This window comes from Hyperolius riggenbachi, chromosome 11 (genome assembly GCF_040937935.1).
Source record: "Hyperolius riggenbachi isolate aHypRig1 chromosome 11, aHypRig1.pri, whole genome shotgun sequence".
In the NCBI taxonomy this organism is placed as follows: Eukaryota; Metazoa; Chordata; class Amphibia; order Anura; family Hyperoliidae; genus Hyperolius; species Hyperolius riggenbachi.
In genome coordinates this window covers 53,147,593-53,286,331 of record NC_090656.1, presented here as the reverse complement: position 1 = coordinate 53,286,331, position 138,739 = coordinate 53,147,593, and the positions used below count along the sequence as shown (strand labels likewise).

Genomic DNA, 138,739 nt, shown 5'->3' with positions numbered 1-138,739 from the left:
AAGTGTCACACATGTGGTACCGCCGTACTCAGGAAAAGTAGTATAATGTGTTTTGGGGTGTATTTTTACACATACCCATGCTGGGTGGGAGAAATTTCTATGTAAATGGTCAATTGTGTGTAAAACAAATCAAACAATTGTCATTTACAGAGATATTTCTCCCACTTAGCATGGGTATGTGTAAAAATACACCCCAAAACACATTATACTACTTCTCCTGAGTACGGCGGTACCACATGTGTGGCACTTTTTTACACCCTAAGTACGCTAAGGGGCCCAAAGTCCAATGAGTACCTTTAGGATTTCACAGGTCATTTTGCGACATTTGGTTTCAAGACTACTCCTCACGGTTTAGGGCCCCTAAAATGCCAGGGCAGTATAGTAACCCCACAAATGACCCCATTCTAGAAAGAAGACACCCAAAGGTATTCCGTTAGGAGTATGGTGAGTTCATAGAAGATTTTATTTTTTGTCAAAAGTTAGCGGAAAATTGATTTTTATTGTTTTTTTCACAAAGTGTCATTTTCCACTAACTTGTGACAAAAAATAAAATCTTCTATGAACTCACCATACTCCTAACGGAATACCTTGGGGTGTCTTCTTTCTAAAATGGGGTCATTTGTGGGGTTCCTATACTGAACTGGCATTTTAGGGGCCCTAAACCGTGAGGAGTAGTCTGGAAATCAAATTTCGCAAAATGACCTGTGAAATCCTAAAGGTACTCATTGGACTTTGGGCCCTTTAGCGCAGTTAGGGTGCAAAAAAGTGCCACACATGTGGTATTGCCATACTCGGGAGAAGTAGTACAATGTGTTTTGGGGTGTATTTTTACACATACCCATGCTGGGTGGGAGAAATACCTCTGTAAATGACAATCTTTTGATTTTTTTACACACAATTGTCCATTTACAGAGTTATTTCTCCCACCCAGCATGGGTATGTGTAAAAATACACCCCAAAACACATTGTACTACTTCTCCCGAGTACGGCGATACCACATGTGTGGCACTTTTTTGCACCCTAACTGCGCTAAAGGGCCCAAAGTCCAATGAGTACCTTTAGGATTTCACAGGTCATTTTGCGGAATTTGATTTCCAGACTACTCCTCACGGTTTAGGGCCCCTAAAATGCCAGGGCAGTATAGGAACCCCACAAATGACCCCATTTTAGAAAGAAGACACCTCAAGGTATTCCGTTAGGAGTATGGTGAGTTCATAGAAGATTTTATTTTTTGTCACAAGTTAGTGGAAAATGACACTTTGTGAAAAAAACAATAAAAATCAATTTTCCGCTAACTTTTGACAAAAAATAAAATCTTCTATGAACTCACCATACTCCTAACGGAATACCTTGGGGTGTCTTCTTTCTAAAATTGTCATTTACAGAGATATTTCTCCCACCCAGCATGGGTATGTGTAAAAATACACCCCAAAACACATTCTACTACCTCTCTTGAGTACGGCAATACCACATGTGTGGCACTTTTTTGCAGCCTAACTGCGCTAAGGGGCCCAAAGTCCAATGAGCACCTTTAGGCTTTACAGGGGTGCTTACAAATTAGCACCCCCCAAAATGCGAGGACAGTAAACACACCCCACAAATGACCCCATTTTGGAAAGTAGACACTTCAAGGTATTCAGAGAGGGGCATGGTGAGTCCGTGGCAGATTTCATTTTTTTTTGTCGCAAGTTAGAAGAAATGGATTCTTTTTTTTTTTCTTTTTTTTTGTCACAAAGTGTCATTTTCCGCTTACTTGTGACAAAAAATAATATCTTCTATGAACTCACTATGCCTCTCAGTGAATACTTTGGAATGTCTTCTTTCCAAAATGGGGTCATTTGGGGGGTATTTATACTATCCTGGAATTCTAGCCCCTCATGAAACATGACAGGGGGTCAGAAAAGTCATAGATGCTTGAAAATGGCAAAATTCACTTTTTGCACCATAGTTTGTAAACGCTATAACTTTTACCCAAACCAATAAATAAACACTGAATGTTTTTTTTTTAATCAAAAACATGTTTGTCCACATTTTTCGCGCTGCATGTATACAGAAATTTTACTTTATTTGAAAATTGTCAGCACAGAAAGTTAAAAAAATCATTTTTTTGCCAAAATTCATGTCTTTTTTGATGAATATAATAAAAAGTAAAAATCGCAGGAGCAATCAAAAAGCACCAAAAGAAAGCTTTATTAGTGACAAGAAAAGGAGCCAAAATTAATTTAGGTGGTAGGTTGTATGAGCGAGCAATAAACCGTGAAAGCTGCAGTGGTCTGAATGGAAAAAAAGTGGCCGGTCCTTAAGGGGTAGAAAGACTGTGGTCCTCAAGTGGTTAAGCTTCGAGATGTCATTTGCTCTTTGTCTGTTGTTGCGAATACTTTACCATGCTAGCGCTCAGACCTTAGTCAGATCCTTGTGTGCTTTCATCCGGCAGGACCCCGGGGATTTCACACTAGACTAGGATTATTATTATTATTATTGAAAATTAATTATTACTGTGTATTACCTTTTGCCTGTACCTCTGATTACTCTCTGCCTTACGATTCTGTACCTCTGCCCATCTGATCTGCTGCCGACTCCTGCCTGTATACTTACCACGATTTTGCCTATTTGGTACCGCTATATGACCGATCTGTTATGTCACGGACGGTTGCGGGGCCGCAGGCGCGTCCTGTAACCGCCCATGAGGAAAAGCGATCGCACTCGATTCTCTGCATCGATTGCGCTTCAAATCGATACAATCTGGGTTGAGTGTGTAGGGGCGGCTGAAGTCTTTTTTTTTCAGCAGAGAAATAGCACCAGCCCAACTGCTGGATGGCTCTTTTGATATGCTAATGAGCCTGGGCCCAGAGAGTCCCTGGCTTCAAGCTGTGCTGATGGCCCATCCATCAGGTAGAGACCATGACAGAAGCAATCTAGTTGGGAGAAAAGCCAGACCCTCCGGCTCCCTCCCAGCAGGGGAGCTGACACCTAGCTAGCTGCCCCAAACTTCAAAGAGCCTTTGCCTGGGAATGACCTGCTATCAATCCCAGGGGTATCTCATATTCCATAAACTGCTATGTGTATCATATTTTCTGTGTTGCCAAGCTGGCAGACCCTCCAAACTAACAGAGCATGCTTGGCCCTATCTGGCGCTGTTTCTGAAGAAATTTCAGACCATTCTGAGGGAAAGACTGCCAGTTAGGCAGTTCGAAAGTGCCCTGCTGATACCACAAGGGTCCCACCCCTCATGTTTGGTATCAGGCTGCTGGGTACATCGAGGCAGACCTGAAAATATTAGTAAATCTGCCCTGACCTGTACGGTTCTGTGAGATAGAGCCCATATATGGTTAAGGTATGATTTCTGGTTCCCAGGACAAGGGGAGGACTCATCTCATGTTCTAAGGGGGTGTGTGGGCCCGCCCTCACTCCCTCCTACTGAATCAGGGGCATAAGAATGGCAGAGGACCCAAACTCAGGGTCCTCCACCCTGAAAACATCTTGAACTCATCGGTGCCAGCTTGAGGATATGCTGGCATCCACCTGGTCTGAACTCTGAACTTTGATTGAAACCCAGAACTCTGATTTTTCCCACAAAAAGGACATCTTTCCAGGAACTAAGTATTTTTCTCCATTCTTTTATTTTTTATACTGGCTATTACTGTTTTAATAATTGTTGATTTTAATAATTGTCTGTATATATTAATTATTTATATTGCGTGAATAAACGACTTTCTCCAAGTCATTCACTGTCCGCTACTATGCTTATCAGCACACACAGAACTGATCCCGGGTCTCTGAAGATACGCTACTGTTTGTTTGTTGTTGGCTAGACAGAATACCGTGTGTTTAACCGTTTTATTCGCAGGACTAGTCAGTCAGTAAATCGGGTCTACTGGCCCATACCAGTGGTGGTGGCAGATACCGTGGAATCGTGTGTAGGTTGTAATTACCCGTGTCTCACAGGCTCCCTTCTGGGTTGTCTGCGGCTAATTCTTAACGGTTCCTGCGCATTGACTGCGACCAGAGTTCGCACGATCTGTGCGCTGGCACCGTTTAGAAGGCTAAGTGCGGTCATCGACTAGGGCTCCTGTGACAGTGTTAGGCAGCGGTTGGGACCTGTGTTGTGCTGAAAGTATCTAAGATAGCGCAAGCGCTATCAAGAAATGAACTAATTCGTTGGTGTAGCTGGAATGCAATATATTTTTTATATATACAGAGAGACTGTGTAGCCAGTACCCCTCCCCAAAAGTTTTATTTTATTTGGTGTGGAAATGTCCGGGAACTACAAGAAAATGTGCCTGGCGGACCTGCAAAATCTTTGCCAAGAGAGAGGCATTGATGTCGGCCCCAAGAAACAAGGGGACCTGGTAACGGAATTGTTTCAATGGGATACCCAGCAACTGCGGGAGCCGGGAGTGTCCGCTGAAGTGGATACCAGCCCATCTGACAATCGAGGGGAACCAGTGACTGAGACTCCTGACCGTACAGAGGTTGTGCATCCTGAGGGCCCTGCATCAACAGTTACGCAGGAGAATGTCGGTGTGGACCCCAATCCCAGAGTTTCTGACAGTACTCGCCCGGAACTGGCCAGTACTGGACTGTCCATGGGTGCTGACCCGGTAATGCAGCAGGCATTGCGAAAGCTGATGGAGACTGACCTGGACAAGTACATGCAGTACATGCAAGCGCAGTTGGAGCGCCAATCCACAGAAGCACGTGAGGCGCGCCAATCTGCAGAACGCCACGCAGAGAGGGATGCCGCTGAGCGAGAACGGGAGCGCCAACGACAGCATGAGCTAAACATGGCAAAAGTGCAACAGGCCAACCGGAGTTCTTCGCCCAACCTCCCTGCTGAAGGAGCTGCACCACCCGTAAGTGCAAAATTTAAATTTGCTAATATTGAAAAAGACACAGACATTGACTTGTTTTTGCGGTCTTTTGAAAAAGCATGCCGTCAGTATCGTCTGTCCCAAGACCAGTGGGCCAGACATCTGACACCTTTGCTGCGCTACAAAGCGCTTGATGCTTTCGCAGAATTGCCTGCGGAAAAGGATAATGATTATGCTGCTATAAAAGACGCTATCATTACTAAGTACCAGCTGACGCCAGAAGCCTATCGGAAAAAGTTCAGGGCCTGGCAGAAAAAGTCTTCTGATTCGTACCGAGATGTGGTCAGCAGCTTGCTCACCACACTCCGCCAGTGGACTCTAGGCCTCACCAAAGGGTCTTATGGCGTCCTGGAGGACTTGATAGTCCTCGAACAATTTCTGAACATTTGCCCTGCTGATGTACGACAGTTTGTGTTAGAACGCAGGCCGGCTTCAGCCACTGTCGCTGCAGACCTTGCTGAGACTTTTGCAACTACCCGGGTGGCTGATACCCGCAGAACTGTCCCATCCAGCTGGAGAGGAGGTCAGCCCAATACCTCGGCAGACTCTCCTGCCCCTGTGAGCCGTCAGCCACAGAGGCCACCCAGCACAGCTTCTGCACCCAGGGCTGCAGCCCCTGGAGAGGTCACCTGTCACTACTGCCGCCAGCCCGGACACATGAAATTCGACTGTCCGGAGCGGAGACAGACACCACCAGCACCTGAATCATCTGCATCACCTGTACCTCACCCACAGCAGAGGCAACCCGCCAGCGAACCACAGCCTGGATCATCAGATTTTGTCCTGTTTGCCCGCGGAAAGGAAATCCGCGACCGAACCGACCAGCAGCAACTTGTTAGAGTGAACGGCAAAGTTGTCACCGGATTCCGAGACACCGGAGCTGACATCACGTTAGTTCACTCACACCTTGTGCCAAAGGAGAGCATCAGCTCCAGCCGATCCCTTGCCCTTACTGGAGTAGAGGGCACCCTTTTTCACATAGAGTGAAGCTGGATTGGGGAGGAGGGGTCCACGAAAGGGTTGTTGGGGTTATGAAGGATCTCCCAGTCCCTGTGTTGCTGGGGACTGATTTGGGCAAGCTTGTGTCCTACTATGAACCTGCCCCGACCGCCTTGTCGCTCACGGAAGGAGACGGACTCTCCACCCACCACCAGGTACTTTATACACTTGGGGAAGCACCAGGGGGAGGTGGGTTGAATGTGCCCAGTTCAAGGGTACCAGGTTCAATAGTGCCTGCTTCAAAGGCACCTGAGTTTGAGGTACAGACTGTCTGTTGTGATGATGCTGTAACTGTACCTGAGTTTCCTGTACAACCTGTCTGTAATGAAAAAATGTCTATACCTGTCAATGTCATTACTGCATGCAATGATGATTTGAGTAAGGTCCGTCTGTGCCATTCTGACAGTGTACCTGTGCTAGCATTACCGCGCAGCTGCACTGCTCAGAACCCGAGCTCAGAACAGGTGGAGGGGGTTCCGGCCTCCTCCCCCTCCTCTGACCGCAGGGATGAGACCTTTCAGCCGCTGGCCTCATGTGACATGAGCCAGTTGGCTGAAACTGACAGCGCCGTATTCTCAGCCGCACTACAAAGTGACCCAAGCCTGGAGGTGCTCAGGCAGCAAGCCGCTGAGCCCCTCGCAGACGGGGCCGCTTTCAAGGTGTACTGGGAAGGTGGGAGACTGTACAGTGAGTCTGTACAGCCCCCTACAGGTAGATCCCACGCGAATACCAAATGGCTTGTGGTCCCGAGTGCATTCAGGGGACATGTGCTGAAATCCGCACATGGTAATCCTCTGACAGGGCACTCGGGTGTCCGCAAGACACTTGCCGGTATTCGGAACCAGTTTTATTAGCCCCGGATGAACAAGGATGTAGCAAACTACTGCGGAGCATGTGCCGTCTGTCAGGAGCTGGGAAGGTCCAGGGATTCCCACGGGGTTCCCTTAGGTCCACAGCCACTTAGCAGGGGAACCCTGCGTGGGCTGGCTGTTGACCTAACCAACCCACTGCCCGTTGTCAGCAGTCCCGGCAGACACCACGTCCGACTGCAGTGGCGCAAACGCCCTGTCCAGAACGGTCCACGTCGGGTCAACCCTGAGGGTAGCAGACCGCGACCGGTCCAGGGGTACCGAGCCACAGGCTCCAATAGGTTTTCCCGCCGCACCGGCAACCCGAGACCCGTCAGCCAGGTTGGCCGACACGCAACGGGCAGCCGACCCCAGAACGCCAACGGGGAACTAGATCAGATCTCGCAGGTTAGCGGCAACGACACACATCTTGCTGATGCATGTCTATCTGCCTTCTCCCCAGGGGGGGCTGTCACGGACGGTTGCGGGGCCGCAGGCGCGTCCTGTAACCGCCCATGAGGAAAAGCGATCGCACTCGATTCTCTGCATCGATTGCGCTTCAAATCGATACAATCTGGGTTGAGTGTGTAGGGACGGCTGAAGTCTTTTTTTTCAGCAGAGAAATAGCACCAGCCCAACTGCTGGATGGCTCTTTTGATATGCTAATGAGCCTGGGCCCAGAGAGTCCCTGGCTTCAAGCTGTGCTGATGGCCCATCCATCAGGTAGAGACCATGACAGAAGCAATCTAGTTGGGAGAAAAGCCAGACCCTCCGGCTCCCTCCCAGCAGGGGAGCTGACACCTAGCTAGCTGCCCGAAACTTCAAAGAGCCTTTGCCTGGGAATGACCTGCTATCAATCCCAGGGGTATCTCATATTCCATAAACTGCTATGTGTATCATATTTTCTGTGTTGCCAGGCTGGCAGACCCTCCAAACTAACAGAGCATGCTTGGCCCTATCTGGCGCTGTTTCTGAAGAAATTTCAGACCATTCTGAGGGAAAGACTGCCAGTTAGGCAGTTCGAAAGTGCCCTGCTGATACCACAAGGGTCCCACCCCTCATGTTTGGTATCAGGCTGCTGGGTACATCGAGGCAGACCTGAAAATATTAGTAAATCTGCCCTGACCTGTACGGTTCTGTGAGATAGAGCCCATATATGGTTAAGGTATGATTTCTGGTTCCCAGGACAAGGGGAGGACTCATCTCATGTTCTAAGGGGGTGTGTGGGCCCGCCCTCACTCCCTCCTACTGAATCAGGGGCATAAGAATGGCAGAGGACCCAAACTCAGGGTCCTCCACCCTGAAAACATCTTGAACTCATCGGTGCCAGCTTGAGGATATGCTGGCATCCACCTGGTCTGAACTCTGAACTTTGATTGAAACCCAGAACTCTGATTTTTCCCACAAAAAGGACATCTTTCCAGGAACTAAGTATTTTTCTCCCTTCTTTTATTTTTTATACTGGCTATTACTGTTTTATTAATTGTTGATTTTAATAATTGTCTGTATATATTAATTATTTATATTGCGTGAATAAACGACTTTCTCCAAGTCATTCACTGTCCGCTACCCTGCTTATCAGAACACACAGAACTGATCCCGGGTCTCTGAAGATACGCTACTGTTTGTTTGTTGTTGGCTAGACAGAATACCGTGTGTTTAACCGTTTTATTCGCAGGACTAGTCAGTCAGTAAATCGGGTCCACTGGCCCATACCAGTGGTGGTGGCAGATACCGTGGAATCGTGTGTACGTTGTAATTACCCGTGTCTCACAGGCTCCCTTCTGGGTTGCCTGCGGCTAATTCTTAACGGTTCCTGCGCATTGACTGCGACCAGAGTTCGCACGATCTGTGCGCTGGCACCGTTTAGAAGGCTAAGTGCGGTCAGCCACTAGGGCTCCTGTGACACCTTTTGCCTGTACCTCTGATTACTCTCTGCCTTACGATTCTGTACCTCTGCCCATCTGATCTGCTGCCGACTCCTGCCTGTATACTTACCACGATTTTGCCTATTTGGTACCGCTATATGACCGATCTGTTACCAACTCGGACCGTACGACCACTCTCTGCTAAGTGATAGCCCCTGCCACTAGAGCTATCACTTTCCTCAGTTGCTGTATTATACTGTGCACTCAATCACGTGTGATCACACTACAATAAAATACTGACTACTGTACTGAAAGAGCTAGTACTGATCATCAGATCCATTACGGATCATTACAGTAAATGAGGGGCTACTCACCCTGCTGATGAGATCTCCCCCAGTCAGGGGAACCTCATGCTACTTAATACTAAGGGCACCTCTGGCTTTCTGAATACTAAGGGGCACCTCTAGCTACCTATGACGGGCAAGGGAGGTAAGGGAGAAGTGACAGCTGGGCCAGACAGCACACTGGGGGTGTGGTTCGGTGGGGGTTTGTAGGTTCATGGAGGGCCAAGTTTAGGGCGCCAGGACATCTGTGCCTATAGGCTCCTGTGATGTAAATCCAGGCCTGCAGTCCATATTCAGTGAGCAGCAGGCTCTTCTTTCCAGCGCTCAGCCCCCAACCTCTCTGCCCCTCCCCGAGTGCTGTGTACTGTAGGGATGCTGGAGAAGTTTGCCAGTTCTGCTTCATCAGAGATGGACAGAGTGAGTTTAATAAGCTGAGGCTGGGAGCACACTCGTCTGTCTGTTTTCTTTATGTGTTTTCTGCACACCATAGGCTTAATTCACTAAGACAAATAGCATGCCTTATCAAAGTCAGCACACCTTATCAAAGTTAACATGTCTTATCAGAGTAGCATAGCGATCTGCTACGAACCCGCAGGCAGGGATGTTCAACCACGTTGCGGTCCAAGCGGCGGTCACGTGATTACAAACACTTCCTCCTTCCGGGTTGAAGGAGAAAGTGTTTGTACTCACGTGACGCAGGAGGACCACATCGTGCCACAGGGGCTCAGAGCAGGACGAGTGGAGCTCTCGTTATTGCCAATCAGGCATAAGTTTGCTATGTTACTCTGATAAGGCGTGTTAACTTTGATAAGGCGTGTTATCTCTGATAAGGCATGCTATTTGTCGTGTTAGTGAATCAAGCCCCATGTGTGTCTGTATGTGTGAAAACATGCACGTTTTATCACAGAAGCTAATGTAGTTGATAGAGAAAATGCTTGCAGTGCTTCACTGCTGTCTGTTTTTATTTGCATGGGTAAAACACATTCAAGTGTGCACTTGAACTGTTCAACTGAATAACATTCGTTTTCAGTTTACATGTGCAGAAAGTGAGGGGGGGGGGACTCCATCTAAAGTTTTGCCGGTGGCCCCAATGATTTCTAGTTACACCACTGTGCCGGGGTATACTGTGGTCAGGCTGAAGCTGCAATTAAGATGGGTAGTTCTGGAGTATGTGCAGAAGTAATGCTTCATACACACTTGAGATAAAAGTATTTGGAAAAGGCAAGATCAGACCAATTTTACCCCCTTCCATGTAGTATGAGAGCCATACCTACATAGTCTATTCTATGGAGCTGCACTCCCCATCAAATAAAATATTTGCAAGATGCTGCACACAAAGATGCCCGTACACACTCAAAAGATCAGTATCTGCAAAAGATCAGTTCCTGCAAAAGATCCATTCCTGCAAAATGCATTCATAGTCTATGACAGTGGTTCCCAACCTGGGGGCGATCGCCCCCAGGTGGGCGATTTGGGTTCTAAGGGGGGCGGTAAATTTGTGGGGGGCGACAGGGGGGCGATCAGTATGAAAAGGCAGAAAAAATAAAGTGTCGCAGTGTCACTAGTTTTTAAGAAAATTATGGGCAAAAAATATGATCTGTATAAAATATGCAAGTGTGCATGATAGAGTTGAGTAATTCCTCAGGGCTCGTTGGTCACGCGCCGGTGTAATGTCAGATAGTGCAGCCCGGAAGCAGCCTTCCTCACTCAGTATCGCGCATGCTCAGTGGGAAGTTAGATATTATTTACCTGAAATATCTCCGCTTCCGCACCACGTACATTTGGGGGGTGTTAACTTTGCAGCGGTGGTGGGGGAGGGGGCCCTAGGGCTACCTTTTCTCCAGGGCTCCATGGGAGCTAGAACCAGCCCTGAGCCCAGGTACAGGATCCAAAAACAGAGAAAGATATTGTGAGTACAATCCTCAGAATACTTCAGCTTAACCATTACTAGCTTCCTGCCTTGTTCCTCTTCAGATAAGGGAACTAACAACAACTTCTCACATTTCTCAGAACCTTCCGTGAGTTTTTCCAGTTTGGTAAGAAGAGACTTTTGTTTTTCGAGAGTCGGAGGGAGATTCTGAAATCTGCTAATTGTTATAGAAGGTCGTGGCCAAATAAACTTTTCTCCTGAAGAAGCGTACACACACTAGATGGAACTCCACCAAAGCGAATCAAGTGTGTGTACAAGTGACTCCCAAGCTTGTTTAAAGATATGGAATGCCAAATCTTTAAATAAAACCTGTAAGGCTTCCCCCTGTCCTTGTTCCAGCACTAAGATCCACAAAGCTCCTGGGCGCACTGTGTCTGAGCAATAGCACAGAGCTGCGCTGTCTTTGGTGAAAAAAGGCAAGCTCGATCAGGTCCTTGCTACCGCGCATGCATGAGCCATGGACAAAGGCTTGTTGATGGTCTTTCAGGGGGCACAGTGCTGGAGCATGGAGAAGGATGGGGGAACCGTCTGGATAATCCAGAGGCCTCCCCCTATTGAGATGAGTACCCATTTGGGACACTTTCAGGGGCAAACCCAGGATTTTCAAAAGGGGGATTCCTGAAAGGTCTCCCTCAGCCATGCACAATACAGTATAATAATATGGTAGGATATCATGCTGGGTACACATAAAGCAATTTCCTATCCCATAAACTAACAATGGGATCGTTTGCATACAGATAATAATGACAGCCGACATTGGTAATGAAGGGGGAAGCAGAGGCACAGGGCTGTGTTCATACCTGACTCTGTTAAGTTCCTTAGAGCTGCTCCATGCTCTGTACACACACTGCTGCTCCATGCTCTGTACAAACACTGCTGCTCCATGCTCTGTACACACACTGCTGCTCCATGCTCTGTACACACACTGCTGCTCCATGCTGTGTACACACACTGCTGCTCTATGCTCTGTACACACGCTGCTGCTCCATGCTCTGTACACCCACTGCTGCTCCATGCTGTGTACACACACTGCTGCTCTGTGCTCTGTACACACGCTGCTGCTCCATGCTCTGTACACATGCTGCTGCTCCATGCTGTGTACACATGCTGCTGCTCCATGCTCTGTACACATGCTGCTGCTCCATGCTCTGTACACACTGCTGCTGCCTCATGCTCTGCACACACACTGCTGTTCCATGCTCTGTACACACACTGCTGCTCCATGCTGTGTACACACACTGCTGCTCCATGCTCTGTACACACACTGCTGCTCCATGCTCTGTACACACACTGCTGCTCCATGCTCTGTACACACGCTGCTGCTCCATGCTCTGTACACATGCTGCTGCTCCATGCTGTGTACACATGCTGCTGCTCCATGCTGTGTACACATGCTGCTGCTCCATGCTCTGTACACATGCTGCTGCTCCATGCTCTGTACATACACTGCTGCCTCATGCTCTGCACACACACTGCTGCTCCATGCTCTGTACACACACTGCTGCTCCATGCTGTGTACACACACTGCTGCTCCATGCTCTGTACACACACTGCTGCTCCATGCTCTGTACACACACTGCTGATCCATGCTGTGTACACACACTGCTGCTCCATGCTCTGTACACACACTGCTGCTCCATGCTCTGTACACACACTGCTGCTCCATGCTGTGTACACACACAGCTGCCTCATGCTCTGCACACACACTGCTGCTCCATGCTCTGTACACACACTGCTGCTCCATGCTGTGTACACACACTGCTGCTCCATGCTCTGTACACACACTGCTGCTCCATGCTGTGTACACACACTGCTGCTCCATGCTGTGTACACACACAGCTGCCTCATGCTCTGTACACACACTGCTGCTCCATGCTGTGTACACACGCTGCTGTTCCATGCTCTGTACACACGCTGCTGCTCCATGCTCTGTACACATGCTGCTGCTCCATGCTGTGTACACATGCTGCTGCTCCATGCTCTGTACACACGCTGCTGCTCCATGCTCTGTACACATGATGCTGCTCCATGCTGTGTACACATGCTGCTGCTCCATGCTCTGTACACATGCTGCTGCTCCATGCTCTGTACACACTGCTGCTGCCTCATGCTCTGCACACACACTGCTGCTCCATGCTCTGTACACACACTGCTGCTCCATGCTGTGTACACACACTGCTGCTCCATGCTCTGTACACACACTGCTGCTCCATGCTCTGTACACACACTGCTGCTCCATGCTGTGTACACACGCTGCTGCTCCATGCTCTGTACACATGCTGCTGCTCCATGCTCTGTACACATGCTGCTGCTCCATGCTCTGTACATACACTGCTGCCTCATGCTCTGCACACACACTGCTGCTCCATGCTCTGTACACACACTGCTGCTCCATGCTGTGTACACACACTGCTGCTCCATGCTGTGTACACACACTGCTGCTCCATGCTCTGTACACACACTGCTGCTCCATGCTCTGTACACACACTGCTGCTCCATGCTGTGTACACACACTGCTGCTCCATGCTGTGTACACACACAGCTGCCTCATGCTCTGTACACACACTGCTGCTCCATGCTGTGTACACACGCTGCTGTTCCATGCTCTGTACACACGCTGCTGCTCCATGCTCTGTACACATGCTGCTGCTCCATGCTGTGTACACATGCTGCTGCTCCATGCTCTGTACACATGCTGCTGCTCCATGCTCTGTACACACGCTGCTGTTCCATGCTCTGTACACACGCTGCTGCTCCATACTCTGTACACACATTTGCTCGGGGAGTGTGTGTGTGTGGGGGGGGGTTTGGTTCAGGGGACCCACTAGGTTACCCTTGCATTGTGGCTTGTTCCCCCCCCCCCCCCCCCAGTTGGGACTGGCCAATACTGATTGTATTATCTTGTTGAATGCAATTTTGCCTTCTTAAACAGAAGGTATGTCTTAATGTATGTTCTGTTTCAAGCAGGAAAAATTAAATTTTGCATTGCTTTTTGGTCTCTTTAGCTACTTCCATGGATACAGTACATCTACGTCCTCTGTGACATCATCCAAGCCACAAGGACGTATATATACGATTTTACTTTGGTGGGCAGCTGTGCACGATTGGACACACTCCCATGTGCCCCCCGGCACTTTTATCTGCAACACTAATTAGTGCATTGGAAAATATTTTCCATTAGCAAATTAGGGACCCCCCCCCCCCCCCCCCCCCCCGTGTAGCCAACAGCAGTGATCGTTCATCTCTCCCCCATTGTAAAGATCGCCGTTGAAAACCTGCTGGAAAAAGAATCTCTCACCTATGCTTGTTCCAGCGATGATCCTGCAGCCAGAGCTGGGATTCAGCTCTTCACTCAGCTCCGTGCTGCCGAATATCCAGGTCCCGGCTTGATGACGTCATCAAGCCGGTACCTGTGTATTCAGCAGTTCGGGACTGAGTGAAGAGCTGAATACCGAGGCTCTGGCTGCAGGATCCTGCCTAAAAGGGGAGAGGACACATCTGACTACACTGGGGGGTTGGTAATCCATACTGGGGGGAAGAGGGGACCTAATACTGAGGGGCACATCTGGCTGTACTGGGGGGGGGGACTTGTATTAAGGGTACATTTGGCTATCTGTAATTGGGGGTGGGGGGAGGCCTAATGGTGGGAGAACATCTGGCTATCTATACTGGGGAAGGGGACTTCTCTGATTACACTGGCTGGGGCGGGGGAGGGGGATAAAACTGGAAGGCACATCTAGTTACTTATACGGGGTGGAAACTAATACTGGGGGGGAGTCTGGCTATTCTGGTGGGGGACCTTATATTGTGGGCATATCTGACTACCTAAACTGGGGGGCATTAAACTGGGGGCACATCTGACAATGCTGATGGGGCCTAATACTGGGGGCACGTCTAGCTACCTATAGGGGGGGGCTAATACTGGCAAGGAGACATACCTGGCTATCTATACTGGGGAGGAACCTAATACTGAGGACACATCTGGCTTTCTATTGTGGGGGGATAATGTTAAGGGCTCATCTGGCTACTTGGGGGGCATACCCCATACAGGGGCACGTCTGCTACCGCTACCGATTGGGGGGGTGCTCAGTTTGAAATCTCTAATGCTGGTGAACCTTGGTCGGCCCTATCAGGGGACCAAAGGGGGCACTACTAGACTACCAGGGAAATTGGTATAAGGGAATGGGGCCAATGGTCAACAAGTGTGATATGATAAAACGTAATCATGGGGATGCAGGGATAACTATTACGATACTGTTTAATCACGTCCACTTTAACCCTTTCTGGACCGGCTGCCTAACCCCCCCTTAAGCACCAAGTGATTTTGCATGGGGGGGGGGGGGGTGCGTTTGGGGGGGATCAGGCAGCCGAATCCTCACTGTGGCTAGCTGGGCATAATGTCCCTTTGGTAGTTAGGTGTCTCCCCTGCTGTAGCCAGCAGCCTTTACCCACCTCCCAGGCTCCAGCGATGAGCAGCTGTGGACCCCTCCACTCTGGTTCGGCATCCCCACTCGTACTGCTGCTCAGTTACGGGTTGCAGCTTGATGACATCATCAAGCTGGGACCCGGCACTTACGTCAGAGCGAGCGGGGATGCCGGTCAGAGCGGAGGGGAGCGCCAATCGCCAGGGGAACATCAACAAGGTGAGTGGATGCTCTTCTTTCCCCCTACTGCCACAGCTCTTATGGTGATCACTATGATCCCCCGCTGATCCTAGTGATCACGTGATCAGGAGCCAAGCGCGATGGCTCCTGATCACTGAGAAGAGATGTCAGCTGTCATATGACAGCTTAATCTCCCCTCTCGGGTACGCACGATCGCGTTGGGAGCGGAAATGGCAAGTAGCATAAATCCTACGCAGCATCAGGCTTATCCCCAAAGGATTAAAGACCATGCCCCTTTTTAAGGCCATGCCCTCAACATAATAAAATTATTAATTGACTTTCCCCATTAAAGGAAAGGTTCAGGGAGGGTGGGTAAAAAATAAAAATCAAATTCCACTTACCTGGGGCTTCCTCCAGCCCGTGGCAGGCAGGAGGTGCCCTCGTCGCCGCTCCGCAGGCTCCCGGTGGTCTCCGGTGGCCGACCCGACCTGGCCAGGCCGGCTGCCAGGTCGGGCTCTTCTGCGCTCCAAGGCCCGGAACTTCTGCGTCCCACGCCGGCGCTCTGACGTCATCGGACGTCCTCCGGGCTCTACTGCGCATGCGCAGTTCTGCGCCTGCGCAGTAGAGCCCGGAGGACGTCCGATGACGTCAGAGCGCCGGCGTGGGACGCAGAAGTTCCGGGCCTTGGAGCGCAGAAGAGCCCGACCTGGCAGCCGGCCTGGCCAGGTCGGGTCGGCCACCGGAAGCCTGCGGAGCGGCGGCGAGGGCACCTCCTGCCTGCCACGGGCTGGAGGAAGCCCCAGGTAAGTGGAATTTGATTTTTATTTTTTACCCACCCTCCCTGAACCTTCCCTTTAACCTTCTCTCCATAATTTATAACATTGAAAATACTTTTTTATTTTCTCAGTTCAAAGTGAAAAGTACACATTGTAACAAAATCGCACCTTTGCTTCAGAATCAAATATTGTCACCATATATTGTTACAGGAACATAATATCAGTGCTCACTTGCGCCAGTAGTGGTGTTTTCCGCATGCGTGGAAGACCTCGACTGGCGCGACTGAGCCAGTTACTGGGGCTGAGTGCAGTATGTGAAATGGGCGTGGCCATGACATTGTATGGGCGGAGCCAATGTAGTGATGTAACAGCGAGGCATAAGAAAGAAGTGTTTCCGCCATGATGTGGTGAAACGAGGATTCGCATCATGGGTGTGCAGAAATTCTATTTATTAGTATACGGTAACCCCAAAGCAGCAAATATAGCCAACTATGATCATTAAATAATCAATGCAGCAACAGACACCAGAAGATTTCGGTGAAGTTGCGGTGAATGGGTGTGACCATGGACCAGAATGTGGGTGTGGCCACGGGTGGAGACACATTTTCATGAACTTAGCAATGTGGGACCTTAGATTAGGACAGTGGTGGCGAACCTTTTGGAGGCCGAGTGCCCAAACTGCAACCCAAAAGTCACTTTATCTATCGCAAAGTGGCAACAGCAATTTACACTACATACAAACCTTTTAACTCATACATGAACATTATGGAAAATCCAAGTTGAAAATAAACTGTGAAGATAAACAATTTCATCCATCCTACTCCTGAAAAATGTATTCTTTTTTTAGAATCTTCCAGTTTTATTTTCCGTTTTAAACAGCTAAAAAAGTAGGTTTAATGCTATTGTCTCATATGATGATTCAGATTTTCCCATAGTCTCGCAGTTAGCAATCATGTGACCCCCAACAAGACAAATTCAGCAATCATGAGGCCCCCAACAAGACACATTCAGCAATCTTGAGACCCCCAAAAAATCATGAGGCCCCCAACAAGACAAATTCAGCAATCATGAGGCCCCCAGCAAGACAAATTCAGCAATCATGAGGCACATAAATAGACATCATTTCACATAAATAGGCAGAATGCCCCCTTAATATGGTAGTCACCTCTCACCTGGCTTCTCAATTCTCCTCTACTGGCTGCTGTGCCTGGCAATTCTGTTTTTGGCTGGATTGGGGATGACATGTGGGCTTAAAGGCCTTGCGGTGATGCTTTGGTCGGGCTGGCGCTGATGCTGGGCTGTGCTTGGCTGGTTGAAGTAAATGTTGGCCTGACTGGTGGTGATGCTGTGGCCTTTTTGACAGTGATTGTGGGCTGGTTGGCTGGTGGTGATGCTGGGCTGGCCGGCCTGGCTAGTTTAGGTAGTGACAGGTGCCCCCTAGTTTAGGTAGCGCCATGAGCCCCCCAGTTTAGGTAGTGTCACAGGCGCCCTGGTGGCTGACCGCAATTGGCCTTCTAAACGGTACCAGCGCACAGATCGTGCGAACTCTGGTCGCAGTCAATGCGCAGGAACCGCTAAGAATTAGCCGCAGACAAACCAGAAGGGAGCCTGTGAGATACGGGTAATTACAACTCACACACGATTCAGGGTATACTGCCACCACCACGGGTAGGGGCCTGTGGACCCGACTGCCTGACTGATCCTGCGAATAAAACGGTTAAAACACGCTGTATTCTGTCTAGCCAAAAACAACCAATAGTAGCGTCTCTTCAGAGACCCGGGATCAGTTCTGTGTGTGCTGATAAGCAGGGTAGCGGACAGTGAATGACTTGGATAAAGTCGTTTATTCACGGCAATATAAATAATTAATATATACAGACAATTATTAAAATCAACAATTATTAAAACAGTAATAGCCAGTATAAAAAATAAAAGAAGGGAGAAAAATACTTAGTTCCTGGAAAGATGTCCTTTTTGTGGGAAAAAATCAGAGTTCTGGGTTTCAATCAAAGTTCAGAGTTCAGACCAGGTGGATGCCAGCATATCCTATCCTCAAGCTGGCACAGATGAGTTCAAGATGTTTTCAGGGTGGAGGACACTGAGTTTGGGTCCTCTGTCATTCTTATGCCCCTGATTCAGTAGGAGGGAGTGAGGGCGGGCCCACACACCCCCTTAGAACATGAGATGAGTCCTCCCCTTGTCCTGGGGACCAGAAATCATACCTTAACCATATATGGGCTCTATCTCACAGAACCGTACAGGTCAGGGCAGATTTACTAATATTTTCAGGTCTGCCTCGATGTACCCAGCAGCCTGATACCAAACATGAGGGGTGGGACCCCTGTGGTATCATTAGGGCACTGTTGAACTGCCTAACGGGCAGTCTTTACCTCAGAAGGTTCTGAAATGTTCTCAGAACCAACGCCAGACCGGTCCCTCCCTGCTCTGTTAATTTGGAGGGTCTGCCAGCCTGGCAACACAGAAAATATGATACATATAGCAGTTTATGGAATATGAGATACCTCTGGGATTTATAGCAGGTCATTCCCAGGCAAAGGCTCTTTAAAGTTTGGGGCAGCTAGCTAGGTGTCAGCTCCCCTGCTGGGAGGGAGCCAGAGGGTCTGGCTTTTCCCCCAACTAGATTGCTGCTGTCATGGTGCTTGTCACCTGTACCTGATGGATGGGCCATCAGCACAGCTTGAAGCCAGGGACTCTCTGTGGCAGATTAGGCTCAGGCTCATTAGCATCTCAAAAGAGCCATCCAGCAGTTAGGCTGGTGCTATCTCTCTGCTGAGAAAAGACTTCAATGCTCCTACACACTCAATCCAGATTGTATCGATTTGAAGCGCAATCGATGCCGAGAATCGAGTGCGATCGCTTTTTCTTCACGGGCGGTTACAGGACGCGCCTGCGGCCCCGCAACCGTCCGTGACAGGTAGTAACAGCCCTCCCCAGGTTAGAAAGTGACGGGACCCCCAGTAAGGTAGTGGCAGGCACCCCCAAATTTAGTAAGTGACAGGGGCCCCCTGTTTAGGTAGTGAGTGACAGGGACACCAAGTCCAGTTAGGTAGTGACAGGTGTCCCCAGGTTAGGAAGTGACAGGGACCCCCATTTAGGTAGTGAGTAACAGGGACAACCGTTTAGGAAGTGAGTGACAGGGACCCCAAGTTAGGAAGTGAAAGGGACCCCCATTTAGGTAGTGAGTGACAGGGACCCCCATTTAGGTAGTGAGTGACAGCAGGGACCCCCATTTAGGTAGTGAGTGACAGCAGGGACCCCCGTTTAGGTAGTGACAGCAGGGACCCCCATTTAGGTAGTGAGTGACAAGGACCCCCATTTAGGTAGTGAGTGACAGCAGGGACCCCCATTTAGGTAGTGAGTGAGAGGCGCCCCCGTTTAGGTAGTGAGTGACAGAAGGGACCCCCATTTAGGTAGTGAGTGACAGAAGGGACCCCCACTTAGGTAGTGAGTGACAGGGACCTCCATTTAGGTAGTGAGTGACAGGGACCCCCATTTAAGTAGTGAGTGACAGCAGGGACCCCCGTTTAGGTCGTGAGTGACAGGGACCCCCATTTAGGTAGTGAGTGACAGGGACCCTGATTTAGGTAGTGAGTGACAGCAGGGACCCCCATTTAAGTAGTGAGTGACAGCAGGGACCCCTATTTAGGTAGTGAGTGACAGCAGGGACCCCCATTTAGGTAGTGAGTGACAGGCGCCCCCGTTTAGGTGAGTGACAGGGACCCTCATTTAGGTAGTGAGTGACAGCAGGGACCCCCATTTAGGTAGTGAGTGACAGGGACCCCCGTTTAGGTAGTGAGTGACAGGGACCCCGTTTAGGTAGTGAGTGACAGGGACCCCTGTTCAGGTAGTGAGTGACAGGGACCCCCGCTTAGGTAGTGAGTGACAGGGACCCCCTTGGCCGCCGCTCCCACCTACCTCGCAGCCAGCACAGCAGCGTCAGACCTCAATCAGCCAGCGACCCGACTAGTAAGAGCAGGCGCCGGGTGCATCGCTCTATATGCAGAAGTGATGTCACTTCCGCATATCAGTGCTGGGTGCTAGGTCCTAGCGCCCGCGCTATTGGTCGCCGCCTGATCGAGGTCTGACGTGGGGCAGCGGCGGCTGGGGGGGAGAGCGGCAGCTAGGAGGGGGGCCAGGCGCTGCGGGCAATGAACTGGCACGGCGTCCGCAGCCGTTTCATGCATACTTTGGTCAGAGTCCCGAGGCCGGGACGTCCCGCTGCTAAAAGCGGGACGTTTCCCGGGACCTCATGCAGCCTGGGAAAGCACCCCCCGAAGGCGGGACGCGTCCCGGGTAAAGCGGGACGTATGGTCACCGTACTTTATACCTTCCAGGCAGAGCCGGATTAAGGCTAAATGGGGCCCTAAGCAAAGTAACTGATTTGGGCCCCCCATGTCGTAATAGAATCAGAAGAAGCAGCTGCACAGCAACATGCCACACACACCGGGGCAGCCAAGCTGCTGGTTGCTATGGGCAACATCTCGCTTTCCTCTGTGGGTGCACAATGCAGGGAATAGCAGCAGCAAAATGCAGAGTGAGAGATGAATGGCTGGGACATTTGCACTCAGGGGGCTGGGGCACCCCTGTGAAGAGGGCGCCAGATATCACAGCAGCAGCACTTTCCCCCTGCATCTCCAGTCTGGCAATAGCAAAAAGCTCTGGACACCGCCAAACCGGAAGCTGTTCCCCAGACAGAATTACATAACCACCCCCACCACTGAACAACCGATTTCCTCCCAAACTAGACAGCCACCATGCAGCCTCCATCCCAGTGAATACGATAGTCAAGCAGAGAAGGCAGCCGCAGCGGGAGAGAATGACAGCACCAGATGACTCACATTCACCTATTGCGATCCAAGCAATAGAGGTCCCATCAGACTCCTATAGAGTGCCACTGCTCTGTTACTACTACTATTACTACTTCCTACTTCCTGTCTGATCTGAGAATCAGGAAGTTCAGAGCGAGCGGCTGCACTGTAGAAGAGACAGATGGGTTTCAGATGACGGGATCTCTACCGCTTGGATCATGGATAGGTGAGTGAGCGTTTGCCATCTGCTGCTATCATTCTTGCTGCAGCTGTGGTTCTCTGTGGGAAGGGAGGGAGGAATGGGCAGTGGCAGAGCGCACAGTAGCAGGAGGGGGACCTAGGAGGAGAGCCTGGCTCTGAAGACAATCAGCAGTGCACGGCATCATTTGACAAGACAAGACAAATAACATTTATATTGCGCTTTTCTCCTGGCGGACTCAAAGCGCCAGAGCTGCAGCCACTAGGACGCGCCCTATAGGCAGTAGCAGTGTTAGAGAGACTTGCCTAAGGTCTCCTACTGAATAGGTGCTTACTGAACAGGCAGAGCCGAAATTCGAACCCTGGTCTCCTGTGTCAGAGGCAGAGCCCTTAAAGGGACTCTGAGCAGTGCCTGTGGGTATGCCTTTAAGTATACCCACAACTAATTAATTACATCCTCACACCTACCAGCACAATGTTTGTAATTATATCCCCCTGGGTTCCTTATATTTCATTGCATTGTGCTGAATCGAGCTGCCGAATTTGGAGAAAAGTCGTCCTGTGTAATACAATGTGACTATGGAAAGATGCATATCATTTTGAAGCTCTCTTTCTCCTCTTTCCAATGATAGATAAACTGCCACCCTACACCTTTTAGTTTTCGTTATTTTCGCGCTCAAAATTGCCGTGGCCGCGATTTCGATCTCGAAAATAGCGAAAAACTAAAAGGCATAGGGCAGCGGTTTATATATCATTGGAAAGAGGAGAAAGAGAGCTTTAAAATGATATGCATCTTTCCATAGTTACTGCACTGCTCAGAGTCCCTTTAACCATTATACCATCCAGCCACCGCTGATAGGATGGCGAGGGCTGGTTTATGTGCTGATGGGGCCCCTTTGACTCTGAATGGGGGCCCCAAGCGACTGCTTTTGTTGCCCGGTCGGTAATCCAGCCCTGCTTCCAGGGGCAAACGCAGGATTTTTAAGGGGGGGGGTTCCTGAAAGGTCCAGAAGCACGTATGTCCCCGAGTGCTTCCGAATACAGGTGGCTCCATACTGCCCATGCACAAAAGTGCGCTGGCGTATTACGGAGCTGCCTATCTTTGGAAGTACTCAAGGACACGAGTGTTTCTGAGGGCTTCTGGTAGCAGCAAATGTGAACGGGGTACAGCGCTGGAACAACTCCCCGAGAGAGGAACGGGAGATAGACTTAGTTTGGACAATTCAGTGGAATATGCTACATAGTGTCACATAGCGCAAGTGATACCCATATGATGCAGGGATATATGCATCTGCGGAAGATGGCGGCGCTATATAAATACTAAATAATAATATTTTGCCTCACCAGGATTGCACTTTTATTTAGCTTTCCTGTATGACAAGAAGACACACCCAGCTCTAGGGGAAGAGGGAAACAAAGGTAAATGAAGGAGGCTGGTGCACACCAAGAGTGCTTCTGAGCGTTTTTCAAATCAACAGTGATTTGAAAAGCGCTTGACTAATGTTACCCTATGTGGGTGTTCCCACAGCAGCGTTGTGATTTTTTCAAAATCGCAGGTATACTGCATGTAGCATGTTTTTGAGCAATTCATTCAAAAATCGCTCTGAAAATCACTTCACAAAATCACACTCACAAATTGCTAGCGATTGCTATTGTCATTTTGGCGTGCACTAGCCCAGAGAGAGGAGTGGAGAAATTGAGAATAGCCTGAGATGGAGCAGAGAACTTATCTGTATTGCAGTCCCACATCAGACAGGCTACTTGCCTGTAATCGGACTCCTGTCCCTGTCAGTCTCTCACACAAGTCAGAAAGAAGCCCTCCTGGAGTCTAGGGACTGTCAAAAACTTTTCAGCTTGTTAAACACCTTACCCACACATGCAGTCATTATAACAATGGGGAGAGACCAGACAGATGTTTGCCCACGGACCCTGAGTCCAGGCAAGCTCTGCATCATGCTGTGCATATTTTACCAGCTTGCCTGCACTCTAATTTCATCATGTCGGACACTTCTGTGCTGTGGAGAGTCCAGGACTCCATAACCAACATTCTCTCACTGCAGGCTGCATCTTCTTGTGAGGGAAGCTGGGCTGCCTCTCTCATTCTATTAGCTGGAGGGAAGCACCAGAAGTAAGAAGGGAGGGAGAATGAGGCTGTTTATATTATGCGGGCTTCCCTGGCTGAATACACAGCTCAGTGCAGGGGGGAGGTTCCAGACACCCGGAACAGCCCCCTCAGTTCGCCAGTGACTTTACAGTTTACCTGAGAAGAATGGATACAAATATTTTCACCTACCCAGGGCTTCTTGTAGCCCTCTGTAGTCCATCTGCTCCCTCACTTCCCTCTTGGTCCCTTCTAATGTGCTGCTGTCAGCCCCATAATGTCCGCAACTCAGCTTAGTCATGGACTACTGCGCATGTGCAGATCCAGCCATGTGTACCACCTGATCATGTTCCCAGTTTTGGAAGCATTCTGCTCATGCACAACTACGCTTGCACAGAATACTCCCTGCCACAGGAGTGTGATTGGGTGGTGCTCAAAGCCAGGACGGCACAAGTGCAGTGGCCGTGCAACTCGGCAGGATCGCAGTCTTTACAGTGGTACAACGTAGGTGACTGGACGGAAGCCTCAGGTAAGGGAGCAGATGGACTAAAGGGGGCTGCAGGAAGCCTCAGGTAAGTAAAAATCCCTTCCTCTAATTTGTCTCCGGTTTACTTTAATTGACAGTGACCCACAAGCAAATTGTTCTCTCCTTCCCACTGGAAGCCACTCCATCATGCGTCGGAGTGAAGTTTCTATAAAGAATTTGGCTCCTGAACTGTCCCCTGAGGGATTGAGTGCCAAATGCTTTGGGCTGCAACCATTGAAGGTATGTACCCACCTTGAGTTTTGTCTCAGAAGGTATTTTTTCATGTTGTCTGCAAAATACTTTCAGTGTATAGTAAGTATAATAAGTAAAAAAAAAAGCACAACCAATATAGGTAAGAAAAAGAAAACTGGTATCAAACCTAAAGTACCCCTGACCCAAGAGGGCTAGATTACCTCCTCCTCAGTCTGCTGATGCTGCTTGTTGTCCTCATTGTCCCTCCCAGTCCCTTTCCTCATTCCAAGTCTTCTAAGTATTCAATGGGATCCTTCAGTCAAATACTTTACCGGAAACCTACCAAAACAATGTCCGCGTTTACAAATTACTGACAAATATTCCGGGCAGTCCACCAGATGGAATTAGAGTAAAATGAGAACAAGACCTTCAAGCTACCTTTGATAAACATGGCTTCACTTTAAAAAAAATAAATATGGTTCATTAAAAATACCAAATTACAACTATTACAATACAAAATGATGATGCGATGGTATCTGGTGCCACATGTTAATAATGACAAATGGGGATGCTCTATCTACCCCCTCAAACTGCTGGTGAAGTAATGCCCAGATGGATAATTACGCTCACATACGGCGGTCCTGTCCTGGAATTTAGCGACTCTGACAGGACTTGAGACTAGTCTTGTACTAAAAGAGCAAAACAATTTCCACTTTAATGAAATAACTGCAACCTTTGGCCCCCCTCTCAGTCAGTGCCATATCTACCTGCTGGTGTGTGCTTCTTTTTGCTATGTTGACTACCAAGAATTTAATTGTGGAGAAGTGGAAGACAGCGGTGATCCCGAATATGGTCACATGGAAAAAAAGATTCCCCACTTTGTTGGGTTTAGAGATTCTGGACTCACATTCTGCACTCTTCGTCTCTATCCAAAACTCAAATTAGGTATCAAAAGCTTCAGGATTTTGGGTAACAAACTAGGCTCTCTGACAGAAGTTCTTATATATATATATACTGCCCTGGGGTGCTGCACGATTTGGATGTCCACAAGCACTTTCTTTCACTAAGCAGAGGGGCGCCTCTGGCCATTTTGTCACTCCAGGCGAGAAAACCTGTGGCGTGTGCATGTGTGGAAGCGTATTTTTACAGTACACTTCCAAGATGTGAGCACAAGTGAGCATCACTTCCTGTTTGGGTATCGGCCAGAAGAGCATTACTGCATATTAATGCGGTAATCCCCAAAGGCCTGTTTTTGGCTCCCGCCAATCTCTAGTCTGACACTGGCCTAAAGGATAATCGAGGCTACCTGGCTGAATAAAATTTTGAATAAAAGTTTGCTACAAAGCATAAAGTATCTGGAATGCAGATTGCATCCTCCTTTTACCCCCAATTGCCACCAACTGTCCTGACCATGCCCCGACCCTCCTCTGGGTCGCTATCCTTGACTCGGCAGGCTGCGCACACGCCTGTGCACTTAGAATCCCTTGGCCGCTTTATCCACGCTCTCGGTGGTCTCCAGGACACCATGCGTGCGCACTCACATCTTGGATAATGCTCTAGGGTTCCTATGTGTGCAGACGCATGTGCATCCTGCTGAACTGCGCAGGCGCATCGTGTAATGCGCAGTACTGCTTCCAAGTCAAGAATGACAACCCAGGGGAGGGTTGGGACCTGGTCTGGACAGTTGGAGGCAATCAGGGGTAAAAGGATACTTTATGCAGCAAATAAGGTATACACTTTTATTCAGCTCTGTCCCCTCGGTTATCCTTGAGACCTGAAGTGGTTAGGTTAACTTGGGACAACGTATTTTGAATACCTTTTTGCTTGCTGAAAGCTGAGAAAGTATTTAACTGATAAGGTAGTAAAACATGTGCTGTGAGTAAATTCAGAATTGTTTATTGAATCAGGGTCCATGTGTACTGTGAAAGGAAAGATAAACTTTGGGTGAGGTCAGCAGTAGTGATGGTCAATGAGAAGCAAATAATTTGGGCTTGCATGCAAATTATATCCTAATGGCATGCAGTTTAGAAAAAGGCCAATCAAATGTATTTGAGCACTAAACTGAACTTGTCCAGTTCCAGCTGCAAACAATTTGCATTAAATTTGCATGCAAGCCTGAAGTATTAGCATCTCGTAACGAGCACATAAGAAGTCAAAAGGTCTGGAAATGGAGACACAATATCCTCCTCCGCTATAGACACTTTTCTTTGCTACTAATGTTCTATTTAGTATCCGCACTACACATACAATTCAATATCTCATAATTTTATTTCCGCTTCATGTTTGCTTTAAGGCACAAACAGACATCAGGTTTTCCATAGCCAACATGATCGTTTGTGAATCATAATCATTTTCGACATCTGTTTAATAGTTTTTTAAAATAGCTGAGGGGAAAGGTGCTGGACTGGCCAAACATGTCTCTAGACCTAAACCCTACTGAGCATCTCCGGGGCATCCTCACACAGAAGGTGGAGTAGACATCAGGGCGTTCTCATGGATAAAAGTCTAAAAATCAATGCTGACACTTAAATAACAGAATCATTTAAAAATAGGTAAAGTCTTCCATTAAAGGAAACCTGAGATGGTTGTATTTGAGTATTTATACTTACATGTGGCTTCCTCCAGCCCCATGGGATGCGTGGGGTCCCTCACCATCCTCTCCAGTGAGAGAACACTCCCGGTACGGGAGCACGGCAGAAGCGCACAGAAGCACACGACTTGCCGCTACAGGCCAGATTACTGTGGGGAATTACAAGAGAACGGAGCACCCGGAAAGGCCGGCGAGGGACCCCATGTACCTTATGGGGCTGGAGGATGCCCCAGTTAAGTATAATTACACAAATACACCCCGTCTCAGGTACACCTGGCCTAAAGGGTTCCCCCAAAATGGTGACCAACATCAGTAGGCTGTGGTAAGCTTACAAGAGCGAGCATAGGACTACAAGGACCAGAGGACGCAGCAGCAGGTGTGGAGCTCAGGAACCAGACGATCAGGCATTGCGGTGAATTAAAGAGAAATCATGACCAAGAATTGATCTTAATCCCAATCAGTAGCTGATACCCCCTTTTACATGAGAAATCTATCCCTTTTTACAAACGGATCATCAGGGGGCGCTGTATGGCTGATATTGTGGTGAAACCCCTCCCACAAGAAACTATGAGGACCATAGTCCTGGCAGTTTCCTGTCTGTGAACCTTGTTGCATTGTGGGAAATAGCTATTTACAGCTGGTTCCAACTGCTAAAAAAGCAAGCAGCTACATCACCTTCCAGCAGTAAAAATGTCACCAGGTGAAAAATGTCAGAATGTAAATCAGGGGGAAGAAAGCTTTTACAATGAGCAATCACTGACTAAATCATTTATACATAATTAGGTTAAAAATGAAGCCCTTTTTTATTACATTATTTTCACTGGAGTTCCTCTTTAAGGGATAGTCATCCCAGGTAAAGTATAATCATTTTATTTTAATGATAAAAAAAAAGAAAAGAAAGAAAAAGTGACGTACAGTTTTGAAGGGCCTCTAACGAGTTTCCCGAAGGTCACCCTCACTTCATCAGAGTGATTGTATGTACACCTTATATGCCAGACAAAACTTCAGTGAGTGATCAGTGAAATCTACTTGCAGAACGGTTTTGGCTTCATCATTCTTGCTTTTGTTACAATACTTGCTGAGAGCATCTGTATAAATAGCTGACATTTTTAATGTAATTTTTTGTTAGTTTGTTTTTAAAGTGACAATCTATTTCAATTTCAGGCCCCTTAGGGGTGACTGAGTGTTGTTTTGGGAAATATCATTTATATGGTATTGTACATAGGATTTCAGGCCCTGTGGCTGCCGCTGCTGCCATCTCATTGGGCAACTCTACAGGTCTGTATGGCTTCCCGTATTTTCAGACAACTTCTTCATTCTCTCAGGAAGAACTTTGGTCCAGAATTTATACTTTGCATCCTTCAGTCTCTGAGCTGCTTTCTGCTGTATATCGATCTGAAGATAGCCCTCTTCCTGGTCATACTGGGGCCAGTGAACCAGGCCTGGACTGTTGGGGTCTCTGCAGAGAGTGAGAGAAGACTGCAGTCAAGTTCAGGAAAACACATCAAAGATATAGGGACCAGTATATCAGAGCTGGAACACCAATAAGGCAACCTAGGCGGATGGCTCAGGCCATCTGGAAAAAAGGATTTCTATTTGGCAGAAAGAGAATAAGATGAAATGAAGCCCAAGACATACTACCAGCTTTTGTTTCCTCTTGTAGTCCTTTTGGTAAGTTGAGGTGGGAGAGTGGTCAGAGAAAATGGCAGGTGGGGCTTTAGATGCCCACTAGGCCCCAGGCAGACAGTTACATAGGTTTCCTTCTGGATGAACCTGCTCTGCTGGTTGGCATCTCTTCGGAGCCCCTGCAATCAACTCAGTTTTCCAAAAATATCAGAAAACAAACAGGTGGAACCAAAAGGGCCACCTCGGCTATGGACCCCCTTGGTCTCTGCAGTGTGTGATGACTGGTTGAATAAAGAAAGATTCATTGTTCTTTGACCCCCAAAATCTTTGGCCACCACCGTGCACAAAACTGAATAGCACTTTAGTAGTAATGCAAGGAGTTAAAAGCGTCTGGGGCAAAAACTGCACTCCATAGCAACCAATCAGCTTAATGTACACCTAAACTGATGTTTCCTTTTAAACAATACCAGTTGCCTGGCAGTCCTGGTGATCCCTTTGGCTGCAGTAGTGGCTGAATCACTCACCTGAAACAAGCATGCAGCTAATCCACCCTGACTTCAGTCAGAACACCTGATCTGCATGCTTGTTGAGGGGCTGTGGCTAAAAGGATCAGAGGCACAGGATCAGCAGGAGAGTCAGGCAACTGGTATTATTTTAAAAGGCAAAATCCATATCCTTCTCAGTTTAGGTTAACTTTAACTCAGTTTAGGTTAACTTTAAAGGGGAACTGAAGAGAGAGGTAAATGGAGGCTGTCATGTTTATTTCCTTTTAATCAATACCAGTTGCCTGGCAGCCCTGCTGGTCTATTTCTCTGCAGTAGTATCTGATTAAAACCAGAAACAAGCATGCAGCTAGTCTTGTCAGATCAGACTTATAAGTCTGAACCACTGAAACACCTGATCTGCTGCATGCTTGTTCAGGGGCTATGGCTAATAGTATTAGAGGCAGAGGATCAGCAGGGCTGCCAGGCAACTGGTATTGTCTAAAAGGAAATAAACATGACAGCCTCCATATACCTCTCTCTTCAGTTCCCCTTTAAGGTGCATCTGTTACAAATATGGGCTATCCAAACTGAGTACACAACCACAACAAAGTATACAATCAAGCGTTACCTGCAGTGAAAACCTCATGTCAAAATGACTAGTAGTTCCAGTCTGTAAAATAATATCCCAATTATGACTTTGTTTTGTAATAGTCACCCATAGCCACACCCCTCCAGCATATCAAGCCTCCTTATTGGTCCTCACTGACAAGTTCTGGAGGAACTTTAACTCAGAATTCAACTTCATCCCAGTCAGTAGCTGATAGCCCCTTTCCTACAAGAAATACTTTCCTTTTTTGAAATAGATCATCAGGGACATCTGTATGAATGATATTGAGGTGGAACCCCTCCCACAATGTGAGGACCATGGCCATGACAGTTTCCTGTCTGTGAAGTTTGTGGCATTGAGGGAAATAACAGCTTTTTCCAACTGCCAAGCAAGAAGTATCTTCCTCTGTGCAAAGAACTCTCAATAAACCAACATTCTGTACAGATCACCTAGCAGAGCTAAAGATGTCACCACATTTCAGAATGTAAACCAGGGAGAGGAAATATTTTACAATGGGTAAATCACTGACTAAATAATCTATAAATTAATATTGTAAAAAATAAGCAATAATATTCATTACGTTATTTTCACTGCAGTTCCTCTTTAATGTAGATTAACCTCCCTGGCTATGCCGCGCAGGAGGATTTCTCCGGCTCTGTTGGGGCGATTCGGCCCATTCAAAGTGCTGTGCGCGCAGCCAGCACTTTGCTAGCCGCGCGCACAGCTTGATCGCCGCCGCTCTGCGGCGACCGGCCGCACGCAGCGGCGAAAGAGGGCCCCCGCCAGAGCCTTGCACTGCCCGGACCAATGAGTTCCGGGCAGCGCTATGGGCTGGATCGGGTGCGCCTGACGTCAGGACGTCAGCTGACGTCCACGACGTCATTCCGATTGTCGCCATGGCGTTCCCCTGTTTGCTATTAGTGCTGGCGACGATCGCACTAGAGGGACACATGCGCCCTCTAGTGGTGTTTCATGTAGCTACCACTCTGGTAGCTTTACATGAAACAAATTTTTTTTTTTTTTTAAAAAAGGATTTTTGCCCATTTGGCAAAAAAAATTAACCGCCAAGGAGGTTAAACAGATTTCAGCAGCCCAACTCTCTGGAAGAACTGTGTGATCTGACATGTAGTTTTCCCTGAAGAGAACCTACCATTGTGTATTTTTACATACTCAGATTTGTTATTGGTACATTTTTTTAGGACAAATATTGTTACTGCTTACCCAGTCCGAGCGAAATTGGCCCAGTACTTCATCATGGTTTTACTAAGGGTTTTCTCCTCCTTGGGATAATCCCCTGTAAGAGATGCAGAGGAGGCTGATTATGGCCACCAGTAATGGAAGCCTGGAACTATCACATTGCAACTACAGCCCAAGTCAGGCTGAAACAAAGTTTAGATTATGGACAAAATGTTGACTTTTAAAGTTTGAAATAATAATTTCAAGGGGTCCTCAGGTCTCAAATGTCACCCCCAGACTTCATATATCATTGACTGCTGAGTTTACCACAAGAGGGGTGTTAGACTTAGGACCATTTCACACCAGGGCGGTGTGTTGCAGTATTTTTACCGCACCCCACCGCCGGGAAATGAAAGTCTATGGAGAGTTTCATACTACCACGGTACGGCGCGATGCAACAGAAGTGATGTTTTCCCCGACATTGGACCAGAACTATGTTACCGCACTGCTTCTGCGGCGACTTGCGGTGATCTGTGTGGGCCCGGAAGGCATGTTAGTCTATGGCATCGTGGGAAGGTTTTTAAAATTACCGACACACCGTGCTGCCGTGCACTTCCGTATACCCTGAAGCAGGAAGTTACCGCAAGTGCGTGTCACTTCCTGCTTGGCCCAATGCTAGATGGGGAATACCGCATTGTAACGCAGTATTCCTGAAGGCCTGTTTTTGGCAGTGCAGTGCGGCTGCTGCACCGCAAGTTTGCAGTGTGAAACCAGCCTTATGATTCTTATCACACTGCATGTATGGATTCTGGTGCTGCCAGAAGCATCGGTATCTGCATCAGAAATCATTGACAGCAAAGCTGCCAATGGAAAATTCACCAGGGGCATAACAATAGCCCCAGTGACTCCCAGCAACTGTGGGGGCTGTTCCTCCTCCCTCTTCCCACCCACATGCAGAGTAGTGCAGCAGAGCACTTTGTAATATATATTTACCTGCTCTCGTCATGTCTCCTCCTCCTAGGAGCCACTTGTTTTATGCTGCCCCCCCCCCGGCTCCTGATTACATGACATGCATCTGGTCTCCCCCTCCTCCCAGCAGCCATGTGCTTTATGCTGCCCCCTCTGGCTCCCGATTACATGACATGCATAGGGAGGCGGGCATGCAGCAGTGTAGTGACTATTAAGACTTAGAAGGAGAAGGGAAGACCTGACAGAACAGGTAAATGTTTTTTTGTGCAGTGCTCTGCTGCATTCACTCTGCCTCTGCAAGGGGTAATATTGGAGGAACGGGCCCCTATAGCTCCCGGGTTATGGGTGCTGCAGAGGGCATCATGATGATCTGCTTGCTGGGGGGCCTGGAGGGGTGTTGTGTAAAGCAAGGGTGTCAAAATACAAAGTGGGCCAAAATTTAACACTGGGATCAAGTCGCGGGTCAACCTCAATGTCTAGTGAGTAACCACCTCCTTCCCTTATAAAGTTCCTTGGTGTCTAATATCTCCTCCCTCCCTATAAAGTTCCCTGGTGTCCAGAGACCCCCTCCCTCCCCTATACAGTTATTATTATTATTCTGTATAGAATATATATTCTTGTCACTAAAATGTTGTCTAATGCCTTCTCCCACCCCTATACAGTTCCCTGGTGTCTATTGGCCCCCTGCCTCCCCTATTTAGTTCCCTGGTGTTTAGTGGTTCTCCCTACCCTATGCAGTTCCCAGGTGTGTAGTGGCCCCCTTCCTCCCTAATACAGTTCACTGGTGTTTAGTGGCCCCCTCTCTCCCATATACAGTCCCCTGGTGTCTAGTGGCCCCCTCCCTCCTCTATACAATTGCCTGGTGTTTAGTGGCCCCCTCCCTTCCCTATACAGTTTTCTGGTGTCCAGTGGCCCCCTCCCTCCCCTATACAGTTTCCTGGTGTCCAGTGCCCCCTCCCTCCCCTATACAGTTTCCTGGTGTCTAGTGGCTCCCCTCCCTCCCCTATACAGTTTCCTGGTGTCTAGTGGCTCCCCTCCCTCCCATATACAGTTCCCTGATGTCTAGTGGCCCCTCCCTCCCCATACAGTTCCCTGGCATTTAGTGGTCCTCCCTATTTTATACAGTCCCCTGGTGTCTAGTGACATCTCCCTCCCTTATACAGTTCCCTGGTGTCTAGTGGCCCCCTCCCTCCCCTATACAGTTCCCTGGTGTCTAGTGCCCCCCTCCCCTATACAGTTCCCTGGTGTTTAGTGGCCCCCTCCCTCCCCTATACAGTTCCCTGGTGTCTAGTGGCCCCCTCCCTCCCCTATACAATTTCCTGGTGTCTAGTGGCCCCCTCCCTCCCCTATACAGTTTCCTGGTGTTTAGTGGCCCCCTTCCTCCCATATACAGTTTCCTGGTGTTTAGTGTACCCCTCCCTCCCCTATACAGTTTCCTGGTGTCTAGTGGCCCCCTTCCTCCCTTATACAGTTCCCTGGTATTCAGTGGCCCCCTCCCTTCCCTATACAGTTTTCTGGTGTCCAGTGGCCCCCTCCCTCCCCATACAGTTTCCTGGTGTCCAGTGGCCCCTTCCCTCCCCTATACAGTTTCCTGGTGTCTAGTGGCTCCCCTTCCTCCCTTATACAGTTCCCTGATGTCTAGTGAACCCCTCCCTCCCTATACAGTTCCCTGGCATTTAGTGGTCCTCCCTATTTTATACAGTCCCATGGTGTCTAGTGACATCTCCCTCCCTTATAGAGTTCCCTGGTGTCTAGTGGCCCCCTCCCTCCCCTATACAGTTCCCTGGTGTCTAGTGCCCCCCTCCCCTATACAGTTCCCTGGTGTGTAGTGACCCCCCTCCCTTGGTGATCTAGGGGCTTCACCTCCAATTTAGCTTTCTTGGTGGGCCAAACATAATACACAGAGTGAAAACCTCTTGTGACCAAATGTGATGGCTTTACATGCCAAATTTGGCACGCAGGCCAGAGTTTGACATGTGTGCTCTAAAGACATCTGACATACGTGATTTATAATAAACGCCATCTCTCAGGAAGGCACGCCCAAGCATGAACAACAGCTCGTCACCGTGATCTGCCTTCACCCAGTCTGGCCTGCTGTCCTTATACACAGAGGGACGGCGGTGGAATTCATAGAAGTAGACTGGTGATCCAGAATCTGCAGAGAAAAAAAGACAATAGACCTGAATTATTGACATAGATATAAAGGATGCTGGAGAAAAATCAAAGCCGTTGCTAAGAGCAGCCAATCAGGTTTCAGCTTAAGCATGGATTCTGATTGGATGCTCTAGTCAGCTGCTCCATCTTTGCTCCAGTTTTTGTGCCTATGCCTTCAACAAAACAACCATAGTTTGCAGTGCGGTTCTTAGGCTTATAGCAACTAGGCAGTTAACTAGAGGTCTAAACTACTGGAGTGAGTGTCAAAGAAAGAACCATACCAAAACAATTATTTTTATGGAAAATGTGTGAATATACAGCTACGTAGCTGGTGGCAGGAGAGGTGGGGTTAGAAAGTGGGTTAAGTACAGAACAAAAAAGTAATGTGGTAATTTGTTAGCACCAAAATATGCACACCCTGATTAACAACACAGCAGTGACCTTATTAGTATGTCAGTGCTGTGAAAAGCTGAGAATTAAGCTTGTAATTGTTTAGGATTTGTTCCTAGTTGATAGCAGTGTGTGTGATGTGATTCTAAAGGTGCGTATATATCCTTGAAGGATGTCGCCCGTCGCGGATCAACTCCTGATCCCATTGGGCAACATCGCTGGGCAGGGGTGCTCACACATGTGTCAGCTGTGTAGCTGACAACGCACTGTGTTGCTATGCGGAGGGGGCAGCAAGTGGCGCATGTGTGACGTCACATGGCAGACGGGGGAGTGGCGCAAACAATGGGATTGATGTCACTGGGGTGAGTAGATCTACTTGGCAATCAATCACGGTTTGGGGGTTGGGGTCGCCGTCTGCCATACACATGCCTGATTATCGGCAGAGATGGTCATTATGATGTGTATGTACGGGCCTTAAAGGTAAGTACTTACATGCAATAACTGTTTGCTGAAATGGATGATAACAACCATCTCAACCGACGACAATCCTCTGTGTGTACAGCAGCCGTTCACCAATCCTGCTTGGGCGTCGGGAGTCAACAAGAGTAGGTTCGCGCAGCCACGCTCCTGTTCATGTATGAGTATATGGCAGCACTGGAGCCGCTTGTGCATGTTTTATTTTTCGCCCATGCGTCAGTGGCTCTATGCTACTGTGCAGGTGTCGGGTGTCACTGCGCCTGCATAGGGAAGTCACGCTCTTTCACAGATGGGAGACTGTCCACAAAAAAGAAGGCCCTAAGCAGCAGTGGAGGAGGAGTGGATGATCAGAGAATCCTCTGGAGGACCCCAAGGCTTCCCTCTACCAAGGCAAGTATCTAACTTTTTTGTCCATTAAAGTCACAGGTTTGCATTAGAGAAAATCCAAAGCAAAAAAAAACAAAAAAAAACAATTTAACTTACCCGGGGTGTTTACCAGCACCCCCCCCCCCCCCCCACACCCGCAGGTACCCTGTGCCCGCACCGTGATTCTGCAATGCTCCAGTCACCCGCAGCACCCCTCTTTCAGCTGGAAATGGGGTCCCAGTCAATGTGCCTCCTGATTAACCCCCCTGGCGGTATGACTCCCGCGGCCGCGCAGCCGCGGGAGGTTTTTTTTCACTTTTTTTTTATTTTTTAGCATGTAGCTAGCCTAGCGCGTAGCTACATGCTTCCCCCCTCCCTGCGGCGTCCCCCCGTAGCGTCCGATCGCCGCCGGCGCCGCTTGCCCATAAGGAAATCCCGTTCTGAACGGGATTTCCTTGAGGGCTTCCCCCGTCAGCATGGCAAGGATCGGAGTGACGTCATCGACGTCGCCGACGTCGTAACATCACAGGGAATCCCGATCCACCCCATAGCGCAGCCTGGCGCCGATTGGCCAGGCTGCGCAAGGGGTATGCGGGGGCTCTGTATCGCGGCGGGCAGCGGCGCATCGGCGACGGGCGACGGTGATCAGACCAAACACGCAGCTAGCAAAGTGCTAGCAAAAAAATTATGTAAATCGGCCCAGCAGGGCCTGAGCGGCACCCTCCGGCGGCTTACCCCGTGTCACACACGGGGTCACCGCCAAGGAGGTTAAACAGCATATTACAGTTGATTACAGGCAGATTACACTATCGATCACTGAGGACACCAGTGTGCGATTCACCATACTGATTCCTGTTGTCTGGGATCTTTAAATAGAGCTCTCTTTTAACTTTGGGGTTCCCTGTGAAATGGGTCCTCGCTTGTAAGTTATTTTTTTATCATTGTTATTTTCTGTTTATGCATTTAATGAAAAGTCTAAACTTAGATACTTCCTTTGCTTGTCATGCAATATTGCTGCTGATGTAAAACTTTGGAGGAACCTTTTACAGGAGACACTGCCTATTGTTCAGTCCTATTGGTTCATCAGAAGGAGTGTCCACAGCGGAGAGACCTATGTAATCTGCTTGCAGGGAGATCCCTGGCATTCCTGATTATCAACCTTATATCGTGGATTGTTAATAGCTGGTAAGCCGTTATGTTTTACTGTATAAGAGTGTTTACTATTTGGAATTACTGTATGAGAGTGCAGTGGCGTACCTACCATAGGGCTGCAGGTGCTCACAGCACCGGGTGCAGCCATGGCTAGGGGTGATGCTATGGTGCTCAGCCACTGTGTTCTTCCACCTGGGACTTTTTTTCATAGTTTGGGCAACATTTTGGAAAATAGCAGGAGGCAGTGCATGGGACTGTTCTACTTCCTGCAATAGATGTAGCACCCCTCCCCCTTCCTATCCCGTGGGCAATGTGTCTGCTCACTCTCTACACACAGTCTGCAGTGAGTGAATGTGCAGAGCAGCAGAGTGAGTAGAGAGAATGATTGCTGTGCTGCAGCTGGGACATTAGCAGGGAGAGGTGGCAGGATGTATTTAGTTCTTCAGAAGTTACCTGTCATTAGTAGCCATGTGCACTGGCTGCTGTAATATCAGAGTGCCCTGGACTATTCATTATTTATCCTGATCAGAGTAATTAATAATGCAGGGCAGTCTGCTGTTGCAGAAGCCAGTGATACAGGTGCTGATAGCCGACTTCTGTAGTGAGCAAAGAAGCAAGCTCCAGGCAATTTAGATTAGCTTGATTTCAAGTAATCTTATAGCCTAATGAGCCAAAGTGCACGGATCTCGTCCTACAAAATGAATCAACCCCCAAGTCAGCCAGCTAATTGTTCAAGCTGTTAGTTAGTATTTCTCCTGGTGGCTCTCGGGAAATTTGCTGATGTTGCTGAAACCCAAGAGAAGCTGAAGATGTGTCTGATACTTCTGCTGCCCCCTTTTCTGACTGTCCTAAGAGGAGCTCATAATCTTATCGTACCATAGTCATAGTCTAATGTCCTACCATATTATTATTGTATATTTATATCGCACTGACATCTTCTGCAGCACTGTATAGAGTACAGAGATTCATAACGGTTAGCTTTATCCATAGTAGTGGTGCTCGGATACCCCCAATCATGAATTTGACTCCGCCCACTTACAAATTGAAAGTAGAAAGGGATATTCGACTTCAGTGCGGTTTTGAGTCGAATAACCGCATGTAATCAGGAATCACGAGTGGAATTCGTTATTAAAAGCCCAGTTAATAGCAAAGCCACCTTACATGCTAGCAACACCAAATTTGCCAGATATGTCAAGAAGAACAGTGGGAACAAGAGGAAAAAAATGTTTTCAAAAAGATCTTTTTTTTTTAGTTTTTGAGAAAATCGATTTTAAAGTTTCAAAGGAAAAAATTATACATTTAAATGCGGAAAATACATTAACTGTCATTTACCGCATTTAAATGTATACTTTTTTCCTTTGAAACTTTAAAATCGGTTTTCTCAAAAACTATAAAGGTCTTTTTGAAAAATTTGGTGTTTCTAGCATGTAGCTATTAACCGCTAAATTCGGCGGGTTTTTAATCACGAATACCGACTAGTGATCAAAAGTAACTCGTGATCACGAGTCGGGTAATGAGTGCAATCACGAGACGGCTTGTGATCATCAGGGCTGTGGAGTCGGAGTTGGAGTCGGAGTCAAGGGGTCGGGGCAATTTTGGGCACCCGGAGTCGGAGTCGTGTTTTCATAAACTGAGGAGTCGGAGTCGGGAGCCGGAGTCAGGTGATTTTTGTACAAAATCCAATGCCCTGTTAAATATTAGACTAAGGAGTCGGAGTCGAGGAGTCGGGGCCAATTTGGTTACCCGGAGTCGGAGTCGTGGTTTCATAACCTGAGGAGTCGGAGTTGGAGTCGGAAGATTTTTGTACCGACTCCACAGCCCTGGTGATCATGAGTTACTCATGATCACGACCTCGTGATGAGCATCCCTCGTCCACAGCCTGATTACTTCCTGATGACTCCTTTTCCCAAAAAATCCCCCAAAATTTGTAGCGACATGCTTGGCACCCCAATGCATCTACACTCCCATCAAAAAAAAATTTGTTTGTGGGGGGAGTGTCTCTAAATAATCAGTGCCAGGTGTCAAATTCTCTAGGTACACCACTGCAAGAGTGGACTGTATAAGGGAAAACAGCTAAATCTGTTACTTGATTTCCTTCACTTCTGCAGCCTATATTTCTGCCTCCATGTGAGCTGCCATCTTGCTGGTGAATGATGATGTCAGCACAATGAATAGAAGAGAGAGAATTCAGAGCATTTTTACCCTGCTCAGCTGTCAGTAGAGAAGTTACAAGTCAGAGAATATATCAGTTTCTAATCACCACTTTGTACAAAGTTTTCTGAATGTTCTGTCGTAGTATGAACAGGAAAAAAAACAGTAAAATGTGATTAGTTCTTCAGCTCAGCACCAGAGCTGCACAGACAAGATAGCGGGCCTACGTGTATTCAGTCTTATATGAAAACCTGTCTTTTCTTGTGCAAGTTGTACTGTGGTGATCTGGATTTAGGCCATGCAGTGGTATTTCTCGTACCTCGGTGATGTTTTGCGATGCTGATTGCTGGGATGACAAACATGACGTCGCCTTGTAGGTCGAGGTAGCGATTCCTGATCACCAGAGGGTCGTCTGTGTCGCCAAAATATTCATCCAGCAAAGAAACAGGAATGTTGGGAAATGAACCCTGAAAATGCATCAAACAGCTTCTCACTACTCAGTTCCAAATAATAATGTTCAGATTTCCGCAAAGGCCAACATTAGAAAGTGACTTCTCATACCATTCTAAGGGCACTTTTCCACTTGCTGCATTTCAATCCAATTTTTGGTTTCGTTGGAAGTATCAACAGGATTGTTACCTAGACTGCAGTATAGTAAAACAACCACTATGTGTAAAATGTGATGATGATCTTTATGGGATTGCTATGTCGTGTATTCACTATGTGTTGCTCTCTGTTCTAAGTAAACTGCATTTTCTGATGGTGGTGTATGATTTATCTCCGCAAGATTTCCTTCAGTAGAAAAATCTAACTTGTTATACTGGGTGCCTATCTGCATGTACAGACCACTCTACTCCATCAGGTTCTGGGCCCAGTCATTGGATGACCAGACACAGAGACACAGATTGCAAAACTTCAGACAGCACAGCCAAGCACCTAACAACCCAGTGAAGCTACAGGGAATCTCACAAAGGTACTGTGGTCCTCAGATAATAAGCAAGCTATTCAGAAGTAGACATGGCTAGCAGCCCAGAACTTATGCTGGGGGACAGTACATAGACTGTCTACGTGCCGTTTCTGCATTCATGTCCTCCCGCTTCCTCAAACTCAACATGACTAAAACGGAAATTGTGATTTTTCCACCATCGCTATCTACACCCCCACCAATTGCAACCATAACGGTTAGTGTTGGGCGAACAGTGTTCACCACTGTTCGGGTTCTGCAGAACATCACCCTGTTCGGGTGATGTTCGAGTTCGGCCGAACACCTGATGGTGTTCGGCCTTTTAGTTCGGGTTCGCCCGAACTACTCAATGCCCCCCGAACAGGGCCCTGTTCGCCCGAATACGGCCCCCCTATGGGGTTGCAGGCATAAGGGGGCAGCATGCCCCGATCACGGGGGAGGGGTCGGAAATTCCCCCCACCCCCTCCGCTAGCGCTCCCCCCTCTGCGTGACGCGTACCCTCGTATGCGTCATCACGTAGAGGACGTGAGGTCAGAGAAAGGGCGGAAGTACCACAAGGGTACTACCGCTGAACCGCCCGCTGCACGGCCTCAACGCGTCTCCTAGTAGTCACTGCCAGCAGCCAGCCAGCCACACCAGGTACTATTAACTTTCCGCAAACTTTTTTTATGGGGAAGCGGGCAGAGGGGGGAGCGCTAGCGGAGGGGGTGGGGGGAATTTCCGACCCCCCCCCCCCCCGCGATCGGGGCATGCTCCCCCCTTATGCCTGTGACCCCATAGGCCCCCAAAAGCGGCATGTTCGGGGGTCCCATTGACTTCCATTGAGGTCGGGGTTCGGGCCGAACATGCCGAACATCTGGAACGGACCCGAACCCGAACATCCAGGTGTTCGCCTGTCACGGACGATTGCGGGGACGCAGGCGCGTCCTGGAACCGCCCGTGAAGAAAAGAACGATCGCACTCGATCCCTGCATCGATTGCGCTTCAAAACGATACAATCTGGGTTGAGTGTGTAGGGACAGCTGAAGTCCTTTTCTTAGCAAAGAGAGCACCATTCCAAAGGCTGGCTGGCTCTTTTGATATGCTAATGAGCCTGAGCCTAATCTGCCCCAGAGAGTCCCTGGCTTCAAGCTGTGCTGATGGCCCATCCATCAGGTATAAGGTGACAAGCACCATGGCAGGAGCAATCTAGTTGGGCTAAAAGCCAGACCCACTGGCTCATTCCCAGCAGGGGAGGCGACACCTCGCTGGCTGCTCCAAACTTCAAAGAGCCTTTGCCTGGGAATAACCTGAGTCTCATAGCAAATCCATAACTTCCCAGATCTGTCATATTTCTGGGGTTCCTGAGATGGCAGCTTCACCAAACGTGGGGGAAGTGTAGCATGAGCCCCGGTGCTGGTTCTGAGGAAGTTTCAGAACATTCTGAGGTAAGGACTGCCAGTTAGGCAGTTTGAAAAGGCCCTGATGATACCACAGGGGTCCCACCCCTCATGTCTGGTATCAGGGCGCTGGGTAAATCGAGACAGACCTGAAAATGTTAATAAATCTGCCCTGACCTGTACGGTTCTGTGAGATAGAGCCCATATATGGGTAGATATGATTTCTAGCCCCAGTACAAGGGGAGGGCTCATCTCATCTTTGAAGGGGGTGTATGGCTCCCCGCCCTCACTCCCTCCTACTGAAGCAGGGGCATAAGAATGGCTGAGGACCCAAACTCAGTGTCCTCCACATTGAACCATCTTGCACTCATCAGATGCCAGCTTGAGGATATGCTGGCATCCACCTGGTCTGAACTCTGAACTCTGGACTTTGAAACCAAGAACTTTATGACTCTTCCCACAATAAGGACATCTTTCCAGGAACTAAGTATTTTTCTCCCTTCTTTTATTTTTCATACTGGCTATTACTGTCTTAATAATTGTGATTTTTAATAATTGTCTGTATATATTAATTATTTATATTGCGTGAATAAACGACTTTCTCCAAGTCATTCACTTTCCGCTACCCTGCTTATCAGCACACACAGAAATGATCCCGGGTCTCTGAAGATACGCTACTGTTTGTTTGTTGTTGGCTAGACAGAATATCGTGTGTTTAACCGTTTTATTCGCAGGATTAGTCAGTCAGTTAGTGGGCCCCACGGTCCCATAGTAACCGCGGTGGTGGCAGTTTACTCTGAACCAGTAGGTGACGTTGTAATTACCCGTGTCTCACAGGCTCCCTTCGGAGTTGTCTGCGGCTAATTCTTAACGGTTCCTGCGCATTGATTGCGACCAGAGTTCGCACGATCTGTGCGCTGGCACCGTTTAGAAGGCTAAGTGCGGTCAGCCACTGAGGGCTCCAGTGACAGTGTTAGGCAGCGGTTGGGACCTGTGTTGTGCTGAAAGTATCTGCGATAGCGCTAGCGCTATCGAGAAACGAACTAATTCGTTGGTGTAGCTGGAAGGCAATATATTTTTTATATATACAGAGAGACTGTGTAGCCAGTACCCCTCCCCAAAAGTTTTATTTTATTTGGCGTGGAAATGTCCGGGAACTACAAGAAAATGTGCCTGGCGGACCTGCAAAATCTTTGCCAAGAGAGAGGCATTGATGTCGGCCGCAAGAAACAAGCGGACCTGGTAACGGAATTGTTTCAATGGGATACCCAGCAACTGCAGGAGCTGGATGTGTCTGCTGAGGTAGACGCTGACCCATCTGACTCAAGGCAAGGGGAACCAGAGACTGAGACTCCTGACCGTACAGAGGTTGTGCATCCTGAGGGCCCTGCATCAACAGTTACGCAGGAGAATGTCAGTGTGGACCCCAACCCCAAAGTTTCTGAAAATACTCGCCCGGAACTGGCCAGTACTGGACTGTCCAGGGGTGCTGACCCGGTGATGCAGCAGGCATTACAAAAGCTGATGGAGACTGACCTGGACAAGTACATGCAGTACATGGAAGCCCGCGAGGAGCGGGAACGCCAATCTGCAGAACGCAAGGCTGCTGCTGCTGCTGCTGCTGCAGAACGCCACGCGGAGAGGGATGCCGCTGAGCGGGAACGCCAACGACAGCATGAGCTAAACATGGCAAAAGTGCAACAGGCCAGCCGGAGTTCACCGCCCAGCCTCCCTGCTGAAGGAGCTGCAGCACCCGTAAGTGCAAAGTTTAAATTTGCTAATATTGAAAAAGACACAGACATTGACTTGTTTTTGTGGTCTTTTGAAAAAGCATGCCGTCAGTATCGTCTGTCCCAAGACCAGTGGGCCAGACATCTGACACCTTTGCTGCGCTACAAAGCGCTTGATGCCTTCGCAGAATTGCCTGCGGAGAAGGATAATGATTATGCTGCTATAAAAGACGCTATCATTACTAAGTACCAGCTGACGCCAGAAGCCTATCGGAAAAAGTTCAGGGCCTGGCAGAAAAAGCCTTCTGATTCGTACCGAGATGTGGCCAGCAGCTTGCTCACCACACTCCGGCAGTGGACTCTAGGCCTCACCAAAGGGTCTTATGATGTCCTGGAGGACTTGATAGTCCTGGAACAATTTCTGAACATTTGCCCTGCTGATGTACGACAATTTGTGCTAGAACGCAAGCCGGCTTCAGCAACTGTCGCTGCAGACCTTGCTGAGACTTTTGCAACTACCCGGGTGGCTGATACCCGCAGAACTGCCCCATCCAGCTGGAGAGGAGGTCAGCCCAATACTCTGGCAGACTCTCCTGCCCCTGTGAGCCGTCCGCCACAGAGGCCACCCAGCGCAGCTGCTGCACCCAGGCCTGCAGCGCCTGGAGAGGTCACCTGTCACTACTGCCGCCAGCCCGGACACATGAAATTCGACTGTCCGGAGCGGAGACAGACACCACCAGCACCTGGATCATCTGCATCACCTGTACCTCACCCACAGCAGAGGCAACCCGCCAGCGAACCACAGCCGGGATCATCAGATTTTGTCCTGTTTGCCCGCGGAAAGGAAATCCGCGACCGAACCGACCAGCAGCAACTTGTTAGAGTGAACGGCAAAGTTGTCACCGGATTTCGAGACACCGGAGCTGACATCACGTTAGTTCACTCACACCTTGTGCCAAAGGAGAGCATCAGCTCCAGCCGATCCCTTGCCCTTACTGGAGTAGAGGGCACCCTTTTTCACATAGCCCACGCGACAGTGAAGCTTGATTGGGGATTAGGAATCCAAGAAAGGGTTGTTGGGGTTATGAAGGATCTCCCAGTCCCTGTGTTGCTGGGGACTGATTTGGGCAAGCTTGTGTCCTACTATGAACCTGCCACGACCGCCTTGTCGCTCACGGAAGGAGACGGACTCTCCACCCACCACCAGGTACTTTATACACTTGGGGGAGCACCAGGGGGAGGTGGGTTGAATGTGCCCAGTTCAAGGGTACCAGGTTCAATAGTGCCTGCTTCAAAGGCACCTGAGTTTGAGGTACAGACTGTCTGTTGTGATGATGCTGTAACTGTACCTGAGTTTCTTGTACAACCTGTCTGTAATGAAAAAATGTCTATACCTGTCAATGTCATTACTGCATGCAATGATGATTTGAGTAATGCCCGTCTGTGCCATTCTGACAGTGTACCTGTGCTAGCAGTACCGCGCAGCTGCACTGCTCAGAACCCGAGCTCAGAACAGGTGGAGGGGGTTCCGGCCTCCTCCCCCTCCTCTGACCGCAGGGATGAGACCTTTCAGCCGCTGGCCTCGTGTGACATGAGCCAGTTGGCTGAAACTGACAGCGCCATATTCTCAGCCGCACTACAAAGTGACCCGAGCCTGGAGGTGCTCAGGCAGCAAGCCGCTGAGCCCCTCGCAGACGGGGCTGCTTTCAAGGTGTACTGGGAAGGTGGGAGACTGTACAGTGAGTCTGTACAGCCCCCTACAGGTAGATCCCACGCGGATACCAAGTGGCTTGTGGTCCCGAGTGCGTTCAGGGGACATGTGCTGAAATCCGCACATGGTAATCCTCTGACAGGGCACTCGGGTGTCCGCAAGACACTCGCCGGTATTCGGAAACAGTTTTATTGGCCCCGGATGAACAGGGATGTAGCCAACTACTGCAGGGCATGTGCCGTCTGTCAGGAGCTGGGAAGGTCCAGGGATTCCCGCGGGGTTCCCTTAGGTCCACAGCCACTCAGCAGGGGAACCCTGCGTGGGCTGGCTGTTGACCTAACCAACCCACTGCCCGTTGTCAGCAGTCCCGGCAGACACCACGTCCGACTGCAGTGGCGCAAACGCCCTGTCCAGAACGGTTCATGTTGGGTCAACCCTGAGGGTAGCAGACCGCGACCGGTCCAGGGGAACCGAGCCACAGGCTCCACTAGGTTTTCCTGCCGTACCGGCAACTCGAGGCCCGTCAGCCAGGTTAGCGGCGCCGCCACACATCTTGCGGATGAGTGGCTAAGCCACGGACAAGGGGGAGGGCTGTCACGGACGATTGCGGGGACGCAGGCGCGTCCTGGAACCGCCCGTGAAGAAAAGAACGATCGCACTCGATCCCTGCATCGATTGCGCTTCAAAACGATACAATCTGGGTTGAGTGTGTAGGGACAGCTGAAGTCCTTTTCTTAGCAAAGAGAGCACCATTCCAAAGGCTGGCTGGCTCTTTTGATATGCTAATGAGCCTGAGCCTAATCTGCCCCAGAGAGTCCCTGGCTTCAAGCTGTGCTGATGGCCCATCCATCAGGTATAAGGTGACAAGCACCATGGCAGGAGCAATCTAGTTGGGCTAAAAGCCAGACCCACTGGCTCATTCCCAGCAGGGGAGGCGACACCTCGCTGGCTGCTCCAAACTTCAAAGAGCCTTTGCCTGGGAATAACCTGAGTCTCATAGCAAATCCATAACTTCCCAGATCTGTCATATTTCTGGGGTTCCTGAGATGGCAGCTTCACCAAACGTGGGGGAAGTGTAGCATGAGCCCCGGTGCTGGTTCTGAGGAAGTTTCAGAACATTCTGAGGTAAGGACTGCCAGTTAGGCAGTTTGAAAAGGCCCTGATGATACCACAGGGGTCCCACCCCTCATGTCTGGTATCAGGGCGCTGGGTAAATCGAGACAGACCTGAAAATGTTAATAAATCTGCCCTGACCTGTACGGTTCTGTGAGATAGAGCCCATATATGGGTAGATATGATTTCTAGCCCCAGTACAAGGGGAGGGCTCATCTCATCTTTGAAGGGGGTGTATGGCTCCCCGCCCTCACTCCCTCCTACTGAAGCAGGGGCATAAGAATGGCTGAGGACCCAAACTCAGTGTCCTCCACATTGAACCATCTTGCACTCATCAGATGCCAGCTTGAGGATATGCTGGCATCCACCTGGTCTGAACTCTGAACTCTGGACTTTGAAACCAAGAACTTTATGACTCTTCCCACAATAAGGACATCTTTCCAGGAACTAAGTATTTTTCTCCCTTCTTTTATTTTTCATACTGGCTATTACTGTCTTAATAATTGTGATTTTTAATAATTGTCTGTATATATTAATTATTTATATTGCGTGAATAAACGACTTTCTCCAAGTCATTCACTTTCCGCTACCCTGCTTATCAGCACACACAGAAATGATCCCGGGTCTCTGAAGATACGCTACTGTTTGTTTGTTGTTGGCTAGACAGAATATCGTGTGTTTAACCGTTTTATTCGCAGGATTAGTCAGTCAGTTAGTGGGCCCCACGGTCCCATAGTAACCGCGGTGGTGGCAGTTTACTCTGAACCAGTAGGTGACGTTGTAATTACCCGTGTCTCACAGGCTCCCTTCGGAGTTGTCTGCGGCTAATTCTTAACGGTTCCTGCGCATTGACTGCGACCAGAGTTCGCACGATCTGTGCGCTGGCACCGTTTAGAAGGCTAAGTGCGGTCAGCCACTGAGGGCTCCAGTGACATCGCCCAACACTAATAACGGTAGACAACACCCCAATAACCTCAACCACTAAGGCCCGCTGTTTGGGGGTTATACTTGACTCAGAGCTCTCCTTTAAACCTCACATTGCCTCATTAACCACCAACTGCTATTTCCAGCTCAAAAATATATTCCGTATCCGTCCCTTCCTTACACAAGAAACCACCAAAATGCTTGTTCATGCCTTAATCATCTCCCGCCTAGACTACTGCAACACCCTGCTCTGTGGGCTACCACAAAAAAAGCTAGCACCTCTCCAATCCCTTCTAAATTCAGCGGCCCGCCTCATTCACCTCTCCACACGCTCTTCCGATGCATCCCCACTGTGCCATTCTCTCCACTGGTTACCCATTACCCAGAGGATCCAGTTCAAACTCCTGACTCTAACATACAAAGCCCTCCACGAGTTGTCTCCTCCATACATCTCCTCACTAATCTCAAGATATTGTCCCTCCCGCAACCTTCGCTCCTCCCAAGAAATTCTCCTGGCCTCTAAGCTGATCACCTCCTCTCATGCTCGCATCCAAGACTTTACACGAGCATCATCCCTTATCTGGAACTCTCTTCCACAGCCTGTACGTCATGCTCCAAACCTGGATATCTTCAAACGCACTCTTAAAACACACCTTTTCAGACAAGCTTATAATCCAGCGACTGAAGAATTACTGTGGCCTAAGGGGTACTGTTCTTAGCTGGTTTCAGACCTTCCTATCTGGCAGGACACAGCAAGTATGTCTGGGCACACACTACTCTAATCCAGTGCCACTTCCCTATGGAGTTCCACAGGGTTCTGTACTATCACCATTACTCTTTGCAGTCTACATGCTCCCACTGGGCAAAATAATCCAGAACTATGGCCTAGGATACCATTGTTATGCAGATGACACCAGTGGCGTAGCTACAAACCTCTGGGCCCCGATGCGGAATCTGGATGTGGGCCCCCCCCCCCCCACGGCAACAACAGCCCCCCTCCCCCGGCAACACCCGACGCACACACATATCCGAATCCCTATAGCCAGCTATAGGTCCCCCCAGTATAGGTAGCCAGGCATAGGTACGCCAGTATAGTTGCCCCCGGTATAGGTTAGCCAGGTAGGTGCCTCCAGCATAGGTAGCCAGTATAGTTGCCCCCAGTATAGGTTAGATAGGCAGGCGCCGCCAGTACAGGTTAGCTAGGTGGGTGCCTCTAATATAGGTAGCCAGAATAGTTGCCCCCAGCATAGGTTAGATAGGTAGGTGCCCCCAGTATAGGTTAGTTAGGTAGGTGCCTCCAATATAGGTAGCCAGTATAGTTGCCACCTGTATAGGCTAGCTAGGTGCCCCGAATACAGGTTAGACAATTAAGTGCCCCCAGGTTAGATAGGTAGGTGCCCCCCAGTATAGGTTAGATTAGGTAGCTGCCCCCCAGTATAGGTTAGATGAGGTAGGTGCCCCCCAGGATAGGTTAGGTAGCTGCCCCCCAGGATAGATTAGGTAGCTTTCCCCCAGGATAGGTTAGAGTAGGTAGCTGCCCCCCCGGATAGGTTAGAGTAGGTAGCTGCCCCCCAGGATAGGTTAGGTAGGTAGCTGGCCCCCCAGGATAGGTTAGGTAGGTAGCTGGCCCCCCCAGGATAGGTTAGGTAGGTAGCTGGCCCCCCAGGATAGGTTAAGTAGGTAGCTGCCCCCCCAGGATAGGTTAGGTAGCTGCCCCCCCAGGATAGGTTAGGTAGCTGCCCCCCCAGGATAGCTTAGGTAGGTAGCTGCCCCCCAGGATAGGTTAGGTAGGTAGCTGGCCCCCCAGGATAGGTTAGGTAGGTAGCTGGCCCCCCAGGATAGGTTAGGTAGGTAGCTGGCCCCCCAGGATAGGTTAGGTAGGTAGCTGGCCCCCCAGGATAGGTTAGGTAGGTAGCTGGCCCCCCAGGATAGGTTAGAGTAGGTAGCTGCCCCCCCGGATAGGTTAGAGTAGGTAGCTGCCCCCCAGGATAGGTTAGGTAGGTAGCTGGCCCCCCAGGATAGGTTAGGTAGGTAGCTGGCCCCCCAGGATAGGTTAGGTAGGTAGCTGGCCCCCCAGGATAGGTTAGGTAGGTAGCTGCCCCCCAGGATAGGTTAGGTAGGTAGCTGGCCCCCCAGGATAGGTTAGGTAGGTAGCTGGCCCCCCAGGATAGGTTAGGTAGGTAGCTGGCCCCCCAGGATAGGTTAGGTAGGTAGCTGGCCCCCCAGGATAGGTTAGGTAGGTAGCCGGCCCCCCAGGATAGGTTAGGTAGGTAGCTGGCCCCCCAGGATAGGTTAGAGTAGGTAGCTGCCCCCCCGGATAGGTTAGAGTAGGTAGCTGCCCCCCAGGATAGGTTAGGTAGGTAGCTGGCCCCCCAGGATAGGTTAGGTAGGTAGCTGGCCCCCCAGGATAGGTTAGGTAGGTAGCTGGCCCCCCAGGATAGGTTAGGTAGGTAGCTGGCCCCCCAGGATAGGTTAGGTAGGTAGCTGGCCCCCCAGGATAGGTTAGGTAGGTAGCTGGCCTCCCAGGATAGGTTAGGTAGGTAGCTGGCCCCCCAGGATAGGTTAGGTAGGTAGCTGGCCCCCCAGGATAGGTTAGGTAGGTAGCTGGCCCCCCAGGATAGGTTAGGTAGGTAGCTGGCCCCCCAGGATAGGTTAGGTAGGTAGCTGGCCCCCCAGGATAGGTTAGGTAGGTAGCTGGCCCCCCAGGATAGGTTAGGTAGGTAGCTGGCCCCCCAGGATAGGTTAGGTAGGTAGCTGCCCCCCAGGATAGGTTAGGTAGGTAGCTGGCCCCCCAGGATAGGTTAGGTAGGTAGCTGGCCCCCCAGGATAGGTTAGGTAGGTAGCTGGCCCCCCAGGATAGGTTAGGTAGGTAGCTGGCCCCCCAGGATAGGTTAGGTAGGTAGCTGGCCCCCCAGGGTAGGTTAGGTAGGTAGCTGGCCCCCCAGGATAGGTTAGGTAGGTAGCTGGCCCCCCCAGGATAGGTTAGGTAGGTAGCTGGCCCCCCAGGATAGGTTAAGTAGGTAGCTGCCCCCCCAGGATAGGTTAGGTAGCTGCCCCCCCAGGATAGGTTAGGTAGCTGCCCCCCCAGGATAGCTTAGGTAGGTAGCTGCCCCCCAGGATAGGTTAGGTAGGTAGCTGGCCCCCCAGGATAGGTTAGGTAGGTAGCTGGCCCCCCAGGATAGGTTAGGTAGGTAGCTGGCCCCCCAGGATAGGTTAGGTAGGTAGCTGGCCCCCCAGGATAGGTTAGGTAGGTAGCTGGCCCCCAAGGATAGGTTAGGTAGGTAGCTGGCCCCCCCAGGATAGGTTAGGTAGGTAGCTGCCCCCCAGGATAGGTTAGGTAGGTAGCTGGCCCCCCAGGATAGGTTAGGTAGGTAGCTGGCCCCCCAGGATAGGTTAGGTAGGTAGCTGGCCCCCCAGGATAGGTTAGGTAGGTAGCTGGCCCCCCAGGGTAGGTTAGGTAGGTAGCTGCCCCCCAGGATAGGTTAGGTAGGTAGCTGGCCCCCCAGGGTAGGTTAGGTAGGTAGGTAGGTCGCTAGCTGCCCTCTCCCTCCCTTCCTCTCCCCCTCAGATGCAGAGTGCGCAGCGCACGGAAGCGCTGTAGGCGGAACTCACCTCCGTCCCTGCGCCGCTGGTCTCCTCCCGCTCTGTATAGATGTTGTTACACACTGCTTCCTGTTTAGCCGGAAGCAGTGTGTAACAGCAGATCTATGCAGAGCGGGAGGAGACCAGCGGCGCTTGGAACGCAGGCAGGTGAGTTCTGCCTACAGCGCTTCCGTGCGCTGCGCACTCTGCATCTGAGGGGGAGGGGGGGGCCCGGGGAGAGGTCGGACTGCCCTCCCCACGGCTGCAGCTCCCCCCTCCCAATAACGCACGCAGGGATCTCCGAGTCCAAACGGACATGGGCCCCCCGGGCCCCTCCCCCGCCTCTTCAGGAGCCGGGCCCGGTCGCCGAGGCGACCGTTGCGACCACAGGCCCTACGCCCCTGGATGACACACAACTGTATCTGTCCTTCAAGCCTGGCACCCAAGACCCATCAGCATCCATAAATGCGTGTCTAGTGGATTTACAAAATTGGATGAACACCAGCTGGCTGAGGCTAAACTCTGACAAAACAGAGGTGTTGGTGGTAGGTGGTCCACACATGATGGATAAAGTTCAAAACGCTCACCACCTCAAACTAGCAATTGGGGGAGATACTGTACAGTATAAAGACTCTGTGCGAAACCTTGGGGTGATCCTGGATGGAAATCTAAAACTCAAACAGCAGATATCAGCTGTCGTCAAGTCTTCCTTCTTCCACCTAAGAAATATAGCGAAAATCAAACACCTTATCCCAGCTGAAGACCTACCTGCCCTGGTTCGTGCATTTGTATCCTCCCGCCTAGACTACTGCAACGCCCTGTTCATCGGATCTACAGAAAAGGTTCTGCGCCCCTTTACAGCTAGTACAGAATGCTGCAGCCAGACTCCTAGCCAATGCCCCCCGCAGCTCACACATCACCCCAGTACTGCAAACTCTTCACTGGTTACCAGTAAAATGGAGAATCAATTTTAAGATCTGCCTGCTGACATTCAAGGCTCTACACCACATGGGACCCAAATACATAGCGGATCTATTGGAACTTTATGCCCCTCCACGCACCCTCCGCTCTGCCAACAAGATGAAGCTGGTTATTCCCAGGATACACTTAACATTTGGTGCTCGGGCCTTTTCCTATGCAGCCCCTACTCTATGGAACTCACTTCCACAATCAGTACGAGAGGCTCCCTCTCTGGACAGCTTTAAAAAAAGGCTAAAAACTCACCTCTTTTCCCTAGCCTTTGAGACTGCATAATGCAGGGTCACAGCGTTTTGAGTCCCCAGGGAGAAAAGCACTATATAAATGTTATTGTTATTGTTGTAACATTCTATAGCCCTTATTTACTTCTCTGTCACAATGTAATCAGAGGAAAAGAATCACTGCCTCATCCATCCTCCACCCCCTTACCTAGTGTGTCCCTCACAACCCATTAGATTGTAAGCTCGCAAGGGCAGGGTCATCCTCCTAATGTTTACTGTTCTTGTAACAATATTTGTGCTGCTTGGAACTCTGCTGTACATTTGTTAGTTGTATCTATGTTCCCCTTGTCATCTTATTGTGCTTTGTAAAGCGCTGCGGAATATGTTGGCGCTATATAAATAAAAAATAATAATAATAATAATAATAATAGACGTGCTCTTTATGTGGAAAAATGAGAAGCTATCTTTGTTGGAATTTATTGAAAAATTAAACATGAATGAGCTTAACATCAGACTAAACTGTGAGTATAGTAAAGAGAATATACATTTTTTAGATTTACAGATTAATTTGAATAGTCCTTACAACAAGAACATATTTCAAACCCACTGACAGAGATAGCTTTATCCCTGTTGGGGGCTGCCATAATGAGAATTGGATAAGGGCAGTCCCAACGGGTCAATTAGGCCTGGTGCACACCAAAAACCGCTAGCAGATCCGCAAAATGCTAGCAGATTTTGAAACGCTTTTTCTTCTTTTTCTGTAGCGTTTCAGCTAGCGTTTTGCGGTTTTGTGTAGCGGTTTTGGTGTAGTAGATTTCCTGTATTGTTACAGTAAAGCTGTTACTGAACAGCTACTGTAACAAAAAACGCCTGGCAAACCGCTCTGAAGTGCCGTTTTTCAGAGCGGTTTGCGTTTTTCCTATACTTAACATTGAGGCAGAAACGCATCCGCAATCCAAAATCTGCTGCAGCCCGGGAGTATGCGTTTCTGCAAAACGCCTCCCGCTCTGGTGTGCACCAGCCCATTGAAATACATTACCCTAGCGGATCCGCACCCGCAGGAGGATCGCAAACCGCAGCGGAAACGCTCTGGTGTGCACTAGGCCTTAATGAGGATTTATAGAAAATATAGCAATACGGAAGATTTTAAAGAGGAGGCTGAGATTTTAATAGAAAGATTTGTTAAATGGGAACTTAAGTGAGAAGAATATGGAGTCTGCCATATTTATTTCATTTTAAACAATACACATTGCCTGGCAGCCCTGCTGATCTATTTGGCTGCGTGTGTCTGAATCACACCAGAAACAGGCATGCAGCTAATCTTGTCAGATCTGACAAAAATGTCAGAAACGCCTGATCTGCTGCATGTTTGTTCAGGGTCTATGGCTAAAAGTATTATAGGCAGAGGCTCAGCAGGGCTGCCAGGCAACTGGTATTGCTTAAAATGAAATAAAGATGGCAGCCTCCTTATACCTCTCACTTCAGTTGTCCTTTAAGAAAGGCTATGAAAGAAATGAGTTGGAAGAACTGAAGAATGAAATTATAGAAACAGATCCATTCTATTGAGAGAAAAGCAAAAAAAATAGGAAAGAAGACTTTATTTTGTTTTTTTGTGACAGATTATAGTGTACATCATAAGAAAATTAAAAAGATTGTAAATAAACTTTGACCGTTACTGAAAGAAGATCCAATATTGGGCCCTGTAGTGCCTGAATGGCCAGAAATGATATATAGACATGCACCAAATATAAATCAAAATCAGAATCATTTATTTCGCCAAGTACAACAAAAAGATATTATAACCAGCAGTGCTATAGACCAACCTCTTTATAGAGGCTTGAGCTTCTTTGGAGATAAAGGGTTTTATAGATGTAGAAAATGTACACCATGCATAACTTGTATAGAAACTACTAGAATACAAACTACCTTTTGTGGGACTTAGGATATTAAAGAATTTATTATGTGTGAGTCAGAATATGTAGTGTATCTCTTCATCTGCCCATGTGGCTTAAGATACATTGGAAGAACTAAAAGGAGATCGAGGCTGGTTTCACCCCAGGACGTTGCGTTTTAGGGGACGTTAAGGTCGCATAACGTGCCCCTAACGCAACGCCTGGTGCTCTCTGATGTGGACGTCAGAGTGAGCCGCGTTGTGCAGCTCACTCTGGCATCCGTGATACCGTGATGCGCACTCTTGGACGCATGCGGCATCACGTGGTCCCGCCCGACCAATCACCGCACAGAGCGGCCGCTCCAGGAAGTAAACACTGCACGTCACTGAGTGCAGTGAATATTAATTAGCCTTGTGCCCGGCCGCTCTCCGCTCCTCCCCAACTTTACTGAGCATGTGCAAGCAGTCTAACGCGGCTCAGCCGCGTGTAAAGTACTGCATGCAGTACGTTGTCTTATGGCGCAGCGTTACACTGTAACGCAACGTGGGCACTGTGAACAGCCCATTGATTTTTCATTGCTGTGCGGTGGGCTGCGTTACAGGCTGCTCTAACGTGCGCCTGTAACGTCCCACTGTGAAACCAGCCTTATGCTGGGTACACACGATGAGATTTCCCGTTCGATTCCCGGATCGATTCGATTAAATCAAACATGTTCGATTGGATTTCGATCGATTTTTTCATGATAGGTATGCAAAAATCGACGGAAAAAACGATCGAAATGCAATCGAACATGTTTGATTTAATCGAATCGATCCGGGAATCGAACGGGAAATCTCATCGTGTGTACCCAGCATAAGGAAACGTTTGTCAGAGCATGTTAATGATATTAAAAATGGAGTAGAGGGCCATTCTGTTTCAGATCAGTTTCGATTGAAACACCAAAAAGATCCTTCAGGTTTGATTTTTTTTTTGTGGTATCCAAAATCATATTAATAATTGGGGGGGATCTAATAAAATCAGGGAAGTCTCTAAATTAGAGACGAAGTGGGTTCATGAATTGAACAGTATGGCTCCACAAGGTCTGAATATTGAATTGGATCTGAGCTGTTTTATTTCAAATGAGTAGTGGAATATATTTATAAGAAATTTTATTTGATATGTAGTTTTGGATATTGGCCACTAGATGGCAGCATGAGGCTGTATTTTTAATATAATATTGCTTTTGTAAACAGGACACCGTTTTATAGCTGTTGGGAAAGAAGAGATCAATTGTTTTCATACAAAAAAGAATGACATGTGACAATATTTATTGTTTGTAATAATATTGTACACTACACTTTATATTGCACTGTTTCTTATACTGTACTGTTCTACTACTTCCTGTTGTAAAGTACCTGTTTCTGCCCTCCGCCCCTTGGGCAATTATTAAAATCAATAAGATTATTTATAAAAAAAAAAAGAATAGGGGACATATTGAAATAAACTGTGCAATAATATTTTTTTGTCCACAAGATGGCATCAAAGCAATGAAATGATGGTAAGAATGAGGAGAACTGATTAAGAAATATAAGACTCATATATATATATATATATATATATATATATATATATATATATATATATATATATATATATATATATATATATATATATATATATATATATATATATATATATATATATATATATATATCTGCCGGGGGATCGCTCAAACTCACTCTTATCAAGCGAACGATAGTCTGTACACAAGCCCGATTTAGCGGGCGAACGACGGGACGTTCAAACGACCCGTCGTTCGCGGAAATCCGACGTGTGTATGGGCCTTTAATATTTAATCCTTTGGACTGTGCAATAGGGATGACAATATAATATCTTCTAGTACTTATATATGTTTTTATTCCATTTAATATCCTTTATAATTGTTTTGTTTTTATGATGGATAAGTGTAATACATTATGAGACATTTATATTTATGACATTTATGTGAAATGATATGCGACGTTCATGCGCTGGATATATGCACTGGATATATGGGAGTATTCACGTTGTTTTTAAAACTGTATTTATGATTGTTCTTATTGCATTGTATTTATTATTGTTCTTATCGGCACTGTTAAACTATGCATGGCGTTTGGATTATACTCTGAGGTCTCGTTCACACTAGGGGCATTTTTGTCATTTGTTAAGCGCTGGCGATTTTCAGATCGCCCTCAAAGCGCTTGTGCAATGATTCTCTATTAGAAAGTTCACATTTGAGCAGTTTGTTTCCGATCCGCTCAGATAAGTGGTACTTGGGCCATTTTTGAGGCGATTCCGCCTCAATGGAAGGTATAGGAAAACGCAAAACGCTCACAAAATCGCTTTGTGCAGCGATTGCATGAGTGTTTTTAAGAATAAATACATTGTATTTATTCTTTTCCGGATCAAAGAGTTCACTTCCTGATTGACGTCAGGAAGTGAAAAAACGCAAACGCTCTGCAAAAGTGCTTGGAAAAGCGCTTATCAAAAATGTCCAATGCACAGAAATGTAAAATAAAATACGAGTCAAAAACAGCCAAAGCGAACGGCCACACGAGTAAAACGCAATGGGAACGAGGCCTAAGGCTAAGGGAGCTTATCCTGCAAACTGTACGCCTGCATAAGTTACGACTGCTAAACGCCAAGAGGGCCTTTAGTGGATTAGGACCCTCTTGATGTAAGTGACCCCTGCACAATGTTTTTGTATGATTTTAAACTAAATACAAGTTTTATGCGCCTATTGAGAGACACAAAGTGGCCTCTGTGCTTTAACTTTCTGCACTTCGAGTGCATATACAGGTGGAAGGAACCACTGCAGAGGGGCATCACAAGTGGATGGTGTTGCAGTTCGTTAAGACCTTGTCTTGGTTATATCATACAGTGCCACAGTTATAATCATTGTAACTGGTGGACTAAGGAATAGATCCAGATCCATCTATGCCAGCGATGGCACTGTGAGCTAGAAGCCCTCAGTTGGAATTGTTGTTGGGGCGCCTCTGACTTATAAACTAACATATGTGGATGACCTGCTAGTATGTTACGAGCAAGAAAGGGATCATTCCAGAGCACTGGCGGAACAAAAGGGCCTGCAGCCCCTGCTCCCGTGGGGGAGCCCGCACGGGGCCGTTTTGTGGGGGCTAGAGGGGTGGCAGCATGAGGGGAAAGCCGTGGCCACAGTCGGCGGGAGAGGGGAAGTTCCCCCCCCCCCCCCCCCCCCGCTCTCCCTCACCTCGGGGCTCTCCCCTCTGCGCTCCACTCCAGCTTACATATGTGTCCGGGAGCTGCGGCGAGCAGCGGCGAGCAGGAGACAGATACATACCTTCCGTGCGCTCCACCAGCCTGCGTTCCTCTCACTAGCCTCTGACGCGACTTCCGGTGTAACAGGAAGTCACGTCAGAGGCTAGCGAGAGGAACGCAGGCTGGAGCGCACGGAAAGGTATGTATTTGTTTCCTGCCCGCCGCTGCCCAGGGACACACATTTAAGCTGGAGGGGAGCTCAGAGGGGAGAGGCCCAAGGTGAGGGAGAGGGGGGGGAGACTTCCCCTCTCCCCGCCGACTGTGGCCACGGCTTTCCCCTCATGCTGCCACCCCTCCAGCCCCCACAAAACGGCCCCGTGTGGGCCCCAGGGAGGGGGGGGCCCGCTCTGAAAATCTGCAGGGGGGCCCGGTGGGGCCTAGTTACACCCCTGTTCCAGAGTCTTCGAAATTCTAAATTATAGCTTTGAAGCAAAAGACCTAGGTAATGTGAAACATTCCCTTGGTATGCAGATTGAGAGAGATGAAGATGGGAGTTTTCTTCTTGACCAATGTCATAAAATAGAGAAAGTGACCGGACATGTAGTCTACAGCAATAGGATTCCTATGGAGAAAAGTGTTTCAACCAAGTCAGATGTTACTTGAAGGGCACCACGCACTTCAAACTGAAACTAGCATTCACTGGGAAGAATGGCTTGATTGGGTATGTTGATGCAGATTGAGCTAGTGATTCCAGTGATTGAAAGTCTACCAGTGGTTATGTGTTTCTAGTCACTGATGGACTAATCAGCTGGACCAGCAGGAAGCAGCCAAGTGTAACACTGTCTTCAACTAAAGCTGAATATGTAGCATATGTAACAGCAGCACAAGCAAGTCAAGAACTAATAATTTGGCTAAGACAACTATTGGAAGACCTGGATCAAAGAAAGGCAGGTGCTACACCAATATTTGAGGATAACCAAGGGATGCACTGCACTCGCACAGATGGAATGAGATAATGTGAGATGTAAAGTATAATTTCTTGAGAGACTTACAAGAATGAGGACATGTTAAATTGGAGTATTGTCCAACTGAAGACATGATAGCTGATGTTTTTACAAAGTCTCTACCCATGAAAAAACATTTAGAACTGATAAAGAAAATTGGGCTGTCAGTTTAGGACTAAGAAGGGGTGTTGGAAGTATCTACAGGAGTATTACCTAAACCGCAGTATAGTAAAACAACCACAAGATGTCACTGTGTGTAAAATGTGATGCTGATCTTTATGGGATTGTTATTTCCTGTATTCTCTATGTACCCTTAAGTTCTTAGTAAGCTGCATTTTCTTATGGTGGTGTATAATTTATCTCTGCATGTTTTTCTTCAGTAAAGAGTTCTAACTTGTTATAGCACTGGGTGCCTATCTGCATGTACAGCCCACACCGCTCCATCAGGTTTTTCATTGGGTGAGTTTCTATTCGATTTTTTGATTGCTCCTGATTTTTTGACCGCAAGGGCACCAAGATTGAGAATTGTAATTGTGGTGCTGTTTTCCCACTTGTGCGATTCAATTTCTACCTAAAAGCCAACGCAGTGCATGCTACATTTGCCCTGCAATGGTGTTTAGATCCAGTAAATGTTAATGGAAGAGCAAGAAGAGCAACCATGCTGTTATGCAATTTTCTTGTGTTCCAACCATTTAAAATATTTTAGCGCGCATTTTCTCCCCTTTCATCAGAGATTGCAAAATTACAGTCACATGTCACATAGGGTTCTCTGCCCCTGAAAAATAATAGTAAATCAGGTTTTGTGTCCTGGCCTCAGAAGAAGCGTGCCACAGCTGGAGGTCTTACCAAGAATTCAGGATTGAGATATGACTGGAGAGACTTCTTTGGCAATCCATCAAAGATCAGCAAGTCCCCGCTCTGTTCAGAGACACAAACATTAATAGTTAGTATTGTCACATTTGTACCTTCTTATCCTCTATCTGTAGTTCCAGTGGCTGCCAGTTTGTTCTTATGAATCCATCCAAATAGCATGTAACTCCACACAATAAGAGGGAAACAAACCAGTAACGTCCAGATCCCTGATGGACCAAGTAAGAGGCACAATGGAAAAAAGAACTGGGACTCTACCTGGATGGGTTGCCAACTTTGCATTACTTTATATCACAGTAACCAGGGATGCTCATTACGAAATTGTAATCACGAATCGGTCATAATTACAACCGAATCCTACATTTTCGATCTCATAATCATCATTTGTGATCAGCAGTGATCACGAATGCGCCCGTAATTGCATTCAAATTTGACTCATAATTACGAATGGACTCGGAAATAAGATAATGCAGTTTTGTATATAAATGTATTTTTTTTTACATATATGTTCAGTGTGTGGAAAATGAAACACAATGGTGTGGAGTCCCCCCTTTTTAACCACTTGACACCCATGCAGGCTAGGATAGCCAGAATGTGGAGTGGGGCTTTGCACCCTGAGCTATGCCGGTACTGGTCATCATTTTCCTATGGAGACTGCATGGTCCATGGTATGGGGGGCTCTGGAGGAGAGGGGTGGCCAAGCCTCCCCCAGAGCCCTTGTCCAATCCATGGACAAGAAGCTCTTCCCCACCTCCAGTGCCCCAGGAGGAGGTGGGGGTTGACGACGCCGGGGGGGGGGGGGGCTTCATAGTGGCATCTGGGAGTCCCCTTTACGAAGGGAACTCCCAGATGACAGCTCCCTCCCCATGAGAAATGAGTATAGGGGCACGCAGTAACCCTTATTCATTTACACAAGAAGTTAAAAAGAAATAAAAACACAACAACAAAAAATATCCTCTAATATTGCGATCTTGATTGAAGATCTCCGCTGGCCGCCGCCACACCGCTCCCCTGCGCAGCTCTCAGCTATACTTAGTATAGCTGAGAGCAGAAACCTCCTGATTAGCATTGGCCTGTTAATAGACCAATGGGGAGCCTTGGAGGGTTATTTGAAGATGCTTCTGCTCTCAGCTATACTTAGTATAGTAAGTCTGGATGCTTAACCGCTTGCTCCTGCTGTCCTCCCTACCTGAACACACCTATCACCCCTATCTATGTTGGCATCTAGTGCACCCATGGGTGGGGGTGATAGGGGTGGAAGGCGGGGAGGACATCAGGAGCCGGCGGTGCAGCGTCAGGAGACGGGGCTCCAAGTTATACTAAGTATAGCTGAGAGCTGTGCAGGAAGCGGCATGTGGCAGTGGTCGGCGGAGATCTTCAATCAAGGTCGCAAGATTAAAGAATATTGGTGTGGGACTATTTCCGAGGATGTTGGCATGGGAACTTTTTTAACGGTAAGTATGTATTGTTAATTAAGAACATTAAAGGGCTTTTTTTGTTGTTGCGTTTTTTTTTCTTTTTAACTCTTTGTGGAAATGGATAAGGGGTAAAATGTATCCCTATACTCATTTATCCTGGGGAGGGGACTGACATCTGGGGGCCCCTTTCTTGAAGAGGATTCCCAGATGCCACCATGAACCCCCAGGGCATAGTTGACCCCCACCTCCTCCTGGGGCACTGGATTGGACAAGGGCTCTGGGGGAGAGGGGGAGGTTTGGCCGCCCCTCTCCTCCAGAGCCCCCCATACCATGGACCATGCGGCTGGGGCTCGGGCTCTGCATTCTGGCTAGCTCAGCCTGCATGGGGGACAAGGGGTTAAAGAGGTCCGGGAGACCCCACGTCTTTTTTTATTTTCATTTCACACACTCTAAACACACACATATATATATACTAGTAACCTAACGGGCTCTAGGTCTGTCTCCACCGCGCGCACCCTCGCACACATGCTCTACCGCCGCACGCCCCGCGCTCTCCCGCCCTGCGTCCTGTCCCAACAGCTGTCAGTGCTTGACATGCGCAGTAGCGCAAAAGCGGACAGGACGCATGGACACTTGTATATTATTAGGTAGGATAAATACATTTATGTACACGTTGATACAATATCTGTCATTTTACCACCTTTAAATAGCAACTTTTATTCCTCTAACCTTAACATCAATTATCTGAAAAACTACAGGGTCTTTTTGAAAAAAAAAATTTTCCTCTTGTTTCCCCGTCCTCCTTAACATACCAAATTTGGGGTTTCTAGCACATACATGAGCTTTGCTATTTGTTATTAATTTGATTCGTAATTATGGATACAACACGTAATTCCGACTTGTAGTCGAATTCGAAATGAAACTGCAATTCAATTCATAATTTTTATTACAAAAGCGCATGATGTCATTGAAACCACTCAAAGTAAAAAAGCCTGTTGAGTATCACAGACAGTAACAGCCAAGGCCAGATTTATACTTTTTGTGCCTCTAGGCCAAGTATGTTGTGGATCCCCTTCCATGTGCAGCAGTGCCCCTCCCATTCCATGTGCAGCCCCTCTTCCTTGTGTATTACTCATGTACAGAAGCCCCTTTCTTTCATGTACAGCTCCTTTGGGCCTCTGCTTCCCTTTTTCATGTGCTGCTCCCCTTTTCAGCCTCCTCTTTCATACGTATCAACCCATTTGTTTTCCAGGTGCCCCTTGGGTTGCAGCTGCCTAAGGCCGGAGCTATCATAGCCTTTCCAGAAATCTCGCCCTAGTAACAGCAAGTATGATGTTTTGATTGTCAAGCCCTTGAAGACTGAAATGTTGTGGTTCCCAGGGGTGGTCCGCCCATAAGGCCAGTTGAATTGTGTGCATCAGGTGGCAGAGACAGCTATCTATACTGGGCACACCTATACTGGCTACCTATACTGGGGGCAACTATACATGGCTACCTTTACGGGGGCACCTATGCATAGCTAACCAATACTGGGGACATCTACAGTACAGACCAAAGGTTTGGACACACCTTCTCATTTAAAGAGTTTTCTTTATTTGCATGACTATGAACATTGTAGAGTCACACTGAAGGCATCCAAACTATGAATTAACACATGTGGAAGTATAGTACATAACCAAAAAGTGTGAAACAACTGAAAATATGTCATATTCTAGATTGTATATCTGGCTAACCTATACTGGAGGCACCTATGTCTGGCTACCTATACTGGAGGCAACTATACCTGGCTAACTACCTATACTGGGGGCAACTATACCTAGCTAACCTATACCGGGGGCACCTATACCTGGCTACCACCTACCTATACTGAGGATGTTTTTTAGGGGCACAGTGCAAATTGTCGGGTTAATTCCAAATCGGAGGATGGGGGGTGCATCCTCACAAGTTTGCCGCGAAAAGTCTAGAACTGGCCCTAGTGCTTCCTGTTGCTGTGATGTAAAGTAAAGCTTGGTTCTTTCTTCCATTGTGCATTCCCATGAAATCCATTATTTTCATAGATTACTATTCAGACTCAACTACACGGAGGCCTACTGACCAACATCTCTCATCCTTCTTCATAGCAAACTTCTACCTTGCTCTACAGGGATTCTCATAGTTCAGAGGCAGGGGTGTAAAAAAACTGTCCCAGAACCCCCCTTCCCCCATGTGTGTGCAGCCATCTCCTTCCTGCAACAACACCGAGCCCTAACCTCAACCCCCAGCAGAGTATGCAGAGTAGCAGGACAGCAGAGCTTCATAGTGTACCTTATTTTGGTGGCAGACAGGTCCTCACATGCTCTTCCTGTTCAGTTAAAAGCACCTATTCAGTGAGGAGACCTTTGGCAAGACTCCCTAACTCTGCTACCGCCTATAGAGCACCCCTTGTGGCTGCAACTCTGGTGCTTTCAGTACACTAGGAGAAAAGCGCAATATAAGTTCTCAGTTCCTCATCAGTCTAGCCACCATGCAGACCTAGCTGCTCCAAACACTGCATGTCATGTGACTGGCATCGGGAGATGTTAGGTGATTGGCTGCATGTGTGCATACACTTAAATTGAGATTGTCAGCCACAAAATCAATTCCATTTACTCACTGCTCTGTGTTTATTAAGCAGTCTACAACATGACCCTGCATTGCCGGCATTCCAATCTAGTCTTAAATATGTCTGCTGTAATGAATCTTATCTTAGTCAGCCTGACTCTATTTGGTAAATTGCCGTTGAGAAGGAAGCTTGTTATCTCCCCTCCCACATCCCTGCTCATTACTGATTGGCTGAGGGCAGTTAAGTGTGACACGAGGCTTAGAAGGGATAAGATGCTGAAATACAATCTATGCTATGCTCACATGTGCTTACAAAGCAAGTTAGAAAAGGTATTTATCTACTAACAGTATGTACGTGGGATTTTTATGTGGCTGTCAATATTGCATTAGGAGAAAGTGAAGAGGACTTGTATGCTGCCAGAATGAGGTACAATATGAAGCTCCCCTGCAGCTGCTCTGTATCCCAGGACCTGTCCCCCTTATCCCTCATTGTTCCCCTCCTTATTCCTCCCACCGGACCTGCTCCTTCTCATTCCTCCTCACTTCCCCATAGAAACAGACGTGTTGCTCTGCTATAGCAGGGCAAAGCGTCTGTACATTCTGGGCCCTTGAATAGTTATCTGAGGGATCGAGTTCTGATATCTTTGGCCTACAACAGTTTTGCCTGTGTACACACCTTAACACTCAAAAGGACAATATGTTCCTACTACAACCAAACAGTAATTGGATTTCTTACCTTTGGAATTAGCCATCCAAACTCATGATTATTCACCCCAATCAGAAATGGGACCTTGATGTTTTCTCTGGCAGCCAAGATCTCCTCTGCCGGTTTTGGTAGGAAGATTCCATCCACGCATGTCGGTATTACTAAAAATTTCTGCACAGACACAATGGACATGACTTTAACTATTAAAGAAGAACTATCACTGAAGATGTTAGCTCAACACAGACTGTATCTGAGTGAGAAATGATTGTTGGTCTACAAATACTGGTGGAGAAGAGGCTGGTGTTGTAACATACATTGAATGAGATGATGGAGATGATTTCTTGCTCGGACTTTTCCTTTAGGCAGTCCACCAAGGTCGCTGGGTCACATCCGGACGAATTTGCCACAAACTGAAAAGTAAAGCCAGAGAAGATGAGGCAGCATTACCTTCCAATCTGCCATCTTGTCTCTGTGTGCCACCATCATCATCAACAAAAGCAGTGGTTCCTCTAGTTCCCTGCTAAGCGTAATATTTGACCTATTCCGAATCCCATATGTAAGAGGGACAGAGACGGGACCAGATAGGCTCCTGGACACCCAAAAAGCACCTGCTTAGGTTAACTAAGCTCAAAATGAAAGACTAGATGCTAAAACTGAATTGTGAGCACATTTTTATGATTTGGTCTGTCATGATGAAGGCAACTGAAGCTTCTTTAACCACGCTTATACCGTGCGTCGGCAAAGTGGCAGCTGCAGGACCAGCGACGCAGTACTGCGTCGCCAGCTGCAGGCTAATTAATCAGGAAGTAGCCACTCGCGCGAGCGGCTGCTTCCTGTCAATTCACGGCGGGGGGCTCCGTGAATAGCCTGCGGGCCGCCGATGGCGGCTCGCAGGCTAAATGTAAACACAAGCGGAAATAATCCGCTTTGTTTACATTTGTACGGCGCTGCTGCGCAGCAGCACCGTAAGGCAGATCGGCGATCCCCGGCCAATCAGCGGCCGGGGATCGCCTCCATGTGACAGGGGACGTCCTGTCACTGGCTGCACAGGACGGATAGCGTCCTGTGCAGCCTCGATCGCCGGGGGGGCAGCAGGTAGGAGAGGGAGGGGGGAATTTCGCCGCGGAGGGGGGCTTTGAGGTGCCCCCCCCCCCCCGCATCACCCAGCAGGCAGAAGAGATCAGACCCCCCCAGCACATCATCCCCATAGGGGGGAAAAAAGGGGGGCAATCTGATCTCTCTGCCTGCTACCTGATCTGTGCTGGGGGCTGCAGAGCCCACCCAGCACAGATCAGTAAAAACAGCACTGGTCCTTAAGGGGGGGTAAAGGGTGGGTCATCAAGTGGTTAAATCATCTCCTACATCTGTTAGAAGCTATTTTTGCAGTTAGAGGAACTGCAGCCAATTTTTTTTTTTTAATATACTATATTCATTTATAGATTATTTAGTCAGTGTTTGCCCATTGTAAACCCTTTCCTCATCCTGATTTACATTCTGAAATGTATCACTGGTGACAACCTCTTTAGTAGCACTGCGAATTATGTTGGCGCTTAATAAATACAATAAATAATAATAATAGTACTGGCAGGTGATCTCTGCCGAATGTTCTTTTACTGTGAGTTCTAAAGCCAGTAGAAAATATTGCTGGTATCCCAGAGTGCTCAGGGGAAATGGGGGGGGGGGGGGGGGGGGTTGCAAAATAAACAGCCTAGACTAAGCCTCAGTGGGAGGGCAGGGCTACATTCAATAAACTGCAATATATAGATATAGGAAAATTACTTAAAGATAATCTGTACTCTAATATTCTTACAATAAAAAGCATACCATTCTATTACTTATGTTCTCCTGGGCCCCTCTGTGCTGTTTCTGCCACTCTCTGCTGCAATCCTGGTTTGTAATTAACAGTTTTAGGCAGTGTTTACAAACAAAAGACTGGCTTCTAACCACAGTATCATAGGCTGAGAACTAGCTTACTGTGTGACTCATGCAGAGCATGGAGGGTGTGTGTAAAGCTTCTGCCAATGACAAGCAATGCTGCACATTCCACACATTCCAGCCTCAGCCGACAGACACGACAGAGGAAAGGAGATAAGATTTATTACAGAGACAGTGCAACTAGAAAAGGTTGCAGTAAGACAGACCACATTAGAACAGGCATAGGAACTTATAGCATAGAAGAAATAAGGCTCAACATTTTGTTACAGAGTCTCTTTAAATGCCACCTTAATACTATCAGAGACAAGGCCAGGTCAGGAACATTAAAGGGGATAAACTTACATTCCTGTAAAAAGTAAGCTCCTCCGGTTTGCTGACCATCAGACCCGGCATGGTGGATACTCCGCTCTGTGCGATGGCGCGGTGGAACAAATCCTTGGACAGCGGTGATAACACCTGAAGTGAAACCAACAGTATAATACACTATGGACAACGTGGACTTGATTGACAGTGGAGCTCGTGCAGGCGCAGTAGAGGGGGTCGAACTCTGCCCTGGCGGGAACCCCGTGCCGGCAGCTGCGAACAGAGATGCTGCATGGGACATGTCGGCTGCAAGGGGCTGGAAGAAGCCCCGGGTAAATAGAGAGGGGGGAGGGTTTTTTGCTTAATAACTCCATTAAAGTATTCCTGGTTACATTTCTTTATCTTGTGAAAGTCAAGATTGTATGAGTGATTTGACATCCATATTGAGTATAGCATGCAAATGTTTTGAGGCTGCATTAAGGTGGCCATACACTGGTCGATTTGCCATCAGATTCGACCAACAGATAGATCCCTCTCTGATCGAATCTGATCAGAGAGGGATCGTATGGCCACCTTTACAGCAAACAGATTGTGAACCGATTTCAGCCTGAAACCGTTCACAATCTGTTGTGGTGGTGCTGCTGCTGCTGCCCCCGCCCGCCCGCATACATTACCTGCTCCGCCGGCGCGACTCCAGTCCCCCGGTCACCGCTGCTCTGTCTGCGCTCTGGTCTCCAGGTCCGGCATGCCTCACTTCTTCTAGCTCGGCAGGAAGTTTAAACAGTAGAGGGCGCTCTACTGTTTAAACTTCCTGCCGGGCTAGAAGAAGTGAGGCATGCCGGACCTGGAGACCAGAGCGCAGACAGAGCAGCGGTGACCGGGAGACTGCAGTCGCGCCGGCGGAGCAGGTAATGTATGCGGGCTCTATTGCGTCGGTCGTCGGGCACTCGAACGCCGCTAGCGATGCGCTCTTTACCCGCGGGCGATCGACGGTTATTTTCCGCACGGCACGATCGACGGGATCGGACGAAATGGATCGAAATTCGGCGTGTAGCGTGAACGATTGGCAGCAGATTCGATCCCAGTGATCGAATCTGCTGTCGAAACGGGCGCAAATCGGGCCAGTGTATGGCCTGCTTTACAGTCATAACAGTACAGATGTATTTCTCTGATGAAAGAGCCCTGTGTGGTTCTGAAACTTAACCTCAGTCGTAATCTGAGAATCTCTTGGCTTGTTGGACTGAACAAACTACAATATAGGGCAGGGCTTTTCAAACTGTGGTACGCGTACCACCAGTGGTACTTCTCTGTTGGCCAGGTGGTACACGCCAGGTATGCCTGCCACTTAATTGCCTGCCTGCCACTTGTCCTGGTCCAGTCCTGTCTCCACAAAGTTCAGCTCCCCCTTGCTCGCTCCACACTGTGCTGCCCTGCGGCATACTTCAGAGCTCAGATCAGCGGTGAAGAGACAGCCAGTCAAATAGTGCACAGTGATGGTGCATATACAGGAAATGACATCACTGCTCACTTCCTGTATTTGAAGTATACGTGCCGTCACCGTGCACCGTTCGCCTGGCTGTCTCTTCACTGAGGTCAGGTTACCGCTGATCTGAGGTCTGAACTATTCCGCAGGGCAGCACAGCGAGGAGCGAGCAAGGCGGAGCTGAACTTTGAGTCAATGCCCAGCTCTATGGTGGTGAGGGGAGGCTACCTGTTAAGTTACAGGCAGCCTATTGGGCCAATCAAAGTGCGGGGATCACATCCTTCAAATCCACAGGACTCGATGGGGCTAAGGGGGGCTTATAGGAGCGGCCAGTACTTTACAGGGAGTGCGCCTAAGTTAGCAGCGCACGCTACTCAGCACCCCTGCTCATAGCGTGTGCTGGGGATTTTTTAACTCACATTGCTCAAACTAAGCTGCGCTGCTTTAGCGAATCTAGCCCTGTGCCTTTTTATATTTCCTCTACCTCCTCATTCAATTAGTCAACTCCAACTCTTTATTACCATATGCACTTTAGCACACAGACACCAAATGTGTCTGCCAATCACAGACAGATAGATAGATAGATAGATAGATAGATAGATAGATAGATAGATAGATAGATAGAGTGATAGATAGATACTGTATGGTTAGTCGGATAGATAGATACTAAATGGATAGATAGATAGATAGTGTCACAGGAGCCCTCAGTGGCTGACCGCACTTAGCCTTCTAAACGGTGCCAGCGCACAGATCGTGCGAACTCTGGTCGCAGTCAAGGCGCAGGAACCGTTAAGAATTAGCCGCAGACAACTCAGAAGGGAGCCTGTGAGACACGGGTGATTACAACGTCACCTACTGGTTCAGAGTAAACTGCCACCACCGCGGTTACTATGGGACCGTGGGGCCCACTAACTGACTGACTAATCCTGCGAATAAAACGGTTAAACACACGATATTCTGTCTAGCCAACAACAAACAAACAGTAGCGTATCTTCAGAGACCCGGGATCATTTCTGTGTGTGCTGATAAGCAGGGTAGCGGAAAGTGAATGACTTGGAGAAAGTCGTTTATTCACGCAATATAAATAATTAATATATACAGACAATTATGAAAATCAACAATTATGAAAACAGTAATAGCCAGTATGAAAAATAAAAGAAGGGAGAAAATTACTTAGTTCCTGGAAAGATGTCCTTATTGTGGGAAGAATCATAAAGTCCTTGGTTTCAAAGTCCAGAGTTCAGACCAGGTGGATACCAGCATATCCTCAAGCTGGCATCTGATGAGTGCAAGATGGTTCAGTGTGGAGGACACTGAGTTTTGGGTCCTCTGCCATTCTTATGCCCCTGAGTCAGTAGGAGGGAGTGAGGGCGGGGAGCCACACACCCCCTTAGAGGATGAGATGAGCCCTCCCCTTATCCTGGGGGCTAGAAATCATATCTACCCATATATGGGCTCCATCTCACAGAACCGTACAGGTCAGGGCAGATTTATTAACATTTTCAGGTCTGTCTCGATTTACCCAGCGCCCTGATACCAGACATGAGGGGTGGGACCCCTGTGGTATCATCAGGGCACTTTAGAACTGCCTACCTGGCAGTCCTTACCTCAGAAGGTTCTGAAACTTCCTCAGAACCAGCACCGGGGCTCATGCTACCCTTCCCCCACGTTTGGCAACGCTGCTACCTCAGGAACCCCAGAAATATGACAGATCTGGGAAGTTATGAATTAGGCTATGAGACTGAGGTTATTCCCAGGCAAAGGCTTCTTTGAAGTTTGGGCAGCCAGCTAGGTGTCATCTCCCCTGCAGTGAGGGCGCCAGTGGGTCTGGCTTTCCCCCCAGCTAGATTGCTTCTGCCAGGATGCTTGTCACCTTGTACCTGATGGATGGGCCATCAGCACAGCTTGAAGCCAGGGCTCTCCAGGGCAGATTAGGCTCATTAGCATATCAAAAGAGCCATCCAGCCTGCTGGTGCTCTCTCTCTTGAGTGAGAAGAGACTGCAGCTGCCCCTACACACTCAACCCAGATTGTATCGATTTGAAGCGCAATCGATGCAGAGCGATCGAGTGCGATCGCTTTCCTTCACGGGCGGTTACAGGACGCAACCGTCCGTGACAGCCCCCCCTGGGGAGAAGGCAGATAGACATGCATCAGCAAGATGTGTGTCGTTGCCGCTAACCTGCGATGTCTGATCTAGTTCCCCGTTGCAACGGGATAGCCCATCGGCGTTCTGGTGTCGGCTGCCTGCTTTGTGTTGGATCGTAAAGTCGTACTGTTGCAATGACAGGCTCCACCGTAGGAGCTTGCCATTGGTCCCAGCAGTACGGTTTAGCCAACTGAGGGGGTTATGGTCGGTAATGATCGTGAAAGAGCGACCGTACAGATACGATTGTAGTTTCTGTAGGGCCCACACGATCGCTAGGCACTCCTTTTCAGTGGTGGAGTAGGCTACCTCTCGGGGCAGGAGCTTCCGGCTCAGGTAGAGGATAGGGTGTTCATCGCCCTGTCCATCCACCTGGCTGAGGACTGCGCCGAGACCGTAGTCAGAGGCATCGGTTTGCACAACAAACCGACGACTGAAATCCGGGGCTTGCAGCACAGGGGCACTCGCGAGTGCCTGCTTCAACGCTTGGAAGGCGTTCTCGCAAGCGGGGGTCCAGCTAACAACCTTGGGGTGTTTCTTGCTAGTGGCATCGGTCAGGGGCTTCGCCAGGGTACTATAGGCTGGAACAAATTTCCTATAGTAGCCGGCGGTCCCCAGGAACGCCTGGACCTGCTTTTTCGTGATAGGCCGAGGCCATGCCAGGATGGCGTCCACCTTTCCCGTGTCAGGTTTCAGGGTGTTACCCCCCACCCGGTGACCTAAGTACTGCACCTCGGTCATACCAATCTGACACTTACTCGGCTTAACTGTCAGATTGGCTGCGGCCAGCCTCTCTAGTACCTGGGACAGGTGTTTGAGGTGTTCCTCCCAGGTGGGGCTGAACACCGCAATGTCATCCAAGTACGCTACAGCGAACCCTTGCAGTCCCTCCAGCAGGTCGTTTACGGCCCGCTGAAACGTGGCAGGAGCGTTCTTCATCCCAAAGGGCATCATCGTGAACTCGAAGAGGCCAAAAGGGGTGATGAAGGCCGACTTCTGCCTCGCGTCAGGTGCAAGTGGTATCTGCCAGTACCCCCGGCTCAGATCCATGATTGATAGGTACCTGGCGGATGCCAGCGTATCCAACAACTCATCGATGCGAGGCATGGGGTAGGCATCTGTAGTGGTGATGGCGTTCAACTTCCTGTAGTCCACGCAGAACCGAGTTGTCTGGTCCTTCTTGGGGACTAGGACAACAGGGGCTGCCCAGGCACTACAGGACTTTTGAACCACCCCTAGCTCCAGCATCTCCCTCACCTCTTTCTGCATGTCCGCTTGCACCTCTGGGGAGACGCGGTAAGCGGATTGCCGGATGGGGGGATGGGTGCCCGTATCTACCCTATGCACTGCCCGACTGGTCCGTCCCGGGACACCGGAGAAGGTGTGCTGGTACGGACCCAGCACCTCCTGCAACTGCTCTTGCTGGGACGAGGAGAGTTGTGGGTTGACACTTAGGTCGCTGTCCACATCTCGTATGTCAGCCAGCAGGTCTAACAGGGGGTCTGCCTCTCCCTGCTCTAACCGGCTGCACACTGGCAGCACATACTTGGTCCTGTCATGGTGGGCCTTCAGCATGTTGACATGAAAGCTTTTCTGTTTCCTGCCTCCCATGTTCACCAGATATGTCAGAGGGTTTAACCGTTGCACTATAGTGTAGGGTCCCTCCCAGGCTGCTTGCAGCTTGTTCTGCCTCACTGGAAGAAGGGCATACACTTTGTCACCTACTTCAAATGACCGCTCTCCAGCAGTGCGGTCATACCAGAGTTTTTGTTTGGCCTGAGCCTGGGCCATGTTTTCCGTTACCATTTGTGTGAGGGACTCCATCTTGTCCCTGAACCTGAGAACGTAATCAACTACAGAGACATCTGTGGGGTCCCCCTTGCCCTCCCACGTCTCCCGCATCAATTGTAGGGGTCCTCGGACATTCCTACCATACAGGAGCTCGAACGGGGAGAACCCGGTAGATTCCTGCGGCACCTCCCTGTATGCAAACAACAGATGAGGCAGGTATCGTTCCCAGTCCCCACCTTGCGACTCAACAAACGTGGTCAGCATTTGCTTCAGCGACCCGTTGAACCTCTCACACAGTCCATTGGTCTGCGGGTGGTAGGGACTGGAGACAAGGTGCGTCATCTGTATCTTTTTGCACAGGGCCTCCATGAGTCCGGACATAAACTGGGTTCCCTGGTCAGAGAGCATCTCCGCAGGGAACCCGACTCGGGAGAAAATGTTAAGTAGCGCGTCGGCTACCTTGTCCGCCCTCAGGGAGGAAAGTGCCATGGCCTCAGGATAGCGGGTGGCGTAATCCACCACCGTCAGGATGTACCTTTTGCCACTGCTGCTGGGAGTGGGCAACGGTCCAATTATGTCGACCGCCACTCGGTGAAAGGGCTCACCTATGATTGGCAGTGGACACAAGGGAGCTTTGCGGGGATTCCCAGCCCTTTTTACCTTTTGGCAAATGGTACATGAGCGGCAGTAGTTCGTCACATCTATCCGCATTTGAGGCCAGTAGAAATGTCCCCGGATACGATCAAGTGTCCTGTGGATCCCCAAGTGCCCGGCCAGGGGAATGTCATGTGCGGACTTCAGCACATGCCCCCGGAAGGCACTAGGTACCACAAGCAACTTGGTACCCATCCCCATTTCACCTTCGGTGGGGTGTACAGGCTCACTGTACAACTTCCCACCTTCCCAGTATACCTTGAATGTAGCCTCTTCTGTGAGGGGCTCAGAAGCCTGTTTTCTGAGGGCCTCGAGGCTAGGGTCAGTCTGGAGTGCTTGCACAAATGCAGCACTCTCACTCTCAGCCAGCTGGCCCGTGGCATATGAGGCTAGTGGCTGAAGGGTACCATTCCTGTGGTCAGAGGAGGGGGAGGAGGCCGGAACCTCCTCCACCTGTTCTGAGCCCAGGTTCTGAGCAGTATGGCTGCGTGTTACCGCTAGCACAGGTATACCTTCAGAATGGCACATATTGGCATCACCTACATCATTGTTACAAGCATTAATAACAGTAACAGGAACATTTTCATCACAGACAGTTTGTACATCAAACACAGGTTCCCGTGAACTGGGCACGTTCAACCCACCTCCCCCCTGTTCTTGCCCCTGGGTGCAAAGTACCTGGGTGTGGGCAGAGAGTCCGTCTCCGTCCTGGCATTCCACAGGGCTTGGTGCAGGTTCATAGTACGACACCAGCGTGCCCAAGTCGGTCCCCAGCAAAACAGGGACCGGCAGTTGGTCCAGGATCCCAACAACCTTCTCGTGGACCCCCACCCCCCAGTCGATGGACACCCGGGCTTGGGGAATGTGCGAAAGAGTGCCCCCCACTCCAGTGAGGGTGAGGTACTGGTCAGGAATGATGGCCTCTGCGGGGACAAGGTGTGCACGCACCAGAGTGACATCTGCTCCGGTGTCACGGAAACCAGTGACAAGCTGGTCATTCACAGTAACCAGCTGGTGATTGCTTGTGATGGGGGAGTTCCCTGCCCCCTTTGCAAACATCAGGTTGGATGCGGCTCCTGGTTGGGGTACGCTGGCGGGTGGTGTCTGCCGCGGGCGAGGTGCGGGTGGTCCAGGTGCTGGGGTGGCCTGCCTCCGCTCCGGACAGGTGAACTTCATGTGTCCCGTCTTGTGGCAGTAGTGACAGGTGACCTCTCCAGGGGCTGCAGACCTGGGTGCAGAAGCTGTGCTGGGTGGCCTCTGTGGCGGACGGCTCACAGGGGCAGGAGAGTCTGCCGAGGTATTGGGCTGACCTCCCCTCCAGCTGGATGGGACAGTCCTGCGGGTATCAGCCACCCGGGTAGTTGCAAAAGTCTCAGCAAGGTCTGCAGCGACAGTTGCTGAAGCCGGCTTGCGTTCTAGCACAAATTGTCGTACATCAGCAGGGCAAATGTTCAGAAATTGTTCCAGGACTATCAAGTCCTCCAGGACGCCATAAGACCCTTTGGTGAGGCCTAGTGTCCACTGGCGGAGTGTGGTGAGCAAGCTGCTGACCACATCTCGGTACGAATCAGAAGACTTTTTCTGCCAGGCCCTGAACTTTTTGCGATAGGCTTCTGGCGTCAGCTGGTACTTAGTAATGATAGCGTCTTTTATAGCATCATAATCATTATCCTTCTCCGCAGGCAATTCTGCGAAGGCATCAAGCGCTTTGTAGCGCAGCAACGGTGTCAGATGTCTGGCCCACTGGTCTTGGGACAGACGATACTGACGGCATGCTTTCTCAAAAGACCGCAAAAACAAGTCAATGTCAGTGTCTTTTTCAATATTAGCAAATTTAAATTTTGCACTTACGGGTGCTGCAGCTCCTTCAGCAGGGAGGCTGGGCGGTGAACTCCGGCTGGCCTGTTGCACTTTTGCCATGTTTAGCTCATGCTGTCGTTGGCGCTCCCGTTCTCGCTCAGCGGCATCCCTCTCGGCGTGGCGTTCAGCAGCAGCAGCAGCAGCTTTGCGTTCTGCAGATTGGCGCTCCCGCTCCTCTCGTGCCTCTCGCTTTTGCTCCGCCATGTACTGCAGGTACTTGTCCAGGTCAGTCTCCATCAGCTTTTGTAATGCCTGCTGCATTACCGGGTCAGCACCCATGGACAGTCCAGTACTGGCCAGTTCCGGGCGAGTACTGTCAGAAACTCTGGGATTGGGGTCCACACTGACATTCTCCGGCGTAACTGTTGATGCAGGGCCCTCAGGATGCACAACCTCTGTACGGTCAGGAGTCTCAGTCTCTGGTTCCCCTCGATTGTCAGATGGGCTGGTATCCACTTCAGCGGACACTCCCGGCTCCCGCAGTTGCTGGGTATCCCATCTGGACAAGTCGGCTATCAGGTCCCGTTTTGTCTTGCGGAGGATGCCAATGCCCCTCTCTTCGCAAAGATTTTCCAGGTCTGCTAGGCACATGTTCTGGTAGTTCCCGGACATTTCCATGCCAAATAAAATAAAACTTTGGGGAAGGGGTACTGGCTACACAGTCTCTCTGTATATATAAAAAATATATTGCCTTCCAGCTACACCAACGAATTAGTTCGTTTCTCGATAGCGCTAGCGCTATCGCAGATACTTTCAGCACAACACAGGTCCCAACCGCTGCCTAACACTGTCACAGGAGCCCTCAGTGGCTGACCGCACTTAGCCTTCTAAACGGTGCCAGCGCACAGATCGTGCGAACTCTGGTCGCAGTCAAGGCGCAGGAACCGTTAAGAATTAGCCGCAGACAACTCAGAAGGGAGCCTGTGAGACACGGGTGATTACAACGTCACCTACTGGTTCAGAGTAAACTGCCACCACCGCGGTTACTATGGGACCGTGGGGCCCACTAACTGACTGACTAATCCTGCGAATAAAACGGTTAAACACACGATATTCTGTCTAGCCAACAACAAACAAACAGTAGCGTATCTTCAGAGACCCGGGATCATTTCTGTGTGTGCTGATAAGCAGGGTAGCGGAAAGTGAATGACTTGGAGAAAGTCGTTTATTCACGCAATATAAATAATTAATATATGCAGACAATTATGAAAATCAACAATTATGAAAACAGTAATAGCCAGTATGAAAAATAAAAGAAGGGAGAAAATTACTTAGTTCCTGGAAAGATGTCCTTATTGTGGGAAGAATCATAAAGTCCTTGGTTTCAAAGTCCAGAGTTCAGACCAGGTGGATACCAGCATATCCTCAAGCTGGCATCTGATGAGTGCAAGATGGTTCAGTGTGGAGGACACTGAGTTTTGGGTCCTCTGCCATTCTTATGCCCCTGAGTCAGTAGGAGGGAGTGAGGGCGGGGAGCCACACACCCCCTTAGAGGATGAGATGAGCCCTCCCCTTATCCTGGGGGCTAGAAATCATATCTACCCATATATGGGCTCCATCTCACAGAACCGTACAGGTCAGGGCAGATTTATTAACATTTTCAGGTCTGTCTCGATTTACCCAGCGCCCTGATACCAGACATGAGGGGTGGGACCCCTGTGGTATCATCAGGGCACTTTAGAACTGCCTACCTGGCAGTCCTTACCTCAGAAGGTTCTGAAACTTCCTCAGAACCAGCACCGGGGCTCATGCTACCCTTCCCCCACGTTTGGCAACGCTGCTACCTCAGGAACCCCAGAAATATGACAGATCTGGGAAGTTATGAATTAGGCTATGAGACTGAGGTTATTCCCAGGCAAAGGCTTCTTTGAAGTTTGGGCAGCCAGCTAGGTGTCATCTCCCCTGCAGTGAGGGCGCCAGTGGGTCTGGCTTTCCCCCCAGCTAGATTGCTTCTGCCAGGATGCTTGTCACCTTGTACCTGATGGATGGACCATCAGCACAGCTTGAAGCCAGGGCTCTCCAGGGCAGATTAGGCTCATTAGCATATCAAAAGAGCCATCCAGCCTGCTGGTGCTCTCTCTCTTGAGTGAGAAGAGACTGCAGCTGCCCCTACACACTCAACCCAGATTGTATCGATTTGAAGCGCAATCGATGCAGAGCGATCGAGTGCGATCGCTTTCCTTCACGGGCGGTTACAGGACGCAACCGTCCGTGACAGATAGATAGATAGATAGATAGATAGATAGATAGATAGATAGATAGATAGATAGATAGATAGAGGGATAGATAGATACTGTTGAACTTACCAGGGATGACACACTGGCTCCACCAGCGGACTCCCCAAATATGGTAACAGATTTGGGGTCCCCCCCAAAATTCTGGATGTTCTCCTGAACCCATCGCAAAGCTGCAATCTGGTCCAAATGTCCATAATTTCCAGTGGCTGCCTGCCCATCTCCAGTACTGGGTAGAGAATTATGATATAATTCAGCATAAGTGATTCAATAAAATTAGCTCACAAACACACACTGCCTCTAGGTATACATATTGTATACTAACCCGCCTCTTGTTTCCCCCCTATGCCTTTACATTGTAAGCTTGCAAGAGCAGGGTTCTCTCACCCTTTTGTGTCTAGGAATTTTCTATACATTTTGTTCATCATGTTACATTTGTCAGTGTAATTACTATGTCCACCAATTCTGTATTATGTACCAGTGTCTATATTCTGTGTATATTCTTGTTTGTATTATTATGTATCCCATGTTAGTTTCTTGCTCTGAACAGTGACACAGAATATGTTGGCGCTTTATAAATCAATAATAATAACACTAATAGCACAATCCTAACCAGATGACATGGATTTAATGCCGGCTAGCAGTACTTTGCAGGGGCTTTTTGGCACCAACGATCAGTCCTGTACAATATCCACTAAGGCCCCTTTAACACTTACCGTGTTCCATTGTGACGCCCAAAAATGAAGCATCTCGTCTCAGAAGTAGTGATATCCCCATGGGGCTATCACATTTAACACGGCGCAGGGTGGCAGATCCCGCCGTCATATCGCTGCAAGAGCTGCATTGCGTTGTGCACAGTGAACCCGGAAGTGAGGAACACATCAGCAGTATGGTCAGTAACGAGCGGTGCAACCTTTCATGACCAGGGAGCTGTGATCGGATAACAATCACAACGGAATAGATCAAGTGTAAAGGTAGCCATACACTGGTCGATTTGCCATCAGATTCGACCAACAGACAGATCCCTATCTGATCAAATCTGATCAGAAAGGGATCATTTGGCTACCTTTACTGCAAACAGATTGTGAACCGATTTCAGCCTGAAACCGTTCACAATCTTTGGTGGCGTTGGTGCTGCCGCCGCTTCCCCCCATCCCGCATACATTACCTGCTCCGCCGGCGCGACTCCCGGATCTCCGCTCTTCTTCTCCGCTCTGGTCTGGTCTCCGACATGCTTCCCTTCTTCCTGTCTGGGGGAAGTTCAAACAGTAGAGCGCCCTCTACTGTTTAAGCTTCCTGCCAGGACAGGAAGAAGGGAAGCATGCCGGAGACCAGACCAGACCAGAGCGGAGAATAAAGAGCGGAGACCCGGAAGTCGCGCCGGTGGAGCAGGTAATGTATTGCAGCTCTATTGCGTCGGTCGTCAGGCACTCGAACGCCGCTAGCAATGCGCTCTTTACCCGCGGGCGATCGACGATTATTTTCCGCACGGCGTGATCGACGGGATCGGACGGAATGGATCGAAATTCGGCGTGTGGCGCGAACGATTGGCAGCAGATTCAATCCCAGTGATCGAATCTGCTGTCGAAACGGCGGCAAATCGGGCCAGTGTATGGCCAGCTTAAAAGGGGCCTTAGTAGGTTATTGACATCTATAATAAGTCCACATTGGGTGGAAAGAAGATGTGAACTAAATACACTGGGCTCAGTTCACCAAGCATTAGCCCATCGGTGATTGGGACCCAATCCCCTTGGGTGACATTGCTGGGCCGGCCTGTAGAACGCATGTCAGCTGTATAGCTGACGACCCGTTCTGTTGCTATGCAGGGGGGGGCAGAGAGACGACAGATCATTGTGTACGCGATGTCACTCAGTGGGTGCTGAGAGAGGCGTGCATAAAGGAGTAGGCTGCTGCTTGGCCAAGTTGATACAGCGGACGGATCGCTTGTGGTCAGGGGCTACTGTACATATGCTTGGTTATTGGCTTGCATAAAATGTGTATACACTTGATTAACAGCTGCCTTTAGTTAAGCATGTGTAACAGGCCTGGGACAAGGTTCTCCAGCACCAGAGGCGGAGAATCCAAAATGCACCCCCTCCCCCCGAACTGTGCTTGCCCCAGTATGTGTAGCAAACATGCCCCCAGTATTAGCTTCCTCCACAGTACAATAGCCAGATGTGCCCCCTATAGTATTAGGCAGACCCTCTGACCAGTATAATATTTATTAGGTAACAGCGCTAGTGGATGTAGCCAGATGGGTTCTACCCCCCTCCCTCCCCCCTCACTCCCAACCAAGTACAGTAGCCAGATGGATTCCCCTCTCCCACATAACCCAGTAAAGTAGCCAGATGGGTTCCCTCTTCACTCCCAACCAAGTACAGAAGCCAGATGGGCTCCCCTCCATCCCAGCCCACTACAGTTGCCAGATGGGCTCCTCCCTCCCAACACACTACAGTAGCCTTATGGGCCCCCCGGGCGTGGGGTTGTTATAGTAGATATTTACCATGCCTTCCTATGTCCGTTGAACAGCCTTGTGGCCGTGCTCAATGCTGTCGCCACATGCCTCCACAGCACGGACTGCTGACTGCACTGGACGCCTGGATGCAGGAGCAAGGGGAGAAAGCGTACGCCTGTGTGGTGACGGCATTGAGCGCGGCCACAAAGGTGCTAAAAGGACACACTGTACATGCGTGGTCCAGTATGTACGGGTCATAGGTTACCTGCGTTACCCGGGTCGGCCCTTGGAACAGGGCTTGTTACAGGAGAATGGCGAGTGACGGATGGGAACGGAAAGCATGGCAACTATCTACTATAACACCCCACCCATACATAACATATGCCCAGTTCACCAGCTCTGGTATCCTTTAAAAAATCCAAAGAAAAAATGGCTGGGTTGGGATGGGGACCCTATGTTGTCTGATTTTTTTTATACGGAATTCAATACATATAAACCTCCCTGGCGGTAATCCCGAGCCAAGCTCGGGCTAGCCGCCGGGAGCTCTATGCAGAAGCGGAGATGGGGTAGGCGATTTAGATGGATTAGCTGACTATCACTAGCATTGACGTGTATGGTGACCTACCTGAGGAAACCCAGAATTCCCAGTCTGTACTGGATCGCCACATACACCACGTTTTCATAGACACTTAGTGCAGAGCCATCATACATACTGGCAGACTCCATCACCAGGCCCCCACCATGTATATACACCATTACCTGAGGGAAGAAGACAACAGAGATGATTGTTTGCCAATAAGTCTGTCACATTTATCACATTTGTAGTGTGACAGATTTAGTACCATGGAGTATGGGATGTATTGACCCTGGATACACCATCATTAGCATGTAATTGCCTCCTGAATATATTCATACTCACCCAGTTATGCATCCCATGTCTTTAATGTATATGATCAGGGCCGGATTTGTGCTCTTTACCGGCCAAAGCCACTGTTACCAGCCGTCCTCCTTCAGTATAGGTAGCGAGTTGACCCTCCACTCCTCTCTCCAGTATAGGTAGCCAGATGACCCCTCCCCCTTTCCATCTAGGTAGCCAGATGACTCCCCTAATACCTACTTTTCCCACTCTCCTTTCAGTATAGGTAGCCAGCTCGCCTTCACACTGCAGCAGCCATCAGTGTCACTTATTTCTCCGCTCGTCTCCAGTGCAGAAGCTTCCTCTTCATTTCCGTCTCCGATGCTGTCCAAGTCCAAGTCCTTAGCCACCGTAGCCACAATGCAAACGTGCACAGAGAGCAAGGTGGCTGCTGCACAGGCGGCTGGCAGCAAAGTACCACAGCCTGCAAATGCTGCACCAGTTTAGCCTGCTGCTTTGGTGCCCTTGCTCCTGTGGTGCCCTAGGCCATGGCCTAAAGGGCCTTGGCCTAAATCCGGCCCTGTATATGATAGTAAATTTACATTAATTAGCAATGCACAGAGTTTTGCATATTGAATGTCTGTACATTTTGTGGTTAATGTGTTTAAAGCAGGAGGATCAGCCATACTATGCCAGGGGAAAAAACACACGCATATAAGAAGATAAATACTTGATCTACTTACATAACAGATGTATTGTACTGTCCACATTTTGATTTCAGTGAATTTTATATAGTAAATGAAGAGAATTCTGTTCTTAGTGGGGTCCATGTCTTTTTCCAACAGTTTGAGGCTAAATCCTGATGTCATTTTTTTTCCCTTAACTTTTTTTTCTTTTCTCCTCCAATCACTGAGTCACCTCAGCCTTGCTAGTAAACAGGAGTGAGCAGAGGATCATGTTTCAGCTAGGCAGCTCCAAACTGCAGTCTGCTCAGCCAATCAGTGAGAAACAGGAAGGTGGGAGGGGAGATGGCAAGCCTCCCTTTTCTCACTGTGGTTGGCGATGGCACAGAAAAGAGTCTGGGGGCCTGAGAAAATATAATAACAGCAGAGAGATTCCTGAATAGATTGGAGAGATTGTACTGCAGGGTGAGATTTCTGCCAGCATTTTAAAAACACTGCAGTGTTTATTAAATAGAATTTGTTTTTGTGGCTGACAATCCCTCTTTAAAGTATCTGCATCTCCCAGGCTGCACCCTGTAACTCTTCATTTTCAAGAGTGGTTGTTCCTACCCCAGAACAGAACAGGTCACCTGACTAAGCCTGCCTCATCCCTCTGTACCTTTTGTGGCCAGCACTGTAACTGCAGTCCTTCCCCGCCCAGCTCTTCACCGGTATTTTATCGGATGCCAAATTTCTGTTAACAGCCAATACTGACACGGCCGGCTATGGGGTGCCTTTAGTGACCAAATTTCCTGAGCCAAACACCCTACTTAGACATGCCTATTATGTCATTTGTGTTCTTCCGGTACTGTCAGCTTCCAGCCCTCTGTGTGTGGAATCAGGTGTGAATAGCTGTGTGAATAGCTGTGTCTCTACTGCTTTCCTCAAACTTAAAACAAAAACTGAAAGTAAAAGAAGATGTACCATATTTTTCGGAATGTAAGACACTCTGGACAACAAGGCGCACCTAAGTTTAGAGGGAAAAATTATATATACTAAATCTGGTGCATCCATGGTCCAGGAGTATCTTGTAGATGTTCTCCTGCAATCATTGTGTCGTTCCCCCCCTTGTACTCCATGTGTCCCCGTGTCCCCTTCTGTCCCCATGTGTCCTTTTTTGCCCCCATGTTCTTCTGTTCCCAATGTCACATACCACAACAAGGGCCAACCCGTGATTGGGTTAATCGCTTCAGATTCAGAAACTCAGTCTCACTGTCAATTTGCCCATAGATGCACATATGTGGATTTGCGATCTATGAACCAACTAGCTGAGAGGAGCCTTCTAACTCCAAAGGATTCCCCACACACATACAATTTTAATTGATTGCTCCCACATGTGTAAAGGAGCAAGACCGTAAACTATATATATAATACACTGAGAACACTTAACTTGACCCTTAGCGGGATGCAGGGATTGGCGCCAGATCTGTCTATCTGTGCCCGATTCAAGCATACAGGTCAGGTTGTCGATGCAAAATACGATAGAACACTAGGTAACGTTTTCAGAGGAGTAAGTATGTTTGTGGATCAGAATCAGAATCAAGTTTAATGGCCAAGTACAGGGGTTTGTACATGGAATTGTTTTTAGCACAGACAAGCTCAAAGTAGTACACAAGATAAGATATACAGTAATGTAGACTAACATACATGCAATAGTAGTACCAGAAGACAATAGAGTACTTAGTAGATCAAGACCACCTAAGGATATGTGCCGTCGGCGGGAGTCTACCCAGGTGTGAACGCTGGAGCAAGGGAGTGTGATTGGGAGGGAAGGTTGAGGAGATCAATAGCTTGGGGGAAGAAGGTGTTTCTGTGTCTAGTGGTCCTGGTGAGTAAGGACCTGTAGCGACGGTCTAGGGGGAGAAGATTGAAGTAGCAGTTGCCAGGGTGAGTGGGGTCTCTTGCTATCCTGGCGGCCCTAGAGCGCAGTCTAGAGAAGTAGAGGAGGTCGAGTGGTGGAAGGGGAGTACCGATGATCCTTTCCGCAGACTTAATGACTCTTTGTAATCTGTACCTAACGTTCGCAGAGGACCCTGCGTACCATACGATGATGGAAGAGCAGAGTATTGACTCAATGGCAGCAGAGTAAAAGCAGGTCATAATATCTTGCGACATTCCAAACTTTTTCAGCTGACGCAGGAAAAACAGCCTTTGTTGGGCCTTCTTCTGGATCATTGTGGAGGTCTGAAGTTGTTTAGGTCCGTGGCACCTGGTTTCTTTGGGATGGGGATAATGGTGGAGATCTTTAGGCAGGAGGGAACCCTGTGTTCTTTTAGGGATTGTGAGAACAGGGAGGAGAGGACTGGGGCCAGTTGGTCCGCACAGGTTTTTAGACAGAGGTTGGACACACCATCCGGGCCCGATGCTTTCCTGGGGTTGAGTATCTTGAGTTGTCTCAGTACCTCGGTCTCTGCCACATTCAGTGAGACTGGAACGCCTGGGCTAGTGTGAGCAGGGGAGGTCTTGGCAAGTGGCACCTGGTCTTGCAGTACGTTTACTTGGTTGTCTTCGAACCTACAGTAGAACCTGTTCAGATCTTCTGCTAGCTTAGCGCTGGGAGTCGTGTGTTGAGGGGGGCTCTTGAAGTTTATGGCCACCTTGAGACCTTTCCAGACTTCGCGTGAATTGTTGGAGCTGAGGCTCATTCGCAGTCTATCAGAGAACCTTCTTTTTTCCGCTCTCAGTTCTTTGTTGAGGGTATTTTTGGCCTTCCTGAACTCGTCTAGATTGCCGCTCTTGTAGGCTGCCTCCTTGGCTCTGCGTAGCAGGCGTAGCTTGTTGTTGAACCAGGGTTTATTGTTGGGATACACTCTGTAGGTCTTGGATGGAATGCACATGTTTTCGCAGAAATTGATGTAGGACGTGATGTTGTCTGCCCATTCATCAAGGTCGCCATTTGGTGGTGCAAGGGCTGGCCAGTCGGTGCAGTCAAAGCAGGCCTGGATGCTCAGGAACAGGCAATAACTGTTAAAACGATTTGTAAATGTTTTAATAACAAACATGCATTACGCAGATTTACATAAACTAATTCATACATAACACAAAGCATAAAATAAAAAGGGATAACATGAGAGTTTACTTAGCTGAATGCAGTCTCTTTGGGATGAATGAAAATAATAGTCCAGTTTCAAATGTAGGCATCTATCATAGTCCTTTAGAACAGCCAATTATGTCTTCTGCCCCTCTCCCCCCCCCCCCCCCCCCCATGTGTCTCATTCTGTCCCCATGTCTCCTCCATTTTTCCCTTATTTCCTCCTCCACTCCCCCTGAATAGATGAAAGCAGCAGAGTCCTTTTTGGGGGAGAAGAAGTATGTTATATTTTTCAAAAATACAATATTTAAAGCAGCCAGAGAATAAGCCACACTTACGGGAAGCCAGGCATTGTCTCCTCTGTCGGCTGGTGTGAAGACATTGAGGTACAGACAGTCCTCAGAGAGTGAAGAATGGGTAACTTCCTCCAGCATTAGACTGAACATTTTTTTTGTTAACTCCAATGGCTGGGGACACCTGTGAATGAGGAAGAGGAGGTGAGGGGGGGGGGGGGCACAGAGGGAAAAACGAAAGATGGGAAGAGAGAAGGAGGCAAGGGAAAGAAGAAAGGCAGAGGGATGTGGGGTAGAGAGAAGAAAAGTAGAGAGATATACAGGACAACATTACTTATCACTACTGCCACAGTTTATATTCTTTTGCGACTCTGAAATCACTTGCATTTTTCTAATTGCAAATTACTGCGATTTTCTGCTTGTCTTGAATGTGATCATCGCAGGATCAGGGCAAAAATGCTCTTTTGCAGCCCTAACTTTTTACTAATATTCTTTATGGCATTCCTTGACCCAGGAAAAGGTTGCAAACTTTTGGCACACCTACTAACAGATCATTTGTAATAAATTGTGTCTGGGTTTCCTACATCATTTATAGTTCTCCTGTGACCATCAAGGAAAACCTTAGTCAAGGTGGCCGATATATGTGCAGATTTGATCACTGTGATTGAAACAGCTAGTGATCTATTGACTCTCACTGGGCCAATCAATAAACTTCCATCTGATTTCAGACACTTTATCGATCAAAAGTTTTATTATAAGTGGTGGTAAATGCTTGTAGAGCGGTCAGTATAGAGAGTATTGAGCAGTCAGCCTGTCAGTGCTCAGACCATGCTGTGCACACTGCATTAGATTGGTCTGCAAGACTGTCATCCCCAAAGGAAGCCTCTTCTAACGTTGATGCACAAGAAAACCCACAGTTTGCTGAAGACAAGCCAACTAAGGAAGGACATGGATTAAAGCCATTTCCTGTGGTCTGATGAGACCAGCTTTACAACATGATAAAGACTCCAAGGCCAAACACACCTCCAAGATGACCACTGCCTTGCTAAAGAAACTGAATACAAAGCTGGACTGGCCAAGCATGTCTCCAGACTAATACAATATTGAGCATGTGTTGGGCACCCTCCTATGGAAGGTGGAGGAGTGCAAGGTTTCCACCCAGTGGTGGCTCCAGCTTCAAAAAATGTTATTTTTTTTTTTGGGGGGGGGTGCAAAAAAAGGGGCACAATGGCTGGCTGGTGGGGCCCATTTTGGTGATCAAAATCAATGTGTGTATGGCACGCATTAGATATTTTTTGCCTAAGGTGATAAAATGAAATGCCTTCCAAAGTGAAATATTAAATCTAGTTTTACTTACCTGGGGCCTCTTCCAGCCCCTAGAAGTCATTTGGGTCCCTCATCGCAGCTCTGGTCCTCTCCAGTGTCCCATTGGTGGACCCTGATGGGTTGGCATCTTCTGCACATGCGTGGATGCGTGCAAGTGCCTGTGTGCAAATGTGCCCACGTCATTAGGCGCAGTATCCTTCTGGTGACATGGGTGCATTCTTGTGCATGTGCAGAAGATGCTGACCCATCGGGAGTTGGTGATGCTTACAGGCTTCCAGTGGGGCACCAGACAGGACTAGAGCTGCAGCAGAAGACCCAAACAACTTCTAGGTGCTGGAAGAAGCCCAGTAAAGTAAAACTAGATTTAATATTTTTTCTTGGAAGTCATTTAAGGCTAACTAGTTCCGCAAAGATAGGAACCAAATGTAAAGAGAATGCAGAGGCTTTTGAGCAATGGCGATTTTCCAAATGATGGTAATATTATTGAAGAAAAAGTTACCTACAGATGTACTTGGCTAGTTTGCTAGCATGCTTTAATCCTTATTTGCTAGCAAGCTGCTCCAGTGTGGACAGATCACAGACAAATCATTCCAGCCTTCAGCCTGTGTCTCACGACTGTACAAGCAAGAGGAGGGGGGAGAGGCAGGAGAGAGAGAAACACTGTGTGACATTTCTTATCTTAATAGCTAAGCATTGCTGGAGAACAGACCTTTGTTTACAGACATGAAGTTTTAAATCAGGATTATTATGCTGATACAGAACTTCCTGTCTGTAAAATACAAGCTGTAGTTTATTGGCTAATGTAAAAGAATAACAGTAAACAGTTCAGCTTGTAAGCCTATTCCTGTTTGCTGACAATATTATACATACAATCAGAAGGAGGCAGATATATATATATATTTTTTTGCAAATATACTGTATCATTGAGAGGCATTAATTACAAGGGATCTTGCAAGGATTGTGAGATCTTAATGGTAAATAGATAGGACCCTTGTTTACTTACAGTACATAAAGTCAGGCTGACATGGATAGTTTTTCCGACCCTATCCTGTGTAGTGTACGATGCTGGAGCCTAGAAACAGTTAACTGTATGCTACTGGGGGGAGGGGGATAGGGGTGCACAGTGATTCCTATGGGGACCAGATCCTCAGTGTGCTCCAGTGTAGTGCCGCCCATCCTCCATCGTCATGGAGGAATGGAAGAGGATTTCAGTGGCAGCCTGTGACGCTCTTGTGACCTCCATACCCAAGAGAGATAAGACAGTGCTGGAAAATAATGGTGGCCACAAAATATATTCACACTTTGGGCAGAATTCTGACATTTTTCACTCAGGGGTGCACTCACTTTTGTTGCCATCGGCTTAGACATTAGTGGCTATGTGTTATTTTGATAGGACAGGAAATTTACACTGTTTACAAGTGTGCACTGACTGCTTTACATTGGATCACTGTGTCACATCTTCAGTGTTGTCCCATGAAAAGATAAATAAAAGAAAATATGTGAAAGCTCACTTTTTTGACACATTGAAAGTGTAAGAAAATAGCCCTGTACCCGTAATGGTTGTATATGTCAGCTTTCACTTTCCCTGGAGCCTGTGAATGGATGGAGGCCTATTACTGGGACTCAGGGTTTCTACTAGTATGAGGATCAACCCCTGTCCCCTGTATAGTGAGGCCCAGTCCTCAGTACCAGTATGCAGCACTACAGCTGACTGATGTCTTACAGCAGCCCTGGAAGTGTGCACATTCTCATTGCTGTGACTCCGACCAGTGAGAGGACAATGCACAGCCTTGTACTTACATGGGAGGATATTCGAAAGCCTCTCTTATGGATCCCCAGGCTTCTGCAGGCTCCGGTGCTGCAAATCGTAAAGGTCCCACTGGAGGTTTGGCAAAGGGGATTCCATAGAAGGCGTGCACGGTCCTCTCAGTATCTTTTACCGTTAGCGTTGTTCCTCTGAGAGTCCCATAACGAGTGTTTACAGTGGGCTTTCCTCCATCCCCAGGACCTGAAATGGAGACAGAAAGTTCTGAGATAAGAGAAATCAACCAGCTGCCGTCAGAGCACATCCCCACTCCCAGCAGGGCGACCAGAGGGAGCCTTCTGGCTTGTTATGCTATGTGCAGGTTGTCTACAGTCTGTGTTATTATATTTTAATAGTAAAGTGTGTTTGTTATTCAAGTGCCTTGTGTGTATGTTTGTGTACTTGTAACTGTAAGCATAAACTTCACTTCTTTTCCAGGAACCTGCTCTCTGTTTTCAGAGCAGTCGGCTCAGCTAATATAATTTCTGCATAAGTAATCGGCTGCAGAAAGCAGGGGGACTTATTAGTTATTTTTCACACCTGCACTAACTGATTGACTCCCATGGACATTCCTTAGCTGATAGACAGTGTTAGGATCATGGTGGAGGGGTTGGGTGATTGGGGGCTCAGAATGAAGGTAAGCAGCCTGAAAATAAGTTTGGCACTAATCCTAGGTATGTGAAGCACTGCTTACTTCTCAACAAAAGTGGAATTTCACTTAAAGGATATCCGAGGTGAAAATAAACTGATTAAAAAAACAATTGTATCTGTCCTTCTCCTAAAAATGACATTTTTAGATATCCCACAGTTTTATTTTATATTTAAATCTAGTTTTTAAGTTTTTTTCTGTTTCATTGTCTCTGATCAATGACACCTTCACTGAAGTATGCCAGAGCTCAAATCTATGAATTATTGACCCTTTTTTTATCTCTTTCCTACTCAAGAAATCAGTGAGGGTTATGCTATAGTCTGACCTGGTCCGACCCGGGCCTGACCCGGATATAGAAACTGTTATTTGCATACGTGATGTTTAACTCTTTCAGGCAGAGAAAGAAAAAAAGGAACCCAGCCTACTTATTTGTGTGCTTGGCACTGTACATCCACATGTCTATCTCATCATGTCACATGTTACCTTGGTTGTCATTTAAGTGATGAAATATTGCAGAATCTCACCTGTCCCACACACCCCCTGTAAAGCACAGATCAGAAGAAGCATCCAGATGACAGCAGCCATGTCTGTGTTAAGGAGAAGTTATACACAACAAGTTATATGGACTTTAGCACCCTATAATCTCCCTCAGATACAAGCTGTTAGGATGGTAGTCTTACGAATGTCCAATCATAGTGCAGCATCCTGTGTGAGTCTCCCTGTAACTGGAATCTTGACTACCCATAATCCTCTCTGGTCTGATAACACAGCGCTGTAATTGGCAGTCAATTATGCAATGTCTGCTGCTAGGCAATAACTGAGGCCAGCTGAGGTAAAGGCTCCAAGTGCCAAGGCAAAGTACACTACAACTACTGCCAGGAATCAGGGCTGGGCATTTGTATTTACATAACACAGCAAATAATTCTGCTCAAAACAATTTTAAAGTGGATCTCCAGATAAAGTATAAAAACAAAAACTTAGAGCTTTTTCAAACGGGCAGCTGACAGGTGGTGAATGTATTGCCTATCAGCTGCTTTCTTGCATCGGCGGGGTGAATGTTTGCGCTTGGTACCAGCAGTGGACATGTGCTCCCCTGGGTCACCCCTGAGCGCGGTCACATGTGCTCAGACACAAAATGTTGCAGTTCTCTGTAGCATATTAGCACCACTGCATGTAATAAACACTGCCATTCAGCTGCATTTTAATTGCACCCAAATGCACTTGGGCAGCAAGTGAGACGCTGAACTGCCCAACAAGCGAGCAGTTCAGCCTCCCATCTGAAAGAGGCCCCAGTGAAGATAGTTATAAATTAGTAGACCTTTTTAATGGAATAGTAGCATGGGCGTAACAATCAATCAAGCCTGTGACCCCAACCATCGCAGGGGGGCCCAGAGACTTTGGGAGCCCCTCCTCCTCCCTCTCCCCAACCCCAAGTGCAGCCAATTAGCAAACAAATCTACCCGTTTACTCACAAAAGCCGTCCCTGCCACCTTCTCCCACCATGCAGATGCTTGCAGATGCTGCTTCACAGCAGAACACTTTCTGCTGCTATTTGCCGGCACCGACCCTCATGGCATTTAGAGACCAAGGGGGGCCCTTGCTATCATTTTGAAGGGTTTTCTATTAAGTCTAGAAACGCCACTGATTAGAAGTTCAATATTCAGATGATCAACAGACCCCACAGCGAGCCAGTCATCCCCTGTGTAATGTGTGCCCCCCTTCCACATCCGGTCCAGCCCCTCCTTTAAATTTAAAGCAATACTAAAGTAACCTGGGGAGAAAAAAGTCAGAGAGGGAAGGCTCTGAATGCTAAAGTCTTCCCGTTCCTCCCTCGGTATCCTGGTTCCAGCACTGTCACCCCCATTTGAATCTTCTGCCTCTGCAGTGGTGTAGCTAATGAGCTGTGGGCCCTAATGCAAGTTTTACAATGGGGCCCCCCAAGCACTCTATACATAGCAATTGATATGACACACCAAAACCTTCCAATAGCAACTACAGTGTCAGAGGTGCAAGAAGGGGATGGGGAACAGTTTGTTAATCATTATCACTATTAAAGTACCTATTGAAGTGATTAATATGAGCACAGGACCAATAGAGAGCTAATACTGTAGTTGAGGGAGGGCCCTTCGGGGGCCTTCTGGCCCAAGGGCCCGATGCGGTCGCAACCTCTGCAACCCCTATTGCTACGCCTCTGGCACCTACCTATCTAATCTATACTGGGGCACCTACCTATCTAACCTATACTCGGGGCACCTACTTATCTAACCTATACTGGGGGCACCTATCTATGTAACCTGCAGTGGTGGCAACTATACGGCTACCCTATACTGGATTCACCTACCTAGCTAACCTATACTGGGGGCAACTATGCCTGGCTACCTGGCTACCTATATTGGGGGACACCTGTAGCTGGCTAACTGTACTGGGGGCAGCTAGACCTGGCTAACCTATATTATGGGCACCTATTCCTGGCACCATTGGGGGGGGGGATTTTTACACCCTCGCCCTAGGTGGAATTTTGTCTAGAAACTGCCCTGCTGCCCATACACCAAAGGCCGATTACCGATCGATTTCAGTAGGATTTCAGTATGAAATATCTTGGAAATTGACTTTATGATGCCATATCCGCCACCTCCGTTGCTACCCCCAAAATGTAAATGTGCACCCTGTACAGTAAAATATACTTTACCTGACCATTGTGGGCCGCCACGGTGCCCATCCATCTTCTACTTCTGCATTGCTGCCCCACATGGCTACCAGGATATGGCATGGGGGTCGCATCTGTGATCTGGGGCAGCAATGTGGAAGCGGAAGATGGATGGGCACCACAGTGGTCCACAGCAGACAGGTGAAGTACATTTTACTGCACATTACATTTTTTGGGACAATGACCAAGGGTTCCATCGCGGTCTGTTTCTCCCTGGTGTCTTTTTCACTCCCTGTCCTGGCTGGCGCCTGTTTGATGTAATGCAGGGTATAGACACTAGGGGCCTCTAGTAGTCACAGCACCCCTAGTGTCTGTTCTCATGCAGTCCACACACACACACGGGAGGACGTGAGAGGAGCAGCAGTGGCCTGGTCGACCATCCAATTTCAGACTGAAATCTGGAAGTGACAGTTTCACAGGTCTGATTTCCCAGAGATTTCATGCTAATATAGATTGGAAATCAGTAGATTAACAGAAAAAGTGTTCCTTGCGCTTCAACTCCAGACAACCAGAACCAGTCAGATCCAATAAATCACTTGTCCAAAACCAGGCAATCACACGATGTGCTGCTCCAAATAGGGAGTGTGCAAAAAAACATCTAAGAAGAGAAGGAGCACTCTAAGTGTGTTACCAATGGTTCATCTGACGAAGGCGCAGAGCGCTGAAACGCGTAATGACGTCACACGCACCTCGTCCATAGGCCCCGCCTACCGCCTCGCAAGACGAGCCTCCTGGTAACATCGGACACTGCACTGCTGGCCACAGCGCGTGCAACTTTGCCGCAGAGGGGTATAGCGGGTGGCTTTTCCGCTGATAAGCGACTTTGAATTCATCATTTTGTGAGTATTCATTTTTAATGCGCAATAAAGTTCCAACCATTGGTAACACACTTAGAGCGCTCCTTCTCTTCTCAGATTGAAAAACAGCCTGCGGTGTATGAGCGAGCAGCCAAAAGATCTCTCACGGATCAGATTGATCTGCCCATATGTATATCACTACATGTATAGGCACATTAAAGAAAATCTGAGATAAGGGGATTCAAAACATTTATACATACCTGGGGCTTCCTCCAGCCCCCTTCAGGCAGTCCCCTCCCTCACAGTCCCCCCGGGCCACCTCGATCCTCCACTAGCCAGCCTGTTAAGTCCTTCAGTCACGCGTTCAGAATAAGGGCAGCCCAGCCATGTGCATCCCCATCACTACAGCTATGCGCAGGTGCAGCACGCTCCCAGATATGGGAGAGCAATGGGGGAGTGTGCATGGCCAGACTGCGGCAGTGCTGAGGGGAGCATTTACCGGGCCGAATAGCGGAGGATAGAGGCGGCCTGGGAACACGGTGCGGGAGGGAACTGCCTAAAGGAGGCTGGAGGAAGCCCCAGGTACGTATCATGTTCATTCAGATCCTGCGGAATTAAAATTTCCACATTTCCGATCGGAATTTGGAAATCAGAAAACGGAAAACGGAATTCTGTGGAAATCCGATTTAGCGCAACTCAGTAATTTTAGTCCAATCACAGAACTTGGAAGCGATGGACCAATCAGAGAATGCAGAATTTTTCAGCAACATTTTAATTCTAGACCAATCACAAGATTAATTTTCCGTTTACACGATTCCTGTTTTTTTCCAATTTTTTTTCAGTGTTTACATGCTCTGGTGCAAAAAAAATGACTAATAAAATACACCTCTAAAATAAGAAAAACAGAAAATTGGAAAAGCGGGAAATTGGAAAATCAGGAATCGGAAAAACGGGAAATTGGAAATCAGAATTTGGGCGGAATCTGATTATCCCTATTAATCTCCCCTTCTCATCCCTATCCCTATGTCTTCCATTGCATTATTAAATAAATCTTGAATATCCAAAATCGAAGTCCACTTTGGGACCCCCTAAAGAAAGCTGACATGGCCATACACTTAAGGTGGCCATACACTGGCCCGATTCGCCGCCGTTTCGACAGCAGATTCGATCACTGGGATCGAATCTGCTGCCAATCGTTCGCGCTACACGCCGAATTTCGATCCTTTTCGTCCGATCCCGTCGATTGCTCCGTGCGGGAAATTAGCGTCGATCGCCCGCTGGTAGGGAGCGCGTCGCTAGCGGCGTTCGAGTACCCGACGACCGACGCAATAGAGCCGCATACATTACCTGCTCCGCCGGCACGTCTACGCCCGGTCACCGCTGCTCCGTCTCCGTGCTGGTCTCCGGCATGCTTCAGTTCCTCCGGCCCGGCAGGAAGTTTAAACAGTAGAGGGCGCTCTACTGTTTAAACTTCCTGCCGGGCAGGAAGAAGTAAAGCATGCCGGGGCCGGAGACCAGAGCGGAGACGGAGCAGAGGTGACCTGGGGACTGGAGTCGCGCCGGCGGAGTAGGTAATGTATGCGGGCGGGGGGAGCGGCGGCAGCACCACCACCACCACAACAGATTGTGAACGGTTTCAGGCTGAAATCGGTTCACAATCTGTTTGCAGTAAAGGTAGCCATACGATCCCTCTCTGATCAGATTCGATCAGATAGGGATCTGTCAGTTGGTCGAATCTGATGGCAAATCGACCAGTGTATGGCTACCTTTATAGATTTGCAGCAGAATCGACCATGAGATCGATTCCTGTCAGATGCCTGTCAGGTCGAATCTGACAGGAATCTATCTGATGTGTGGAACAGATTTCCAATAGACAGATCTATTCAAAATCGATCGAAATGCATTATTGCACAATTGTCAATCCAATGCAACTCTATGGACCATTAATCTGCTGTCAGCAGCCGAACGACCTAGATTTTCCACTCGGACCGATCGAGCAAATTGATCGAAATGGGAAGGAAATCAATCGATCATGCTTCCTGCTGCATCGATTTCTAGCCGATTCGATCAGAGCGGTCAAATTGGCCTTCGATTGATGGCTGAAACCGACCACTATACCTTAGGGGGCCAACAGGTACCATTATCTAGGGTCGAAAAGGTACGAATGCTTTATGATTGCTATTTTTGTTGTTTTGGATGTTTTAAAATAATGATAGTAACTATACAATACATGTTTTCAACTTTCCATTCATCCTTAGGAGCAATAAAACTCAGCCCTAGTGTGTTTACTTACTCCTTGTTATCCATGGACATGATGCTGATTGAGTGAATTAATCTAACTAGATTAAGACATGAGATAGTTGAAGGCCAGAACACTTTGTCTGCATTCAAACCTATAATTATTCTTTCACCATTCAGTCTGTCCACACAGTAGAGTCTTGGTTATCTGGCACTTATGGTGGCCACTAATGATCCAATCTTTTTCATCCAATCTTACCAAATCTATGTAGTATAAGGGTAAATTGAGTGAATATACTGAATGGATCCTTCATGCAGTTCCCTTATATTACATAGAAATGGTAAGATTGGATGAAAAAGATTGAATCATTAGTGGCCACCTTGATGGAGATCGGCTGACACCGAATAAATCAACTTTCTGGTTGCTTGAGAGTCAATGTTAAAATAGGCCTAGCTAATGCTAGCTACACACGTTAACGTTTTTTTCGTTCAATAAATGCATTCGATTGATAATTTCCATCATGTTCGATATTACTTTTGATCGTTTTACTGCTCGATTTCTCATAGAAGTGAATGGAAATTGATAAGAAAAGATAACAGAATTGAGCGGGAAATAGAATTGAAAATCAATCGAACGGCAAAATCGACCGAAAAAACGTAACGCGTGTACCTAGCATAATACAGCACTATACCCGGGGCACCGCCAGCATACAGGCGAGCCACTATAGACTATACTATACTGGGGGCATGCATCTACCTAACCTATACTGAGGGGTACCTACCTATCTAATCTATACTGGGGGCATCTACCTATCTAACCTATACTGAGGGGCACCTACCTACCTAACCTATACTGAGGGGTACCTACCTATCTAATCTATACTGGGGGCATCTACCTATCTAACCTATACTGAGGGGCACCTACCTATCTAACCTATACTGAGGGGTACCTACTTATCTAACCTACCTGTACTCGGGGCGGGGGCATCTACCTATCTAACCTAAACTGTGTGCATCTATCTATTTAACCTATACTGAGGGGTACCTACCTATCTAATCTATACTGTGGGCATCTACCTATCTAACCTGTTCTGAGGGGTACCTACCTATCTAACCTATACTGAGGCATCTACCTATCTAACCTATACTGTGGGCACTTACCTATCTAGCCTATACTGTGGGCACCTACCTATCTAACCTATACTGGGGGCACCTACCTATCTATCCTATACTGGGGGCATCTACCTATCTAACCTATACTGTGGACACTTACCTATCTAACCTATACTGCGGGCACCTACCTATCTAATCTGTACTGTGGGCACTTTCCTATCTAGCCTATACTGCGGGCACCTACCTATCTAACCTATACTGCCGGCACCTACCTATCTAACCTATACTGCAGGCACCTACCTATCTAGCCTATACTGGGAGCAACTATACGGACTAACTATATTGGAGGAACCTATACCTGTCTCCACGTGGGGGGGGCACATTTTACGCCCTCGCCCTGGATGCAATTTAGCCTAGTAACTGCTAGTATTTGGCTCCTCCCACACCATGTTTTGGCCATGCACATTTTTCACTGCAACTCACTTCGTGCGACGCTTTGTTTAGTGGTGGGGCTGCCCATTTTTTGGCTTGTTTCATGGATGGGGGCCACAAGTTATGGACTGCTTGGGGCCACCAAAACCTTACCTGCACCCCTCACTATACCATACTCTATGTACTGTATACTCTTTATACCAGGGGTGTTGCTGCAGGGGGCCCAAAGGTGTGTGGGGCCCTAACTACTAACTTTCCCTTTCTCTGATACTCCAGATCAGTTGTTTTGTGGCCACACACAGGCCTGGCTTTAATTTACAGGATTCTATAGGCACAAATGTTCTGGCACCCTTGATTTCACCATCCATGAACCTACAAACTCCTGCCAAACCACACCACAAGTGTGCTGACTGTCCCAGCTGTCACTTCTCCCTTACTACCCATGCCCGTCATAGGTCGCTACAGATGCCCCTTTGTATTAGGTAGCCAAAAGTACCCTCTATATTAAGTAGCTAGAGGTGCCCCTGACTGATGGGAGATCTAGTCAGTGGAATTCTAAGAGCTGGGTAAGTAACATCTCATTAGGACTCCGTATAGGGAAGGAAGGAGGGAGGCGCTCAAGAGGTCAAGTAAGCTGCCTTTCCATCATCAGGCGCCTGTAGGCACGGGCCTACAGTGCCTTATGGTAAATCCGGCCATGATGCATTCTTTTACCAAATAAGGAAAAAACTCATTTGAAAATTATTTTTTTGTAGTTGTTAAATATGAATATTGATTAAAAAATGAAATGGAAAAATGAAAAGAAATGCATGAAAGACGTACAAAAAACCCAGCAAATGCAGGAAAAAAATGCAAAAAAAAGTCCATGGCAGAAACATGGACAAGTGTGACCCTAGCCTAAGGGCCCTTTCACACCGAGGTAGAGATGGCCCGAATGGTTCGCTCACGAACGGTTCCAGGCGAACTTTCGGTGGTTTGCGTTCGTCAGCGAAGGCGAACTTTTGCGGAAGTTCGGTTCGCCCCCATAGTGCGCCATTAGGGTCAACTTTGACCCTCTACATCACAGTCAGCAGGCACATTGTAGCCAGTTAGGCTACACTCTCTCCTGGAGCCACTCCTCCCTTATAAAAGGCAGGCAGCGCTGGCTATTGCTCTTGTAGGCTTGCTAGCTTGCTCCTGGCTGATTGTTATTGCTAAAATAGCACCCCTCAACAGCTCTTTTGAGAGCTAATGTTCTCCTGATGTGTTTTCTTTTTTGTGTTGCCCACTGACACTGCCCACTGACACTGCATTATACAGCCCTATCTGTTGCAGCTGGACCTTGGTAATTGCTATTACTTTGCCAGCCAGGCCCTGCCTAACTATCTATACTGGGACACCTACCTATGCCTACTTAACTACTGGGGCACCTACTTACCTATACAGGGACACCTACCTATGCCTACCTACCTACCTACCTATACTAGGGCACCTACCTATGCCTACCTACCTATACTGGGACTCCTACCTATGCCTAGCTAACTACTGGGGCACCTACCTATGCCTATCTACCTATACTGGGACACCTACCTACCTATACTGGGACTCCTACCTATGCCTACCTACCTATACTGGGACTCCTACCTATGCCTAGCTAACTACTGGGGCATCTACCTATGCCTACCTACCTATACTGGGACTCCTACCTATGCCTAGCTAACTACTGGGACACCTACCTATGCCTACCTACCTATACTGGGACTCCTACCTATGCCTAGCTAACTACTGGGGCACCTACCTATGCCTACCTACCTATACTGGGACTAATACCTATGCCTAGCTAACTACTGGGGCACCTACCTATGCCTATCTACCTATACTGGGGCTCCTACCTATGCCTACCTACCTATACCTTAGTGGCTGGATGGTGTAATGTTTAAGAGCTCTGCCTCTGATGCAGGAGACCAGGGTTCAAATCTCGGCTCTGCCTGTTCAGTAAGCCAGCACCTATTCAGTAGGAGATCTTGGGCAAGTCTCCCTAACACTGCTACTGCCTATAGAGCGCGTCCTAGTGGCTGCAGCTCTGGCGCTTTGAGTCCGCCAGGAGAAAAGCGCGATATAAATGTTATTTGTCTTGTCTTGTCTTATACTGGGACTCCTACCTATGCCTAGCTAACTACTGGGGCACCTACCTATGCCTATCTACCCATTCTGGGGCACCTACCTGTGCCTATCTACCTATACTGGGACTCCTACCTATGCCTAGCTAACTACTGGGGCACCTACCTATGCCTACCTACATACAAGAAAATAATAAGGTCGTTGCTTCATTGTGGACAGATCAAATTTGATCAGCTGGACAGTCACTGTTGTTCTATCATTGAGCTACCACAGCCTGGCGACCATATGGGCTTGAAAACCGCCATGGCCTGCACTCTCGCCATGGTGCGCACCAATCCAGCACAGCCATCACAACACAGACAGCTGTTTGCGGTGCGTTACACAGTGAGTTTGGTGTGTCAGTGTGAAGCAGTACTCTAATTACACTCCCTGATTGATGTATACACATGCAAGATGTTTTAAAGCACTTTAGGCCTGCAATTTAGCATTCAATGTGATTTCTGCCCTTAAAACGCTGCTTTGCGTCCAATCCAGATTTTTCCCCGGGACTTTTGGGGTCTATCCCACTCCGCCATGCCCCCCTCCAGGTGTTAGACCCCTTGAAACATCTTTTCCATCACTTTTGTGGCCAGCATAAGTGTTTCTAGTTTTCAAAGATCGCATCCCCATTGAAGTCTATTGCGGTTCGCACGAACCGTACTTTTGGCGGAAGTTCGCGAACCCGGTTCGCGAACCGAAAATCGGAGGTTCGAGCCATCTCTACACCGAGGTTGTGCGGTGCTGTATTTTTACCGCACCCCACTGCCGAGTAATGAAAGTCTATGGAGACTTTCATACGAGGACGTTACGGTGCAACGTGACGGAAGTTACATTTTCGCCCCATCCCCCATCGCGACACCTGCACGGAAGCATATTTTAACAATATGCTTCCATGCACTTCCACATACCCAAAGCAGGAAGTGATGGCAAGCGCGTGTTACGCTTGCGCCACTTCCTGCTTGGCAAGTGGCCAGACAGGGAACACTGTGCAATTGCCCGGTGTTCCCTGAAGGCCCGTTTCTGACGGTGTGATGCAGTGCATCGGGCATGGCGGACCGCATTGCTGATGCTGACGCTGGTTTCCAGTTTGAAACCAGCCTCTGCACATTTCTAGTCCGGTCCAGTCCTGTCCTGTACTATCAGTTTGGCATCAGTTTTTTATCAGTTTTACTGGACTGGAACTGTACACAGAAACACATACAAAACTGGCACAAAAGGGGCAGGACTGAACCAGACCAGAAAGGTACACATTTTCTGTGCGAACACAGCCATAGAAACACATACAAAACTGATGCCAACTATTAAAAACTGACAGGAGAGGACTGGACACCTTTTCATGTGTGACTCAAGCCTTAGCAGGTCACATTTGCAGTCTGTGATAATCCTGGGCAGGCGTATACATTCCCTATATAGTCTATGGTGGTAACATATTTGCCGCAGGCTCCAGCCGGACCACAGCAGACCATCAGAGCGGACACTACACTGTCCACTCCTGCTGGCTGCACGTGATCCGGTGCAAGTGGGACCTGTGGCCAGTACGGTGGCGTAGTGGTTAGCGCTCTTGCCTTTCACTGCTGTGTCCCTGGTTTGAATCCCAGCAAGGTCAACATCTGGAGGGAGTTTGTATGTTCTTCCCGTGTCTGTGTGGGTTTCCTCTGGGCACTCCAGTTTCCTCCCACATCCTGAAAACATATCAATAAGTTAATTGGCTTCCCCTAAATTGTAGCTAGACTATGCTACTTGCACTACACAATACATACATAGACCTATGACTGTGGTAGGGACTAGATTGTGAGCCCCTCTGAGGGACAGTTAGTGACAAGACAATATACTCTGTACAGCACTGCGTAATATGTCGGTGCTATATAAATACTTCAATAAATAAATAAAACAGAGTTTTGGAGTAAAGACAGGAGAGATTAGATGAAGAACATCAAACCTATAATTATTCATCCACGATTTTATTTTTCCAACTGTGTCTGTCCACAATGCAGTAGAATCTCTGTTATATACAGTACTGTGCAAAAGTTTAAAGGTGCCGATACATAAGACATGTATGGGCAGATCGACCAAGAGACAGATTTCTCTCAAATCTGATCGGAGAGAGATCTGTTGCCTGAACATATACCACAGGCTGATTCCCGATCAATTTCATGCTGAATCGATTTGCCCATGTGACGCTGCATGCATCTGCCGTCTTGTCGTCCCAACGCTGTCCCCCCTAATGTTCAACGTGCCCCCCAGTGCACTATACATGACCTGTTCACGTCCGCCGCTGCCTCCGGTCTAGATCCGGGGGACTGTCCCCTAACTGGCCGCAGACCGCAGCTCACCTCATCCTGCGGGAGTCTCTGGTTTCCGGCAGGCAGAGCAGGGCTATGGGAAGATGGCGTCCGAAGCCCTGCACTGGAGACTATTTGTGCCCTGCTTTGCCTGTCAGTGTAGCAGTTTTGCAGCCGGACTGGCAGCACAGATCACCGGGGGAGCTGCGTGCCGGGAGAGGAGTCTTCTGCAGGTGAGTAAATGCTTTTTTTTTTACAGGTGCAGCACCAGGGCTATTAAGGGGAACTAATGGGAATGGGGGAGGGAGAAAGAAGAGCCTTGCCTATGTGTATTTTCTGGTGAAACGCTGCCCACATTATGTGTATTTTCTGGTGAAACGCAGCAGTGCAGCTTAATGACAGCAACGCGAGGTAATAATCTCCAGCGCACACTATGCTGCCATCCTCACAAGTTTGCCTCAGGCAGCAAAAAGTCTAGGACCAGCCCTGGCTATGCTCCAATAGCATGATTCAAATGCCCTAAATATAGATGGACTAATAGGTCCTGGTCCCTTTTAGCCCTCATTAGATGCTAATATTGATATGGGCAAATTTGCATATAGCTAGAATAGACACAAGCTGATATAGCCATCACAGTAATAAGTGTTACATACAATAATAATAATTCCTCATATAATTGCTCCCCTGTATGGGTTTTTTTGAATGGAATTCATTCCCAAGTAGTGACCCCCACTATATAAACTAAAGTGGTGTCACACTGGGATCAGAGTGTCCGTATGTACTCTAATAGCAATAGATACAATGGCCGAGATATACTCAATGTCTCAACGTATTTTGTGCATAAAACAGCAGCCCCGGTCTGCCCATTAGGTGGGGTGAGGCAGGTTCCTCAGGAGGCATTCGTGGGGGGGCGGAGCCCATCTGGCCGTGGGTGGGGGGAACTGCCGAGCTGGAGGGAGTAGCAGCCAGGAAGGGGGGCAGCTGGCACAGCGGCGGGGAGGAGGAATCGGACCCCTCCTCACATGGGTCACCTGTCTGCTTTCCCTCCTCCAGCTAATTGCGCAGTGGACAGCGGGCACTCATGTCAGGCAGCGGGCGGGGGAGCAAATACTCAAATACTTGAGTGACATTGCAGGCCAGGAAGTGACGAGCGGTAGGATTCACGATGGAACGCGGAACTAAGAGGTGAGTATTTGCTCCCCCGCCCGCTGCCTGACGTGTGTGCCCGCTGTCCACTGCGCAATTAGTTGGGGGGGAGCTGGACCCAGGTGAGGGGGGGCAATTATACTACCTGTGGGGGGGACGTCCTCACAAGTTTGCCTCCAAGCGGATCGCTCAAGTCCAGTCTTATCAGCTGAACGACAGACTGTACACACGCCCGATTTTTCGCAAACGACCCGTCGTTTGGACGTCCAAACTAACGGTCATTCGGACGTCCAAACGACGGGTCATTTGCAAAAATCAGATGTGTGTATGGGCTTTAATACAGTACAGTGGTCTATACAGTTTTGTATTTACTTACTGTTTCTTATCTATGTCTAAGGATATTGTATGCATGTTTTTAATAATAATAATAAAAAAAAATTATATATATATATATATATATATATATATATATATATATATATATATATATATATATATACGACAGATATATGAAATGTAATTGTCAGATGTAAAATTCATGTTTCACTATATATATATATATATATATATATATATATATATATATATATATATATATATATATATATATATATATATATATATATATATATATATATATATATATATATATATATATAGTGAAACATGAATTTTACATCTGACAATTACATTTCTCTGGCAAATACAAAACAAAAAAATACATTAGAAAAAGATGAAAGATTCTGCAGAAGACAGATGGTTGAGGATAATAAAGTGTGACTATACAAGTAGACTAGACAAGGACAGCTGATAACCAAAATTAATTAATGAGCAAATAACATCTTGTCTCTAGAGAGAGATTTGAATGCTGATTGCTGGGTGAGCAGCCTCAGACATGTCTGTATTGTTTAACTTAACTAATCTGAAAGTAAAATACAAACACAAGTAATAGCATTATGCTGGGTACACATGTTACGATTTTCCGTGTGATAGATGCATCCGATTGATAAATTCCCTCATGTCCGATATTACGCCCGATCGATTCTGCGCTCGATTTCTCATAGAAGTGAATGGAAAAGATAAGAAAAACAAGAGAAGATAAGAGAATCGAGCGCAGAATCGTGCGGAAAAAACGATTGAGTGGTAAAATGGAGCGGAAAATCGTAACGTGTGTACCCAGCTTTAGTTTTTTTTCCTATAATATGGGTTGCCATACACTTATCTATGGCCACCAAATTCAACCATTAAGGTGCCCATACATCTAGCGATATACGGGCAGATCAACACAAAGACAGATCTATGTCTCTGCTCAAAGCTGCTTGTACACCGCAGGGTGATTCCTGATTGATTTTAGCATCAATTTTTGGTTGAATCTGACTCCGCCTCTGCTATCTGGCTGCCTCTTCTGCTGTCCCCCCAAATGTTAATGTGGCCCCCGGAGCCTGTGCATTCAAATCTCTCACCTGTCCAGCTGCCACAACTATCCAGCTGCTCCCGGTCTCATCCGCTGCTTCCTTATGACCACCGATTCGCACGCAGCAACCACATGGTGACCGTATATAGCATGTGCCATCACACACACTAGCCAGGTGGCAGGGAAGGAGCGAATGAGGAGCAGCTGCACACGTGAGAGGTTTCAATGCACGCGCATGGGGGGGCACATTTACATTGGGGGCAGCGGTCGTGGGCTCCGTTGCATTCGGTCAGTGTGATTAGAGATGTCCCGAACAGTTCGCCGGCGAATGGTTCCAGGCGAACTTTGGGTGGTTTGCCTTCGCCAGCGAAGGCGAACTTTCCCGGAAGTTCGATTCGCCCCATAATGCTCTATGAGGGTCAACTTGAACCCTCTACATTACAGTCAGCAGGCACATTGTAGCCAATCCGGCTACACTCAGCCCTGGAGCCCAACCCCCCTTATATAAGGCAGGCTCCGGCGGCCATTACACTCACTCGTGTGCCTGCAAATAGAAAGACTAGGGCGAGCTGCTGCAGACTTTTTCTCCTAGGGACTGAATTGCACCCCTCATTCAATAGCTCTTTTCAGAGCTAATCCTGTTCTTGTGATCATTTTTTTTTTCTGTGTGTCAAACTGACACTTGTGTTGCATAGACAGCATTGCTAATTCATACTGTGTGTGTTGTGTGCCACTGCCAGCAGCCCAGCAGCACATTCAGTGACTACCTGTGTGTGTGACAGGGAGCTGCAGTGCCGGGACAAGGTCTTCCAGCACCCAAGGCTGAGGAACCAAAGTGTGCCTCTCCATCCCTCCCACCCCAGCTGTTACACACTGGTTGCTATTAGACTAAGAGGCGCCCCATGCCCCCAACCCTCCAGCACCTTAATCTCTAGTTATCTGGCTTGCAGTAACTGCCATGTATCCCCTTTTCTTATTTCTCTCTGCTTCAAACACAATAGAGGAATGATAGCTGAGTCAGTTTGGCGCCCCCTCCCACACTGCACCCTGAGGCTGGAGCCTCTCTCGCCTCTGCCTCGGCCCGGCCCTGGGCTGCACATTGTACTACCCAGTACTGCATATACCTACTACTACATGTTGTGTTTAGTTAACCCACCTCATCACTGCATATACCTACCTTTGTGTTGAGTGAACCCACCTCACTGCATCTACCTAGCTGTTGTGTTGAGTGAACCCACCTCACTGCATCTAACTACCTTTAGTGTTCAGTGAACCAACCTCACTGCATCTAACTACCTTTAGTGTTCAGTGAACCCACCTCACTGCATCTAACTACCTATCGTGTTGAGTGAACCCACCTCACTGCATCTAACTACCTTTAGTGTTCAGTGAACCCACCTCACTGCATATAACTACCTATCGTGTTGAGTGAACCCACCTCACTGCATCTAACTACCGTTAGTGTTCAGTGAACCCACCTCACTGCATCTAACTACCTTTAGTGTTCAGTGAACCCACTTCACTGCATATACCTAGCTGTTGTGTTGAGTGAACCCACCTCACTGCATCTAACTACCTTTGTGTTGAGTGAACCCACCTTTCAGCATCCAACTACCTTTGTGTTCAGTGAATCCACCTCACTGCATATAACTACCTATTGTGTTGAGTGAACCCACCTCACTGCATCTACCTAGCTGTTGTGTTGAGTGAACCCACCTCACTGCATCTAACTACCTTTAGTGTTCAGTGAACCCACCTCACTGCATATAGCTTTGTTAGGCTACAACTCCGGACCGGAATTACTCCAGCAACGATTCCCTGGCTATTACCCTTGGTCAGTGGTCACAATGGCAGACTTGCCCTCCGTAATAGATTCTCGTTGCAGGTACTGAACAGCAAGTAAAAAATGTAATGTAAAAAAAAAATAGATGTAAGCTTTAACAATGGTAGAGAAAGAACCATGGAAAGTTGATAAGGCAGACAGACATTACCTAACCAGACATCACTGAGTGAGGAAGAGCGATCTCACCATGGTGTGCACTGCGCAGTAGTCCACCACGACCGTCACAACACAAACAACTGTTTGCAGTGCATTACACAGTGAGTTTGGTGAGTCAGTGTGAAGCAGTACACTAATTACACTCCCTGATTGATGTATACACATGCAAGATGTTTGAAAGCACTTTAGGCCGGCAATTTAGCATTCAGTGTGATTTCTGCCCTTAAAATGCTGCTTTGCGTCAAATCCAGATTTTTCCCTGGGAGTTTTGGCATGTATCCCACTCCGCCACCTGGGGGTCCAGGTGTTAGACCCCTTGAAACATGTTTTCCATCACTTTTCTGGCCAGCATAAGTGTTTCTAGTTTTCCAAGTTCGCCTCCCCATTGAAGTCTATTGCGGTTCGCAAACTTTTGCACGAACTGAAACTTCCGTGGAAGTTCGCGAACGGGGTTCGCAAACCAAAAGTCGGAGGTTCGCGACATCTCTAGTTGTGATACTGCACATCGTTCGTTACCGCCACGCACTGGACTGACCCCATCGGCCTGAGATTTCTCATTATGCTTGACCGATACATTCAACCAATTTCAGCCCACAATCAGTGGAATTTATCAATCGGGCACGCTTGTTGCTGCACCGATTTTCATCCAATTCTATAAAATTACCAAATCGGATGGTTGATTGGGCTGCAAAATAGATGTATGGTCACCTTTAGATAGATCTCTGGCAGATCAATTATGACTGGGATCTATCCAATCCGTGCCACACACTAGGAATGGATTTTCTAGTGTTTAATCCAGTGTCATCATTCTGCCACCACTCCTCACTCGCTACTGATCAACCAAAATCTTCCATCCTACGCAATAGACTGAATCGATTGATTTAGCCAGAATTAGATCAGGAACTGTTTGCGGCATCAATTTCTAGTTGATGGAATCAAATGATCTAATTGGCTGGATGCAAAAAATGTATAAGTTTAAGGCCACCTTAATATAATTGTAAAAATCCCCCCTCCCTAGTGCTCAAGGGAAACCTATGTTCACCGTGAACCATATGTACCTGTCTCAATGCATGTTTCAACCCATAGGCCACATTCACAGAGACAGTAGCATTGCATTCCTTGTGACAGCAGGATTGATCAGGAAAGTGGCAAAGCACACTACCAGCGTGTTGTGTCGCAAACAGTGAAGCATACAGTCAATAAAAATTATGCTTCACTGTAACCATTAATGCACAAATTTTGCAGTTAACACACTGCATGCAGAGTTTTACCATGCCACACTCCATTGTACCGCAATGCACCCACCACATTGCAAATGTCACATAGGAGGTGCCCTAGGTAGTTTCAAGGTCAGTAGGATAGAGAAGGAGGCGCCCAGAGTATGTGTGTCTGATGAAACTAAATAGTACTGTATAATATTCAAATGATAAAAAAATTCATCTGGTCCTACCTTAATAAAGTAGTCCCTTCACTTGATATAAAGAGATAAACGTTTTATTTGGCACTTTTAAAAGACAACGCGTTTCACGGAAAAAACGCTACCTCAGGTCATATGATATGCCAGAAGGCAGAGTTCAATAATCCTGGGCGCCTCTTTCAAGGTCAAACTGCTCGCAGGGCAAGTGTCAAAAAATACGCCCCCCCCCCCCCCACACACACACACACACCCCACCTCCCGAGTATAGATTGCCAGAATTAGGCTTCATCATGAATTATTTTAAAGTGAATCTGAGACAAATAGTGTCTCAGGATTTATGCTAACCTTGTGCATCCTCCCACCCCTTTTAGGCTGTTTGGTCCCTCACCATCTTCCCGTACCACCCGGCCCCCCGCTGGACGGCACAGTACTTTGGCAATGCACAACGGAGCGTGACTGACAAAAGTACCAGGAGGGTGCAGACAACCGGAGCAGCCCAGAGAGACAGCGAGGGAGCCCACAGCCTGAATGGAGCTGGAGGACACCTCAGGTAAGTATAAATCCTGACACACCATTCGGTACACTTTCAAGAGAACCTGAACTGAAAATAAAAAGTCAAAATAACCATACACAGGTCATACTAAAGAGAATGTACTCCTCAATCTCTTTCTCCTCTCCTGCGTCCCATTTGTCCACTGTGATCAAGGGAATTCTCCATCCTCCATTTTAAAAATGGCCATTACCCCATAACAGCTTCCTGGTCAGCATACTGTTAAACTGTAATATCGCCCACTTGAGCCATAGGGAAACATGGACATTACCTTGCACATTCAGTTGTAACTGACAGCAGCTGATATATAACTGACAGGAACTGGTATATTTCAGTTCTGACAAAATGTTGTCAGAACTGGAAGGTATCACTGTAAGAAGAAAATGGTGAGCTTCTGAGAGGAAGTTACGGAGAGGTAAGTATGTAATATTCATTTGCAACTAGGTCATGTAGTTGTTTTTCCTTCTCCCGCAAACTAATCTGCAAAGCCCCTCTATGTGGCGGCTTCCGGTGCATAGCCATGGCCACTGAAAAAAAAGTTGTCTGTTTTCTCTATGAGAAAAATGACAGCAGTTGTTTTTCAGGGGGCAGGGCCACGTCTTGGAAGCTGCGGCATAGAGGGACTTTACGAATGGTACAAGATGACCACAGGGACGGGAGCGTAATCGAGGATGCGCACATCCAGGAGCATGCAGGTGTAATGAAACTGTACCACAGCGGGGGACCGGATGACTGATGAGTGACAGCGTGGGCACAGGATGGCTGCAGGGGGCTGGTGGAAGCCCCAGGTACGTGAAACCTTTTTTTTTAGGTTCAGTTAAGGTTCCCTGTAAAGGAGGACTTATGGAATCTAAGATTTTAGCTGGATACTGGGGCGTAGCAATAGCCATAGCGGTCATAGCAGCTGCTATGGGGCCCTGGAGTAGAGGGGGCCCAGGTGGCACTTAATGTACTCACCATTAACTTTCTTCTGTTCCCTCACCCTCAAACGTTGTCTCAGTGCCCATGAACCATGTGCAGAGTTGATTGCATGAATGTAAATTGCCCAATTAACTCATATCCATAGGGTAGGGGCAGGTCACAATGCCTACATCGGAGGGCCCAAAGAAAGTTTTGCTATGGGGCCCCATGATCTCTAGCGATGTCATCGGACGTCCTCCGGGCTGTACTGCGCAGGCTCAGTAGTTCTGAGCCTGCGCAGTACAGTCCGGAGGACGTCCGATGACGTCAGCGCGCCGGCGTGGAACGCACAATGGAGCGCAGAAGAGGCCCGACCGCCGGCCTGGCCAGGTCGGGTGGGCCACCGGAGACCACCGGGAGCCTGCGGAGTGGCGCCGAGGGCACCTCCTGCCTGCCACGGGCTGGAGGAAGCCCCAGGTAAGTGGATGTGGATTTTTATTTTTTTTGTAGCGTCCCTGAACCTTCCCTTTAAGGGCCAGTGCTCCTAAAGTATGTGATAACTCCAAACCATAACCACAGAAAAAGTTTTGCAAGTTTTGAATGCAGGATTAGCATCTTTATCACTTAATACACTCAGACCAGTTGCTGTTGAAATTAGATTTTTATGGTGACAATACAATTTCAAATTCATCAGCCCTGCTGTCATACGTAAATGGTAAACTGTGATTAAGGAGCCTAAAGCATCCAACACACGCTCAACAAAATGCACAATTATCAAACAACTTTTGTTGTGAAACAAATTCAATCACCCACAAAAAATTATTTGCTATTGTTGAAACAACTGATAAGACACAGCTCAAGTAAATCCAACAGTTGAATTGACTTGAGTTGCGTCTTATCAGTTGTTTCAACAATAGCACACAACTGTAACGATTGGTGTCAGCAATAACAGAATTTCTGATTATTGGTGATCTGCAGTATCACCAATAATACAGACGCTATACCTGATTATGTGGTGATCTGCAGAATCACCAATAATACTAGTATAACTAGAGACAAGACTACCAGGTGTATAGATAGGTGTTTGGTGCCACAGTAATACACGTGGAAATGATCACCCGAGGAGCGGGTGATTCAGACTGTACTGCAGCTATGAGTCACCTGAGGAGCAGGTGATAAAGACTGTGCTGCAGCTACTGTTCACCTGAGGAGCAGGTGATTAAGACTGTACTGCAGTTACTGATCACCTGAGGAGCAGGCGATTAAGACTGTACTGCAGTTACTGATCACCTGAGGAGCAGGCGATTAAGACTGTACTGCAGCTACTGATCACCTGAGGAGCAGGCGATTAAGACTGTACTGCAACTACTGATCACCTGAGGAGCAGGTGATTAAGACTGTACTGCAACTACTGATCACCTGAGGAGCAGGTGAATAAGACTGTACTGCAACTACTGATCACCTGAGGAGCAGGTGATTAAGACTGTACTGCTACTACTGATCACCTGAGGAGCAGGTGATTAAGACTGTACTGCAGGCTACTGATCACCTGAGGAGCAGGTGATCAAACTGTATGGAGAATCCCTCACCAGAGACTGGCTCCCCGGTGAGGGCAGAAGAGTCAGGCAAGCAGATTCGGTCATAACAAATAATACAATGCAATTAGTACTTTAAGCTATCAACAAGTCTGACTAAGTGTGGATCCCCAGCTCCTGCCGGTTCTAGCACACTTTAGGATCTGACTAAGGTCTGAGTGCTAACACGTAGCATTTGCAACAGCAGACACCGAGCAACTGACAGGCAGGTCCTATATATACTGAGAGCGCTCCACAGCGCCGCCCCAGTCACTCAGCCAATCAGAAGTACTGTTGGAGTCAGCTGACCGGGCGATCAGCTGACTCCCCTTCTATTCGCATAAAGGTCCTGTCGCCTGGCGGGTAGCCCTCAGTCTATGTGCGACTGAAGGGCCAGGCGAAACCCCAACATGTAACTGCGCCCTTCACCCTCCATTGTATTTAGGACCTACTTATTTAATTTGGATACGAACAATTTAGCAGAGCAAAACAAGTATACATCCTTCTTATTTTACAGCAGAAATTTGTGAACCCCACGTTCCCCACCGACTTCAATGGCAGGCAAACTTCTTAAACTTTCAGGGCATCTCTTCAGCCACAATTTCTTGAAAGTGTACCTGAGATCAGAGCGGGGACAAGGTCCTCCAGCACCCAAGGCTGAGACACCAAAGTGCGCCCCTCCATCCCTGCCACCCGAGCCATCAAACACTGATTGCTATTAGACTAAGAGGCGCCACAGGGCCCACAACCTCCCCAACACCTTAATATCTAGTTATCTGGCTTGCAGTCACTGCCATGTATCCCCTTTTCTTATTTCTTTCTGCTTCAAACACAATTAGGAATGACAGCTGAATGAATTCTGCGCCCCCTCCTACACTGCGCCCTGAGGCTGGAGCCTCTCCAGTCTATGCCTCAGCCCGGCCCTGCCTGAGATGGTCATAATGTTTGTATTTATACTTACCTGGGGCGTCCCCAAGCACCATGAGGTGTGTAGGCTCCCTCACCATCTTCTCAAGCCACTCCGTTGTTGTGCTATGGTCCCTGGTAATCTGGCCAGTTGTGCACTTCTGCGCATGCGTGGTCTGCCCGCACACATGCCCCCACTGTGCTCCAGTGGCCAGGAGCATTCTGCGCATGCGCACGTGGCGGGGCTGCGCATGCACAGAGGAGCATGGCCAGCCTGATTACCGGAGGCCATAGCTCAAGAACAGAGTGGCTGACCGCGAGGGAGCTCATGCACCTCATGGGGCTGGAGGAAGCCCCAGGTAAATATACTGTAAATACACACATTAAGACCTCCCTAGCGGTATTGACAGATTATCTGTCCATACAAAACATGCTGTGAACAGTATAAATGTGCATACACAGCAATACTCTCCTGCACTGTATACTAACTAGACCCTTGCCCAACACATTTTGGCAAGTTACAGGAAAAAAAAGTTATAAAAATTAATTTTATCACTTTTTGCACAGAAATCCTGGGGAAATTGAACGCCAGGGAGGACCATCTCAGGATTCCTTTAAAAATGTATACAAAGTGTTCAAAAAACCCCAGACAGTGGCCTGGCAGCAACAGCAAAATATTTAACAAAAATTATGAATGTCACCTATTTTTCCAGCGCCATCTATTGGTGTTTTAACAGAACACTGTCAATCTTCTTTGCTATTTACCACTAAAGACGGTGGCCATTGACGGCTAACCTCCCTGGTGCCCCGCTCGAGCTAGACGCCAGGAGCTCTATGCTGTCTATTGCGCACAGCGGGAGCTTTCACTCACCTCCTGGGGGATTCAGACATCGGCAGCCATTCTGCTTCCTGTCCTCCGAGGCTCTGAATCACTCTTGTGAGATCACCGTCATTGATCTCACTACAGAGTTACAGCGCTGCCAGGAGGACAGAGAAAATTGCGGCGCTGGAGCCCAGGAAGGTGAGTGAGAGCAGGGGCTGCTGCTGGCGTTCTGGCAGCATGATTTTTTTCCTGATTTTAGGGTGTGAAACCTCTTAAAAAGACCCTAAAATCCAGAAATAATCATACTGCTTGGGGGGTTAAATAGAAACTTTTGGTAACAATCATTCACGTAAAATTGAACGGCAAAACAATGTTTGTTCTCCACAAACTGTCCACCAAGTTTAGTGATCAAGAACATTGTGCCTAAAATGATGGGGGGGAGGGGGTTATGCACTTTTCTCTAGAGGTAAAGGCAGGGCCAGATTTACCATAAGACACTGTAGGCACATGCCTACAGGCACCTGATGATGAAAAGGCGGCCCACTCCCCTCCCCAAGTGTCTCCCTCCTTCCCTATTCAGAGTCCTGAGCAGATTGTAAATGAGAGGCTACTCACCCAGCTGTCGGCATTCCACTGACAAGATTTCCCTTCAGTTGGGGGCACCACTAGTTACTTAACCCTGAGGGTACCTCTGTCTACCTAATACTAAATACTGTATACTAATACTGTATCTAACTATTACAGGAAGTAAGGGAGAAGTGACAGCTGGGCCAGTCAGCACACTTGCAGCGTGGTTCAGTGGGGTTTGTAGGTTCATGGAGGATGAAGTCTAGGGTGCCAGGACATCTGTGCCTATAGGCTCCTGTGATATAAATCCGGGCCTAGGTAAATGTACCCATACAATTTTGGCTGCCGATGGACCAATAGACAGCTCTCTGCATGATCAATTTAGCATGAAATCTTTTGGGATTTGGCCTTGTGATGCTGCCTTGTCGCCCCTGGCTGCATACCCCAAATGTAGATGTCCCTTCCGGTGCCCCTGCATTAATACCTAACCTGTATGGAGTCTGCCCATGTGTGTCCAGACTCTTCTTCCGGGTGTGCATCCCATGTGGTTGCCCTAAGATTTTCCCAGCATGTCTGATCGATACATGAGACCAGTTGGTTGCACCATCTAGAGGGCATGCTTTTGGTGGAATAGATTTTCATCCAATTCAATCATTATTATTGAAAGGGATGGTTGATTGGCCACCAAATCTACAAATGTATGTCCACCTTTAAGCTCCGTCTACACGGAGCGATGTTCCTTATCAATCGAGCTGCTGATGCGGCTCGATTGATAAGATCCATCAGGTCCGATTTTGCCGCTGCCGATTCCCCGCTCGTTCCCCACGAGGGGACAATGGCAGGGAATCAAGCGGAGGATAAGTGGCGTGGTGGCGAGGGCGGATCGAATACGACGCACGCGTGGGAAAGCGGGGACGCGCGGGGATGCGGAAGAGGCGATCCGGCGGCTAATTGAGCCGCCGGATCGCCTCGTGTAGACGGGGCTTTAGGCTCACTCCTGCAGCTAGCTACATTGAGATAGGCTAGGTTTGAAAGTACAGCCAATTCATTTGCATATATTAGAGGCGTAATATTATCTAAACCCTAAAATTAAATTCCTTTTATTTAAACAGGAAACTTACACTGAATCTAGAAGAGCTTTCCAGTGGGGCTCACTGGTCAGGTGTCTGGGATTGAAATCACACACAGACACTTTCATCACACACACAGACTTCTGCACAATTGAGCACAGCTCTATCTTATCATATCAGATAGAGACAGAGAGAAGTTGTCTCAAATCAGAAGCTGCAAATGATAGATGCTGCTCATAACAGTATAGCTTCTGAACTTGCTTGCCTGGCATGGATTTGAAACTTCTGAACAGTCTCTCCAGGGCGGGATTAGTCTGAGCCCAATACGCCTGAGGTCCAATCAGAAGGCGAGACTGGATTGACTGATTTTTAATAGTATAAAAAGGGAATGATGGGACTTGCAAGCTTCTGAAGCTAGCCTTACCCAGGAATAGCTACTGAAGCTAACCTTACCCAGGAAAAGCTGCTGAAGCGAACCTTACCCAGGAATACCAGGACTTTTTTTTTTTTTCATGTTTTGCTTTTTTTATTATCTTTTTTTTTTTCCTTTTTCTGCTCTAAGTTTATTTTGATATTTGTTATTATTATTTTTTTTTTTATATATATAAACTTGAATCAATGGAGACTCCCCGCCAAGTGTAAGTACAGGGCATAGCTTTGATATTTTCTTGTGTGTAATTTAGAATTTTATTTATTTATTTTACAATTAGGACATAAATCTCTACCTTGTACGTAATAGGTCCATTTTTTTTGGTAGGTTTTTCATGATTTTTTTCTGCCTAATAATGTTCTTTTTTTCCCTTTAGGCAGAATCGGGTGGCTCTAGTTTGCCCAGTCTGTTTAAAAGTGGATAAATATTTGTCTACACACCTGCGCAGGAAGTGCATGCAGTTCAAGTCAGCTGCAGAGGTTAAGCAAGCTGTGGGAAATGCTCAGAGACGTTTGTGGAAGATTGCAGAGTTGGCCATAGTGTTTGATTACAATGCCATCAAGGGAATCCATTCTCCTGAGGAATTGTGTGCCTTCTTAGAAAGCAAAGGCTTCATCATCAAAAACAAGCCTCAGGTGGCAAGGTATGTACACTTCAGTTTCACAAAAGTTTTTATTTCTAATGATTTCGAATGTGAAGCTAGCCATTCATCTAGCAATTCTGGTTCAATCGGCAAAGCGATCGACTTAAATAAGGAATCAACTTCAGTATGGTTGATCGAAAGTCGATCGACTAGTGAGTAGTGACCCAGACACTACAAACAAATCAAGGATGTCCTATGCGAGTCACCTTCACATTCGATCTGACCAATGTTGCGTCTCCATGCTTTGAATCCAAAAATCGATTCAGAGTCGATCGAATGGCATGTGAACAGTAGCCAATTCCTGTGCGATTGACTAATATCTTGCATTCTGCTCGATCGACTAGGCTGGTCGATTCGATGTGAAATCAGCCACTTTTCATGGATTGAGAATTCTGGAACACACTCGATTCTCTCTCGATTCTATAAAATCATCAAAGCAAATGGTTAATCTATTCTATTAGTCTATTGTTTAACAATTGGCTGGCAATTCCCCCCAAGCCTGTGTGGTTTAACCAGTTGAGGACCACATGTTTACACCACCCCTAGTGACAAGGCATTTTTTTACAGTTCAGGCCACTGCAGCTTTAAGAGCTCGCTGCAGGGCCATACAATTGAGCATACAAATGAATCGTGTCTCCTTTTCTTGCCACCAACATAGCTTTCTGTTGGTGGCATCTGATTGCTGCTGCCATGTTTTTTTTTATTAAAAATTGTGCATTTTCTTAACATTTTCCTTCCCAACTCCCCCCCCAGCCAATCATACTGATGACCTCTCATAGGCATCAGCCTATGAGAGGGATCTGTTTCCCTGCCACTTGAGGGGACAGCTCAGTGACAGAGCTGTCCCCTGTACAGTGCTGCAGTAGATTGCAGCACTGTACATGTAAATAAATGTTGTTTTTTTGTTTTTGTTTTTTGCGGGCTAACAGGCTGATTGCAGCGGCCGTCTGCAGGGAACAGGTGCGGAGTTCTCTGCTAATTTCATATGCGTATGCATATTGTGAGATGACTCAATCCTGGGTTAGGCGGTCCCAGGAGAGCCACTTTGCCGCCACGATTCTGTTCATGGGGGTATTGTTATGCCCTTGGCTGTGACGCCTTATGGTGGCCATACACTTATAGATTTGCAGCAGATTCGACCATCAGATAGATTTCTGTCCGATGCCTGTCAAGTCGAATCTGACAGGAATCTATCTGATGTGTGCCGCGCACTAGGAACAGATTTCCAATAGATTTCAGAATAATGCTGGGAATACATGGGTCAATTTTGACACTCGATTTTGCGCCCGATCGTTTTCCGCACTCGATTCTGTGGGCGATTCTCTTATTTTCCATTCGTTTTTCTTATCTTTACCATTCAAAATTGAGCACGGAAACGATCAGGCGGGAGATCAGACATGTCGGAAATGATCTATCGAGCCATCTAAATGGCTCAAAATCTAACGTGTATTCCCAGGCCAGCATTAAATCTGTTGGAAATCTATTGGGAATCGATTTAAATGCATTATTGGACCATTAGATCCAATGAAACTCTATGGGACATCGATCTGCTGGCAGCAGCAGATCGTTCTAGATTTTCCATCCAGTCACATAGATCAAATCGATCAAAATTGGCAGCAAATCAATCGGCTGATTCGATAGAATTGATCGAGCAACCGGTGGCTGAAATCAAGCAGTGTATGGGCCCCTTTAGCCAACTTTAAAAATGTCACCCTATTAACAGCTCCTATATATTATTTTATTATTTCTACTTTATTATTTATTTTTTATTTTTTTTACTTTCAAAATGTCTTTATTAAGGATAGGGAGCCAGGACAGGGGTGACAGCGGTCGGCGGGTCACCCCTCCTCCCTCACCTGGGTCCTCCGTCCCCACGCCCCTCCAGCTATTTGTGCAAAATTAGTTCAAATGTTAAGTATGAGGCGAGCCAGGAGCTTACCTTGCTCTCTTGCATTCCACCGCTTCGGAGGGTGGCGAGAGGAGAGAGTGGAGAGAAGCTAAGTTCCCCACTCACCGCATACTTTACAATTTTAACAAATTTTGCACAAATAGCTGGAGGGGGAGCGGGGACGGGGGACACAGGTGAGGGGGCCACCCCGCCGACTGTTGTCAACCCTGTTCTGGTTGCTTCCCACACAGCATGGTGGCCCCCTCCCCATCCAAAGGCTGTGACACAGGAACAGATCCGTTTCTGTGTCCAAAATTGCCTGTGGAGAGGGGATCCGTTTTCCTATTGCCTGCCACTACCCCTCTGTGTATCCGGATCCATGTGCGGTCCGGGAAAATGCTGAAAATCCAGACCGTCCGTTCAGGTTTTTAAAACGGATCCCCCTGAACGCAGACAGATCCGTTTTTTGGTTGGGTGAAGACGGCTGCTGTTTTTAACATTGCTATCCGTGGCTCCGGTTTTGATCCGGGCTGAAAAACAGAGCCACGGATACGTTTTTAGAGCAAGGGTGAAGCAGCCCTGAAGAGAGAATAATACAACATTACAGGAAAGGGTCTATAATACACAATATATAGCACTGTAGATCTTAAAAAGACAAAGTATAATAAAGTATGCGATAATATCTCTCTAGGCTTAAAGTGAACCTTAAGTCTGTTAAAAAAAATGAGTTTAACTCACCAGGAGCTTCCCTCAGCCCCCTGCAGCTGATCGGTGCCCTCGCAGCTCCGCTCTGATGCTCCTGGACCCGCCGGCGACGACTTCCGGTTTCGCCGTCACCGGCCGACAGGCATGGGAACGCGAGTGATTCTTCGCGTTCCCAGCCACAATAGCACCCCCTAGGCTACTATTGCTGCAAGAATGCCACAATAGTAGCCTAGGGGGCGCTATTGTGGCTGGGAACGCGAACAATCACTCGCGTTCCCATGCCTGTCGGCCGGTGACGGCGAAACCGGAAGTTGTCGCCGGCGGGTCCAGGAGCATCAGAGCGGAGCTGCGAGGGCACCGATCAGCTGCAGGGGGCTGAGGGAAGCCCCAGGTGAGTTAAACTCATTTTTTTAACAGACTTAAGGTTCACTTTAATGGTATGTCAAAGACACAACATAATATGGACACATCATTAGTGTACCAATTAAACCAAAATAGGAATTACTATTATTATTATTTATTTCCAGAATCCAACCAGAACTCACAGAAGAAGTTGCAGGATTAGGTGAGACAGTATCCCAAGACTTTGCTGGACATCTACCTGCAGCAGATGAATCTGAAAGGATTGATGATAGGGAGGTAGAAGAGCCGAGCGAGGTGGAGGAAGAAGAGTCTGACCATACTGACCATACTGAGGAAGAAGTCAATGATGACAGCATAGAATATAATGTAGAAAACATAGGCATAGATCCCCGATTTAAAAGGTGATATATTTATGTATTTATTTATTTGTGAATTTTATAACTGAACTTTGTTTGCTTTATCTTAACCTATATCATCATTTTTACCAAATAGAATCCTTAAAACACGCTGGACTACAGGTACAAGGATAAAAATGAAGAAAGCTGGACTGTATAAGCGCCACTCTTTGAACGCACCACTGTTAAAGAGTTTTGCCTTGTATTTGCAAGAGAACCTGAGAGTCAAGAGGTACCAACAGGAGGTAATTAACTGTGAGCACTATGTTTGAGTGTTTATTAAATCAGGCAGGGCCAATTTAAGCTGCAGGGAGACCCCAGGGCAAAAGTAACCTGGGGCACCCCACCACAAAAAGTAATCCCCTGGGGCCCCCAATCTGGCCGGGTGGTCACCTGGTATGAGCAGTAGGCAATGCAAGGGATTGTTGTGGGGGCTGTAGTACAGATGCGTGTTGCCTCTGTATCCCCAACACAGTGTTCCACTGCTGTCCGTGTAGGGTCCCAGGAGTAGTCGGGGGGACCACCTGGAGTTCCAGCAGTGTATGGGGGCCTGGCAGCTGTCAGGGGACCTGGAGCAATTTCACCCCTCTGCCTTAACCTCCCTAGCAGTAAGGATGAGCACCTGTCACTGCATGAACTGGGGGGCGCCTGTTACTACCTAAACTGGGGGGCACCTGTCACTACTTAAACTGGGGGGCATCTGTCGCTATCTAAACTGGGGGTCCCTATCACTACCTAAACTAGGGGGAACCTGTCACTTCCTAAACTGAGGGTCCCTGTCACTACCTAAACTGGGGGACCCTGTCACTACATAACCCGGGGATACCTATCACTACCTAAACTGGGGGGCTCCTAAAACTACCTAAACTAGGGGGTCCCTGTCACTTCCTAAACTGGGGGGCCCTGTCACTACCTAAACTGGGGGACACCTGTCACTACCTAAACTGGGGTCCCTGTCACTACCTAAACTGGGGGCACCTGTCACTACCTAAACTAAGGGGCACCTGTCACTACTTAAACTGGGGGGCCCTGTCACTACCTAAACTGGGGTCCCTGTCACTACCTAAACTGGGGGCACCTGTCACTACCTAAACTAAGGGGCACCTGTCACTACTTAAACTGGGGGGCTCCTAAAACTACCTAAACTAGGGGGTCCCTGTCACTTCCTAAACTGGGGGGCCCTGTCACTACCTAAACTGGGGGACACCTGTCACTACCTAAACTGGGGTCCCTGTCACTACCTAAACTGGGGGCACCTGTCACTACCTAAACTAAGGGGCACCTGTCACTACTTAAACTGGGGGGCCCTGTCACTACTTAAACTGGGGGGCATCTGTCGCTATCTAAGCTGGGGGTCCCGCTACATATACTGCGGCACCTATAGCTAACTACTTATACTATGGCACCTATACCTGGTTAACTATACTGCGGCATCTATACCTGGCCATCTATATAGGGGGGAGATAAATACCGCATTGCAAATAATATTTTCAAGCCCACAGGTGGGGGGGGGGTGCAACTTTACACTCTCCCCTGGGAATAATTTAGCCTATAAACTGCCCTGATTGGAAGCTTAACTTCCAATGTGCACCCTACATCATGCACATGGGGGAGACTTGGTGGGGGCTTACACTCACCATTGGCATGCTGATCCCTCGTTGTGTACCTCTGATAGCTTGCCCAGTTCCTTCTTCCATGTCCTTCGGCGGATTTGCTTATCCCTTGGCAATGACATGTTCCTTGGCGATTAGTTTTGATTAAGCCAGGGTCACGCAGCGTCATAATCTGGCAGCAGACAATTTTTTTATATTGAATTCAATATTAAAAAAAAATGATTAAAAAAATGCTTGAAAAATAATTTGAAATTAATTGAACCACTTTTTGCACTGAAATTCTGGGGAAATTTAACGCCAGGAAGGTTAATGACAGTTGACATCAGGTGTAGCATAAGTTGCTGTTATAGCCCCTCTTGGTTACCAGAAACAATCATTAATAAGCTATCCTGTTGTTTTTTTCCTTTTTAGGTTGAAGATGTGGCCAGATTCTTGTATTTTATGAATCCAAGGTCTGTGAACTTAAACTTTGTAAAGGATATTGAGAGGGTCAATCAGTTTTTAACTAAGTTGAGTGGCATTCTTAAGAGCCAGACAATATTCAATTATCTCAAACATGTCAGGCGATTTGTGAATTTCCAGATAAAGTCCACCAATTTGCGTATGAACAAACGATCCCTTTTCAGAGACTGCAGCTACTTTATGGATGTGACGGAGGACATTCAAAAAAGAATGCGTAAAGGAATATCTTGTGAGATCGTCAGGAAAAGGTAATATTGCATAAACAGTCAATTCTATCATTTTGGCCCTCTGCTTTGTTGGACCTAAAGGTGCCCATACACTTATCAATTTGGCAGCCGATCGACCATCCAATTCGATAATTATTATCAAATTGGATAAAAATCGGTGCCACCAAGTGCATGCCCGATCGCCGAGGCAACCAATTTCAGGGCAAACATGTCAATCAAACATGCTGAATGATGTTGGGTCATTGTGGTCTATCAGCGAGCGATATCAGGACAAGCCAAGAACGCAATGAAACGCCTAACGTTGACCCCACTAATCTTCAATGTGCTCTCCTATTGGCCGCTGGCTCCGTCCTCCATCCATTCACGTGCCCAATGTGGTTGTCGGCGTACATGCGTCCACATTACTCTGGCAACCACATAAGGCACATCTATGGTTGGAGGAAGGAGCCCGGGGGCCAGCGGGAGACACGGATTGGTAATTTATAGTGCACTGGGGACCGGGCGGAGCATATTGAACATTTGGCGGGCAGCGTCAGGCTGGCAAGGCGGTGGATGTGAAGTTACAAGGCTGATTCTGGATAAGTTTCAGCATGAATTTGATCAGGAATCAGTCTCCGGTGTGTGGGCATTGGGCAGCCAACAGATCTCTCTCTAATCAGATTTGATTAGAGAGAGTTTGATTCTTGATCAAATCTGCCCATCATCGCTAGATGTATGATTACTGTAAGGAAATGCGGAAAATCAGCCGCCTCTATATAGCGTGAGGCGGCTGTTTCCATGGAGGGCATGGCGGAATGCGGAAAAACAGCACGCATAGCCCTGCTACTGACACTTTGACCCAGCGCGGAGAGGCCGCCGCCGGTGCAGATAGCGGTGCGACCAACCCCGCGCATGGGTCAGCAGAGACATTGCAAAGCAGCACTAGGGTGGCTGGGACTGATAGTCCACCTAGGTTCAGAATGACGCGCGTGCGCGCGGAGAGGCAGAACTTTTATGGCAGTCAGAGAAGGGTCAGCTGACCAGGCCGGTAAGCTGACAATTACAGCAACTTTCATTGGTCCAGCATTTAGGGGAGGTGCTGGAGAGCACTAGTGTATATATGCTGGGTGCTGGTCATTCTCTGGTTGTCTGGCGTTGCGATCACAACGTGGTAGCACTCAGACCTTGTTCGTATCTGTGTTCTAGCATAGTTTCCAAAGGTGTTGACATCAAGGCGTTCACACCTTAGCCTTAGGAATATTATCTGTATTATTTGTTATGACCTTTTGCCTGCCTGACTATTCTTCTAAACTCTGATCCTGTACCTTGCTATTTCTGATATCCTGTTGCCAAACTCTGCTCGATCCTGGACTCTGTATTGGCCTTCTGACTCTGTACCTCGTTATTCTGATTCTCCGTTGCCAAACCCTGCCTGTTACTGGATTCCGTATCTGCCTTCTGATTCTGTACTTTATCTGTCTGTGTGTTGACAACCTGGCTTGGCCGACCTCGAGAACTAGCCTTACTGTTAGAGGCAGTTCCCAGATCTGTTAGTGACACCCTCTCCTTGGTGTCACTCACACTCTGTCCTTCCTACTCTCTGCTTAGCTCCTCCCCCGGGAGAGTCTAGGCGTACGGAAGGAACATACTTCTGTGTGTACTCAAAGTATTACTGTTGCACTAACAGTCACTCATTACTCAGGTGTCCAGAGGTTAGAATATATATCGGATTATCGGTGATACTGCAGATCATCAATAATCGGGTATATTCTGCATTCTCGGTGATACTGCAGTTCACCGGTAATCAGACCCTCTCTGTGTTACACCGATCGTTACAATTACCTTAAAGGAGCTAATTCATTTTTATCTTTTCATTGGTAGGTACACATCTTTGATGAAAACTGTGACAACACCAGAAAACTGCCGCAGACTTTTAGTTGAGGCAAAGGAGTCATTTTTGAAAGCCATTCAAGAAGCAAAAACAAAGTGTGCAGTCGAAGAAGATGTTAAATTGCTCATCATGAACTACCTGGAAGCATTGTTGGTTCTCAAACATCTGCAGAGACCAGGGGTGGTGCAAAATATGACGGTAAGTAAAAAGGCCCAAAAAGACTTTTGTGTTGCGGAAAATTATTTTCGATGTTTTTATCCAATTGTTTTTTATCTCGTAGGTTTCTGAATGGACAGAACGATTGCATTATAAGTACACCTGGGAGAACAATCCACTGGATCTAACTGTCATTGCAGTAAAGGCACACAAGACTGCAACACAGCAAGTGGCGACATTTGCAATAACAGAAGAAGAAGAACAGGTAACAGAATGCATAAATGTATCTGTAGAACTATATGTATCAGCTAGTATATCTGTGTGGGTCTCGGGTGCTCCCTTCACAATGGAGAAGGCTGTCCTTGACCTATAAAAAAGTTGAGACCGGGAGCCCTTATGGTGCAGTATTGTTAGTATAACTGGAGATGTAAGTTTGTGAATAAGTTATACTCACAAAGGTAGGTTGCAATCCTGCAACCACCGTTAGTGCCTGCGGAAAGATAACCGTTTCCGCTCGGTGTTCCGGACCCTCTGGATCTGGGTGGTCGCTCTCCTCCTATGGTCCTGGTCCCCAGCAGACAATGTCCCCTGGGATAGGGATGACACCTTAAAGAAGTGTTGAGTATACGATTGAAGCACGTCGGTGGAGGTGCCCAAGGATATATTGTGGCAGCAACTAATTGGTTGTACTCATAAAAATTATGTAGGAAAATTATACATGGTATAATAAGGAGGTCTCTTACCTCCAAAAGCAGACTCACGCAGATAGAAAAAGGAGTCAATAAAACAGATAACCTTACTAGTAGCCGTGCAGAGCTCGGGCGCATAGATCAAAAACGATCTATGCGCCCGAGCTCTGCACGGCTACTAGTAAGGTTATCTGTTTTATTGACCTGAGGAGGTGGGCTGCGTCCCGTGAAACGCGTTGTCTACAGGATAACCGTTATTTTATTAAAGACTCCTTTTTCTATCTGCGTGAGTCTGCTTTTGGAGGTAAGAGACCTCCTTATTATACCATGTATAATTTTCCTACATAATTTTTATGAGTACAACCAATTAGTTGCTGCCACAATATATCCTTGGGCACCTCCACCGACGTGCTTCAACCATATGTATCAGCTGCCCATTAACCTCCTTGGCGGTAACCCCGTGTGTGGCACGGGGTAAGCCGCCGGAGGGTGTCGCTCAGGCCCTGCTGGGCCGATTTACATTTTTGTTTTTCAAACACGCAGCTAGCACTTTGCTAGCTGCATGTTTGGTCTGATCGCCGCCGATGCGCCGCTTCCCGCCGCGGAAACAGCCCCCCCCCCCTGCATACCCCTTGCGCAGCCTGGCCAATCGCGGCCAGGCTGCTCTATGGGGTGGATCGGGATTCCCTGTGACGTCACGACGTCGGCGACGTCGATGACGTCACTCCGTTCGTTGCCATGGAGACGGGGGAAGCCCTCAAGGAAATCCCGTTCAGAACGGGATTTCCTTATGGGCAAGCGGCGCCGGCGGCGATTGGTAGGTACGGGGGGACACCCCAGGGAGGGGGGAAGCATGTAGCTAGCGCTAGGCTAGCTACATGCTAAAAAAAAAAAAAATAATTTGAAAAAAACCCTCTCGCGGCCGCGCAGCCGCATTTATCATACCGCCAGGGAGGTTAAAGCTTCTCCATTCACGCTTCTCCCAAGCCAATATGATGCCCTGAAAATAGTTAAAAATTACACACAGTTATGCCATGTTAAAAACACAATTAAATGTGTGCACTCCAGCAGAACATGCCACCACCAGGTTTGGGGAAAGTAATACATGCTCTCCCCTTGTAAAAGCACACACAAGCTGGCTGCTTGTCTCAGAGCATACAACCACAGTCTGCATAAGGAAGGACTTCTAGTTAAAATCTTCAATCAAGTTTAAATGTATCATCAGTAACCAATGTGAATAGCAGACACAGGAAAGCATGTCTCCACCAGCTGGTTTACCAAATTCCATGTACTGGCATCTGTCTACCTCCAGGCTCCTCCCTATGTGGTTCCTCATACAGTGTGATGAAATTAGTAGGTGGGGGGCCTGGAGGTGCGCTGACGCAGAATGTGAATACGGTATATGCTATGAGACAAGCAGTCAGCTGGTGAATGCATTCAGAAGGGGGGAGCGTGCATTCCTGGTGGCGCTTGATAGCAGCATGTCCGACTGGAGTGCATACATGGTGCTTGAATTGTGTTTTTATCGTGGCAGTACTTTGCACTGTGCAATTTTTAACTATGTCAGGGAATCCTACTGTACCCTTGCTTGGGGGAAGCTTGGATGAAAGTGTGCAGCTGATATTTTTATAAGTGTGGAATCTAAGGAATGGAGGGACTCTTATTTTGTCGCGATCCCCTGACATCTTGTTTAGATTAAAATTTGGGAAAAGTTTATTTTCCATAATTATTGATATAACTAAATATATATTTGTTTACCTAAAGGGTACTGGCACTTGAATTAATGCTATAGATTCTAAGCTTGCAAGGGCAAGGCTACCTCACACTTTTGTGTCTTGTTACACAGGACACATTTATTCAAATTAATTAAGTCACTGTAATTACCAATTCTGTATTGTACCAAATTTGTATTTTGTACCAACTCTTCTTTTTTTATATATCGGTCTGTATTATTTTGTACCCCATGTTTGTTTCTTACTTTGTACATCACTGCGGAAAATGTTGGCGCTTTATAAATTATTATTATTATTAATAATAATGTTCTTTCTTCAGTGGTTCAAGGTGTATTATGAGAAGATCAGGCCAACACTTTTAAGGGACAATTCTCCAAAAGACATCTTCTTTATTTCAACAACAGGGAAAACAATTTACAATGTTTCCAACGACTTGAGGAGGCTACACAAGCGGTAACTTGGCAAAGTCAAACATGCACATGTTGGATTTAATTCATGACTATTGCATTTTTAAAAGTACTGAAATCATACTGAAACTTTCCCCATGTTAGGTTTGATCTTCCAAATGTTTCAAGCCAGCTGGCTCGTCGAGTTTGTGAAACATGGACAGTGGCTCAGTTTTTGGACTCGGAGAGGTACCTGTTTGCAAAATACCTTGCTCATACCAGCACAACTGCGGACAGGTGCTATAGAGAGAAAACCCTGAGTGACATCTGCCGTGCCTCCATATTGGTTTCACAGATTGGAACAAGCAAAGATGTGGAAAATCAACCAAGTACCTCAAGGTAATACATACCGTATGTGTGATGATCCGCTCAGCTGGCTGCACAGGCAGACAGCTGTTTGTCCATTCCTCTAGTCTGTGGGCTGCAGGTCTCTGGAACAGAGAACTGTTTTTCCATTGCAAGTTTCTGTTCTGTTCTCTTGCTGGGGAATTTGCATACATTCGTTATGCAAATCCCCTACCTGCCTTCTTTGATGACTGGCACTATAAGAGCTTTATGTTTCCCAGAATGCTTCGCTGGTCATTTCCCTTCCATGCTCAGTTCCTGATGGACACTGCTGGAGTGTCAGCCATTGCTATCTAGTATAGTTAATTCCTGGGGGTTGCTTTAGGCTCCCCTTCTAGCCCAGTCAGGTTGTATTATCTGTATTGCCTGTTCTGTCTTGTCTTGCCTGTTTGCCATTGTCCTGTCCCTATGGTGGTTGACAGGAAATGGTTCTGATCTATGTTCTTGGAGTATAGCTGGTGCAGCGGTTGCTACCAGCTATCTCTTCTGTTCTGTCTTCTGGGATCGCGCTAGCTACTTTGTGCTAGCGCTGGGGATCCTTCTGTTCTGTCTCCTGGGATCGCGCTAGCTACTTTGTGCGAGCGCTGGGGATCCTTCTGTTCTGTCTTGTCGGTCGCGATTGCGCTGTCACCAGCGGCGGTTGATAGCGAATCGTTCTGTCTTGCTGAGATCGCACTAGCCGCTAGCGTTAGCGGCTGTGGATCTTTCTGATCTGTGTTCCTGCTTGGATCACACTTGCTCTGGCGGAAGAGCGGTGGATCCTTCCTGCCTAGTTCTTGTTTTTCGTGTGTCTGTCTTGTCCGCTGCGCTTGCTACAGGCTCGGTGAGGTAACCGTTAAGCAAGCGCTCGCGTCCCCTGTTTCATGTTTGTCTGTTTATGGTTAGTTAGGCGTGCTTGTCTCTATTGTGCTTATCACGTGGAGATCGCGCATAACCGCGTGCACTGTTGCGAATGAGTGCGGTGTTCGCGGTTAGCTAGCGTTGTTATTTTCCATATCTCCTTATTGTATTTGCTGTGCCTTTGCTACCCTCGTATTCTATTCTGTTCTGCCTTGTGTCACGTCTCGCGATCGCACCTCTCGCGATCGCGTTCCTATTTCGTATCTGCTGTTGTGTGTGCGCGGTGACTGGATTGGCGCGCACACATACAACCTATCCCTTTTGCTCAATCTCATTCGCAATCGCCTCTCTTGCGATTGCGTTCTGCGCTTCGTACAATTCCTGTCTGGCACTTGTGGAGGTACAGAGGATTGGTTCCTCTGCACTCCCCAGCGCCATCTGCCAACAGGAATTTCCCTCTACAGGTGCGTAGCACCTTTTGCTGGGTACCTGCAAATTATACGCTTGTGGAGGATCTCCGCCGTGTCAGCGCACGCGTTGTGCGCTGATCACGGGGAAAGTTCCACAATCGTGACAGTATGTCTCCCTTATGTCTTTCAGTTATTCCTCCTAGCCTCCCTTGCATTCTCTCTTTGTCATTAACAATTATACTTAAAATAACAATTTATTTTTATTTTTTCTAAAGAAGAATAGAATCTACTTCAGGTGGAGCGACACCAAATCAGTTAGACCATCCAGCAAACTGCAATAAAGAGGCAGTGTAAGTTTTTTTTGTATAAATCTTTTATTCTTAACCACTTCAGCCTTAAGGGTCCATTCACACTTGAGCGTTTTGCAGGCTATTTCGGCAAAACGCTCAAACGCTAGCGCTTTTGAAAGCGCTAGTGTAATAAAACCCTATAAAGACGTTCTTACTTGGGCAATTTGCGTTAATCGCCGCAAATCGCCCAAAATCACAAAACGCAAACGCGTAGCCTGCACCATTTTCAGGCGATTTCCCGACAATTGCGTTTCAGTGCTATAGAATCGCTAAAGGCGAGTGCGGGAAAATCGCTGCAGTGTCAAGTGATTTTTCCACGTGAAATCGTGGAAAAATCACTCCCGCAAAACGCCAGCAAAAATCGTTTTGCGCTCTTCTAAGTGTGAATGGGCCCTTAGTGTTTTTTCACCTTATGCATCCGAGCAATTTTCACCTCCCATTCATTCGCCAATAACTTTATCACTACTAATTACAATGAAATGATCTATATCTTGTTTTTTCCGCCACCAATCAGGCTTTCTTTGGGTGGTACATTTTGCTAAGAACTATTTTATTCTAAATGCATTGTAATGGGAATATTAGGAAAAAATGGAAAACAATTATGTGTCAGTTTTCAGCCATTATAGCTTTAAAATAATACATGCTACCATAATTAAAACACATGTATTTTATTTGCCCATTTGTCCCGGTTATTGCACTATTTAAATTATATCCCTATCACAATGTATGGCGCCAATATTTTATTTGGAAATAAAGGTGCATTTTTTTCAGTTTTGCGTCCACTATTTACAAGCTTATAATTTAAAAAAATATTAGGAATATAATCTCTTGACATGCATATTAAAAAAAGTTCAGACCCTTAGGTAACTATTTATGTTTTTGTTTTTTTAATTAAAAATTTTATTTAAGTCTCTTTGGGTGTGTGGGAGGTAAACAGTTAATTTTAAATGTAAAAATGTCTATTCATTTAAAAAAATGTATGTAGATGTAGTTTTACTATTTGGCCATAAGATGGCTACAGTCACTTTTTTTTGGCTTCCTGTAAGCGTACTTACAGGAAGTGAAGAAGGGATGTGTAACAGACCGATCTCGACTTCTCCATAGAAGTCAGCAATCGTTCTAACGGGACTTAGATCACTGAATGGGATCTGCGCTCCCATTCATTGATCTCCGGGCTAACGGGCTGCCCGCGCAACCTGGCAGTTGCGGCCCTGCAAACCCCCGCGGCTCAGTTTTTTCATGGATCTAGCTCCTACGCCCAGCATGCATATTTGGACATAGGAGCTACGTCCTAAATGCAAAAATGGTTAAGATGCCCATACATTCAACAATTTTCTCATTCAATTACATGCAGATCTAATTTGTCGAACTGTCACATCAATTGATTTTTGATCAATTTTGATTAAAAATCAATCCAAAGTATTCAACGGACAGGATGGAAAATGTAAAACAATCAGGGTGGGATAAAAGCATTGGCAGACCGATGGCCTACAGCTTTGCATGGCATCAAACAGCGCAACTCTTTGTTTTGGAACATTGGGTGAAAATCTATAAGTGTATGGCCAGCATAAGTCTTTCTAACCCTCCTTACTCTTTAGGCATCTTTTAATCTCTGTAATTTACCTGTTATTCCTCTTTCCATGTAATGCATTTACAGTGCCCAATCAAAAAACTCCAGAGAAGAAGCCTTCAGGAAGTTTATAGAAATGTACCCCCTGGATTTGGATTCACTTGGACCAGCCCCCAAAACAGCCATGACTGTGTCTAAAGCACACGGACGATACCTCAGTGATAGATGGAGAAAGACACAGAACAAAATGCGAACAGACTATATAGCGGGTAAGAAATTTACATCTATTAACTATGCAAAAGCATGCTTAGATTTTGTTGGGAGAGGAAGCGAATGTTGAATCACAATCTATAATTTCCGAGTGGAAAAAACTGAAAGTATGTTGGAGCCTTAGAAACAACTTTCTCTCTCTCTCTTTCTTTTCTTATCTTTCCCTCCCTTTCCTTCATTTAGGGACCTTCTAGATCTCTTTGCTAAAACTCAAAACACACAAAATAAACATGCGTGGGATGTGTTGGATTGGAAGACGCATGCTTGGAATGTGTTTGAGAGGAAGACAATGTTCACTACCTATAGACCACGTAACGCCGATGGGTGTGAACGTGGTGGCAGCCCCAAGTCCTGCCTAACGCTAATCAGCATCAAGTCCTGGGACTGGGTTTTTCAGGAGATTGTGCGCGCATTAGCGTTTGGATTGACGCTAATGCTCCACTTGGATGACTGAGCTCCACTTCGCCATCAGTCTCCGAGCGGCGATCGCTACTAGGAGACTGTTAGACAGCAAAACGTCTATTTACTGCGCTGTCTGTTTACTGTGTACAGTGCTGCGATCTATGGTAGCGCTGTACTGGGGACAGCCGTGTGACACAGCTGTCCCCCTGGGAGGCAGGAGATCGATCAGCTCTCATAGGCTGATGTCTGTGAGAGCCGATCGTGTTTATTGGCTGGCGGGGGGAGGGAAGGAGGGATACTAAAATAGAAAAAAAAAGGCATATTTATTAAGAAAAAAAAAATATTCATAACAAAATAAATAAATTTCATGGGAGCGATCAGAGCTCACCAACAGAAAGCTCTGCTGGTGGGCAGAAAAGGGGGGGGGGATCACTTGTGTGCTGAGTTGTACGGCCCTGCAGCGAGGCCTTAAAGCTGCAGTGGCCTAAATTGGAAAAAATAGCCGGGTCACTAGGGGGGTGTAAGCTTATGGTCCTCAAGTGGTTAAAAGGTTATTTAAGTGAAAAAACAGTTAAACAACTTACCTGGGGCTTCTTGCGGCCCCATGCAGTCAATCCTGTGCTTGCGCTGACCTTTCATGACCCTCCAAGCGAGCAGCGACGACCCCCTCAAAGCTGGCTGATCAGGGCCAGGCGTAGGCTACTGCGCATGTGCAGTGCCGAGCTGTACACACCCTAATTAGGCTTCTGTTGCCAGAGGCGTTCTGCAGGGATTTTACCATACTGCTTATGTGTAGAACATTGCCATGCATGGGGACACAATGAGGAACATTGCCCACCAGCTTTGGGGGGGTTGCCACTGCTGCCTGGAGGGTCTCAGGAAGGATGGCACAGGCACAGGATGACTGGGGGGTGGGGGGGGGGATTCTTCAAAAAGCCACAGGTAGGTTAATATGTTTTTTTTTACTTTATATTTCCTATAAACTCATCTAAATATAAGCACTCCACTTTGGATAAGTGCACAAGCCATCACAATTTTATAAATCCTAGATCCAGGGGTAGACATAGACCAATGCAGGAGAAAAGTGCAGTATAAATGTTCTGTGTCTTGTGTCTGTAAAAAGCACTACAGAAGATATAGGATAATAATTAAAATGGTATAGTTGATTTTTTTTGTTTTGTTTTGTTTTTGATCATTTAAATTTGTACAAGTTTCCATATTTTTCTTAACCTCCTTAGCAGTATGCCAGACACTGTGTCGGGCATCCCGCTCGCTGGCCTCAGGAATCCCCCATGCGTAATTAATTTGATCCAATGGCTGCAAAACCTTTAGCCTGCACTAGGCTACAATTATACATATATTTATATTATTGACAGGTTTCAGATCCACCCATGATCTGTTATGACCACACCCACTCCCATGGAGCCCTCCTACATTTCTTCTGCACAGGGACCTACTGTTGCCTTTGTCCACCAATGCATACACTACCAATGTTTTCCTCTCCTCTCTAATACTAGGTCACTTCAAAAAAGGGAAACCAAGAGAAGAAGAAGTGAAGAGGTTGATTGAATCTAAGAGATGGAAGCAAAATTTGCCACAAGTTAAGAATATCATGGAGCAATTATGACACTCTTCCGAAACATAAGAACCTCATTGTCCACATTTTATTTGCATAAAAAAAGATAAGTAGAGCTATCCATAAATATTTACCGTATTTTTCAGACTATAAGGGTCTCCTGACCATAAGAAGCACCTAGGTTTAGAGGACAAAAAACTGGAAAAATATATATACTAAACCTGGTGCATCCATGGTGAAGGGGCATCTTGTGGATTATGCCCCCTTTGTACCTCATGACCCCTTGTACCTCTTGTGTCTCCCTATGTCCCCCTTGTGTCCCCCTGTCTCTTCCTCCATGCCCCCCTGTGTCCTCCTTTGCATAGGCCCAGTACAGGGAGCCCCCGACATTGCGGCGGGTTGGAGGTTTGTACTGGCAGCGTTCACAAGTCAGGAACTCCCTGCATTTGGACTATAAGACACAGTGACTTTTTTCCCCGCTTTTGGGGGAGAAAAAGTGAGTCTTATAGTCCAAAAAATAAAGTAATTACTGCATCTGCTTTGTTGGAAATACAGGTGCAAATTCCTGTATCTTTTCATTGGTAGGTACAAATCACTGAGGAAAACACCAGAAAATGTCTACAAGCCATTCAGGAAGCAAGAGCAAAGCTTGCAGTTGGAGAAGATTTGAAGTTGCTCATCATGTATTATGATGCATTATTGATTCTCAAACATTGGCAGAGACCAGGGGCGGTTCAAAATATGACAGTAAGTAAAAATGTCCAAATAGATTTTTGTGGCGTGGAAAATGATTTCCTGTGTGCTTACTTTACCATTTATCTCCTAGTTCTCTGAATGGACAAAACAATTTCATTACAAGTACACCTGTGAGAACAACCCACTGGATCTCTTTTTGCAGTTAGTGGCCATATTTGCATAACCTAAAGGCTACTGGCACATAAAGTAATATTCAATTGTTCTTCCCCTTGTGGTTCAAAGTCTATTATGAGAAGATCATGCCAAAACTATTCTCTAATGCTGGGTACACACGATATGTTTTTTCCGCTCGTTTTTCTTATCTTTTTTCCATTCACTTCTATGAGAAATTGAGCGGTAAAACGATCAAAGTAATATCAGGCATGACCGAATTTATAAATCGAACACATCTATCGAGCAGAAAAAACGTAACGTGTGTACCCAGCATACAGTACATCTTTATTTTATCAACAGGGCAAAACCTACGGTATACAATGTTTCCAGTGATTTGAGGAGGCTACACAAGTGGTAACTTGGCATTTGGGAAACATGCACATGTTACATCTTACTAATGAATATTTAATTTTGAAAAGTACTGAATTTTCTTGGTCTCAGTAAAAAAAAAAAAAATTAGCTTAAAACGTGTTGGACCGGTAGCAGGGGTGTAGCAATAGCCATAGCAACTGCTATGGGCCCTGGAATCAGAGGGGGCCCAAGTAGTAATTGATGTGTTCACTATTGATCTTCCAGTGTTTCTCCACACTCTGACATTGGACTCAGTGCCCATTGACTGTTTGCAGTTTGCAGGGTGCAGTACATAGGAATGAAAGAAGATGGCAGCACTATATAAATACACAATAGTAATGTGGTAGAGAGGCTTTATAACTATGGTGGGGATTAGATTTGAGGTTCCTGTGAAGACAGAACATGACTGTCCTCTGTAAAAAGTGGAACATAAGATGGTATAATTTTTTTTTTTTTGATCATTTAACTTCTTGCTGACCGCTCCACGCCAATTGGCGTGAACGAGGCGGCAGCCCCAGGACCACTCCACGCCGTTTAGCGTGAATGGCTCTGGGCGATGATTGCAGGGGATTGTGGGCGCATCCCCACTGGAATGATGGAGCTCTGCTCCACCTTCAGTCTCCCAGCGGCAATCGCCACTCGGAGACTGTTAACCGGCAAAACCACCGTCTATTAACATTGTACAGCGCTGCGATCTGAGGCAGCGCTGTACAGGGGACAGCCGTGTCAATCTGCTGTCCCCTCCAGAGGCAAAAAGGTGATCCGCTGTCATTTGCTCAAGCCTACTGATTGGCTGGCAGGGGGGATAATAAAAATAATAAAAAAAATAGAGGAATTTATTTAAAAAATATTAAGATAAATATTTATATAAAAAAAAAATCCTGGCAGTGATCTTAGCCCACCAACAGATCTTTGTTGGTGGGCAGAAAAGGGGGGGGGTGTTCACTTGTGTGCTGAGTTTTTTGGCCCTGTTGCAAGGCCTTAAAGCTGCTGTGGCCTGTTTAGTAAAAAATGGTCACTAGGGGGGTTTAACACCACGGTCCTTAAGTGGTTAATTGGTACAAATCTTCATATTTTTCTCCGAGGAACATGTGTAACATCATGAGCAGCAGTGATCATTGCATAGGGTCCAGTCGTGTATGAGCCATGATGATTAAATATGAGCTATATTAATACAGTGCCTTCAGACTGCAGCCTGGATTCACATACTTTTATGTTCTTGATCATTTTTGGATCCACCCATGGGGAACAGGAAATTTGGGTTCCTAGGTCTAATGGACTATTTTGGTGTCCCATAGGCACTAATGCAAAATATTGGCTATTGGGTGCCCAAAGAAGAAATTAGGGCACACGATAAACAGCAGGTTGCCAAGCACATCCAACTAAATGTTTTCATTTTTGATACTTAATGTTTTGAGAAATATATCATTTTTAAATTTGTTTTCAGAATTACAATATTGTAAATTATCATTTTTAACTTCATTATCTCACAGATTTATCACTTTTTATATTAACACTAGTGACCTTAGCCAGTTTAAAAACGGGCTAGGTCTGTCACCACTCTGCTGTGCGCGCGCCTGCCACGCACACACGCCCACCCCTTCTGGCCCCGTCCTCCATCAGCTCTCCTCATTGTCTCTGCGTCCCTCCCGGCACATGCGCAGTGCAAAAAAGCACTGACACAGGGACATAGCGGACGCAGAGACACAGGGATATTATATAAAGAGATTATTTGCCAAGAAGAAATTTGGGTGCCCAATGAATAGCAGCCACTAGAACAGGTCCAGTTAAAAATGGCGCAGGTTGAAAAATGGTGCACCGTAAATGTATCATAAAATGCTATTTACTGTTTTAATGTAAATACAATAACATTTTATGATACATTTATTGGCGGAAAGGTGCGTCATTAAAAAATACAGGGGGGCTGGTGTTAGGCAGCAGGGGATCGAGGGGGAGAGAGCGGGAAACTGGTGTTAGGCAGCGGAGGTGGAGGGAGTAGGATTGGGCGGAGGAAGGATGTGTGCATATGCATACATTACCTTGTCCCGGCCAGCGATCCTCATCGCTCCTTCACTTCCTAGTTAGTTTGCAGGAGTCCTGTAGTCAGCCAATCACCATGCGGGGACTGAAGCCACATGGTGATTGGCTGGATGCAGGACTACAGCAAACTAACTGAAGAAGTGAGGGAGCAATTGACGGGACAAGGTAATGTATGCCTCTGCACACATCCTCCCTCCACCTAATCCTATTCCCTCCACTCCGCTGCCTGACACCAGTGTCCTGCTGCCTCTCTCTCTCTCCCCCCGACCCCTGCTGAGAATCATAATATTGTAAATTAAATTTTTAAATTAAACTCTAATATCAGAGCAAAGAAAGGGGGTTTTAGGGTTAGGCATCAGGAAGGGGGGTCTAGGTCTAGGCACCACGGAGAGGGGGGTCTAAGGGTTAGGTACCACCAGGGAGGATGTTAGGGTTAGGCACCACCAGTGGCGTCTAAGTGTTAGGCATCAGTAGAGGGAGGGTTCTGTGTGAGAGTAGGGTTAGGTGTAAGTGTAGTAAAATATTGGTGATATTTACCAACATTTTACTATGTTAATTACCGCAAACTATATTTTCGTTTTCATAGGTGATATTTTGCAATTTTATTACCGTTATTTTAACCATTTTTGTTATGCTTTGTTAAAGATGAAAAAAACAACAAGAATATTGTTATAAACAATATCTTAAAATGTCGGCTATACCTCCCTTTACTTGATGTATGCCCACCCACAGGGGCGCTTTTAGGCATAGGCAGTACAGGCCATTGCCTGGAGGGCCATTGGTCCTGGGGGCGCCATGTTGCTGGATTAAGCCCCACCCCTGAATGAAGCCCAGCCCCTGAACTAAGTCCCGCCCCGTGGGTGTTCTATTACTTGCTTCTGCTGCATCTGCTTAGTGTAAGTTGCAGGCAGCTGCCGCTGTGTTTCTCTGTGCCTTTTCTGCCCACATTACGCGTTTTTTCTGGGGAAACGCTGCCCACATTGCGTATTTTATGGTGAAACGCTGCCACATTTGTGTGTTTTTTTTGGTGAAATGCTACTGCATTACGATTATTTTCTGATGAAAAATTGCCGCATTATGGTTATTTTCTGGTGAAACATTGCCACATTACAATTATTTTCAGGTGAAACGCTGCCACATTACGATTATTTTCTGGTAAACCGCTTCTACAATACGTGTATTTTGTGGTGAAACACTGCCGCATAAAGGATTATTTTTTCGTGAAACGCTGCCGCATTACGATTATTTTCATGGAGGGGGGGCGCTACAGGTTTTACTTGCCTGGAGTGACAAAATGGCTAGAGGCGCCCCTGCCCACCCATGATCTGTTATAACCACACTCACTCTCATGGGGCTCCCTATATTTCTTCTGCACAGGGACCTACTGTTGCCTTTGTCCACCACTGCATAGATCACTAATGTTTTCCTATCCTCTTTAATACTAGGTCACTTAAAAAAATCAAAAAACAAGAGAAGAAGAAGTGAAGAGGTTGACTGAGTCCAAGAGATTGAAGCAGAATTTTCCAAAAGTTAAGAAGAAGTTAAGAATATCATGGAGCAACTATGGTCCTCTTCTGAAACATCCACATTTTATTTGCATACATAAAAAAAAAAAGATAAGTAGAGCCTTTCATAAATATCTTATTACTGCATCTGCTTTGTTGAAACTATAAGACAGTGGTCCTCAAACTAAGGCCCGCAGGTCGAATGTGGCCCCCTGAGGCTTTTTTACCGTCCCCACACACAGAAAGTATATTACTTATAGATGCGGTCAGTTACATCTTTAAATGTTGGTGGTCCGCATATGGAATAGTAGTGCTGGAACCACCCATCCACATGGAAGCCAGAAAGCAGTAATTTCGCTGGTTTCCAATTCCACATCAGGTGACACTGCGCTGTCCACTGCAGGTTGTCACCCGGGTATGCTTCACTGTCTGGCCCGCAAAGACTTCTACATCATCTCATGTACACTCCGGCCCCCCAGCAGTCTGAAGTATGTTGACCCGGCCCTCGACCCAAAACATATGGGGACCCCTGCTGTAAGCACTAATTGCTTTTTATCTCTTCATTGGTAGATACACATCACTGATGAAAACTGTGACAATATCAGAACATTTTTACCAGCCATTTAGGAATCAAAAACAAAGCGTGCAGTTGGAGAAGATGCGATATTGTTCATCATGTTGATTCATGCATTGCTGATTCATGTATGGAAGCATTGTAGATTCTGACATATCTGCAGGGATCAGGGTCCATATGCAATTTACTTTTTCATCCTAGTTATCTCCTAGGAGATCATTTTTATTTTCTCTTTAAAGTAAATTTGCAGTATTTTACAATTGAAAAACTGCCCAAAAATGGGTGAAAAAGTAATATCACATTTATTTTGAGAATTATCTTGCATGCTGGTCGCTTAAAAGGCATTTTATGACAAGTTGTGAAAATATCACCCAGGAGAAAACTCGGGAAAAATGGAATTGCATATGGGCCCAGGGGTGGTACAAAACATGACAGTAAGTAAAGATGCCCAAATAGACTTCTGTGTTGTGGGAAATGATTCCCTGCAGGCCAACACTTTTATAGGGAACCCAAGTTAATAAGAGGGATATGGAGGCTGACATGTTTATTTCCTTTTAAATAATAGACATTGCCTGCAGGACATGCATGCAGATACGAGTTACATTTAGGCCCTACTAACCAGAAGAATCAGCAGAACTGCCAGACAACTGATATTGTTAAAAATAAAATAAATATGGCAGCTACTATAGGTCTCACACATTAGGTTCCTTTTAAAGCGGACCTGAACTCACAATGTCCTCTCTGCTCTAAAAGATACGCAACAGCATACTAACCTTTAAACAAAAACATGTTTTCACACCTGATACAAATCCTAAAATCGTTCTGCACTGTTTCTACTTCCTGATTCATGGAAGCAGACATATTGTTAACAGCCTGTGCTTTCAAATGGCCTTATCTGCCATCTCTGCCATAGGCAGTCATGTGACACTGGGGGGAGATCAGATTACAATTTGGGATTAGACACAAATGAGGGGAAATTAACCAGGCTAAACTCTCTACATACATACAGTATGCATTTCTCTATAGGGGCCCATACACCTAACAATTTTCCCGCCGATATACAGCAAACTCGATCACTGAGATCGAATCTGCTGTGAAATCGTTGCGCAAACGCAAATGATTGATTTCCATCCGAAATCAATTGTTCCCGTCAATACCCGTCGAGCCGTCCGTGAGGAAGATTTTGCTCGATCGCCGGTGGGTCGGGAGTGCGTCAATAGCAGCGTTCGAATGCCCGACGACCGACGCAATACAGCGGCAATACTGTACATTACCTGCTCCGGCTGGCACGAGTCCTCCCGGTCACCACTGTCTCTTCTCCGCTGGGCTCTAGGGCTGCAGCTTCACTGAACTTCCTGTCCCGGCAGGAAGTTTAAACAGTAGAGCGCCCTCTATTGTTTAAACGTACCCGGACAGAAAGAAGTGAAGCCTGCCGGTCCGGAACCCAGCGGATAAGAGACCGCGGAGACCAGGGGACACGCGCTGGCGGAGCAGGTAATGTATAGCTGGCGGGGGGGAGGGGGGCATAGCTGGCAGGGGGGGGCATAGCTGGCGGGAGGGGGGTGGGGGCGGCAGCACCTCCACAGAACATCCACAGATTGTGATCGGTTTCATGCTGAAATTGATTCACAATCTGTTTGCAGTAAAGGCAGCCATACAATCCCTCTCTGATCAGATTCTCCACAAGGCATCTATATTTCACCAACAGGGCAAACAATTTATAACATTTCAATTATTTGAGGAGGCTACACATGCAGTAACTTGGCAATGGCAAACATGCAGATGTTGAATTTTACTAATGAATATTGCATTGAAGTACTAAAAGTACTGAAATTATTTTTCCCCTTTAGGTTCAATCTTCCAAGTGTTCAAGCCAGGTGGCTCATTGAGTTTGTGAAACATGGACAGTGACTCAATATTTGGACTCTTAAGAAGTACCTGTCTGCAAAATACCTTGCATGGAGGTACTATGGAGAGAAGACCTATTGGTTTCACAGATCAAAGGTAATACATACTTTTGACCCAATTTATGTCTCTCTTGTGCCTTTCAGTTACTAATCCTAGCCTCCCTTGCATTCACCCTTTGCCATTAAAGGGAAGGTTCAGGGAGGGTGGGGAAAAAATAAAAATCAATTTCCACTTACCTGGGGCTTCCTCCAGCCAGTGGCAGGCAGGAGGTGCCCTCGCCGCCGCTCCGCAGGCTCCCGGTGGTCTCCGGTGGCCGACCCGACCTGCGGAGCGGTGGCGAGGGCACCTCCTGCCTGCCACGGGCTGGAGGAAGCCCCAGGTAAGTGGAAATTGATTTTTATTTTTTCCCCACCCTCCCTGAACCTTCCCTTTTAACAATTATACCTAGAATAAAAAGTTAATTTTTTTTTTAAAGAACAATAGCACCTACCTCAAGTGGAGCCACATCAACTCAAGTATAACGGCCAGTGAACTGTAAAAAAAGAGGCAGTGTGTAACATTTGTGGCGGCAGCTCTGGCGAACAGCACGGCCGCCGCAACTGCCTCAATCTCCCTACCCTGCAGCGATCCCGTGCCTCGGGTGTCTAGCACGCCGAGGACGGGTCTCTCGGTTGCGCATAAGGCTGCATTGACGTGTGCGCGCGCGCACCGTCATGACCTTTATGCGGCCAGGAGACTTGTCAGCTGACCTGCGGGTCGGCTGACGTCTCGTCGTGAGCCCGCCGATGCTGATTGGCTGGCAGCAGGGGGGCGTGCCTCAGGATCTCCTCGGGCTCTTAAGCCCTGAGGAGTCATTCATTCCCTGTCTGCTGTCGTGAATACGTTGTGTTAGCGCTCAGACCTTAGACTAGTGCCAGGTGTTGAAACTAAGGACTTCACACCAAGACTAGGATATTGTTTACTGTATTGATTACCTGTGTATGATTCTGGCTATACCTCTGACCTTGCTTCTGCTCAATGTTACTGTACTTCTGCCTATCTGACTAGTTGCTGAACCTCTGCCTGTTTACTCGTTATTCTTCTGCCTTACGATTCTGTACCGATACTTACCTCTCTGTTGCCGAACTTTGCCTGTCTAACCACTCTACTCATCAGTGGGCCCTAGCCACTGGTGAGGTGCACTGTACCCGCCAGCTCCACTGGTGTGGTGTTGCCTAGTGACTGATAGTGCCTTCCCAGCTTCTCTGGGAAGGCCTGATCAAATCTATACAGTCAGCATACTGATAGTACCTTACCAGCTCCCCTGGTAAGACAGAGGCACATTGCCACTATTGGACCTTTTTGAGCTTGCACTCCTTGCCTGATGAAGCGGGTTGTACCTGCGAAACGCGTTGCGGAGTGCCAAAATAAATTGTTATTTGCGATTTGAACAATCTCGATTGTCCATCATTTCAGGAGGTAAGTCCACCTGTACTCCTCCTTTTTAGTTGTTTTTAGATCATTTTAACCTCCCTGGCGCCTCTGTCCAAATTTGCACAGTATATAGTCCACCTTGGGTGGAGGGGACTGTCCCCTTCTTTCTATCTACAGAGAGCGACTTCTTAAACCTGAGTGGGGTCAGGTTCTAATGCTCCCCACCTGCATTTCAAGTGGTTGCCTATGTGGTAACCCGTGTTTGTGAGTATATCCACATCTGTTAATAATTTCGCCATCAATTGTTAGACTTACTGCACTATATTGGGCTCTCGGTTTTTCTTTTTGTTTCAAGTGCACCCCTGGTAAGGTCTCGCAAAACTATTAAAGTTACGGTTGCACCAAACACTACTCTCTGTCTGTGGTAGCTATACTGGCATTATTGGTGATTCTGCAGATCACCTAATAATCTGGTATAGTGTCTGTATTATTGGTGATTCGGCAGATCACCAAATAATCAGACGTCTGAGTTATAACACCCAACTGTTACACAGTGTAAGTAATTTTCTGCTATTTACCGTATCTCTTATTCTTAGACTTTCTAACCATCCTTACTCTCTTTAAGGCGTATTTTAATCTCTGTAAATTACCTATTGTTTTTTCCCCCCATGTAATCCATTTACAGTGCCAGCTAAAGAACCGAAGAGAAGAAGCCTTCAGCAAGTTTACAGGAATGTTCCTTCCTGGATTTAGACTCCTTCGGACCAGCCCCCAACACAGTCCTGGATTAAGGACAAACTGCTCTCTATAGTTCGTCAAAAAATGGATTACCAGAGCCGTAGAAGCATGTTTAATTGTATGCTACCACCTCGCAACATAGGAAAGATCTCTTCCCCATCACCAAGGCTTCAAAAGATAACCAGATTGCTTACAAATGGGGCTTTCCAATGAAGGTACTGTTCAAGCATAACAACAAAACTATATCAGTGAGCTATCTAGATGAGGGCATAAAAATCCTCTCTTCTCTTCGAATCCCTGTGGAACAACAACCTCCCAGACCTGCTCAAACTTTCTTCTAGAACAAGATTGCAAAAGAATGACATTCTTCAAAACGCTAGCAGCCAACAAGAAGACTACTGTACTTTCTTGATATCTTTGTTTGACTTCTCTTCTGTCTCCTTACGGTGCAATTAAAAGGCGCTAAACGTAGTTTCAGCACAACTACAATCCTCCTTTGAGAGATGATGAATATCCTCTCTCCCTTCTATGCCTCCATATCAAGAGATGGAGATTTGAACTTTTTCTCCATTGTAGCAAATTGTGTGTAGTCTCACTTAAATATTTATCAGCAATGGTTAAACGAAGTTTTCTACATTGTTCATAATGTTTTTAATGTTCTTGCTGTTTTTGCTTTATGTAATAATCATTCTATTGATCTGCAGTGATGATCTTTACTGTGAGGACAATCACAAAAATCTAAACCAATACTTAGCTCAACTCAATCTATCAAAGCTTTATATTTCATTAAAGCGGAATATAACCCTGCATTTCAACTTTTCTCTAAAACATTATTTACAGTATATTATATGCAACCAGCATTTTTTTTTTACTAGACCAGCATTGGAAGGGTTACACAGGGCTTTAAAGTTCCTGGAGATTTCTGCAGACATCCGAAGCTGACATAGATACATTTTGTTTACATAAATGTATCTTAAGTGTTGAATGTGACTCATCTCTCTGACTGAGAAGAGCTGGAGGACAGCCAAAGAGTGTTTAACATTTCTCAATAGATACATATAACTAAATAGAATGTAACAATCTGAACTTCTGCATATCTCTCCACGGAACTTTAAACCTCTGTGTTTAACCCTTCCAATGCTGGTCTAGTAAAAAAAAAAATGCTTTTTGCATATAATATGCTGTAAATAATATTTTAGAGCAAAGTTGCAATGCAGGGTTATATTCCGCTTTAAGTTATAATCTAAACCAGGCATGGGCAAACTTGGCCCTCCAGCTGTTAAGGAACTACAAGTCCCACAATGCATTTGCCTTTATGAATCATGACTGTGGCTGTCAGACTTCTGCAATGCATTGTGGGACTTGTAGTTCCTTAACAGCTGGAGGGCCAAGTTTGCGCATGCCTGATCTAAACAAAGCGTTCCTTCTTTACTCTACGCTATGGCCTCCTTAAACTTACTGTCTTTAAATGCTAGATGAGTAAATAGCGCCTTTAAAGGGAACAAGAGACGCCAGGAAAAAGATTTTATACAAACCTGGGGCTTCTTCCAGCCCCATACGCTCGGATCGCTCCCACGCCGCAGTCCTCCGCTTCCTGTAGCAGCCAGTTCCGGGTCCCGTAGTTTCCGTCAGTCGGCTTCAGCACGCGGCCAATTGTCCGCATCACCGGGGCTCCCAGCATACCATTACGCGTGCGGCTGCATACTGCGCAGCCGCACGCGTAAGGGTACGCTGGGAGCCCCTGTGA

The 138,739-nt window shown here is 47.5% G+C and overlaps 2 protein-coding genes across 3 annotated transcripts; one reads left to right on the top strand and one right to left on the bottom strand.

Moving 5' to 3' along the window:
• Positions 1 to 26,330: 26,330 nt before the first annotated feature.
• On the bottom strand, positions 26,331 to 86,827 carry LOC137538901 (cocaine esterase-like). 2 transcript variants are annotated; one of them, XM_068261324.1, is made up of 14 exons: positions 86,778 to 86,802; positions 86,622 to 86,684; positions 85,445 to 85,652; positions 82,364 to 82,502; positions 78,042 to 78,175; positions 75,034 to 75,190; positions 64,834 to 64,947; positions 62,871 to 62,966; positions 62,587 to 62,727; positions 57,829 to 57,900; positions 38,549 to 38,696; positions 33,542 to 33,694; positions 30,616 to 30,688; positions 26,331 to 28,135 (listed from the first exon to the last, which is right to left on the bottom strand). In XM_068261324.1, the coding sequence occupies exons 2-14, from the start codon at positions 86,680 to 86,682 to the stop codon at positions 27,949 to 27,951; spliced, it is 1,683 nt and encodes a 560-aa protein (XP_068117425.1). In that variant the 5' UTR covers positions 86,683 to 86,684; positions 86,778 to 86,802; the 3' UTR covers positions 26,331 to 27,948. The 2 variants fall into 2 exon arrangements, with proteins under 2 accessions (XP_068117425.1, XP_068117424.1); XM_068261323.1 differs by having other exon boundaries at positions 86,622 to 86,827.
• Positions 86,828 to 96,570: 9,743 nt separating this feature from the next.
• LOC137537800 (uncharacterized) lies at positions 96,571 to 133,099 on the top strand. Its single transcript, XM_068259761.1, has 15 exons — positions 96,571 to 96,656; positions 96,715 to 96,766; positions 104,153 to 104,331; positions 110,978 to 111,244; positions 114,365 to 114,601; positions 114,693 to 114,840; positions 116,620 to 116,918; positions 118,758 to 118,965; positions 119,048 to 119,188; positions 121,665 to 121,798; positions 121,897 to 122,130; positions 123,662 to 123,736; positions 125,394 to 125,575; positions 127,496 to 128,301; positions 132,300 to 133,099. Exons 1-14 carry the CDS (start codon positions 96,571 to 96,573, stop codon positions 127,603 to 127,605), a joined length of 2,352 nt encoding a protein of 783 aa, XP_068115862.1. The 3' UTR covers positions 127,606 to 128,301; positions 132,300 to 133,099.
• Positions 133,100 to 138,739: the final 5,640 nt, after the last annotated feature.

Coding starts and splice junctions, on each gene's coding strand:
- LOC137538901 (XM_068261323.1), bottom strand. CDS start 86,682: ATGGCTGCTGTCATCTGGATGCTTCTTCTGATCTGTGCTTTACAGGGG. Junction 78,176..82,363: donor GAGACAATGCCTGGCTTCCC/GTAAGTGTGGCT, acceptor TTCTTCCCTCAG/GTAATGGTGTATATACATGG. Junction 57,901..62,586: donor TTGGATGGCTAATTCCAAAG/GTAAGAAATCCA, acceptor GTCTCTGAACAG/AGCGGGGACTTGCTGATCTT.
- LOC137537800 (XM_068259761.1), top strand. CDS start 96,571: ATGGCGGACCGCATTGCTGATGCTGACGCTGGTTTCCAGTTTGAAACC. Junction 118,966..119,047: donor GGGTGGTGCAAAATATGACG/GTAAGTAAAAAG, acceptor TTTATCTCGTAG/GTTTCTGAATGGACAGAACG. Junction 122,131..123,661: donor AATCAACCAAGTACCTCAAG/GTAATACATACC, acceptor TTTTTTCTAAAG/AAGAATAGAATCTACTTCAG.